Source organism: Crinia signifera, chromosome 4 (assembly GCF_055691185.1).
Source record: "Crinia signifera chromosome 4, ASM5569118v1, whole genome shotgun sequence".
In the NCBI taxonomy this organism is placed as follows: Eukaryota; Metazoa; Chordata; class Amphibia; order Anura; family Myobatrachidae; genus Crinia; species Crinia signifera.
The window spans coordinates 118,581,292-118,725,470 of record NC_139220.1 but is presented as its reverse complement, the minus strand read 5'-3'; the positions used below and the strand labels follow the sequence as shown (position 1 = coordinate 118,725,470).

At 42.6% G+C, this 144,179-nt stretch overlaps 1 protein-coding gene across 2 annotated transcripts; it reads left to right on the top strand.

The window, feature by feature from the left end:
• Nucleotides 1-29,534: 29,534 nt before the first annotated feature.
• On the top strand, nt 29,535-125,692 carry MON2 (MON2 regulator of endosome-to-Golgi trafficking). Of its 2 annotated transcripts, XM_083182309.1 has the most exons (35): nt 29,535-29,852; nt 44,748-44,811; nt 46,563-46,690; nt 47,741-47,872; nt 48,556-48,685; nt 50,368-50,465; nt 53,182-53,307; nt 55,101-55,295; nt 56,550-56,674; nt 57,195-57,334; nt 60,435-60,588; nt 61,362-61,588; nt 62,153-62,234; nt 63,797-63,978; nt 64,744-64,856; nt 64,953-65,057; nt 67,013-67,093; nt 67,174-67,247; nt 70,541-70,631; nt 73,238-73,339; nt 76,058-76,168; nt 76,250-76,425; nt 76,503-76,665; nt 77,850-78,143; nt 79,518-79,716; nt 80,327-80,955; nt 82,108-82,251; nt 82,920-82,937; nt 83,217-83,345; nt 85,274-85,464; nt 88,617-88,677; nt 93,745-93,868; nt 99,214-99,421; nt 101,715-101,797; nt 124,848-125,692. In XM_083182309.1, the coding sequence occupies exons 1-35, from the start codon at nt 29,739-29,741 to the stop codon at nt 125,009-125,011; spliced, it is 5,157 nt and encodes a 1,718-aa protein (XP_083038435.1). In that variant the 5' UTR covers nt 29,535-29,738; the 3' UTR covers nt 125,012-125,692. The 2 variants fall into 2 exon arrangements, with proteins under 2 accessions (XP_083038435.1, XP_083038436.1); XM_083182310.1 differs by lacking the exon at nt 82,920-82,937.
• Nucleotides 125,693-144,179: the final 18,487 nt, after the last annotated feature.

Sequence of the window (144,179 nt, the reverse complement as noted above, 5' to 3'; positions counted from 1 at the left end):
CCCCCATATAAAAACAATCACACTGGTCCCCACAGGCAACAAAAATAAAATATACTGGCCCTTTACATGAAAAGAAGAGACCAGTAAAAAACAGTTGAGCTGGTGGTGGCTGTAAACTGGTTTGGGCATCTCTAGATCTGGGGGCAGCCTGGATTCATCCTGCAGCAGGCCCTTCCATCGCTTGTCCCTGGAACCATGGGCCACCCTGCAGCTCCTCCCACAGATTGGTGAGTGCCCAGGCATCACTGTACCCATCAACCCCTCTGTGTGTGTGTGTGGCTGTGTGCCCCCCTTCTTTTGTATGTGTGACCTTCTGTACACTACTATCCCTGTGTTTGTTTGACCCCCTCTGCCTACCCTCATCCCTGGTGTTTGACCCCCTTGTACCCCCTTCACCTGTGTCACCTTGTCCCCTGCTACCCCCTTCCTCTGTGTCTGTGACCCCCTTCTACCCCAATTACCCTGGTGTCTGATCCCCTCTTACCCTTATGTGTGTGACACCTTGTACCCAAATAATAATATGTAATGGGCATTATGGTGTGTGTCATTATGTATAATAGGCATTACAGTGTTTGGTATAATCTGCAATGGGCATTACAGTGTGTGGTATTATGTGTAAGCAGCGTCACGGTGTAAATATTTGCTGGGGGGGGGGGGGAATTCATCCTGAAGCCCATATACATAATTAAATCACCACCTATTTAGTCTGCATTGATGCCCAGTAGGCAGTGATAGACACACCACTGCTATGGTGCACCCCCTAGTAAAATGGGTTGCGTAAACCTATGGGCATAATGTATAAGCCACGCTACTAATGTCGGCAACTGTGGGCTTAATGTTTATTTAATGTAATGGTGGTACTCTTTACTTAGAAGGGCGCCCATCATGGCCATCTCGGGCATTGAATGCACTAAAAAATCGGGTGCGATGCGACCGACGAGATGCCCGAGATTTCCCATAGGGAACAATGTTAAATGTCTCAATTGACCCGATTTTCCTGTTCAATGCCTCAATTGACCCAATTTTTCCATAGGAAACAATGTTAAATGGGCCACAGAGGCCAAATAGGCACCCTGAAGTGTATAATGGCCACCCGAATTGTTAACGCCACCCCACAATCAACGTCAACCCGAAGCGTGGCGAGCGCAGCGAGCCTGCGAGGGGCTGCGGTACGCGTCCTACGACCTTTTCATACCCCCACTATCCACGTCGGCGTGGAGTTGAGAATAGAAAGTGTGGCGAGCGCAGCGAGCCACCGAGCCCGAAGCGTGGCGAGCGCAGCGAGCCCCGCGAGGGGACGCGGATACCTTCACAGGTATCCGCGTCCCCTCGCGGGCTTCACAGCTGTCCGCGTCCCCTCGCGGGGCTCGCTGCGCTCGCCACACTTTCTATTTTCAACTCCACGCCGACGTGGATAGTGGGGGTATGAAAAGGTCGTAGGACGCGTACCGCCGCCGCTCGCCACGCTTCGGGTTGACGTTGATCGTGGGGTGGCGTTAACAATTCGGGTGCCCATTATACACTTCAGGGTGCCTATTTGGCCTCTGTGGCCCATTTAACATTGTTTCCTATGGAAAAATCGGGTCAATTGAGGCATTGAACAGGAAAATTGGGTCAATTGAGACATTTTTTTTTTTTTTAATCAATATATTTTATTCAAATGATCTTTTGCTTTACAATTTACAATATACAAGTAATTCATGGAAAATAAACATTAAAATTAGACAATGTTAATTAGAATTTTACGTAGGACACTGTGACTGTTTAAAATATAGATAATACAATGCGCCATAAAAACAACTCAAACTTATTTTTTAAGACAAGAAATAATAAAATGACACAAGTGTTGCTATAAACGATCCTTTAAATACATGTTCTTTAAATTGTAAACTGCATTACAAATAACTTCATTATTACTTAATAGTTTAAATTATAATGGGTTTGCCCGGGAGTATTTGAAAAGAAGAAAGAAGTTTCGGAAGAAATTTTCAGGAATTACCACAGGAGAGGTCTCAAATTAGAATTAGATTACGTAACTTTCAAGATGGTCAGTAAATTTACTGCCACACAGAGATTGGGTATAATCAAACCAAGGATTCCATATTTGAATAAATTTTATGAATTTGTTCTGTAGGAATGCTGTTATCTTTTCCATTGAAGCTACAAACCATATCTTATTTATTAATGTTTGAGGGGAAGGGGGGTCTAGGTTTTTCCAGTGTGAGGCAACTAGGCATCTTGCAGCGCTAAGTATCTGGGATGCTAATTTTTCTAGTGGTGGGTCTAGAAAATCTATTGGATGTCCCAAAAGAAAGGACCAAGGTTCCCTATCAATTTTAGTAAGTAACACTTTACTTAACAAATTTGCCACTTTTTCCCAATAATCTACAATTTTAGGGCAAGTCCACCATATGTGTAAAAAGCTGCCGCCCTCTCCACAACCTCTCCAGCATAGGGGTGAAGCAGAACTGTATATTCTGTTTAGTTTAACAGGTACCAAGTACCAGCGATAATAAATTTTATAGGCATTTTCCTTAACCAGTGTAGATATTGAATTTTTTGATAATCTCTCACGAATACGGGACCATGAATTTTCCTCTGGGGGATCTCCCAAATCTATCTCCCATTGATGCTCAAATTTGGGAGCCGGGGGATCTGATGAATGTAATATTAGATTATATAAAGAAGAGATCATTCCTTTCGTGAGAGGTTCTTCCAAACAGAAACGCTCCAATGGAGATTTTAGCTGAGATTGGGAGAAGTCCAGAGAATCTATAAAGTGCTTAATTTGAAGGTATATGAAGGCATTCAATTCTGGAAAAGAATATTTTGTTTGCAGATCACCTAGACTCATACATAATCCTCCTTGGAGGACATCTGCGGCAAATATTATTCCTTTTGCAATCCACTTAGTTGCATGAGAGGTGGGCCGCCCCAGAACTAAAGAAGGATTTTTCCATAGCGGGGTAAGGGGAGAAGGAGCAGAAAGTAATTTAAATTTTCTAAGCCCCTGCTTCCATATTGAACAGGTGAAATTGATTACTGGATGGGCGGAGGCCTCTGGAGGTCGGCTTTTCTGGGGGAGCATTAATACAAGAGGGAGAGACACACTTCCACATGAATAAACCTCAATATCTACCCATCCCGGACCAAAAGAAGACGCAAACCAGACCACTGCCTGACTGAGATGTGTTGCCATGTAATATAGCTTAATATCAGGAAACCCACGGCCACCACAGTTAGTGTCCTTACGTAAAGTTAAAAAGCTAATTCTAGGTATTTTTCCCTTCCAGACAAATTTTATAAACCATTTATGAAGCTGGGAGAGAACCTGATCTGGAACTTTAACAGGTAGCGTTTGAAATAGGTAGAGAAGGCGCGGAATAATGTTCATTTTAAGTGCAACTATTCTGCCAAACCAGGATATATAATAAGATTGCCACTTGTGTAAATCTAATTTTATAGAAGAGAGAATTCTGGGGAAATTGGCATTGTACAAAGAATTATATGTACTAGTGATGAATATTCCAAGGTATTTTATTTTATCTAGTTTCCATGCAAAGTTATATTTAGTTTTAAGAGGATGTAAATGTTCATGTTTCATGTAAAAAGGTAGTGCCTCTGTTTTTGTATGATTAATCCTATAACCAGATAAATTACCATATATTTTGAGTATATTAAATAGGTTAGGAAGTGATGTTTGGGGTGACGATAAGGTGAGTAATACGTCATCCGCAAACAGCGAGATTTTATAGTCCTTCGTGCCAACTAGAATCCCTTTTACCGCCCTGGACTGACGAATGTAAGCAGCCAGGGGTTCAATAGTCAAGGCAAAGATCAGCGGAGATAAAGGGCACCCCTGTCTTGTGCCATTACTTATTTTGAAGGAGTCTGAAACCACCCCATTAATCGCAATTTTGGCAGAGGGGACTGAATACAGAGCTAATACACCTTGTAAGAAGGGACCATCAAAACCAAAATTACGCAGAGTCTCTATCATAAAGGGCCAACTAATCCTGTCAAATGCCTTCTCGGCATCTAGGGAAAGCATTATTGTAGGGATTTTGCTGGAATTAATAATATGTATCAGATTAATAACTTTTCTAGTGTTATCACGGGCCTGACGACCAGGTATGAAACCTACCTGATCTTTATCTATTAAAGAAGATAAGATAGAGTTTAAGCGGGATGCCAATATTTTAGAGAATAATTTTAAGTCAGTGTTTAATAAAGATATTGGTCTGTAATGGGCACAATTTGTCGGATCTTTGCCCTCTTTATGAATCACTATTATACGTGCCTCTAAAGCTTGTGGTGAGAATGGAGCCCCATTCATAATACTATTAAATAGTGAAGTTAGGTGGGGGACTAGGACTCCTGAGAACGCTTTATAATAGGCCGCAGTAAACCCATCTGGTCCTGGTGCTTTACTGGATTTTGACAGTTTAATAGTCTGAAGTACTTCTTCTTCAGTTATCGGTGTCCCAAGGGACTTAGATGTTTCTAGAGACAGGCGTGGGAGTTTACATTTGGCTAAAAATTGTTGGGTTGAAGATGTGAGCGAAGGAGATTGTTTTTGTGAGGTATTATACAAGTTGGAGTAGTATGATAGAAATTCTTCTGTAATGTGTTTAGGATTATAAACCTGTTTACCTGAAGATGTTTTAATAGAGAGAATATTATTATGAGAGAGTTTAGCTCTCAGCTTAGTGGCTAAGAGACGGTCTGCCTTATCACCTTTCTCATAGTATGACTGGTTAAGCCATTTAAGCGAATTTTCGGCTTGGTGAGTGAGAAGGAGATTGAGTTCACCTCGTGTAGTCTGTAAGCGGGATAGGTCCTCTGCTAACCCCGTTGATTTATGTTTCTCGTCTAATATTTTTAGTTGGTCTGAAAGTATACAAATTTTTTGAGTCCTATTTTTTTTGGCATGTGCCGAAATACTTATCAAATGACCCCGAATCACCGCTTTATGGGCCTCCCATAGTAACATAGGACTTATGTCTTGAGAATTATTGAGAATGAAATAATCCTGCAGTTTATCACATAGAAGTGACTTATTTTGTGGATTGAGGAGAATTCGGTCGTTTAGTCGCCACTGCCTGGGGCCCACACCCTGCCCCAAGTCTTGAATATCCACACTAACCGGGCCGTGGTCAGACCAAGTCCGAGGCATAATGGATACATCAACAATGGACTGAGTTAATTCAGGGCTGAAAAATATCATGTCCAGTCTAGTGTAGACCCCGTGCAGCGGCGAAAAGAACGTATAGTCTCTTGCTGTAGTTTCCTTGATTCTCCAGGTATCAAATAATAACTGATGAGAAAGAAGGTTAATCAAACTCGACGAGGCTTCAGAAGATCCTCTCTGTACCGATTTGGGTATTGGTTTAGACCTGTCTAGGTGTTCATCTATAATAGTATTAAAATCTCCTGCCAGGACCACGTTTCCCTTACGATGCATTGATATATGTCCATCTAAACTATGGAAGAAACGGGATTGATTCTGGTTTGGTGCATAAGTGTTAATTAGAGTATACGGAGCATTATTGAGTAAACCTTCTAGTATTAAAAATCTCCCCTCAGGGTCCCTTATAATATTAGAATGTGCGAATTTAATATGAGCCGCAATTAGTATGGCAACCCCCTTTTTCTTGTATTGTGGATCACAAGCATGGAAAACATTCGGGTAGCGTCTACTTCTGAGTTCCGGATGATGAGTCCCTGAGAAGTGTGTCTCTTGTAAAAATACAATGTCCCCTCTAATTTGCTTTAATGTTAAAAATAGCAATGACCTCTTATGCGGACTATTCAGACCTCTCACATTTAAAGATACTATTTTAAATACCATGGCATCTTATTAGTTGGATATAGTAATAACAAAAATACCATTGACAAAGTTATAGCATATTTCTGTAAAAGTAAAACGATAACTCCCGGGCAAGGGATTTTGTTGCAAGTCTCAGAAAAGTACATACATAAACAAACATACAAAAACACAAAAAAAAAGGGGTGGGGAGGAGGGTAGGGGGAACAGAATTTAAGTCTGTTCCACATATCGGACCCAGGGGAATAAGAGGCTGAATAGCCGAAATTGTCCGATGCCGGTTCTAATGACCGGATGGGGGTTGGCCTTAAGAGTGCTCAAGTCAGCTATGGGAAATCGCGGGCATCTCGTCGGTCGCATCGCACCCGATTTTTTAGTGCATTCAATGCCCGAGATTTTTTACTAACGATGCCCACGATCAAAATCGTGGGCGCCGTTCTAAGTAAAGAGTACCGTAATGGTCATTCTGGTCCCTACTCACCGTTGCGAATTCTCCCTACTCACCGTGAGCGATGTTTGGCGGCTGTGCATGCGCATAATCATTTATGCGCATGTGCAGCCGCTTGGTGCCGGCCACTCGCACACAGCACTGCGGGTGGGAGGCATGGGGGGATGGACCATCGTTGTGCCCATGAGAACGGCCAGCATTTCATGTGCATTCACATGAAAATGCTGGGTGGTCTCATGGTAATTCACCGGTGACGCGGGTGCGGGGTTTGAGGCAGCTGATGTCAGCTGACTGCCTTCTTCCTGTACAGTGAGCCCACAGATCGAAGACACCAGAGAGTGTGGCACATTCGCGGTTCATGCAGGTGGCATTTGAAGGACGAACAGAGGATCGAGAAAGCAGCGCTAGTTTTACAGTGAAAAAGATTGACCAATTTGCAATGGAAAATTATTTTATATAGCAAATAAAAATAGATATAAACAGTACATACAATCACATATATGACATAATAAAAAAGGTAAAAAAGATATTAAAATTCTCACTCTTGGATTGGATCGGAATCTGAAGGGACCAATACCCAATTGGATGTCAGTCCGAATGGAAAGTGCACTTAACCATTATTCATTCTGCTGTATAGGGAAAACTGGAATCAGGGGTGTAGTTGAAAGGAAATCCACCAGTCCTCTCTATTGGTGCGGATGGATGTTAATGCCGCTGGAGGAGTCGATGGAGGGATATCCGTGCTGTAACCCTCAGAAGTTCCTCTATCAGTTTAATGGCATTTGAAGGACACACAAAGCTGTGAAGTTTGCAGCTTTGCGTGTCAACCAGAATGAGGGCCACAATAGGGCTTGTCACAATCCGGAGTATAAGAAACACCATCTTACACTCTATGTGCTTATCCAAGCTTGCTCTGAGGTATTCTCACAAAATACTCCATCACAGTGTACAGTCAGCGTCTGATCCAGAATGCGGCCAACAGGGGCAGTGGTCACCCAGCGGAGCCCGCCCTCTCATCTAGGCGCAAATTACTCCACTGCACTCAGCTTAGTCAGACAGCAATTTGCAATGCCCACTTGCTCAATCATGTACACAGGCACAACCACGCCATATGCTAGCTGGCTTTCCCTCCAGTATAAAAACATGGGCACAGCCATCTTGAACTCTATCACATGACCTACCACAGCCAGCTTGCAGGAAGCACTATAAGTATTCGGAATCTATACTAGCAATGTGCCAGTGCAATGGTGTCTCCAGCATATTAGCATACTTGGATCTGCTCCTGTGGTATCCTGAGTTACAGACCAGTGCTTTATTCCGCCTTAGCACAGCCTGGTGGCTCCCTGCTGCATATCTTCCATCGGCTCCAGCTGATCTCCAGATCCTTCGCAAAACCTTCTTATCTATTCCCAGCGATCATCACAGATTCACCATCGGTTCACAATCAACTCACCCTCGATCCAATATTTGCTCCAGTTTTCCAGTAGCTTCTCAGTAATTTCCAGCAGTAATCTCCAACCCACCATTGACTCATTACCGAATCACCATCGAGTTATTATCTGCTCCAGTCTCCTTGTAGCTTCTCAGCTAAGCTCAGCAGTCACCTCCATGCTGCTATCAGCTCACCATCTTATCACCATCGGACCATTGTTTTATTCGGCCTTCACTGCTATACCGCTCATCACCCAAATACCACCCTCTTATACCGGTCACCAGTCAGAAAGCATCAACAGCATCAGTGCCACAACATCGACACACTGTCATCATCGGTGTACTCCTGTTGTGCCTTTGTTAGTGGTATTTCCCCTGAGCTTTTATCTGTATACCTGCAGTTTCTTTTCATCATCTGATTATTCATTGATGGTCAAAATCAGAGACTTCTAACACTGCTGCTCATTATCATCAATTTCCAGCATTCCTTTGGTTCCAGACGAATCTAGTCCTCCATCGGTTCCAGCCGACTCCATCCGTTTACAGTTCTTTCACGCTCATGCTACCATAGACTTTAATACTGTTGCACCAAGCTCATACTTACCATTCCTGGTTTCCATTATACATAGTCACACCTTCGGGTCCTGGACTCATCCTCTTACTAGAAGCCTGCCCATTGATGTGGGCAAAGTTCCTTAGGAATCCCAATTTCCAATATAGTCCAGCCTTGATACCTGAACCACAGAATAACCAAGTTCAACACTTAGACTTGACAGGGCTTTCTGAGCGATATTGTTCACAATATCATCTAGTGTGTACACTCAATATCATTAACAACCCCTTCCCTAGTCCTGCATGTTTAGGCGAGGAAGGTTCTCATTAACGATGCTATCACTCTATTCCTCGCCGGCATCGGCAAGTTGTTTAGTGTGAATGGGGCTTAATAGTGAGTTACACTAACACTAATAACAGTGTAGCTTACTTGAAAAAGCAGGTCACTGGCATTAAGTCATTCAGCTAACTTTCTAGAATGGTAGGAGAAGTTGACATTTAAGAGCTATCATTCTACCTTATTATGGACTTTGATAATGCATTATTTTAGCATTCTTGGCTATTAAATTGCTTGATGAACCAAAAGTGTCTTAAGAAGAGGCGTAAGTTCATCTCAGTCACCAGGAGGCAAGTTGGATTTTGGTGCCCCCACTGCAAAATGTTGAGTGTCAATATTCACAGTCCAGCAGCATTGCTTATTGCAGTGCAGGCTGAGTGGTATTAGACAGAAGCCACCCTGTCACCTATTGCAGATGTGAGCAGGACTACTGGGTATAGAGCCAATTACCTACAGGTGTACCTCACATGTGCTGATTTACATGTAGGTGCCCCTGCAGGGCTTGGAGACCGGTGGCTGGATCCTCCATTGCCTCTGGGAGTTATGCCCTTGGTCTTAAGTCCCATACACACTAGACAAGATAGTTAAAGATATTCGCTCAGAAGGGCCATTCTGAGCAATATGCTTTACTATCTCATCTAGTGTGTACACTCACTATCGTTAACAATGCACATGCCCTCGCATCCTTAACAACCATCACCCTTGTCTGAACATGTACAGCTCCCTGCCCCACCATCAGGAAGTGTGTATGCACTTGCCGATGACAGCACCCCGATATTGGGGAACAGGTAGTGTGTATGGTATATTACCCTCTGCAGTTCGCCTACCGGGAAAACAGAAGTGGCGAGGATGCGGTCAACCTGTGACTGCACCACATCCTGCAACCTGGATCATCCAAGAACCTACGCGAGGGTCCTATTCATTGTGTTCAGCTCTGCAAGTTGGGGGATACCAGTCACTGCCGACGCGTTTCGAGCATCTTAGATGCTCGAAACGTGTCGGCAGTGACTGATATCCCACAACTTGACCCAGGACTCAGCCCCAGTGCATAGGTCCATATTCCCTTGACCCAGGACTCAGCCCCAGACCATATTCTGTTAGCCGCACGGCCGCTCGGCGCCGGGGGGCTGGTGCTGGAAGGCTGCACACAGCACTTCCGCCCGGCGTCTCCGAGCGACCGCACGTCACTTCCGCCCGGTGCAGGGAGGCTGGGGCTGGAAGGCTGCTCACAGCACTTCCGCCCGGCGTCTCCAAGCAACCGCGCGTCACTTCCGCCCGGCGCAGTGACGCAGCATCTGTCCATCAGACAGACGCTGAGGGAACTTCTCGGCGTCCCCGGGCAGCCGCTCAACGGTTGCCAGGCAACAGGGGACGCCGAGGTCACCTGATATCGATTAGAGCCGGGGGGGCTGGTCCGGAACGGCGCTGGGTCATTTGCTGCACCATCCCTTTTAAGGGATGGCTGCAAGCAAGATGGCGCCGGTTATAGCGATTACACTTGCTATCCTGGTCATTCCTCAGCTACCTGATCCTGTTCCTCAGTGCTCCTGGTCTGCTTCCCTGCTTCCCAGATCCTGCCTACCCAGCTCCCTCTTCTGGGGTCACGTGAGTGCTCCTCTGGAGCTTGGTTCTATCTTCTTGTTTCTTTATTATTGGCAAGCCGCCTATCATTTTGTTATTTCATTCTGGGCTGTCCAGCCATTCCTTGTTTAGGGTTTGTCCCTATAGTCCCTATCAGCCTGCTGGCCTCCGCCAGCCGTGGGGCTGATTCAGGACTGCCTCTGCGTGGTCTCTCCCACTGTTAGAGCCCTGTCAGGCAGGTTTATCTCCATTCTTTGCTTTAGCCATTTTGGGGATTTGTTATGTTTGTGTTTTGATCTGCATTTTGGTGATTCCCCTCATCACTCCCCCTGTGTTTGCGACTGGGTCGCATTCCGGTCCTTGGCCTGGTGCCGGTAGACAGGGTGTCGTCTCCAGTTAGGCCCAGTAGTCAGATTACCTCTTGAGCATACCTTTGACGATCGCTTGTCCTTTGTCCCATCCTAAGACCTGGCTGCATCAGGGTCGGAGCGGGCCTAACTCGCTCCTTCGGACGCGGCGGCCCCAGGTGAACACTAGCATTTGCAGGGGCTTAACATCTGCCAGAGGTACTCAAGAGAGTGAGGGTAGGGTTTCGCTCTGGCCGTCCTAGCCGGCGGTCACAGCTGCGGGCTCACGCCTGACTCCTCGTTCCCGGTCTATGGTCATAACATTATAACCGGCCATACAGATTATATAAAGAAGTATTTATATAATAACTACTATAGTGTTGTTGAAAATGAATCCCACTCCTCAGACATTCTCGGACCAGGTTCAGGGGTTGACTCAGATGGTGCGAGATTTATCTTTGAAAGTAGCCACTCAAGAACAGAGAACTCGGTCCCCAGATCCGGGGCTGTCAGAACCAAAAGTGAATTTGCCTGACCGTTTTTCAGGAGATCGGAGGGCTTTCTTTAATTTTCGTGAGAGTTGCAAGTTATATTTTCGGCTTAGGGCCCCGGTCGTCTGGTTCTGAGTCTCAGCGAGTAGGGCTGGTGATGTCTCTTCTACAAGGAGATCCTCAAACCTGGGCGTTTGGCCTCCCAGCTGACAGCCCAGTATTAACCTCCGTGGAGAACTTCTTTACTTCCTTGGGCCTTCTCTATGACGACCCCGACAGAGAAGCTTCTGCTGAGACTCACCTTCGGGCCCTTAAACAGGGGAAGGACCCAGCAGAGGCTTATTGTACGGAATTCCGCCGTTGGTCTAATGATTGCGGTTGGAATGATCCGGCACTGAGGAGCCAATACCGTTGTGGGCTCTCAGACGCCATCAAAGATAGCTTAATCCAATACCCAGTGCCCAACTCCCTGGATAAACTCATGGAATTGGCTATCCGAATCGACCGCCGTCTCCGCGAGCGAAAGTCGGAGCGGGGGATTCCGGTACGCCCTATTCCATATGTTTCTCCGATCCCTGAGGACAGCGAGGAGCCGATGCAAATAGGGGCAACTCGCATCTCCTCAGAAGAAAGAGCCCGCCGGTTTAGTGCTGGACTCTGCTTATATTGTGGAGGGAAAGGACATCTCCTCCGTAACTGTCCGGTGAGGCCAGTAAAAGCCCAGGCCAAGTGAACGAGGAGAGGGTTCACTTAGGCCATCTACTGTTTTCCTCTCATAATGCATTACTAGCTCCCTGTAGTATTTTCTTTCAGGAAAATCATTTTTCCGGCACCGCTTTTGTGGATAGTGGTGCAGCTGGAAATTTTTTAGATATCTCTTTAGCCCAGAGATTAGGCATTCCCTCTCTCAAACTAGAGGGATACATCACCCTTCGGGGTTTAGACGGGAATGTCTTATCTAATGGGGCTGTTTCGTTTCAAACCCCTCTGGTACACCTTACCATTGGGTTGTTTCATTCAGAAGAGATGACTTTTCTCTTAACTTCTTGTCCTGACGTTCCCATTGTTTTAGGCTACCCCTGGTTAGTGAAACACAATCCCAGTATTGACTGGAGTACGGGGGAGATCGCTCGTTGGAGCCCTTACTGTTCGGAACAGTGTGTTCACCTCCCGGTGTTTTTAGCTTCTTTGTCCCTCTCTGAGATTCCCGCTCCTTATGTCGAGTTCGCAGATGTATTCTCTAAGGGGAAAGCGGACACTCTTCCCCCACATCGTCCTTACGATTGCGCCATTAAGTTAGTTCCCCATGCTCCTTTGCCCAAAGGGAGATTGTACGCCTTATCAATTCCTGAGACGAAGGCGATGAATGAATACGTCCAAGAAAGTCTAGAAAAGGGGTTCATTCGACCATCTAAGTCCCCCCTTAGTGCCGGTTTCTTTTTTGTGGCAAAAAAAAGATGGGTCCCTTAGGCCTTGTATCGACTTCCGTGCCCTTAACAAAATCACGATCAAAAATACTTATCCCCTTCCCTTGATCTCGGTACTTTTTGACCAGTTGCGAGATGCCACCGTTTTTACCAAGATTGATCTCAGAGGAGCTTACAATCCCATCCACATCAAGGAGGGGGACGAATGGAAGACGGCTTTTAGTACTCAGACGGGTCACTACGAGTACTTAGTGATGCCGTTTGGCCTTTCCAACGCTCCGGCCGTGTTCCAAGATCTGATTAATGATGTCCTCCGAGATTTTTTGGGCAAATTTGTGGTTGTCTATTTAGACGACATTTTGATTTTTTCCCAAGACCTGAACGTGCATAGGAGCCAAGTCAGACAGGTTTTGCAAAAATTGAGAGAGAACTAGTTATTTGCAAAACTCGAGAAATGTGAATTTAAGGTGTCTCTGGTGTCATTTCTGGGGTACATTATCTCTTCTGAGGGATTCCAGATGGACCCCAAGAAGCTTCAGGCTATTGTTGACTGGTCGCGACCTACCAACTTGAAGGCGGTCCAACGGTTTCTTGGGTTCGTTAATTATTATAGGCGTTTTATTCATTCATTTTCTTCTATCGTAGCGCCCCTGGTTGCATTGACCAAGAAAGGAGCTGACCCATCTAAATGGTCACCGCAGGCGGATCAAGCCTTTGAAACCTTAAAACGAGCCTTCATTTCGGCTCCAGTTTTGAAACATCCCAATCCTGACCTTCCCTTCATAGTGGAGGTGGATGCCTCCGAGGTGGGGGCCGGAGCGGTATTGTCGCAAAGAGACCCATAGTCTTTGAAATTGCACCCCTGTGCATACATGTCGAGGAAGTTCTCTTCGGCCAAGGCCAACTATGACGTTGGGAACAGGGAGTTACTCGCTGTCAAGTGGGCCTTTGATAAGTGGCGTCACTGGTTAGAAGGAGCGGCTCATCAAATTCTGGTTCTTACTGACCACAAGAACCTACAGTACATTGAAACTGCGAAAAGGCTCAATGCGCGACAAGCTCGCTGGGCTCTGTTCTTCATGCGGTTTAACTTCCTGATTTCTTATAGACCTGGTTCAAGGAACATTAGAGCTGATGCTCTTTCTCGTTGTTTCCTTCCCCAACAGGAGAACAGAGCGAGCAAGATTCCTATTTTGCCAGCATCATGTATCCATGCAGGAATCAACCAGACCCTGGAGGGATTGATTCGTCAGGCCCAGAGTCAGGCTCCTGCTCAAACCCCAGCAGACCGACTCTTTGTTCCTGAGTCTCTGCGACGCAGGGTATTGTCTGAGTTACACGATTCCAGGATTGCGGGTCATCCAGGAATTGTAAAGACGATAGATCTCCTTTTGTCGGGTGGTCTGGTGGCCAGGGATGTCACGGGACACCAGGGAATTTGTATTATCATGCCCAGTTTGTGCGCAGCATAAAGTTCCTCGATCACGGCCTCTTGGGGTGCTCATGCCCCTGTACATACCTGCTAGGTCTTGGTCTCACTTGGCCATGGACTTCATAGTCAGTTTACCTGTTTCTGCCCAGTGTCAAGTCATATGGGTTGTCGTGGACAGGTTTTCTAAGATGGCACACTTTGTGGCCCTGAGACAGTTGCCGTCAGCGAAAGAGTTGGTGGGTTTGTTTCTGCAGCACATTTTTAGACTCCACGGATTACCCACCGATATAGTGTCTGATCGGGGCCCACAGTTCGTTGCACAGTTTTGGAGATTGTTTTGTTCTTCCCTTAAAGTTAGTTTAACTTCTGCCTTCCACCCGCAGTCCAACGGGCAGACCGAGCGACTGAATCAGTCACTCAAACAGTACCTACGGTGTTTTGTGTCCAAATTGCAAAACGATTGGGTAAGCTTCCTACCGTTGGCTGAATTTGCATATAATAATGCATATCATTCGGCCTCAAAGACTTCACCCTTCTTTTCTGTATATGGATTCCATCCCCGGACCAGTGACTTCGGACCTGAAGCCCCCAGGTCTTCCTCTTCTTCTGTCTCCCATCTGAGACTCATTTGGAAGAGAGTTCATGAAGCACTGAAGGAGGCAGCATTTAGGGAAAAAAGGTTCGCAGATAGGTCCAGACGTCCTTGTCGATTCAAGGTTGGTGACTGGGTGTGGCTATCCACCCGGAACATAAAGCTTCATCAACTTTCGGCAAGGTTAGGGCCCAGATATATAGGTCCCTTTCAAATCATCAAAAAAGTCAACCCAGTGGCTTTTCGCCTCTCTCTGCCTCGATCCTTGAGGATCAACAATACCTTTCACTCTTCCCTGCTCAAGCCGGTATTCCTCTCACGGAGGTTTCCTCGGAGAATTAACACTGGATCATCTCCGGTGGTAGTCCGGGGACAGCAAGAATTCCGTGTGGAGAAGATTTTGGACTCAAGGTTCGTCAGAGGCTCTCTGCAGTTTTTGGTCCATTGGAGTGGATTTGGTCCCGAGGAGAGATCCTGGGTGCCTGAGAAAGATGTACATGCTCCCAGCCTGAAGAGGGCATTTTTTGAGGAATTTCCATATAAACCCGGTGGTAGGGGTCGGTGGACCTCTCCTCAAGGGGGGGTACTGTTAGCCGCACGGCCGCTCGGCGCCGGGGGGCTGGTGCTGGAAGGCTGCACACATGACTTCCGCCCGGCGTCTCCGAGCGACCGCGCGTCACTTCCGCCCGGCGCAGGGAGGCTGGGGCTGGAAGGCTGCTCACAGCACTTCCGCCCGGCGTCTCCAAGCAACCGCGCGTCACTTCCGCCCGGCGCAGTGACACAGCGTCTGTCCATCAGACAGACGCTGAGGGAACTTCTCGGCGTCCCCGGGCAGCCGCTCAACGGTTGCCAGGCAACAGGGGACGCCGAGGTACGCACGCTCGGCCACCTGATATCGATTAGAGCCGGGGGGGCTGGTCCGGAACGGCGCTGGGTCATTTGCTGCACCATCCCTTTTAAGGGATGGCTGCAAGCAAGATGGCGCCGGTTATAGCGATTACACTTGCTATCCTGGTCATTCCTCAGCTCCCTGATCCTGTTCCTCAGTGTTCCTGGTCTGCTTCCCTGCTTCCCAGATCCTGCCTACCCAGCTCCCTCTTCTGGGGTCACGTGAGTGCTCCTCTGGAGCTTGGTTCTATCTTCTTGTTTCTTCATTATTGGCAAGCCGCCTATCATTTTGTTATTTCATTCTGGGCTGTCCAGCCATTCCTTGTTTAGGGTTTGTCCCTGTAGTCCCTATCAGCCTGCTGGCCTCCGCCAGCCGTGGGGCTGATTCAGGACTGCCTCTGCGTGGTCTCTCCCACCGTTAGAGCCCTGTCAGGCAGGTTTATCTCCATTCTTTGCTTCAGCCATTTTGGGGATTTGTTATGTTTGTGTTTTGATCTGCATTTTGGTGATTCCCCTCATCACTCCCCCTGTGTTTGCGACTGGGTCGCTTTCCGGTCCTTGGCCTGGTGCCGGTAGACAGGGTGTCGTCTCCAGTTAGGCCCAGTAGTCAGATTACCTCTTGAGCATACCTCTGACGATCGCTTGCCCTTTGTCCCATCCTAAGACCTGGCTGCATCGGGGTCGGAGCGGGCCTAACTCGCTCCTTCGGACGCGGTGGCCCCAGGTGAACACTAGCATTCGCAGGGGCTTGACATCTGCCAGAGGTACTCAACAGAGTGAGGGTAGGGTTTCGCTCTGGCCGTCCTAACCGGCGGTCACAGCTGCGGGCTCACCCCTGACTCCTCGTTCCCGGTCTACGGTCATAACATATTCTTTGTCACACCTACTCATTCCACAACTGTAAAACAGAACGAGCCCTATACAGTACATTCTCCTACCTATGGGTGTAAATTACGTGATGGTCCTTTACTACAAATGATGTTTCATTAGTTTTTTTTTTTTTTTTTCATTTTAATTGTTCCTGAGCTATGTCATATAGAACAGAGCCGGATTAAGGTTCCAGGGGCCTGGGGTACTTAAGAGAAGTGGGGGCCCCTAAGGACTAAATAAACACACAAACACAGTACCCAAAACACATGAACAAAGCTAATGTACATCAAATGCACACACTCATAGCATACTTACACACAACCAACACACGCGTACATACACATCATACATAAAAAAAACAAATAGCATACAGACACACAAATGCATGCATACATACGCACATAAACAAATGCACACAGCATACATACACAACACACACAGCATGATTACACACTCATACACACAGCATAAATACATACTTACATAAATAAATAATACGGTACTGTTAGCCGCCACCGTCCCGGACTTTCTCCTGCGGCTAGCAGGTCCGGGACGGGCGGCGAGCGCAGTGCGGAGAGGAGGGGTCAGGGACGTTGCCAAGCAACGTCCCGAACTTCCGCCCTCACACTTCCTGCTGCTGGGCGTCGGGGCGTTGCTCAGCAACGTCCCCAAACTTCCGCCCGGTGAGCGTCCCCCAGTGTGGCTGACGTCAGCAGCCGTCGGGGGTGGGAGATTTGAATAAATAGCCGGCGTCAGCTGGGCACAGATGCCGGTTATAACTACTTGGACCCTGCCTCGCATTTCCAGTGGTGTTCCTGGTTCCTGAACTCCCTTGCTGTTGTCCCAGAGATTCTGTTCCTGCTGCAGCTAAGTTCTTGTTATGAGTTCCATTCCTGCTATCCTCCTGTCTCCTGATTATCCAGTTACCATCTTGGGTATCTGCACTGTGGGGCTTGTCCCTAGCAGTGCAGGGAATTCAGTAGAGGTTGTTGTATATTTGGTACCATCGTCTGAGCATTGTTGCTACTATTTTACGGTTTATTCCATCTTCAGTGCATTGTTGCTATTGGTTATTTTCTCATACCACCCTTTGAGCATTGTTGCCTTTTGTATTTTTATATTCCACCACTGTGCATTGTTGCATATTGTTTTGCCTTAGGAGTCATAGGCCTGCACATTCCGGGGTTAGTTAGATATCCTTTTGCTACTGGTCTGTCTCCATGAATACGTTGTCCAATCCTAAGACCTGACTGTAACGGAGTCTGGGCGGACCTAATTCGCCCTTACAGCCGGGACGGTTAAAGGTGAAGCCTAGCTCTGCACGTATTTGTGGACTCCAGGTTGGGGCAACAGAGTCAGGGAGCAGGTCTGATGACCTCCTACAGAGTCCTAACATTATAACCGGCCATATAACTACATCACAGAAGTTGGTCGTAGTATTTATACCCTTTTTTGTTTTGTCATGGATTCCCCGACGGGGCTGCCAGCCCAGGTTTTTGCTGACCAATTACACCTTCTGACTCAGCAATTACAAGATCTCACTTTGAGGGTTGAATCACAAGAAGAGATTAAGAGAGTTGTACCCGCCATGTCAGCTCAGGTTAGGGAACCTAAGATGAACCTTCCTGACCAGTTCACAGGGGACAGGAATCAGTTTTTTTTACTTTAAAGAGAGTTGTAAACTGTATTTTCAAGTATGTCCCCTCTCTTCGGGATCTGAAACCCAGAGGGTAGGTTTAATAATTTCCCTCCTCCAGGGGGGTCCACAAACGTGGGCTTTTGGTCTGAAGGCAGACAGCCCGGCCCTTCATTCTGTGGATGTCTTCTTCAAAGCAATGGGCATTCTATATGACGATCCAGATAAGGCAGCCTCAGCTGAAGCCCACCTCCGGTCCCATAAGCAGGGCCGTCGTATGGCAGAGCTCTATTGTTCAGAGTTTCGGCGTTATGCCAATGACTCTGGCTGGAAAGACCCAGCATTGGGTTCCCAATTTCGGCTGGGGTTAGCCGACCAAATTAAGGACTGTCTGGTCCAGTACCTGGCTACCGGCTCCTTGGATGATCTCATGCAGCTGGTTATTCGCATTGATCGCCGGCTTCATGAGAGAGGCTCTGAACGAAGTCAGCTTCCGGCTCCATTCCTCAGTGCCTCTGAGGACCCACCGCTTGACCTTGGGGAGCCCATGCAGCTTGGGTCGACCCGCTTGTCTCCTCAGGAGAAGGCACGCCGGCAAGCCCAGGGACTCTGCCTCTATTGTGGGACCAGAGGGCATCTGGTGAATGCTTGCCCAGAGCATCAGGGAAATGCCAAGGCCTGAGGATGCGGGGAGACATCCTGTCAGGCCTATCAGCAATATCTCCCTATAACTCCCTATTACTTCCCGTTTGTATTTTTTGGGGGGTACATAAGTGGGAGGGTCAGGCATTTGTTGACAGCGGGGCTGCAGGGAATTTCATTGACTCTCAATTAGTTAGAGACCACGGGATCCCTCTCATTCCCATTACCCCAGAGATTTCTGTCCATGGTCTGGATGGTAACCGTCTGTCATCAGTGGCTATTACACATCGTACGGTTCCTCTGAATGTGCATGTTGGGGTAACTCATATTGAGAAATTGTCTTTCTTTGTCTTTCATTGTCCCATAGCTCCTGTAGTCTGTGGATTACCCTGTCTTTATTTACATAATCCGAGGTTTGATTGGAAAACGGGGGTAGTTACTCTGCTGGGGGAAACAGTGTGCCTCAAACTTGGATGTTGGATGTAATCTGACAGATATCTTTTTCTTTCCCCATCTGTATACCTAAAAAATTTATGCATAAAACGAAACATTGGAGTCAAGCGCCATCAGTGTCGTTCGTAGACCCCAGTGTGCCCAAACTGTTTAGTTCTCCCTGTTCGCATGACTACCCCATTAGCCCCAGGGTTACCCGAACCATATGCTGCCTTTTCCGATGTTTTTTCTAAAAAAAGAGGTCGATACCCTGCCTCCTCATCAGCCTTATGACTGTGCCATTAACCTTCTCGCCAATGCCAAATTGCCCAAGGGTTGATTGTATTCCCTATCTCTGTCTGAAGAAAAGGCCATGGAGGAATACATTGAGGAGAACCTCAAGAAAATGTTCATCAGGCCCTCTATATCTCCCGTTGGAGCCGGCTTCTTTTTTGTAGGAAAGAAAGACGGCTCCTTGCGCCCGTGTATAGATTATTGAATATAGACAATTGAATCTTGTCACCGTAAAAAAAAACTCTTATCCCCTGCCTCTCATATCAGTATTATTCGATCAATTACGCAAAACTTCTATTTTTTCTAAAATAGATCTCAGAGGTGCCTATAATCTGATTTGTATAAAGGCAGGAGATGAGCGGAAAATAGCATTTAACACTCATACAGGACATTATGAGTATCTTGTTATGCCCTTTGGGTTGGCTAATGCACCTGCTGTCTTCCAGGACCTGATTAATGATGTGTTAAGGGACTTTTTGGGATTTTTTGTTGTAGTATATCTTGACGATATTTAAATTTTTTCATCTTCTTTGAAACAGCACCGTCTTCACGTTTGTGCTGTCCTTCAAAAGTTGAGGGTGAATAATCTTTATGCTAAGTTAGAGAAATGTGAATATGAGGTAGAGAGGATTTCCTTTTTAGGGTATTCTAATGGACCCAGTGAAGGTCCAAGCCATAAAAGACCTTCCAACCTCAAATCCACACAGAGATTTTTTAGGCTTTGCCAACTATTATAGAAGGTTCATTCCTTCATTTTCAGACATCGTGGCACCTATTGTAGCCTTGACCAAGAAAGGGGCAGATCCTTCCTTCTGGCCTGATTCCACTGTTGAGGCATTTAAGAAGTTGAAATGTGCTTTTGTGTCTGTCAAGATCTTGAGGCATCCCAATCCGGATCTCCCTTTTGTTCTGGAGGTGGATGCCTCAGAGATTGGCATCGGAGCCATTCTCTCTCAGGTAGATGAGCTCAATGGTCTCCTGCATCCCTGTATTGTATTTTTATATTCCACCACTGTGCATTGTTGCATATTGTTTTGCCTTAGGGGTCATAGGCCTGCACATTCCGGGGTTAGTTAGATATCCTTTTGCTACTGGTCTGTCTCCACGAATACGTTGTCCCCTCCTAAGACCTGACTGTAACGAAGTCTGGGCGGACCTAATTCGCCCTTACAGCCGGGACGGTTAAAGGTGAAGTCTAGTTCTGCACGTATTCGTGGACTCCAGGTTGGGGCAACAGAGTCAGGGAGCATGTCAGCTGACCACCTACAGAGGCCTAACAGGTACTTGTGTAATAGCACGGCACCCGGCTACGCTACGTTTGCAGCGTAGGCTAAGCTACGCTGTCTGCGTAGCCCAACGGCTGCCTGGCATAGCTAGCGTAGTTACTCCGTGGCAGCCCAACGGCTGCCTAGCGTAGTTAGCGTACTTAGCGTAGTGACTCCTCGGCAGCCCGGCTCTGTCCCCGGCATCCATGGCAAGCCTAGTGAGTGCCTCTCACACATCGACGCTAACCGACAGATTCCCTGCACTGGCGGACGCCAGCGGAGAGGGGATCATGCAAGAGCCGGTGGAGAGGTGCTCCAGCTGTCTGAGATGCAGGTGCGTCTCAGACGCTCCTGCGTCTCAGTAATTATTGCAGCAGGGTACGGCAACCCTGCCCATATCCGCTTCAGGGAGACGGGGTTAGGGGATTTGGTAGCACGTGCGCCTTATGCACAAATGGGATATGCGGGCGCAGGTGCGTCTTATGCACAATAAAGGAGGCATTTGCCAGTGCTCCATGTTACATATTGGCAAATACCTCCTTTTCAAACCTCCACTATCCACGCCAGCCCGAAGCGTGGTGAGCGGACCCATTCTGCGTCCCCCCGACCTGTTCATACCCCACAATCCACGTCGGCGTGAGTTGATTTTATAAAGTGTGGCGAGCGCAGCGAGCCACCGAGCCCGAAGCGTGGCAAGCTCGCCATACTTTATAAAATCAACTCCACGCCGATGTGCATAGTGGGGGTATGACCAGGTCGGGGGGAAGCGTAACGCGTCCGCTCGCCACGCTTTGGGCTGGTGTGATTAGTGGGGGTGTTTCAGGAACACATTCACACCAGCCATATCATACATCTGAGACAGTAATGACGACATGTGTTAACAGGTAACTGGATTTTAGTGAATAATAGAGAATAATAGAGAAGAAAAAAAACACTTAACAAAGTAAAATAATATGAAATAACAAGACCAAAGAAAATAATAAAACAGTTATTCTTCAGCTTCTGCAGATGAAGTTGACGCAGTTGTGTCTGCATCTGTGTCGTCTGCTTTGTCAGCCATTGGGAGTAGAGTTAGGGCATGTAGAATCCGCTGGAAAGCATTTTCTGCACCGACAGTTTTGCACCAAATGAATTCCTGGAGATAGGAGTCCAGATTTTGGCAGGCAGTGCCCCTTTGCCTTTTGTTACGCGACTTGCAAGATCCCCAGAGGCGTTGGATGTTTTGGGTATGAACCCCAGTCTCCGGATCAACAAAATTATAGCGGTGGTTTACTCGTGCATGGTGGTACCCTGCCTGCTCCAGCTGTTGAGTGTTATATGCACGCCAGCAATCAGAGTATATAGTCGTCCCCGGTTTTATATATTTGTTGATGGCGGACATCACCGGTGTCTCTGGATATGCCTCCAAACAACCACTGTTGAGGCAGCACGCGCCCGACATGACTTTTTCTCTGTACAAACAGACTCTTGTCCACCTCAACTATTTTTCCCGGATGGTGCAGGCCTCCCGCATAAGGTTATTGTACAGCACGGTGGTTTTGTTCGACAACTTTAGTTGTCGCTCACAAAACGATATGCTTGTGAGCTCCACTGCCCATGAATAAATAAAATGGATGAGGGTAAGAAATGGGATACGACACCCCGGAAACCAATATGTTGCACGGAGACTTATCTTATTTCAGCAGGTTTTAATGTGTCAGCGCCACATGCACTCCTTCATACTCAGGTGCATTGGGTGTCCATTAACACAGGTTTGTGTCAGTGGCAGAAAATCGTGCTGCTGAAAAAAAAACACTGACTCCTCCTTTGTCTGCGGCAGGTTAAAAATCGCAGCCTGGTTCTGGTTCTGCAGCCATTCCGCAGTCACTTCACCTTCACCTCTGACTGACTACGGTAACTGCGTAACGCTGACTGACTACACTGGCCGCGGGAACACTATGCTACTTCTGACAGGGACGTTGACTTTACTGGCCGCGGGAACACTCCGCTACTTCTGACTGACTATGCTATCTACGCTGGCCGCGTGAACACTACGCTGATTCTGACAGACGCTACGCTAAATACGTCACAGGCGCTGTGCTATTACACATGTACCAATAATACATACACAGCATATATAGTTACACGGGGGGGGGAGCAAGTAATAGCATATACTGGGCAGGTTATAGCATACTATACACTGGGGAGGAGCAGGCTATAGCATACACGGGGGGTGGAAGTAATAGCATGCACTGGGTGGGCAGGTAATAGCAGATACTGGGAAGGTAATAGCATACACTGGGGAGGAGCAGATTATAGCATACACGGGGGGGGGGAGTAATAGCATGCACTGGGTGGGCAGGTTATAGCATATACTGGGCAGGTAATAGCATACACTGGGGAGGTGGTCAGGTAATATCATAGACTGGGGGCAGGTAATAATATACAATGAAGAGGAGCAGGTTATTGCATACACAGGGTGGGGGCAGGTAATAGCATACACATTGGGGAGGCAGATAATAGCGCACACTGAGGGGAGCAGGTAATAGAATATACACTGCATACACACATACAGTACACATACAGCCTACATACATATACATACATACACACACATGCAATACAGCACTATCCATGAGTTAAGTGGACATGAAGAACTCCAGAGTCTGCTTCTGCTGGGGCCTCAGTGCTCTTTAGCTCCCTCTGCTGCTGCCAGAGAGCTCTGCTGGTGCTGGCCCTGGAGCTCTGTAAAAGCAACAGCAACTGTGCTTCTGTTGTGCTGCACAGGAGGCCCTGGATGGACCCTGCAGAGACGGAGAAATCCGCATGTCTTCATCTGCAGGGACGGGGGCCCCTAAGAGACGGGGGCCTGGGGTTATGTACCCCCTAGAACCCTCCCTGAAATCCGGCTCTGATACAGAATGAGTGAAAACAGTGGCGTAAGTTCGTTCCAGTTGCCCGGAGGTGCCCCCCCAAACACACACACAACCCTATGTAACCTTATAAAAAATATATTTATTTTAATAAATATAGATAGAGAGTTAGAGAACACATATAGTCAGTAGTAGTACTCATTACACATGATGCTGTTCACATAATGTCCCTTACACATTATGCTGCACAGATAATGCCCCTTACACAGGATGCTGCACACATAATACCCCTTACACATGATGCTGCACACCTTAATGCCCCCTACACATTATTCCACACATTATGCGTGATGCCCCCACATACCGCCACTTGTAGTGTCCCTTAAGCAATGCCCCCAAAAGTGCCACTTACTGTAAATTTTTATATGAGCCTTCGTTGCTGCTGCAGGGAGAGATGGAGAGCGGTGCAGCTGCTTCTATGGGGAGAGGAGCAGAGCGCAGCGCAGAGCACGCTCCCACTCCCCTCCTGGTGTCCCCTCTAGCCGAGTGGACAGTTGAAATATTGTGCGCGCTGTTGTTGTGCGTGATGTTGGGAAAGCACGCCGGGCACCGGCACCACATGAAAAGGGGGGGGGGGCGAGCTGAGGTGAAAGCGGGGAGAAGAATTGGAGCGGAAGCTGCAAGGGTGACAGTCATTGACAGCTGGGCAGAGAGCAGGGGGCTGCCCGGCTGTATTCAGAGCACTGCAGGTCACGGCTGTTTGAAATATTACCCCTTTCACAACAGAAAATGCAGGGATTTACCCTGGAATATGGTCCCAGGATCATGCATTTTCTGGTGTGAGGGGGAGAGACAACCACTCCCCTCTCCCTACCTCCCTTTAACCAACCAGCTATATCTTTGGAACCAACTGACCCATTTACATGAGACCAGTATCATATTGAAGAACTTTTGAGTTGTCTTCGAATGATTTTGGTCCCGTGAAACTGGGCTGTTTGGTTTCAGTGAAATCTACCCTCAAGAACATAAACAGTCATGAAATTACATATAAGAAATAATAATAAAAAAAAAACGGTTTAACCTCAATATCCCTGGAACCAATTAACCCATATGGATCCAGCCTTGTATCAGATTGAAGGCCCAGCGATTTGGGTTCGACTGAGATCAACATCGAGCTTCAGTGATGCCGAAGGGGAAACTGGCAGCCGTTGAACTGGGTGGGGGTCGGAATTAATGGGTCCCATGTTATCCTATAGGGAAAATGTTCTTGCTTTGCCTGGCATTATCTCCGGTTCCCAGGGGGCTAGAGACATGGGGCTGGACGCGTTGGAAAGCCCCATCCCTCAGCTACAAAATGCGATAATGGGTGGTCCGGTGCACCCCCGGACCACCCCCTAGATTTGCCTATGATCATAAGGTGTATTTCATCCGAGCCAGGAGATTTGTTACTAATTAGGTTCTGTAATCTATTTTTGACTATTTCCTCACTAAAACATAGAGCCGAGCATTTAATCTGTGAGAGATCTTCTGAAGATTCTTCCCTTGTAAATCCCGAAGCAAAAAATTCATAGAATAATTCCACTTTCACTTTTCCTTCTAATACCAGGGTACCCTGCTTATTTTTTAGTGGGCCAATATTTTCCTTTCATTTCCCGTTTATATAACTGTAGAGATTTTTGGGATTAGATATGCTATCTGCCGCTATTTTACGTTCAGTCTCTACTTTAGCCATCTTGATTGTATTTTTACATTTCTTTTTACATTCTTTATATGCGGCAAATGATTTGGGTGTCCCATCTTGTTTAAACGCTTTGAGTGCCCTCCTTTTTTTAGCTATTTAAAATTTGACTTTGCTGTTAAGCCACATAGGTTTCCTTTTGACATTTGTTCTTTTATTTACCCTAGGAATAAATTTATCAGTGTCCTTCAGCAGTATTTTTTTTTCATTTGCCACCTTTTAGTAGTATCCATACCTCTAAATAATTCCTTCCAGTTTATATACTTTAAGGACTTACCAAAGTTTGCTTTTCTGAAATCTAAGGACCTAGTTGCTCCAATATAAGTATCTTTGTTAAAATGTAAATGAAATGTGATCATATTGTGATCACTGTTCCCCAATGTCTCCCTTATGGTTATGTTAGTAAGAATGTCCCCATTGTTGCTTATCAAGAGACCCAGGATATTGTTTTTTTCTGGTTGGACTTTCAATAGATTGATACAAATAGAGGTCATTGAGGGCATCCAATAAAAATTTCCCTTAGCGGTACTAGTTGACATATCTTTCCAATTTACTTCTGGTAGTTAAAGTCACCCATCATAATAATGTCCCCTAAGCTTGCCGCTTTTCCCACCTATAGCAAGAGGTCTTTTTCCTCCTCCGTATTTATGTTGGGTGGCTTATAACATGTTCCTACTACAACTTTTTTAGCCCCTTTAATATTACCTGTGATTTCTACCCATACCAATATTACTGACTCCAGTGTACTCCCGTATATGTCTTCACTTATGCATGGTTTTAAGGATGGTTTAACATATTAACATCCCCCCCCCTCCCCTTCTACCTAATCTATTTTTTCTAAACATGTTAGCCTCCCACTCCTGTGATTCATCCCACCAAGTTTTGGTAATGCCTATGACATCAAAATCTTCCTCCAAAACTAGGGTCTCTAGTTCCCCCATTTTACCTCAGAGCCACCTCTGAGGAAGCAGTACTTGTGAAACACGTGTCAGCCTTAAGCTGGCTACAAATGTTTCTAATCATATTGAAATGTTTAGTTAAATGAAACAATGTTGTTGTGAATTTTGTTTGCAAACTTTGAAGCGCTAGGAGGGGGAATGATTTACTGGAAGGTGTTGAAATAGACATAATCCCAAACAAGGGAGATAGCCTGAGATATCCCAAATCTGTCTGAACAAAAAAAACAGACATTTTGGGCATATATATTTAATATCAGCAAAATTCTAACGCTGATAAAATAATTTGTCTAAAAATTATATAGACAAATAAAAGTCTATTAACACTATGTCTAGCTGACCGACCGAATGCCTGCAAAAAATTTCTTACACTGACTATAGGGGCAAAGTGTCAGAAATCCAGTTATAAACCTCATTTGAAACCTGTATAAATTTATGCCACTAGTCTTGGTCATAAATATTCTGAAATTTATCAGTATCAGATCTCATGTAAATTGGGACTAAACCTGTCACTGTGCATAGTATTTACCCTGATCAATTACCAAGGGAGCCTTGAGATACGGCGGACATATCTAATGGCTGCACCCTGATATATAATAGATGGTATAAAACATCAGACACTATAACCACCCAGGCATAGAAAATAAAGGGATACTAGGAAACCAGTAATTTATTGGTATTCTCCATCCCTAGTATCGGATAATATTAATGCAAGGTGGTCCACATATGGGATAATAAATAAATGCAGAAGTCAATGGCAACAAGCCATCCAGATGAATAAGGAATATTGAGGAATTAAACCCAATATTTGGCACTCACCATTCCCTGCATTAAAAATATTCACATAAGGCAACCCATATATGAAAAACCTTCTATAACATCCTTCCAAAAGCACAGAATAACCCCATAGAAGAGAACAAAAAGTGCATAGACCCAACAATTTTGGAAAGAACCATCTACTAAATAATGACCAGGATACGGACATAAACAGGCTTTATGAAAGTGGGAATTAAAACCCCTATAAACGGATGAAAAAAACCATCCATAACACCTTTCCTAAAGCACTGAATAAGCCCCATAGAAGGGAATAAAAAGTGCACAGACCCATTAATTTTGGGGAAGAATATCATCTACTAAATACTGACCAGGATAAGGACATAAACAGGTTTTATAAAAATGGGAATTAAAACCCCTATAAACGGATGAAAAAAACATCCATAACACCTTTCCTAAAGCACTGAATACCCCCATAGAAGGGAATAAAAGCGCACAGACCCAATAATTTTGGGGAAGAAAACCATCCACCAATTATTGACTAGGATATGGATACAAACAGGTGTTATAAAAGTGGGAATTAAAACCCCTATCAATAAAGACACCCAAAACATCCCCCTCTCCAACTAAGGAATACAACCTATCCAATACAGCAAGACAAATTCACAGCAAAATTTGTAGCCAGCCCTAGGGAAACTCTTTTTATCCCTATAAAAATCACCTTTCTTCCTTTCGTGCCAAAGCACGTCACATATGTATGTTACATGTTTGTATGTTTAAAGTCTTTTTAATTCTCCAATAATTTCGCAAGTCTCAGAAGGGGACCACCCCATGCGATTATATATATATAAAAAATCTGCATGAGAAGTTGGTCTCTTTTCTTTTTAATAACCAATAATAAAAGTTATATTTTAAATACCATTTTTTTGTGGGGTACGATACCTTCCCCCCCCCCCCAAATAAAACCCTTCTCCTTGGTGTGCATCCACAGCGCAATTCTTCTCTTTCTCGTTCCTATATCTACCATATTGCCTGGATAGCACCCACTGTCACATATCTTGATAAAGGCAGCCTACTTACCCTCCCCAAAAAATTATTTTCGGGGCATCTGTCCTTATTGGACAAACCGTGTGCGGACCCTGAATATCCCTCTCTCCCCCATTTCCCCCTCAAAGAACCTGAAATAGGTTATCCCCAGAAGAAATTTAACAAAATTAAGCGCAGCGTAAAGTAGGGTCCCAATAAGACAGTCAGGTTCACGTATTTTTCATCCCATCCACAAGTGTAGCAGGTGAGGCAGCCATGTTGGGCACATTACACTGTGGGAGGTGAGCCATATATGCCCATGGCACCCAGTTTACAGTGACCTGCTAATGCAGGAATCTGCCAAAGTGAGCAGAAAATCTGTGCAACTGGTAGTCAGGGCCGGTGCAAGGCACCGGAGCGCCCCAGGCGAGTCGGGGTGGGGGCGCCCCGGTGCCGGGGGGGGGAAGGGGGCGGTGGTGATGGGGTACCTGTGTAAAAAACTTGCGGCGCCGGCGTCCCTGCAGTGCTGGAGCGGGCAGGGGTGTCCGTGCCGCAGGGGTACCTGCGGTGCTGTCCTTGTGTATAAAGCTGGCGGCGGCCGGCAGGGTCCCTGAAGTGAATAGAAAATAACTAGCGCTATGCGCGCGGCGGCCGGGAAGCACTAGTTATTTTCTATTCACTGCAGGGACCCCGCCGGCCGCCGCCAGCTTTGTACACAATGACAGCGCTGCAGGTACCCCCGCAGCACGGACACCCCTGCCCGCTCCAGCACTGCAGGGATGCCGGCGCCGCAAGTTTTTTACACAGTTCGCTAACCCTCCATGCTGGGGGTGAGGGGCGAACTGCCGCCCTCCAGGTGCCGGCGCCCTAGGCAAATGCCTAGAGCTGCCTAGTGGTGGCACCGGCCCTGCTGGTAGTGGAAGCCTTACTGGGCATATTCCTGTGGACGCAGCCTTTATCATTAATATTTTGACTTGCACCATCCGCATGCTAGGTCCGGAACAACCCAACAAAACGCTCCAATGACACCCCCAAATGGACGGTTGTCACCCTGTCACCATCTCCCATTACTTTGTCACCGTCCACCTATTGCTACCTTAACTTCGGAGGCAGCCAGATCACAGGCTAAGAGGTTACTACGAGCTGAGGGCCACATTCAGAGTTTGGTAGTGATTTCCAGAGAACTCTGAATCAGGTCCCAAGCTCGTTATCATTTTCCGTATCCATTTTATTAGTATTGTAATATAGTGGCGGCCATAATATAAATGAAGACAAATACTGGTTTGAAACATTTGTCATTACTTTTTCTAGCCATCAAAATTATTAATAGATTAAGAAAAATGCCTCCATATTTATGCAAGCATTGTTGACATACTATATAATTTAAGATTACTCATATGGTTATTACATGAGAAAGGAATTAAGCTATAATTAGATGTTACTTATGGACACTCACTTGTACATTCTGATTACATGTAATTATAGATTCCAATCATTTATTTTTACATGTCTGTCACATCTGCCTATCACACAGTGGGAGGGGCCTGGCTGTCAGTAGCACACACGCAGGCCAGGGCGATAATGTACTATGTACTATGCACTAGTACAGTGGGACTGGCACTGGACTGGGGAAGGGGGGTAACGCGCATGCGCACGCCGCCTCCTCTCCTGTGTTTACGGAAGCGGCTGTTACGTGTCAGTGCGGGGAGCGAGGCATTCTGGGAGTTCGGCTGATGATGGCCGATCGGTGGAGCTGACAGCTCTGCACACAGCCGGGGACATGTTCTAGTTGGTGACAGCCTCGGGTGGGCTTGGCGGACGGGTTGTCTGCGGCACTGCAGCCGGCGCTCAGCTCCTGTCACCGTTTCTCTGTGGCGGACGGGAGATCGCGAACTGGAAAATGTCCTCCTCCACCAGCAGCCCCGAGGCCATCAAGAAGCTGCTGGAGAACATGCAGTGTGACCTGCGGGGCCTCTCCATGGAGTGCAAGAAAAAGTTCCCACCCGTGAAAGAGGTATGGGCTATGTCGTATGAATAGCACTGTAACTATATATGCTTGGTAGCTCCTTCCTCTCCAGCCAATCACATCAGCCTCCACTAGGCATCCTGGTACCCGCTCTTCTCTCACTCTGTTTTGTGCCATGGTGTTTGGTTAATGTCAGTACTTGTCTGATATGTGATCTGGGAATCGTGGTCACCTTTGCCTGTCTGTGGTCCCTGGTCCTGTTATGTCCGAGATTATCTAGGGTCCATGAGGCTTGTCTGATGTCCATGAAATACTTGTGCCCTGCTGACAGCCAGAGATTATTGTGCTATCCACTGCTTATCTACAGGGACCCATTGTGCTCCTTTCACTGGCCATCCAGTCCCATCCAATCAGCTTGCAGTCAGACCTCTCATTCCTCCTCAGGAACTGGGAAACATTGGCTTTTGTTTTGTTGTCAGAACAAATAAGCTGTAATATTACTTTTAATATAAACTATTCCATATTCATAAATATTTTTTTTTTATTTTTTTTTTCAAAATTAGATTTTTATTAACATTTTATGAAGCACAAATGAGGGGGATACAGAATAAAAGAGGGGGAGAGGTGGGATACAGAGGGAGGCGGTACATTCGCAGAAATACAAAAGATTGTCGTGAGACACAGCCATAATGAAACCTATCAGGATAGCAGAGTGTAATTAAGGAACAGTGCTGCTGAAACCGTCGCTAACAAATACTGGTCATACAGGAAAAAAAAAAAATATATATATTTCAATGATAAGCGATAGGTACATGGAGACCCATCGGGTGGCTATCAAAGTGTTTACATCCCGGGAAACAACAGCAGCAAGGTAACCGTAGAGAGGACCTATTTCAGCGTGTGGAGGGATCTATATTTGCACCAGGAAGACCATCGGAGGGCATAACTAGATGGACCACCAGCGAATCCATATCTTTCATTTTAAAACTACTGCTGTAAATACGTTTACAAAAATTTTCCCGACTGAATTCATCGTAGGGCACCCAAAGGAGGGGGACCAAAGACAAAATACAAGAGACATAAGGATCGTAAATGCTGTACATTTTCCAATCCATTAAGCAGTGATCTTAGGGCATGATTCAGATGTGGATGGAAGTGTACATGGCTGCTGCTTCCATGCATTACCATAATGCTCAATTATGATAATGCATCAGGAGGCGTCTGTTATAAGTAGACACGTCCTGTATGGGTTTGTGATCTAGTACTGCATTGTAGCATCGGATCCCTTGCAACTCCATTGGCCAGGCTGCATCATCCACAAGCCAGACACTGCAGCTCCTAGAAAGTGACCAGTACGGGTCCTACACATGTGCAAAGTACCGAACACCAGTAAAGATAATGCACACCTCAAAAACTAATTATAAGATAGTATCAGGAGTACTATGATAGTTACAGCTGCAGATTTAAAAAGTCTCTAAAAACAGTTAAAAAAGGACTTGCAGTGTCTATGGCTGAGTAATAAATTCAGAGGCTTTTGAATGCCATATTTGTGTATAAAGCCGCTAATCCTCTGCTATCTTGTCATTTCCAATCCAGATCACTCTCACTCCTCCGAGCTTTGATTTCCATGCCAGCATATCATATACCATCCTCTTGTCAGTTTCTCTCAGTAACAATATTACAATCTACCACTTCTCTACTTGTGTATTGCTCCCTTGTCAGAGTCCTGACTAGGGTTGAACATCAGAATCCCACCTTTAAGTGATGGCTGGTTTCCGCCATCAATGGTAACTAACCATCATATTCAAAGTATTCAATTAAAAAGCAGAATTAAGCATGTTACACCATTAATTTCAGCTGTATTTTAACAACATATGGTCATCTCTTCCATGCCATTAGATGGCTGCTACCAACGGAATGCCGTCATCAATGGTGAAAACGCTACCATAAAAGATAACATTGATGGTGTTCAACCATCGAGAATGATGAGCACCTCTAGTCGCGGCCCCCAATGTGACTTTATTTCAACACTGGTCACACTTTCATCCTTGCTGCTGATCAAATGTGCTTAAAGATGTGAAAAGTAAAACATGAAGCCATTCCTTGCTCCATGGCCCCCAAAGTCATGCAGTCCGGGGCACTAGCCCATAATGACAATATGATAAGGTGGCCCAATTGTATAATTGCTTTACACTGTATGTACTTTAGGTGCCCATACATGGTGCATTTTGTGGGTGTGATGAGATGCACGATCCTGTGTATATACCTTCGCACAGTTTAAAAAGTATGTGCTGCTCATACATTTTGAACTAGGACCCAATCTCTTCGCACGCAAATAACATGCAATGATTGCGCTGTGAACGGGTACCTTTAGTGATATGTTGCTACTGTTTTGATCCCCAAGAGCCACCTTTTAACAAACTGAATAATTTGTGTATTTGATTTGGCTTTCGGTTAAGGTATATACAGATTCTGTCTTTGTCTATCAAGAGAGAGTGTGAAAATTATTATATATTTTCTAAATCTGACAGACTAGTTGTAAAGGGGTGCTAAAACTTCAAACAGTAGTACCAGGTTACCCTACTTTGCTGATAGTGTCAGCTGTATAGACCATTTTCTTTTCTACTATCACACTAGGAGATGTGAACTAGTTGTTACTGACTTCCTTTTGAGTAGCAGTAATGTAGGGGGCGTTGTCATGTTATACAGTATACAATGGACATCTTACCAGGCAATATCCATTGAAAATGGAAACTCTTACCATGCCATAAGGTGGGCTACTGTGCACTAGCCACTGAATTAGATGTTCTACAATGCCCTAGCCACCAAACTGGTTTATTTACTCTCCACTAGCCACTCTCCATATGAACTGGAATAAGAAAGGGAAACAACAAAGGTATTTAGGGTAAAGCAGGATGAGAGAGAGGGGTGGTAACCAGAGGTGTTTGATACTCAGCTGAAAAAAGTTCTGGACCTCTGGGTTGGGCCTTGATACCCTGCCAGATTCAGTAGTGACGTTATTGCTGGTTTATAGAAGCTGCTATGATGTGAAATTTGAGTTTAGATGGGGATTGATGAATATGTCTGGATCTGCCATTCGGGCTTTGGTTCCTTCGCAGCAGATTCATATGGAGTGGGATCTGAGCAAAATGGGTTCCATTGGAGTTGCACTGTGGTTGGGGTAGATATTCGTTCATATTATCGTTGATTGTGTCCCACGAGTTTCCCTGGATAGCATGATGAAACACTTCCCCATTGGCTTCATAACTGGGAACTGTCCAGAGTTATGGGTTTAGTTCTGTGGTGATCACAGGTTTATGCGTTAGGGGTCACAAGCTTTGCATGCATTGCACATTTGAATGTAGACGAAAGTGTGCCACAAAAATGTGTTATTGTGGTTCTTGCATTTTTGGATGTGTTTCACGTGGTTTTATTATTTAAGGTTATTTGAATTCTCTGGACACTATTTTAGTCATTGGAATCATTTAAAATACAACATCAAGTACGCTAAAATTAGAAATGCAAGCATCACTTTTTATATGTTAAATTATAATGTTGTTTCAAACTAATTTAAGTACTTATTAACAATAGTATAATTACTATGTGTCTGAAGTAGATGTTTTAAGAAATCGCGTAACGGCTATGCTACAGTTTTTGGCAGGCTTTTTTTGTATTTTATTTGGGTATACGCATTGTGGAGTGTATACCCAGCATTAAGCCCTGTACACACTGTGCGATTCTTTTTTTCTATTCAATTCCGATTCGATGGGGATCGAATCACATGGCACAGTGTGCCCATTTGACTTTGGCTACATAATACACATCTGTACTGTATAGTCTTGCCTGCACAGTCTATTTTTGTATTCAATATAGACTGAACGGGAGCACGCATCGGAATCAAATGCGGCTGAAAACCGTTTGATTTTGACCATTTACTGAAAATCGAATCAAAAGTGTCCATGAATTGCACCGTGTGTACAGGGCATTAGAGTGATTTAGAGCTTTGAATGAATTATCCTGATTTTCTGATTGGAAATCTGTTGCAATTTACAACACAAAATACAATACAAGCTTAACAAGGAACCTTTAGTAAGCCGTACTGACCTACATATCTTCCATTTGGGAATTAATTGAGCACCATCATTCAAATCTTTAACTGGCTTTGGCTATTAGAGTATATCACTTCTAATTGGTGTAGTAGTTAGTAGTAGTTTGTTTATTTATAAGGCGCCACAAAGTGTCCGCAGCGCCGTACATAGCAAATTACAAGGTAACGTACAGGGTGTGGTGATAAAATACAGCATAAATAGGGGTATAGCTGGTAGAACTAAAATCAGCATCAGTTCTGAAGTAGGTGTCGAAATTGTCGAGGAGACTGAAGATGAAGTAGAGGAAGGGAAGAACAGGGCAGGAGCGCTGGTGAGGTAAAGAGGTAGGGTGAGGAAGGAGGGCCCTACTCATAAGAGTTAACAGACTAAAAGGAGGTGGGTGGACAAACTAAAAACAATAGGATAAGTAGGAACGGATGGGAACAGATGGAGGGGTAGGGTAGGCAGGATAGGAGGAGCGAAAGAGGTTAGGAGGAGGAGAGATAGGCTAGTCGGAAGAAGTGGGTTTTGAGGGAGCGCTTGAAGGGGGTAAGGGAATCAGAAAGCCTGATGGGTGGCGGGAGGTTGTTCCAGTGCAGGGGGGCAGCGCGAGAGAAGACTTGGACACGGGAGTGGGAGGAGGTGATTAGGTGAGAGGTCAGGCGGCGGAGCAAAGAGGACGGCAGGGAGTGTGGATAGAGATCTAAATGTTTACTCTTCATCAGTTTCAAACTCTGTTGGTACTGATTATAGGGAGTGTTAAGCACCATACACAGTAGGCAATATTGTGAACAATATCGCCTAGTGTGTACACTCCATATCGTTAACGATGCGCACTCCAGTGCATCGTTCTCGACCCCCTCCCTCGTCTGGACGAGGGAGTCCTCGCTAAGGATGGTCATACTGCAGCATGACCGTCGCTCCCTGACATCCCCAGCATTGGCAAGTGTGTATGCACTTGCCAATGACTCGTTTACTGTGTATGAGGCTTCACTTAAATATGCTGAACAACATTGGACTTCGAAAGTTTGCTAACTTTTTCTTTTTTACTAAGCGCCTTGAGTCCTGTTGGCAAAAGTGCGCTATATAAATTAAACTACTTACTATTCATTAATGAATTATTATATTGCATGTTGTTTGTATTTTTGTGTTTTATATTATTTCACCTAAGAGAAACCATACAAAACAGTGCATGAAATACATTAGTGAATGCTCTGATATTACTACACATTAGAGCTGTATATTAACCTATACTCACTCCCTGTTTACGTCATGCGTTGTCAGTGCTGAGTAATAGACCCATGGCCTGTTTATTGCATTTATCTGGGTGTCTCTCCATATTGCTGTGTCAGGTACAAATTGTGTACTGTGTATATGTATATAATGTGACACAGCAGATTAGTGGCGGTTGTGTATTTGTCTTCTGGAGGTCCTACTCTGTATTTGTTGTCTTGTGTGATCAGAATTTTGCTCCCATCAACCACTGACTGGGATACATGTCACTAATTGACACACACTGCCGGCAACCCCTAGAGGGCGCCCAATGGAGCTATTCAAATGTAGCTAGCTAAACTAATTGTCACAACGCAAAAAGTCCAGTTTGCACGCTCAAATGTGTGACCTCGTGCATTATAGCTCGCCGTTGTGGCAGCTAAAATGCGTGAAAAGTCACCCGTTTCAGCACTCAAATGGGACTTTTTACATTGCGTCCATTAATTTGGTTGGGTTTTGCCACTATGCGCTCCTGAACCTGACCTTAATGTGCGTGATATGCACAATAAAAGTGGCCATTTTAAATATCGCCCCAATGAAACATTTTAATCCGACCCGCTGTGTCATTGTGGCATGGTACAAATTTGCTTATCAAAATAAAAGCTGGGGGCACTCCATTTGGCATGTGATTTGCAGTTTATATCTTGTCTTGTTACAGTGTGAGAAAACAGAAGTGCTGTTGTAGACTCATGCATGTTATTCTACCCCATGTTATCAATAATGCACATGCTTTGCTCTGTATTAATGTCTAATCCTGTCTTTACTTGCTCTTTAAATTATAATTTACTGAGCAAGTAATGACCTAATGACCTTAATATACAGATAATGGTGTGTACACACGGTAAGATATGCCTTCCGATGTTGACGATCTAGCATCGTATGCAGTTTGCAAGGGTTTTAACCCTTACGATCTGCTTGCGATCCCGATGCGCGTTCACGTATCGCAAGACAGATAGTCTTGGCTGCATTGACTATATAGTGCAGATCTGCACTATATAGTCAAAATTGTGGCACGCACTGCATGCCGTGCGATGCGAGTCCCGATACGATCTGATCATATCGGGACTCGCATAGCACGGCATATCTACCGTGTGTAAACAACATTGGTATTATTATTATTAAAAATCATTCTCTCCTGCTTTTGTTTTGACAATTTTAATCCTGAAAATTTAATTCTGGAAAAATAAAAATTTGAAGAGGTGGATGTTGTTTTTAAAGCATATTTTGGGCTTGCTTGCTGTAGAGATTGCCTACATTTTGATTTTGCTTCATGAGTAGTATACTAGGGTACATGCTATTTACAGTAATGTTGCTGGAGGCAGTAACTTTTGAAGCATCGAATGGAGGGGGCACAGGCTCCAGCTCAGACAGAGGTGCACGTATTGGGTTAGTGTAGCAGGCATATGATTGCAATAAATGTGTTATGGTCAGTGGGTATGGGGCATTGGGCTGACCACTGAAGGCCAACAGTGCTTAGGTCAACACATGAAAAAGGCTGACCGGGTCAAAAGGTCGACACAAGCATTAGTTCGACAATGGGAAGGTCTACAGTCTAAAGAGTTTTACATGTTATTTTTGTCCTGAATGTCGACATGGACATAACGTCCCCTGGCATGGCTCACTGTGCTCGCAATGCTTCAGACACACTATTCTATTCTCCATCCACGCCCCCAGTATAGTAAGCATAAAAACACATCTTAATCTTGTGACTGTCACCCTTCCCATTGTCCGCCTCATGCTTGTGTCGGCCTTTTGACCATGTCAAACTCAGCCAAGTTGACCTTTTTCATGTTTCGACCTAAGCCCCGTTGACTTTCAGTGATCGATCCAATACACGTAAGCCTTAATAGTGTCGACCAGACCTACAGACCTTCTACCCCTGAGTTCATTTGGACCCTCGTGTGGTCAGCAGATTATGATATCAGGTGAATATATATGGAGATGTAATATTGGTGACAACCAATGTAATGTGAGATTTCTGTGCATTCATGTTATTTTGGGTGTTGTCGCCAATCTCTGTGTGTTAGTATATACAGCCTGCCATAGTAGCAATAATAAGAGGTACAAGTACCTCGGTATGCTCCATCTCCCAGCTTCTACTTCAAGGACTATGGCCCTTATTCAGATCTGATCGTAGTACAAATAAATTTGTTCTCAAAATGGGCAAAACCATGTGCACTGCAGTTGGGGCAGATGTAACATGTATAGAGAGAGTTATATTTGTGTGAGTTATTTTGTTTATGTGCAGGGTAAACCCTGGCTGCGTTATTTTTACACTGCAATTTAGATTTCAGTTTCAACACACCCCACCCAAATCTAACACTTTATGCATGTTACATCTGCCCCACCTGCAGTGCACATGGTTTTGCCCATTTTGAGAATAAATTTGTACTGCGATCAGATCTGAATAAGGGCCTATGGGGCAGATTTATTAAGCTTGGAGAAGAGATAAACTAGAGATAAAGCAGAGAAAATGTAAAAGGAGATAAAGCACGAGCCAATCAGCTGTGTTTGAAAAAGACAGTTGGGAGTTGATTGGCTGGTGCTTTATCTCCTTTTACCTTTTCTCCGCTTTATCTCCAGTTTATCTCTTCTCCAAGTTTAATAAATCTGCCCCTATGTTATTAGGGGACACAAAACAGCATTGAGCTTTGATAGATGATTCACAGGCTTTTCTGTGAACTTGAATAATGAAAAAGTGTCTTCAACGTGACCCTGTGGAACGCCATTCATATTTTATAACCCATTGATATCAGGCAAATGATGCAAATGCAAAAGCTGATATATATGTAGCTTATTGAAATTGATGGACAGCTAATAATGAAAGCAGGATTTAAAACCTACGAATACCACCAATAAGAATAATACATAAGCTTGTTCTAGAATAAACATTAGAGAAATAATATATTAGATATTGTAAAAAGAAAATATCTTATTATGCAGCTATCTGATGCTTGTTAGCTAATTTAAATATCTGGACTAGTAATATGATAATTATATGAATTTAACAGCCCTATGGTGATTTGCTTTTGCATAATTCAGATTTTTTTTTTATTATGGGAAACCAGTAGTCTTGAGAAATCTAATTTAATAAAAATCACCGTGACTGAGTACAAAGCCAAATTAATCTGATGCACCATGGGCAGTGACAGGCTCGGAGTAAAGAAGGCGATAATACAATTAAGTAGTGCGCCTGCCATAATATGAAAGGATCAGCAAGCAGCTGGAATAAATGTTATGAATAGTCCTTAATGTGTACTGAAAAGGGTAGGTGCCATTTTGGATATATTTTTAGAATAAATCCATTTTGTGTCTGTGGTGGGGATGTGGTGACAATCTTGCCAGATGAGATGCCAACAGTCACAATACCGATGCCCACATCCTGACTAGCGTCCAGGCTTCTGGTCAGTCCCGCATCATCATTCTGATGTGTAGCCGGCCATAAAGTTTCAGGTTGGTTTTGCCTTTAAAAACATTTATATGTTGGGGCTAAATTGAGTAATGTTTTGAGACCACTCATGCTTCTAAAGCTAGTACAATAGGTAATGCAAGAGAGAGAAAGAGATGTAGTTTCATTTGCTGCCAACAGATGGCAGTGTCTATGTAACACACATACACTAGACTATATATATATATATATCGATGTAGACATAGCTATATAGATGTTATATGCCCCAGAAAATGAATCTTGTATTACACGTTGGGGCACAATATGTCATCCTATTATATGCTGAAAGCCCAGTGTTTTAAAGTAAATAACACTTATTTTTGAAGTTATGCTGGGTACACACCAGAACGATTTGGGCTCAATTCCCCCAATTACGCTGTGTCTAACGTCCGAGTGTATGTAAAAAGAGCAGAATTGTTCATGTTATCAGTGTGATTCCGATCTGATGCACGTCCCTGCCGGTTGTTTGGTCGCTTTGGAGATATTACCTGCTGCACTTAAGATTCGTCATCTACATTGGATTGGGTACCTATCGTCGCACAATCATGGTCTTTCTGGTGTGTGTATCTACATTAGTTACTGCTTTTAGTTCTATTTCATTACTTTTGTACTTTATTAACAAATATATAAAAATTATTAAAATGTGCTGAGTATTTATGAGCCATGTGCTGATTTGCAGACTGTTGCTGTATACTGTATATGAAAAAGCTGGTACAAATACTGCAATTAAATCCTTCTTCTGATTTTTGGCTTCATTCTGTATATTTGAATAAGAGAACAAGTGTCCCAATTCAGCTGCTTCTGCCACAAACAAGCAGCTTCCATGCTAACAGCATTTTAGGCCTGTTGCCATGGTGAGCTAGGTTTTGCTTGAATTTACTTTTTATCAACCCAGCTGAGAGACCATTGGGAGAAAATTCCTATAATTTCCTTATTCATATATCTTACGTTTTATCATTGGTATAAATGTATACTGAAATATATGTATTTATCACTTATTTATTTTCTTTTGTTTGCTGTTTGAATACCACAAGTTAAAATTTATTAACAGAGTTACAAATTGTGGGTTCTCCTAAATGGGATGATGCTGTTGCTGATAAAAGACATGGGGCCGGAGTTACCGAAGTCCTAGTTCGGTGGCTGTGCACGATGCCGGACGAATTCTGGCTTTTTTTTAAGCGGAAACCAAGGTATAGTTTTTCCTTGTAAATGATTGCCCATTTAAAATAAATAAATAAATCGGAAATCAGCCGCATGTCCATAGAACTCGGACTTTACTTAATTACATGAAGCTCATGGCATTAATATGCCTACAATATGTAGTTAAAATATTTTTAAAAATTGACTGAAGTTTTGATGGCTAAAGCAAACAGTTTGCTGGGATGAATCACCATTTTCCTGTGCGGTAACTGAAAGTCTTTCCACTCTCACACCCTGTAAAGTCCTTTATATTTCTGGTCCCACGTTCACCAGAAGTCTTTAGATTTCATTTATAAATGCAACCTTTATTCCTCTCTGCTTTAGAAGCTATTTCTTAAACCAATGCATTTATCAGGGATAAGCACAGAGGGGACTATACAGGAAAAAAAAGGATCTCAGAGTATCCAAATAATAACATTGGTGTATGAGTAAACAGTTATAGATGACAGACAAGTATAGGGTCCATTAAGTAAGGGCGGTGTACTAAGCCGTGGAGAGAAATTACCAACCAACCAGCTCCTGTCATTTTTCAAATACAGCCTGTTACATGGCAGTTAGTAGCTGATTGGCTTATACTTTAAGTCTCTCCGATTCCTAGCTTCCAGGATGAGGGATCATGTTCCCATTCCCCTCGGATCGGAGTCGTAGGTCGCCATGGCTGTCATGAATATTTATTGTATGCCACAGCCATGCGAGGGATTGCATACGATCCATGGTATCCAAAAGCTCCGTATATGATGTATCCTATGTGGTCCAGCCACCCAGGAGCTGCTGGGTGAGTTGGCGGGGTATCGCATTCAATACCTCGTGCTGGTGGATGGGGGCCTTTAGTACATAGACCCCTTAGGTTTGTAATTCTCTAAAGCAGTATTTACTGAACCTAGCAGCCACTTTTGAAGTCTTGATAGGGTTTCATATCAGCAAAGGGGAGAAGTCTATAAAGTTATCAAATTGAAGGCAACAATAAATATTTGTTTCATGTTCACCTCCACTTGCTTATTACTCCCAAACTCTCTTAATGAACATTGGGTGAAATTTAATAGCGTGAGAGATTCAGAAAGTGAGAGATTTGGTAAGAAATAAAAAAACTGATTTTGCATTGTAAATGATTGCCGCTTTAAAAAAAAACTGGAGATTTCTTACCAAATCTCTCACTTTCTGAATCTCTCATCCTATTTATATTCCCCCATTATATTTTTATTCTTTACACAAGTGGGACATTCTTCTATGAACAATTAATGGTCCTTCTAAATGTTTTGAATTGATTTTAGAAGCTTTTAGACTAATCTTGCAGCAGTCATTTTTTTTTATTTTATTTTTTTTATTAAGAATGTTTACTTCTTTACATGACTTACAATAGAGGGCCAGAAGCATGACTAGAGAAAGTGTGCGGCACACTAATTGGGGGTCCATCTGATCAGTTGTTGATTCCAAAAAAGGGCAAAACTTGTGTCGACCTTATTGTGTAAACCTCTTTCCAGTGTAGACCTATTGAGTGTCGAACCAATAAACCATACCCACAGTACATAGGACATGCAGGAAGGGTAGGGAAATGGGACTTGGATCGGATAATGTTTCCATTATGTAATTTTGCATAGGATAAATTAACATCCTCCCAATGTTTAACAGCTAATTTGATATCACGGGTAATTACTTTACAAGTCCAAAGCACTCTTGCGATAGAGGATGTTGATTTTCTATGTCTCCGGACCTTTGTGAGCATAACAGAGACATATGCCGCTATTAACAGCATCAGATAAATGATCTGTAGCTATGGACAGCAGGGAGACTAAGGCATTCACCATGTATGTAATGTCGGTATTCAATCCTCCGGAATGTTGAAAACTTTCTGAGTTTGGATTCGACAAGAAGTTTTTTAAATACATAAATAGTAAACGTTTAATTAAGGAAAACATAGGCCCACTAACTGATACTAGTGGAAAAAGTGTTACTGAGGACAAGGGAAAAGCAAAACTGTTAAATGAGTTCTTCTCATCAGTATTTACTAAGGGAGAGCAGACTGTGGAACGAACATTTACCACAAACGGGACAAATAAGCCAGATCTCATTGTGGATTTCACGCCGAAGGAAATAATACTGAGGCTAAGCAAACTCAAAACAAATAAGTCACCAGGGCCAGATGGGATTCATCCGAGGGTATTAATGGAATTAAGGGATGAACTAGCTACCCCCCTACATTATATTTTTAGCAAGTCACTATCGTCAGGTATAGTACCAAAAGATTGGAGAATAGCAGAGGTAGTGCCAATATTCAAAAAAGGAAAAAAGGAAGATCCCGCTAATTACAGACCCGTTAGTTTAACATCAATTGTGGGTAAACTATTTGAAGGATTTTTAAGGGATGGTATCCAGGAATATTTAGATAATCACCGTCTACTCAGTACTAACCAACATGGGTTCGTGAAAAATCGTTCATGCCAAACTAATCTACTAGGGTTCTATGAAGAGGTTAGCAAAAACCTCGATAATGGAAATGCTGTAGATGTGATTTTCCTAGATTTCGCTAAAGCATTTGATACTGTCCCACACAAGAGATTGATTAATAAAATGGAGAACCTAGGATTGGGTGAAAATATCTGCAGATGGGTAGGGAATTGGCTATGTAATAGAGAACAAAGAGTGGTTGTGAATGGTGCCGTATCAGATATGATACCGGTACTAAGTGGAGTGCCCCAGGGCTCGGTTTTGGGGCCCATTTTGTTTAACATTTTTATTAACGATATTGGGATAGGGTTACTCAGCAATGTATCCATCTTTGCGGACGATACAAAACTTAGCAAAGTCATCAAATCACCAGAAGATGTCACCATGCTTCAAAATGATCTTGCAATTCTAGATGAGTGGGCTAAAAAATGGAAGATGAGGTTCAATGTAGATAAATGTAAGGTTATGCACCTTGGGAGACACAACCAGTGTGCAAGTTACAACCTTAGCGGAGAGGAACTGGGTAATTCCATACTTGAAAAGGATCTAGAAGTCTAAATAGACAGCAATCTAGGATGTAGTGCCCATTGCAATGTAGCTACAAAAAAGGCCAACAAAATTCTGGCATGTATTAAGAGGGGAATGGAAACTAGGGACTCAAGGGTAATTATGCCACTATATAAAGCATTGGTGCGACCTCACCTAGAGTACGGAGTACAGTTCTGGGCCCCACACTATAAAAAGGACATCATAGAATTAGAAAAAGTCCAAAGGCGAGCAACAAAGCTTATTAGGGGAATGGAGAATTTAAGCTACGGGGAGAGATTAAGCAATTTGGGACTATTTACATTAGAAAAGAGACGTTTAAGGGGGGACATGCTCAACATGTACAAGTATATCAAGGGCCAATATAAGGAACTGTCACACACCCTATTTTCTACTAGAAAGGAATCTAGGACGCGAGGGCATGAGTATAGATTAGAAGAAAAAAGATTTCATTCAGCTAGTAGAAAGAATTTCTTTACGGTCAGAACAGTCAAACTCTGGAACTCTCTTCCCAGAGAGGTGGTAATGGCTGGCTCATTAAATGCGTTCAAGGCAAAGTTGGACAAACATTTACTGGAGAAAAACATCCATGGGTACAAATAAGAAATATAATTTGTCTGTAAAATAGCAGAACCTACCAAATCAGCAATGGATATCTATACCAGGTTGAACTAGATGGACGCAAGTCTTTTTTCAGCCTTACCTACTATGTAACTATGTAAATCCAGCCTCAGTTTTCAACAATGCAGATTCTACTTTAAAAACAATGTAATCCGCATGTCTTAAGTGCGGTCAGCAACATCCACATAGAATAGATGTGTGCCGATTATTTCCTACGGTCTGAAATATCAGCGCACACTATATACTCCTAATAATGTCAGAAGGTGCACCACATTTATAGCAGTTGCAGGTTGTTCTGCCTACCAAATGTGGCCTTCATTGAAGGTGTTAAATAGGGCCTAAGCAAAATAACTGCTTTTGCTGAAATCTCAGTGACATAGTAGCACCCCTAGAAGTATGGTTAGGTCTAGATTGTAGTGGGCTAAGGGACCTCCTGATGTCACAGGGGAGGAGAGGGGCCGGAGAGAGGAGGAGCAAGGTCGGAAGAAGGGTCCCAAACGGACCCTCGCGGGCTTGCTTCGCTTGCCACGCTTCGGGAGCTGATTGGCTGGCTGTTTCTCACTCTCCATTTTATCACTTTTGAAGCTTAGTGCATCTGGCCCTGAATCAGATTTCTGATGAAAACCACTGGAGGTGAAAACTGTATCCTCATAGCATGTCCTAACTGTATATATCTAATGAACATAGTACATCGGATCCCATATCTGTTTAGTAACTGATTGGAAAAACTTAAAAATGCCTTCACTGTAGAAGAGAATCTACACTGGTTGCCAGATTGGACTGCTAGAACCAAATCCTGCTTCACCTGCCAGTTTATGCAGAGCAGATTCTGTGCACCTGGATAGCCAGTAGAGGAGCAGGTATATCCTGGAATAATGATGTAAATCCCCCGTTTTCTTAAGTATCTCACTGGTACGTGGAACAGGGATATACTCTAGTATTATACATATTTGGAAAAAATTAACTGACGCTTTAAGGTAAACATATAAGCCCTAAGGATCTATTTGAAACCTCTCCAACACAAAAATGAGGTGTATATTAAGACTGTATACATGGAGAGGTATGACCAACCCAACCAAGAAGTCCAGATTGCACTGCTTTTAGAGCGCAGAATGTTTGTGAATATGAGGTTTACAAACAAATATTAGCAAATGCATTGTGTTCATAACATGAAGAGGATTCGGCAATATATAGGAAGACACAAAAATTTCATTCAGAAATAGAGTTCCATAAAGCGTTAAATTAATGATAAACTGTTTAACGTTACATGTCATGTATTCCCATTTTAGAATTTGTAGTCCAATGATTACTTTTGTTTAACAGGCTGCAGAATCCGGCATTGTGAAGGTGAAAAACATAGCTGCACGGAACACTGACATTCTGACAGGTAATTATGATAATGTTCCCTCTGCATCATACTGAGGCTGGAGACTGGTATAAATCAATATGGGAAAGTGCGCCTTATACAAATGATACTCAACCTGTGGATTGCCGTGTTAAATGAATAGCTTGAATTGGCACAAATATAAGCAGTATACTGAGGTTAAAAGAAATGTTTGTATTAGCAAAAATGTAAAAGCAATGTAAATTTGAGCATTATGCAAAACAAAATTAAGAGGCCTTTTTCATGAAACAAGTCAACAGCTTACAGCTGTTCTGCAGCAATGTAAATGTTGGTTTTTCATGATTTATCCCAATTTTTCTATGATTTTTTTTTTTTTTAGGCAAGACTATGAGGTGTATTTTTATGAGAAACAGCCTTTTGATTTTGCATGAAAACATTGCTGTCTGCAGGAGATTTGGTTGCACCTGCCGAAGGCAGGAGAAACATAATCCTTACTAAACCAGAGGCAGGAAAAACCTAATCCTTGAAAACAAAAGTCATGTCACACGTCGGCTTTTCAGGGATATTGGTGAATAAATTAACCCTGATCAATGATCATGGGTAATTGCATACCCCATTAAGCCCCCATTTAAAAGTTCAATGCTTTTAATAGCAAAATGACCCTGGGACACTAAGAGGTGAATCCAGTTGTAGGCGATGTTTCTGCAAGTGTCCCTGCAAGTTAGTGCGGTAACAGCCGCTCTTTACGATAGCTTGGACTTGCACAATTTCGTACAGCTGCATATAAAATCGTGCCAATTCACGGTGAGAGCAGGCAACAAGGGGTGCAAGAGAAGGGGTCATTGCCAGACCTCCAATACCTCTGCAATGGCAACTTTCACCCTTCACCATTGGATTGCCCCTAAGTGCCAAACATATAGGAGGAAGCATTATTGTCGTTATTGATTTCCATTGTAGCAAGAATGCCATGATTGTGTCAGAAAAAGGGGACTACTTTGAGTCAAAAAATGTTACATAAGTTGATCAGATGAATTCTGAGTACACTGAGACCTTAAACAGCATATATTTCAGTAAAAACTGAACTTTGACCCTGCTGACCTGGGCATGTTCATTATATGTGGTTAATCTCTGAAAATTGGGGCTTGGACTGTGTGCAAGGTGCTTGCATGACTGCAGTGTGGTTAGGGTAGGAAACAATGGAAGGCCTACAGTTAACTTCCTGTGTGGTGAATTAATTGGTACTTGTGTAGTTTCACAGCGCCACTGCCCACGGATCGCATCACATGCAATTTGCATGCAATTCGATTTTACCACACACCCCTATCACATTGTATGCAAATCGCATGCGATTTGATCCGATGCGATTATCACACCCCCACTATCCATGTCATCGCTACTCATCCTTCCGACCTGTTCATACCCCAACTATCCACGGTGGCATGGAGTTGAGTTTATAAAGTGTGGCGAGCCACCAAGCCCGAAGCGTCGCGAGTGGACGAGGAAAACGAGCCTCAAGCGTGGGGAGTGGATGTGGATTACTTGACGTGTATTCCACAGGGCTCGTTTTCCGTGTCCCCTCCCCTCGAGTGGGGGTGTGCTAAATCGCATCGCATTGGATTGCACGCGATGCGACGCTAAATTGCATGCGATGCGATTCGTGGGGCAGTGGCGCAATTAAGTACCAATTAATTTGAATGCATGTTAAAGCTGTTATATATTTGTGGATAAGATAGGGTATAATATAGATAGTACTGCAATAACAGTTATTTTATGTCTTCCTATCTTCCCTGTAGCTTTAAAGGAGAACAGCTCTGAAGTTGTTCAACCTTTCCTCATGGGCTGCGGAACAAAAGAGCCGAAGATTACCCAACTTTGTCTTGCTGCTATCCAGAGACTCATGTCACATGAAGTGGTATCTGAGGTATGGTGATCACAAGCTGTTAGGGTACTTCCCTCAACCTTAAGCAAAGTCTACTTTCCTGATCAAAACAAGGTGTCAGCGTCTGTAAGAAGCGAGCGGAAAAGAGCAAACTGCTTATTTTGAACATGGAGGATGGAGAGCTTGGTGGTGCTCAGTTATTTTTAAGATGGATGATCTCATTTAGATCAAAAACACTAGATGAAGACTTGACTGCTAATAGGGCATACACACGGTTCGATTTTTTGTCTTTTTTCTATTCGATTTTGCTTAAATAAACAAACTCTAACGGAAAACAAATGCATTTGATTCATTCCCGATGTGCAGCCCCAAGCAGCATTGAAATCAAATAGAAAAATAGACTGTGTAGGCAAGACTATATAGTACAGATCTGTACTAAATAGTCTAAATCGAATGTGTAGATGGCACCATTTGATCAGGATCCCGATTTGATCAGGATTGAATAGAAAGTACATTGCACCATTAAGACCCTGTTTGCGAGGAGACATTTTGTTGGCCAAACTGGAACTGGAAAGTGATCTTTTAAAATAAATGGTGTTGTTTTTTGGTGTAAAAAAAATCTGATTTTTTTTCTGTGAAGGGGCATGCTATTTTTAATCATGTGCTTGAAGCACATTAATATGTATTTAAAAAAAATTTTTTTTACTCATTTGCCAGCAGGGGGCCGAGAGAGGCTCATTAGATATTCATATATTCACTGCTCCCTCTCATTACATATGCCGAGCGGGGGCAGTGCAGTGGCTCCCTACCCCAGTCCCCTGCCAGCTCTCCCGGAAGGGCAGTTTCTGCTGCCTGTGTCCCCGGAAGCCCTGCTTGTGCCCCACAGTGTCTGGCGCAGGCAGGGAGGCTTACATCTCCCTGCCTGCCGCCGTTCCCCGGCTGCAGGGGTTAAAATTCGCCGTCAGGGGCAGCGAGCTCCTGCAGCATTGAATACAGCAACAGGGAAGAACCAAAATCCAATAATTTAGATAATGTTGTGGTCAGTCCTGGAATTAATATTCTTTTGTAATCTGCTCTTCTTACTTCTTATAGGCTGCTGCTGGTAATATTATCAACATGTTATGGCAGCTCATGGAAAACGGCCTTGAAGAATTGAAGCTTCTACAGACTGTTTTGGTACTTTTGACAACGAACACAGTGGTTCATGATGATTCCCTATCAAAGGTAACATGTTTTACATATGGACATCCATGAACAGACTATGGAGGAGATGTATTAAGCCGTGGAGAGAGTCACAATCATCCGGCTTCTAATTGCCATGGTACAAGTGGGGTTTGAAAAATACCCAGAGCTGATTGAGTGATATTTTATCTCTCTTCACTTTATCACTCTTTTCAGCTTGAGTACATCTGCCTCTTGTAATTTATCAAATATAGGTCTTGCTGTCTTTTTTTCATCTGTCAAATCCTCACCTTCAGTTTTAAGAATAAGGGGACAATTATGCTGGTGAAGGGAGGTCTTTGTTATAAACCTAAGCTGTCCAATAAGTTTTACCATTTCACCAGTATATTGGCAGCTGTTTTAAGTGTGACATAAGAATTGTTGAAGTGGACCATGTTGTAGGCAAATTCTGAATGTGGAGTAAGGTGTTTTGAACCTGTATGCTAATACAAGGTAACAACTTCTTTCAGATGTAAGTGTCTTTAGACTTGGAAACCAAATGGTACCCAAAGGCCTTAAGGGTCAGGGAGGATTTCTTGTTCCTTTGTGGGAAATCCACTTGGTAAAACCTGCAAGCGTTAGGAATGTGTGCACAGAGTAGTCACCACTTCATCTGTCCTTGCTTCTGTCTCAGGGTTGCTGCTGCTTCTTGTGACTTCTGCCACTATTCATGTGATTTCTTTCAGGCTATTGTCCTTTGCTTCAGACTTCACTTCACAAAAGATAACATAACGAATAATACGGCTGCGGCAACAGTGCGGCAGGTGGTCACTGTGGTGTTTGAGAGAATGGTGGCAGAAGATGAAAGACACAAAGGTAATAATGGCCACTTTATTGTAAGATGTTCTCTGACATTATGCTCTTCACTGAAAGGATGTAAGCTCTCAAAGTCTCTTAGCTTCCAATATTTCTAGCCAAAATGTGATGGCTAGATGATTGGTTCAAAGCATCTCCAAAGCAGCAGGTCTTGTGGGGGGTTCCAGGTTTGCAGTGGTCCAAGGAAGGATAACCAGTGAACTGGCAAAAGAGTTAAGGGTGCCCAATACTTAATATTTACAAAGGAAAACCTATCTCACAGAAAAGCTACTGTAGCGCAAAGCGCTGCAAAAATTTCATGCTGACTATGATACAAAGGTACAAAGTTTACTAAGAAATGGAAGGATGAGATCCGTATTGGTGCACATAAATACTTTCTGGGGGAAAAAAACTGTTAAAATATAACTTTTATTATCATTACCAATAAAATTATATGATTGCTCAAGTGAAATAAAAAACAAGCTTTAAAGTGAAAGGAGTATAAAGTAATTTAAAAAAGGAATCTATGGGTGAAATGAGATAGGATGAGAGATTCAGAAAGTGAGAGATTTGTTCAGAAATCGCCTTTTTTTTTTTAAAGCGGCAATCATTTACACTTCAAAATAAAACTGGTTTTGCAGTGTAAATGATTACCACTTAAAAAAAGATTTCTTACTTTCGCAACTCCCTGGTTAGCACTCTCTGGTCCCCGGGTTGCAATGACCGTACTACTTCCACATATTAATGACAAGACACAGTGGATTTAGGGACCTTTCTAACGTCCACAATGCTTCTCCTAGGCCCTTATTCAGATCGGATTGCAGTGCAAATTTGTTCTCAAAATGGGCACTGCAGGTGGGGCAGATGTAACATGTGCAGAGAGAGTTTCAGCACACCCCACCCAAATGTAACACTCTCTGCACATGTTACATCTGTCTCACCTGTAGTGCACATGGTTTTGCCCATTTTGAGAACAAATTTGTACTGCGATCAGATCTGAATAAGGGCCCTAGTCTTCTGAACGAACAGGCTACAATGTTCCCCTTTCCAAAGTCCGTTCACTTCTTCCGCCAAGTCACTTCCTTGAAATATCTAATCAGTGCACCTCTATCCATTTTATACCTTCATACCTGAGAGATAGCAAATAGAATATATCATACCTGGTTTATTAAAAACAGAGCACTCCTAATGACCAGGTGGATTTAGAAGAGCTTCGTGCATGTATGGATGTTTCAATTAACATAGCTGGGATGACGCATAAATTATTCACTGATCACAGAATCATCCAAGAAACATATGGGAGGTTGTTCTAGTATTCAGTAGACCATGTGCTTCATTAAATAGTATAGAGCAGGAGTGGCCAAACCGTTTCGTGAGGTCTACCAACTGTCCACATTTTCCAAATCACCTAGCTGGTGCACCGCTGTAGTCATTACCAGCTGTCACATTTTCAAACCTGCTGCATTCATTCCTACTATAGATCCACAGGTTGCCTGAAAAACATGAACTGCTGGTAGATTGGACCGATTTGGTCACCCCTAGAATAAAGTCATTCCATTGGTTGTATGAGTTAAAAAAAAACCTCAAATGTCAGATTTATATGGAATTAAATATATGGGTACAAAAATTAAATATCAATGAATTGCAAATACTGTCAGTCCTATGGAAGACTAAATAAAACCTGTCCCTTTTATTGTATGCAGATGTTGTGGAGCAGCCAGTGCCTGTTACTGGAAACAGTAATAGGAGATCTGTCAGCACTCTGAAGCCATGTGCTAAAGACGCTTACATGCTGTTTCAGGTAGGTAATCATGGGGACGAAAACTGGTTAGCCAGCTATGTGCTAGTTACCTTTCAGTAGAATTACGTAGTAAAAGTTCAAACAGGTTACCTGTATACATGAGTTTGGCCTCCTAGGTAAATAAAAGTTTTACCATCTGTGTGGGTAGCATCTTGACTGAAACCAAACAATGCTGTGTGCAGCAATAAGCTGTAGAAAAGTTGTTCTATAGCTCACCATATGGTTCTGCATAGCCCACGGAAGCTTGCATGGAAGAGAGCAGGGGTGGCGCCCTGGGCGTTCTCATGCTAATAAGTGGGTCAGCTGCCTGCCCACATCCTCCCGAGCATCTGTGCATATATGTGACTTCAGAGTCCCTTTTATATGCGTGCGCTTTCGCCATCATTCAATGGTCGTAACTATCAAATGTTGTGGGCGGATCCCACAAGGCTGTGAATGGATGTTACTTCGTATGGTGGGCCAGAAAGCCAGGGTTTGGTTCACTCGCAAGGCTGCGTATTTGAGAAAGAGAGAATTTGCTTTTGCAAGTGAACCAGAATCAGGCCCATAATGCGCTAGAGCTCAGCTGCCACCTTGTTTATAGTATACTGTGAGGCTGTTGGCTGAAGATAGAGGGAGCTGCAGTGCGCAGCTCTTCTCAATCATTGTCACTTCTCATGGGGACAGTGATGGGCTGGCCGGGCGAGGCAATGACTGGTGACTAACTCTGCAGGTGTGTGTAGGAGGTTGAGGGTGTTAATACGTTAACCTAGCTGGATAAGTAAAAATTCAGAGTTATAGGGTGCGAGATGCTTGAGGCGTGGGTGTTTGCCAAGAATGGACATATTTTTAATCCGACCACACCATCTTGGTGCATCCTAGTTGCTTTATATTGAAACCAAGATGCATTTTCAACAACAAAAGACGTGCAATGCTAGAAGATTCTCATGCAGGCTGACCTGACAAGAGGGGCTGTTTGGCGTGTTTGCCGTAAAGGTGTATGGGAGTATATCTGTAGTTGTGCATCGTACCATGCCTTGAATCACAATGTAAGCAGCAGCCAATAAGTCCACTCATGTGGCCTCTAGCTGTTATTTCTACATTTGAACCAAAGTATAACTCAGTGGTTCCCAAACTGTGTGCCGTGGCTCCCTGGGGTGCCTCGGGACACATGCAGGGGTGCCGCGGCTTGGTGGTCCAGGACCAACTCAAATTATTAATGGTTAATTATTTATGAGCAAGACCAGTGCTGGTAGCTGGCAATCATAGAATGTGTACCAACAGAAGCAAATCCTGCCCTTTACCACATAACTACCGCTAAGAATCGCATATAAACCCAATATAATTCATTTTTTTTGGACCTAGGGGTGCCGTGAAAAAAATTCTGATTCTCTAGGGTGCCCTGAATCAAAAAAGATTAGGAACCTCTGGTATAACTGTATCAGCTCAGCTCTTGGTGATGGCAATTCTCTGATTAATAACCTAGAAAATTATGTTTTAGTTAAAGTATGTAGATTATACCTAACATACAGTTCTTGTGAGTAGGTTCCAGTTTTGAGATATATCATGAATAGTCAATGGAATAGGGCATACTACAGATCTCTAGTTCCAAGAATAAATGTATCCTAGGTAGACGTTCCCTATGATTTTTGTTTTTGAAGGCAATATTCAAAAGCAAAAAAAAGGTTATTCATAGAACATCTGAACATGCCATGAAGTCAAATAAAAAACAGTGAAAATAGGTAAAAATGTAAGCAGGTAGTGAACAGTAACTTAGGAGGCACAGATTTGGCATTTTATTAGATGGCGTATGGGTCATAGGGTCAACAGCACAACGGTCGACATGCAAAAGGTTTACAATGGGTTTTTCACAGAGTTTTGTCCCAAATGTTGACATGGACACCGTAGCACTGCGTCTGCTCGCATGGCTCTCTGTGCTCTCCATGCTTCAGGTATGGTGCCTCGCTATGCTTAGCACACTATTTTATTCTCCCACCACGCCCTAGTGGATGGTAGGGCATGAAATACTGCCTGAAAAACCCAACGTCGACCTTTTTGACTGTCGACCTAGCTCATTTCAAACCTAATTTCCCTGTCTACCTAACCCCATGTCGACTTTCAGATATGTCTCACTTTATGCATGTCGACCTTTAGTGGTCGGCCCAATGTAGGTCAACCTTAGTGCTGTAGACCTAAAGACCGTATACCTCCAGTGGTTCCCAAACTGTGTGCCTTGGCACCCTGGGGTGCCTCAGGATACTTGCAGGGGCGCCTTGGGTTGGCGGACCAGGATCAATTCATATTATTTATGTGCAATGTACCAGGCAAAACCAGTGCTGGTGGCTGCCAATCATAATATATGTGGACAAACAGGAGCAAATCCTGTCCCTCACCAGGTAACTGTGACATAAACACAATGCACTTAATTTAATATTTCTTTCCCAGAATTTCTCGATAAGAAGCATTTGGCCTAGGGGTGCCTTGAAAATATTTTGATGCTCTAGGCCGGGTGCCGTGATTCAAAAACATTTGGGAACCACTGGTATACCTATTAGAATGATGATGTATTTGGTCCAGGTGTAATCTGAGAGGGAAACAAGCCTAAATGAGGCATTTGAGAATGTGTTAACATTTTAATTTAGGGAGGTTTAATTTTTATTGAATTCATGAGTATTATACAGCTAGAATTGTATCTTCTCATGTGATTGTGAGTAATGACTTTCTGTGGCTTCCTTAGGACTTGTGCCAGCTGGTTAATGCTGATGCTCCGTACTGGCTGGTCGGCATGACAGAAATGACACGGACATTTGGTCTGGAGCTTCTAGAATCAGTCCTTAATGACTTTCCACAGGTTTTCTTACAGGTAAGGCTGCACTGTAAAATATACTTTGAAGCAGTGATTTCTTTACTGAAATAATAGGTGACTTTTCCATATACATTATGTATACATCACTGTATGTAGCTACTTTGTAAGTTAAAAAGCAATGTAATGGCATCTCTATCCTCTTTACAAGTCCTGATGTCATTACATATATATATATATATATATATACAGTATATATATATATATATATATATATATATATATATATATATATATATATATATATATATATATATATATTATATCTTTTTAAATATTCTCATGGCATGAAGTAGTGTGCCATTTCAGTGCATGGTGAAATGTACCTGAAGAAATCTGCCAGTTTATTTCTGGACTAGTTTAAAAGCTTTTCAAAATGACGGCTTCTGCAATGTACTTTCACTTTTGAGCTGTTTTGGGTGTTTAGCCCCAAAACACCCCCAGTCCCTATCTCCTCCTACCTTCAATCTGTGTCTTCACAGCTCCCTCTCCATATCCAGCAAGTTTGAAACCTATCAGTGTCCCTGCAAAAATGCTTTCACTTTCTGTTATGCCATCTTTTATCACACAAAGGAGTCATTTGGTCAGTTGAGTGGACTTTACTGGTCACTGGACTAGATAGATAGATAGATTATCAACCTCAATAATTATTTTGTATGCACCACAAGCCCTGGAGTGACGCCCCTCTTCACTTTGCTGTATGTGTGGACCGGTGACTGTTAACCATGGGAAGGCACCCAGGCAAGTCAACATCATCCCACTTTGGGCAGTGAGTGACGGTCAAACCTCTCTGTATGTATGTGTGTGTGTATATGTATATATGTATATATATATATATATATATATATATATATATATATATATATATATATATATATATATATATATATATATATATATATATATATATATATGTCCAATGCACTCACAGTGATTTTCCAACTGAGGAGCTACTGCAGATGCCTACACAGGACATGTATATAGAATCCAGAGACAGGGCACTCCCTAGTCCTTAAAATGACTGCATGTTAACCAATGTTTCGGTCCACACAAGGACCTTAGTCATGGCACAGTCCATCATAAGAATCCCATGCTGATCCAGTGGGCCAAACAGTAATTCGCTACTTGGGATTCTTATGATGGACTGTGCCATGACTGTGTTGCTTTATTTCATGTATGACAGTGCAACTCTGTGGGTAAGCACCTCTGGCTTTTAAGAATAAGGGCAATGTAAAAGAAAGCGAACAGTAGTGCTGCCTCACTGATACTATAATTTGATACTTGGATCACAGTGTGCCACTTCTTCTGCTTAGACCAGGCAAAGCCAAACTATGGCCCTCCAGCTGTTGTAAAACTACATATCCCAGCATGCCTTGCCATAGTTTTAGAATCCCTTAATATCAAAACTGTGGCAAGGCATGATGGAACTTGTAGTTTCATAACAGTTGGAGGGCCATAGTGTGGCCATACCTGGCTTACACGTTAGACACTTTCTGTTTAATGAAAACTATTTTTAAGGCATTAGCTCCAATTTTGTTGTCCTTTTTTCTAATGCAAGTAAACATATTAAGGTGCTAAACTTGACAAAGTGTTACTGTGATATTTTGCAGTTTGTTCACATAAACGGATTGTATTTTATTATAGTTATTTTTATTTGTACTATGTATTGGATCATATACATATTAACCACCTAACGCTTATTTATATGATGTCAAGATTGTACATTTTCTGATGGATTATTTATTGCGTACAGTTCTCCTCAATCCTTTTTTGTCTTCTCTCTTATTTTATAGCACCAGGAATTCAGCTTCCTTTTGAAGGAAAGAGTGTGTCCTCTTGTGATCAAGCTTTTTTCACCAAATATTAAATTTCGACAAGGATCTACTAGTAGTTCTTCTCCTGCTCCTGTTGAGAAACCATATTTTCCTATTTGTATGAGACTGCTTCGGGTTGTGTCCGTACTAATTAAACAATTCTATAGTCTTCTGGTAAGTTATCAATTGATCCGTTTTGTGCATATGTTTTTTTGTGTTGCTGTCCCAATTGTTTTGTAGTTTGGCAGAATCTGTTACCCCTGCTTTGTAGAGTTCCCTATAAATCTAAGCATTCTTACATTATAGTAACGGGTGTGGTATGTGACTCCGACAGTCGTGATCCCGACAGTCATTATCCCGACGTCAGGATCCCGACTGCCCGGAGTCAGACAGCATGGCGAGCGCAAAAAAGCCCCTTGCGGGCACGGTGGCTCGCTACGCGAGCCACCTATTCTATTCTCCCTCCTATGGGGGTCGTGGACCCCCACGAGGGAAAATAGCGGGTGGCCGTCGGGCACCCGGCTGTCTGTGTTTTGACAGTCATTTACCCGACGTTGGGATCCCGACTGTGGGGAACCCGTCCGGCACCCATAGTAACATGCCAACCTGTACTGGTAGTTTGAGTAAAGCTTAAACTTTGGAATGCAACTTCTCTATACGAAGTTATAGTAGATAAATAGCCTTATGTTATAATTCACACCATGGGCCTTATTCTGGTTCACTCGCAAAGGCAAATTCCTTCTCAAATGGACAAAACCATGTCCACTGCAGGGGGGGCAGATGTAACATGTGCAGAGAGATTTAGATTTGGGTGAGTTATTTTGTTTCTGTGCAGGGTAAATACTGGCTGCTTTATTTTTACACTGCAATATAGATCTCACTTTGAAGTAATACCCCACCCAAATCTAATTCTCTCTGCACAAGTTACATCTACCCCACCTGCAGTGCACATGGTTTTGTCCATTTGAGATGGAATATGCATTTGCGAGTGAACCAGAATAAGGGCCCATGTATGCATCGCTTATTCTCATCAAGTGCCATAGTACTGTTGGGTATATTTTAGACCAGATATGTTTACAAAGCTAAAGGATCAGATACATACATATATGTCCAAGTACATCTAGCCTCCATTCTCGATAAATGGCCCTTCTAGTCATAGTGTTGGATGCCTTTTTGCGACTGCATCTGGGTACGAGATGCTACTTAACACTGTTTTCCTGGACAACACTGTAACATTGCATTTCTTATGCAGACACAGCCACAGTTGCATACTGACTAAGTTGCAAAAATGACACACGGTGCTACAGAGTCACACGGAGCTCACGTATTAAATTGCATGGGGGATGTATGTATGTGGGCATATCTGAACGTAGGTGCAGCTTAAGTCCTGCTTTTTTGGATTAATTTGGTAACCTCAATGTTTTGTAGGTGACTGAGTGCGAGATCTTTCTGTCACTCCTAGTAAAATTCCTGGATGCCGATAAACCACAGTGGCTACGAGCTGTGGCCGTAGAGTCCATACACAGACTCTGTGTGCAGCCTCAGCTGCTCAGGTAAATCATTTCACATATTTATATATGTACTTTACATTCTATTCAAATGATTCTGCCAATTATTGGTGTGATAATTATTATTTTTGTGTATTGTGTTTTTATTTGGTCAAGTTTTATTGTTTGTACAAAAATACACATCACATGCAGAATCCAAGTTGATTGGTCATATCAGGGGTCCTCACACTAGTAGCACCCCGCCTTGGCAGCCAAAAACATGGCGATGTATACCAGGGTTCCCATATCTTGTGAAATATACAGGTTTTTGGATATAAGGGAGGTTAGACACTCAAAGTATTACAGATACTTTTTCATATCTGTACCAGATATGAGATACCTCTGAATAGTCCCACAAAAGGTGACGGATGGACAATCCAGAACCAAACATTATAAGGTACCAGATGTACTCCGTACACCCATACAAAACTATCTGGCATGCATTCAACCCTGTGAAGACTATAAATGGGCCTGTTGGAATCTAGTGTGTTGTATTTTACTAATACATATTTCTTACCATATCAAGGTCATTTTGCCAGTCATATGACATGAAACCACACTCCACTAAGGTATTCCGTGACATTGTCAATGCTCTGGGATCCTTTATTCAGTCACTTTTTCTCATACCAAGTACTGGAAATGCATCTACCGCATCCAACCCAAATGGTAAGTTTCTGCAGCTCTCTGTAGATGTGTGTTTTAAGACAAACTAGTTTCTACTCAGCTGTAGAACTTTCATGTAAGTAACATCGTAAGGAACAGGAGAACAATTTTAGAAAATGTTGCAGTTTGTATTCTCGAATTATGATTACAAGCATATGTTTGGGTGATCACAATGCTTGTGCGTCAAGCAAGACTGGCAGTATAGGGGAGTGTTGTGTCCATTAAAATTACTCTTGTGCTAAAGTGTTCATTTGTAAATTACTACGGGATGTTAATAGACTATAGTCCTGTATAATAAAAGGCTATCACTACTCCTCACCTCTGGGTAAAATGCAGGTGTTTTGATTGCTGGCGGCCACTGGATAGCGCCCAACAGGGGAAGTCAAGTGTTGCTCTGCCAGTATTACTGTTATGTTGTTCGGTCATTTTGATGAGCTGGTAATTATTGACCTTGCACAGTGATGGCTAACCTTGACACTCCAGCTGTTGTTGAACTACACATCCCAGCATGCCCTGCTACAGTTTTACTATTTGGCCATGCTAAAACTGATGCCAGGCATGCTGGGATGTGTAGTTCAGTAACAGCTGGAGTGTCTAGGTTATCCATCACTGCTCATTCAAACAATATCACAATATAAAGAGGTTGCTTTATACAACTAATAAATCTAAAGTTAAATTGTACTACCATTATTTTACAACTTCAGGAGTGTGCTAATCATGTTATTTACTTGCAATAAAAAGGATGCAACCAATAATACATCATTTGTATAATGTTATTTTGAAAAGGATACAGTAAATGTATTCTTAATCCTAGGTATACTTATGATTTCAGATTGTACATGAGTGCTTCAGGGTCAGAGCAGTGGCTTGGTAACTGCTTCAGGGTCAGAGCAGTGGCTTGGTAACTTCTAATACTTTAAGGACCCCCATACACCCATACACTAGTCTGACTTGTCTTGGGTACAAGTCAGACCTGATTTCCCTTGAACTTACATGGCCGCTCACCGAGAATGCTTCCATCTGATTTGTCACTTGATGTGCTTTTTTTGCATGGGATAAATCGCAATTAAAAAGACTCCCATGGAGCTGCCGGAGGAGTTCAAGGGAATCTGATGCAATATATTGCAGGTGCTAAAAAGCACCCGCGATGTGCCACTGATAACTCCAATTATGATTTATTCTAATTCCAATTAGGACCTGTGCTGCAGGTCCGACTTCTGACTCAGACCCGATGCATATGGGAACACGCATTGGATCTGATCAGGCATCAAACACTTGCGATTTGGACGCTTTTTATCCAATTTCTTGGCCCGATGCATCTGAATCCGATGAAAAAATGCCAAATTGGAGGTCTAGTGTATGGACAAAAGAGTTTATTTACTAAGTTGGGAGTTCTATTGGAGAAGGGTTATTGCCCATAGCAACCAATCATAATCTTGAAGATACTAGATAGAATCTGATTGGTTGCCCATACCAACATCCCATCTTCAAAAGAACTCCCATTTTTGTAAATAAACCCCAGAGGCTCCAAAACTCACTTTCATTTGTCTGGCTCACTTTTCATTTGTCTGGGTAAAAACCAGAAGTTTCATAACTGGGTGGAAAACCATCCTCAACTGCTTAATGTAAGGTCTTTACTCAACTAGCAGTACGGACAGTGTAATGGTTAGCATTACTACCTCACAGAGCTGAGGTTATGGGTTCAATTTCCTCCATTGCCTTGACTGTGTGGAGTTTGTGTATTATCACCATGGTTCCGTGGGTTTCCTCCGGGTGCTCCAGTTTCCTCCCACAATCCAAAAATATACTGGTAGCTTAATTGGATTCCAACAAAATTAACCATAGAATGTCTGCGTGTGCTTGTACATGGTATCCGGACTATTGTTAGACAGCCATTACATCGACACCATTAGTTCGACAGCTCAATAGGTCGACATGGTTTTAGGTCGACAGCTCATTAGGTCGACATGTTTTTAGGTCGACACTGCCATTAGGTCGACAGTGTCTAAGGTCGACATGGTTTTTTTCACTGTTTTTTGAGCCGACATGTGCCGACAGGCGGTATTTCATGCCCGACTATCCACTAGGGCGTGGTGGGAGAATAAAATAGTGTGCCGAGCGCAGTGAGGCACCGTGCCCGAAGCATCACGAGCGGCTGCGGTTCACGTCAAACTGTGTCCATGTCGACTGTGTCGACATTTCGGCCAAAAAACAGTGAAAAAACCCATGTCGACCTTTTGACTGTCGACATAGACACTGTCGACCTAATGGCAGTGTCGACCTAAAAACATGTCGACCTAATGAGCTGTCGACCTAATGAGCTGTCGACCTAATGAGCTGTCGACCTAATGACATGTCGACCTAATGGTATGTCGACCTAAAACCATGTCGACCTATTGAGCTGTCGAACTAATGGTGTCGATGTAATGGCTGTCTATGTAAGTGCTGTCTAATATCCGTCCCACATCCCTTGTACATGTGGTAGGGGAATAAATTGTAAGCTCCACTGGGGCAGGGACTGATGTGAATGTTCAACTATTCTCTGTAAAGCGCTGCGGAATATGTAAACTGTTAATAAATTAAAATAAATAATCTCATGGGGCCATTTGAAAACTGAGGTCTACAAACATTGTCCAAGAAGCAATAATGAAGTCAAGGCTGCGATACAACAAGAATTTATGGTATTATGTTAAAAACCAATTGGAAAAAAAGTGTATTCCATGCACTTTTAGGCTATGCACTAATAATTTTGAATCACATTTACCATGCCCTTTTTGTTTACCTTTAATAGCTAGTCTGTTCGGGTACCTTGAAGACAGAGTTTGGGAACCACTGCTCTGGGGGGGATTTTTTGTAATACATTTCTTTGTCGTCTGAATATAGGCTTCAGGCACGTGCAATAGATGGTAGTTGAACATTTGTGGATGACCAATCTTTATTCCATTGTATTATTTGAATTGTATTAGCCTTGTACACAAATAACACTAGTGATACCTTTTCATTATGTAGTTTATCTAGACAGACTCTTTACACTTGCTGTCACATTGCTAATGCCCTGAGCATTCCTTTGTAAGATTGGGATGTATTTCTTTATCTTTGACAGCTGGCTCTGGTTCCAGTGCTCCTGCCTCTAATCAGACCCCTTCAGGGATGGTGGCAGCGGTGGGTAACACAACTGTACTTCCTGCTTTCGAATACAGAGGCACCTGGATTCCAATCATGACCATTTCTATCCAAGGCAGTGCGAAAGCCACCTAGTAAGTACAGACTTTTAGAAAATAGCTTCTTTTCTAAAATTGGCGTACATGAGAATACTGAACACCTTTTATTTGTGAAGAATATTTTTTTTTTCTATATTTCATTTTTTTGTATCAGTCATGCTATGGTCATATTTTGGTCCATTGTGGACCTATCTATGCCATCAGTAAAATTACTCCCATCCCATACTAGGCCATATGCCTAAATGTATTATTAAATGGTGAGAAATATATTAAACCTTAGGGGTTTATCCTATTAGCAGCAGTAATAAGCAGCCGTAGATCTGCAATGACACTTGGGGTATTGGCCATAAATGATGATTTTCCCAGAAAAAACTGTCATTAATTGGTTAGCTCGATAAAGACCATTGATTGTATTTTACACTATGGGCACGTTTTTTTTTTTCCACACGTAAACTCGCATCGGGCTATAGGATACCCTCTTTAGTAAGACAGCAGCAGAACTCTAGGAGAAGTTTAAGGAGTTAGGCAAAATAGAAGAAAAGTAATAGCAGCCCTCATCTAAATGTTGGGCATTGATGCAGAATAACTTACGTCACCTTAGGATTAGACTCCCAGTAAAGAGGATTTTAAAATAATAATTTGTTTGATATAAACCTGCATGTTTATGAAGAATGTATCCAGTAAAAATGACTTGATACAATGTCTGTTCAGTACTTAAATACACCACTTTGTATTATCCTGAATATATGCCTAATGATCTTCTTGGCTTGGATTGACATGCATCATTTGTTATATACTTATTTCCTTAGTCTTGAAATGCTTGATAAGGTGGAGCCTCCTACCATCCCAGAGGGCTATGCTATGTCTGTAGCCTTCCACTGCCTATTAGATCTCGTACGGGGTATAACTACTATGATTGAAGGAGAGATCGGACAGGCTGAAACAGATTCGCAGATCTCGGCAGAAGAACCTCCGTCACAAAGCAGTGAGCCAAAAGACCTTGGAACTGTGTCTGATCAGCCTGAGGAAGAACCAGGTCCTCTATATAATACTGTTTCATAAGGAGACACTGTTTTTTTTATTTGTAGTTCATACATTTCATTTTTTAAATCATTTAGATGAGTTCACAACCTGCTTTATAGCTTTATATTTTAAGATGGTTTAGCATAGTTTTTTTGCTTTTTAGTTTTCATCTTGTGCCATTCTCATGAAAGATCATATCTGGTTGGTTATTGCTAACCGTACATTTCAATTAAATGTTATGTACAGTATATGTAATATTAGTATGTAGTTTAGTGTTTAGAAATTAATATTTGAAGCTTTCAAAGTTAAAACAAAGTGAATCATTTTCAAAGCTCTTATCCAACGTTAGATCGCACATCATTTTATTTGCAGTATACCTAGATATTTGCCAAGAAGCATGTTCAAGGGAAAAATGGTTTTGGTTGTGGAAGTTTAGGTAGACCGAAAGGGAAGGAGTTTGGTAAAATAAAGGCAAAAATTCAGAAGCATTTCTGTTTTATACTTTTTATTATTATTGTAATACATGTTTATAGCAATAATGTGTGTTTATGATATACTTTCTATTTCTTCCTTTCAGTTGGTAGAACTGTTTGGGAAGAGATGATCAATGCCTGCTGGTGTGGCCTTCTTGCTGCCCTCTCCCTGCTTCTAGATGCAAGGTGAGGTATACGTCTGTACAATACTAGATTAGCACTTGCATATTTTCACCATCTATATCTGAGATGTAGTTTAATGTCAATCAAATATTTAATGGCTGCCTCAGGCCAACATCAGAAATCTTAGGGCTTTCTCCCACCTAACAAACAAGGCTTACCCCTCCTTCCCCTGAATACAGTAGAGTTCAGTCCGGTGAACAGTATACATAGCACAGTGTCCAATGCACACAGTATACCCCATGCAGTCACGCCACATATGGTTTAGTGTGTATGGCCAACCAAGGTGATGTTCAGTCAGTCGTGCTGTTGACCATAATCGTCTTGTGTGGATCTAGCTTAAGAATTTCAGCTAGCTTAGATATAGTTAGCATGACTGCTCTTGCTACTGTATATAGCAAATATTTAATGTGGTAAGTGTTTGTGGTACATGAGGTTGGTCTGGTGCTGAGTAACCTGCATGGAGTGCTGTGCATTGTAACTGATTATTACTATTAACAAAGTTGATTATTCCTTTTATTAGGCAGAAAATGTAATCTACGTACAGATGTAGCCTCGCTCAGCAATCCGGCCACTTGTGCTTTTTTTGGCGTGCCAAATTTGCACCCATGGCTCGGAATCACCACGCTGTGATATCGCTGCTCAATTTGTGCGAGAGCTGCGGGAGAGAACAAGACTCATGCGCATGGCGACAGAATTATGTAAATTGCAACAGGAGTCGCATGTGGTGATTGGTGCAGCAACGATGAGCGTGGCTTAATCTGTACTTCTATTTACATGTGGGTTTTTTTCTGTCACTACTGTTTTTTCCATGAGCTCCTGTAATTTTTTTTTTTTTTTTTTTTAAATGCTGTTTATTTGAATTTTCAATAAATCAAAGAAATACACAATGTGAACGACATATGACAATTGTACATTATACTGTTACAAATCAGAATCTAGTCGAGATATAACTCCTAACATGGTATATGTTATTAAATTCTCTATCTGATGTTATCTAAAGTGATTAAAGTTATAATACTGAGCCTACGTATTTTGGTGAGTTATTGTTTTACTGTCCTATTCTGGCTATTGTTATAACACCAATCCTGTCATTTTTGACTAATATCGTCATGAGCTCCTGTAATTATGTATTAACTGCTAGTTACTAATAGGCCTTTTTGCTATTACTCTGTGCTGCATTATTTTTCATTTTCCTGCACTTTTTCCTATGAAGAAATAGTTTTGTGCATTATTGTATTTCTCCTGTTTTTCAGATTCATAGGAGAACATTTACTAAGATGGGAGTTCTATTTCACATGGGCTGTTGCTATGGGCAACCACTTAGAATCTACTTAATTATTTAGCACCTTCTAGAATATAATAGATAGTATCTGAATGTCCATAGCAACATCCCATCTTAGTAAATTTCCCCCAATATGCCCATTACTGCTTTTGTGTTTCCTTAGTATTTTATAGAAGTATATTGTAACTGGTGAAATTCAGACTTTGTGATGAGCGAAGAAAACCAACTTAAATTATTATAGAATAATTAATCTATATCCATATATTTTCATTTAATGTTGTAGTACCGATGAGACCGCAACAGAAAACATCCTGAAAGCTGAAATGACTATGGCATCTCTGTGTGGAAAACTGGGCCTTGTAACACCAAGAGATGCCTTTATTACAGCCATTTGCAAAGGCTCATTACCACCACATTATACCCTCACTGTGCTGAACAGCTCATCTGCTACTCTATGCAACAAATGTAAGAACTTCTCATAGAGTCTATATTGATTCTGTCATCAAGTTACATTGTGAAAGTATTTTACTACCTATCATTTTATAAATGGTACCCTATATAGAAAATATGAATTGAGAACTTAAATAAAATATTTTTTTTTTAGCCAATACAGATAGACTGGCCATCTTTATAATGTAGGCATTGGATTACCCCACCACAGCGTTGACCATGGTGGATGCAGGGGTCTTTGTGCACTGCGTCCATTGTAAATATGCCAATGAATACATGGAATACAACATTATTGCTATCAAATGTCTGGATAAATAAAATAAAATCAGTTTGAATATTTTTATTTTATACTCAGTTCCTTGTTGTATAATTCTGTTGCTCCAAGCATTTCAGTTGGTCTCTGGATGCAGTCACTTTACAGGCAACCTTATTCCTTAGTGGTGCTTCACATGACAACAATAGGGATTTAGAGGTATATATTAGGAATATACCAGAGGTGAGCAATAAGTCATCCCCCAGCTGTTGATAAACTACACATCGCAGCATGCCTTGCTTCAGTTTCAGCATGGTCAGTTAACGAGACTAAAGCATGGCATTCTGGGATGTGTAGTTCATCAATGTGTAGTTCATGGGCCTTTATTGCCCACCACTGGATTACACCCTTCATGATTAGCCTACCCTATCCCATGCTAACATAGGAGGGAAAAGTAACCTTTCCAGTGTCTGTACCTAAGTATCCTCTTCTACTTTTGTATTAATAATGCTTTTTTTCCCCCATAGCGTATTCAATCCAGGGACAAAATGTACAGATGATCAGCTCCTCAAGTGATTCTCATCAGCAAGTAGTAGCTGTTGGACAGCCTTTAGCTTTGCAGCCACAAGGAACTGTTATGGTACAGTACATTTCTTCTTGCCGGCACTGCTTCTAAATGTGTCACTTTAAAAAACAATTTTTGCTAGATGTATGAGACCAACTTTTTGTTTCTCAGCTCACTGCTAAGAATATCCAGTGTATGCGAACATTGCTTAACTTGGCTCATTGTCACGGTGGGTACCTGGGGACATCCTGGCAACTTGTACTTGCAACTCTTCAGGTAATATGATGAAGCTTTATTTTCTGTATTGCTGTTTATTATGTGTAATTGTGGAAGTGTTTGGAATATAATACATACATTTGTTGTTATTAAAATCGGGTTATGTAAGTAGAAATATGCTGACGTTTTCAGTATGTGAAATGAAAATGAAATTGAATGTGAAACACAATGAAATTGTGAATATTTGTAAAAAATGTTCTGAAACAAATTGTGTGCTAATTTGTCATTTGTTTGTTTGTGTGTTTTTAAGCAATGCTTTATTAATGGGTTTATGCTCTTTTGGTTGGCTTCCCTTCCTTATTCCATTTCTGACCTTTGCCTTCCTGAAAATGAAATAACAACCATAGTATTCTGTGACCAACTAGCATTGGACGCCTCCATTCGTCCTTTTTACTATAATAGCCCTGACTTTAATTGCTTATTTTAGTGTTATTAAAGAGGCTTTGTTCATTTAGAGCAGGGGTTCTCCTACTCTGTACTCAGGACACCACACAGTTCACTTTTTCCAGGACACAGTTTAAAAGATCCACAGGTGGAGCAAATAATTGAATTTGTGATTACCGTATATACTCGAGTATAAATAGACCCGAGTATAAGCAGAGGCACCTAATTTAACCCAAAAAACTGGGAAAACTTATTTACTCGAGTATAAGCCTAGGAGCCAAAGGAGAGGATTAGGTGGAGCGGAGGAAAGTAAGATGCCAGAGCCAGTAGTAGTACACACCAACAGCAAAATAGATAGCAGCACAGATAATGGTCAGAGGCTGGCCGCGCTGGAGCAGGAGGACTAGCAGCACAGCAGGACCCACCCAATCTGATGTCTGCACACCAGCAACGCTCCCTGCGGCTGACCGTGACAGCTGACAGTCACTACAATGTGTGTGCTTCTAGGCCACTCAGTCTGCCCACCTCATCCTCCCCTGCTGGTGGAACACTGCTGACATCTGTGGTTCCCCTTCTCCCCCCACTCTGTGGGACCTGCGCTGCTGCGAAGTACCTGAAGTTTTCTGGGGCCTGTGGTGCTGAAGTGCCATGCGAGACGCCATCCCTTCCGCAACCGCCCTGGTCTGCTCTCCTTCTCCTCTCCCGGCGGCTGCAGGTGGTCAGGGCCACGGCTTCCTCCTTGTGCTGTTGTGTGACCCGAAGGGAGACTGTGCGCTCCTGGACGCAGCTGCTGGGCTGCGCCGGAGGACTTTTCAGTGTGAGTGACAGCCTGCGCACATGTCGGGTCCCACCTCCATCCTCCCGTATCCACCGCACTGTGACCCTCACTCGAATATAAGCCGAGGGGGGCTTTTTCAGCACAAAAAAATGTGCTGAAAAACTCGGCTTATATTCGAGTATATACGGTATGTGAGGAGACCTGCAAAACATGCACTGTTGGGGGTCCCTGAGGACCGAGTTTGAGAACCTGTGAGTAAGAGCATTACGAGATGCAGCACCAGTTATCTCCTGGATTCTGGCAGAAGATGTGGTATGGGGAAAGGAATCCAATATGGGTGATGGCGGATGGAAAGATGGAATGTTTTATGTTCATATTTTACTATTTCCTTAAGCTAATTAAGTCAGGCAGCATATGCAGTGTGAGTATCTCCTGCATAGCTTGACAGTATCCCCTTCCTCCCCTCCCTTTTTCTTTCTATATTTTAGCTTTTCTACCACCGGTAAGCATTATCTGCCTACAAAGCTTAAAGGCATTTTTCTTTTTATACCACAAACTTAGATGTAAATCACAATGCTCTCCTTAATCCCCCCTTTAGTTATTGTGTATCATGGTTATGTTTATTTATGCCTAACCTATGCATATATTTCATTTGTGTTGATACATTTGTAGTACAAAGTAAAGCTGTAAAATAAGAAAACTAACCATGTAAAGGATTATTGAATTTTATATGCGTTATGGTGTATAGTATTTCTGATGCATGTTGTTTACATTTGTTTTAATTTTTTTTTAGCACTTGGTGTGGATCCTTGGCTTGAAACCCAGCAGTGGTGGTGCATTAAAACCCGGTAGAGCAGTTGAGGGCCCTAGCACAGTAAGTGGACACTGTACATTCTATATGCTTCCATACTGACAGAAATGCAGTAGTCATTTCCTGTATATTATCTTTTTCAGGTGTTGACCACTGCTGTTATGACAGACCTGCCTGTTATCTCCACAATCCTTTCACGACTGTTTGAAAGCTCACAGTAAGAAATTCATGCATTTTTTGACATTCAAACATGCTATACTTCTTTCAAGTATAAAATAATGATCTTAGCCATTTCTTTACATTATTTTTCATCTTGAATAGAAATTCTGGACAGGAGTCTTGGATGGCTGGAATTGCAGCCAGGGAACAGTGGGGATCTTTATACAAAGCCCTGGATTTATACCCCTTTCACATTGCACCTCGGACCTGGGTAATTGTTGGGTTGGTGACATGTCGACCCGGATCGAGGTGCAGTGTGAAAGTACCAAAGCTTATAACCCGGGTTGACCAACCCTGCAATTAAACCCGGGTTATAATAAGGGTTAAACCTGGGTAATCCTCTGTATAACTGGTAATCCGGGTTTAATGTGAAAGTGTCAGGTCCAATCCAGCATTGCAATATGAAAGGGGTATAAGAAGTTAAAATATAGAATATTTCTGATGCTATGAAGGTTAATAATGAATGGATTTTGTCACACACAACTTAATTGGGGATGTGTCTATGACACATTTAATGAACAGGACAGGTACTTTAATTCATGATAAGCAGGTAAGCTATATAGAAAAAGGCTTGTTTTCCATATTTATACATACAAATGATACCTAACAAAGTGTATCAGACCTTGTAAAAGGGAATGTCCATTGATGAATGGGTGTAATAAACTGATTTTATGTAAGAAAATAATATATATTACAGACAAACAAATTATCATAGAATTAGTAGGTAGATTGCGGGGAGTTAGGTCAGTCGCACAGATAATAAAGTTTATGTAGTAGAGATGGACCCTACTTTTATTATATTCTTAAATTAGTATTGAAGAGACGAGGGTGTGCTACCCAAGACACTAGGCAAATATACTTTTTAGGGACAGGAAAATGTGTCTTTTGCTAGTGCACCAAGAAAGAAATTGGACTAAAAAACATGACTTTTAATGATCTTGTTTAAAAATGGTTGCGAAGTAAAATCAAACAAACAAAACATAGGACAGCATGTAGTGATTTGAAAATCCTCACCTAGTGGGACCCCACTGCGCACTATCCCTGTATAAAATTTATTAATTGCTGTAGCGTGGCACGGTGGCTTTCAATAAGAAATTATGGGAAAATGGATACTTCCACACAACTGATAATAGTGGTCACAGTGTAACAGAAATTAACCAAACTTCTTTTTAATGCACACTAATGGATACTTTCACTCCTGTGAATGGAGTCCTGGGGCTCTCTGTGCAGCAGTGGCATGCGCTGAACACAGGGTAGTGATCCCGCTTCAGTGCCGGAGTTGACTGCTGGAGCCACTTGTTCCCCAGGCTGCGTGCTGCCCGTGGAGCTGTGTAAGAGGTGTGCCGATACGCACTGCCTCGCTCATTCGGGTCAGTAGAGGACGCTTGACTCTGGCGCCAGAGACCGCGTCACTCAGTTACGGGAATCCGTGTCCAACGGATACCCGGGATCACGCCACCGGCCTAACACAGATCAAAATTACAATGGTATGTGGGGAAGGGGTAGTGGGATTCACACACTAGGTGTGTGGTCAAGCGTACGCTTTCGCAAAAAGAAGGTCCTGAAGAAGCTTTTTGCGAAAGCATACGCTTGACCACACACCTAGTGTGTGAACCCCACTACCCCTTCCCCACATACCATTGTCAGCCACCTGCTCCCAGAAGCCAGGTGCCTGCCTGTCGTCGCATGGGGACGCCCAGTGTTTTTGTGGAAACGCATGTGCAGTGCTAAAACATCGGACCCCCGTGCAAACACGCCAGGGACTGAGCAGACCAAAATGAGGGCCATAGTGCGCAGGTGAGTGAAATGGATGTGAGGTAAATAAGGAAGATCAGCAGTGGCATAATAATGTTGAGTGGCCATGTGAGCTGCTACGGACCGACTTAGCGAGTTTAATATTGCTGTGCAGTGTTCAGTGCTGGCATCTCCTGGACACTGCACACCATTATAAATACACCTATACAGATCAGATAGGTGTTTCTTTGTCAGATGAAGGCTGTGGTCATATTCGCTCTCTGCAGGTGTCAAGTGTCAAATACATGGACAGCTACATAATGGGGAGTGAGGGGTTATGAAGGATAATGAAGTAAATGAAATGGATTAAAATGCAAGCAATAAAGTGAGCTGTAAAGCAGATAGACAAAAAAATGTTTGATAGCCCACAGAAAACTTGGTGCAAATACCTATACATATATATATACATATATACCTATACATATATGTATATTTAAAAAAAAATGCATTATGATAAAACATATTTATGAATGGTGTCAAATCCAAGATCATAAATGTTGGTTAGGTTGACCACTTTTGGTTGACAGGCGATAGCTGGACGTGCACAATGTCGACATTGACAAAAGTTGACATGGCAATGGTCTAACGAAGTGAGTTTTTCATAATTTTTATTCATCCTAATGACTTGTTCATACGTTATGATCCACGTGGACTAAAATTGTGAAAGGTTAATTGTGCTGAGCGAGGCACCATGCCTGAAGCTTAGTAAACGCAGCGTTAGATTAATTGGGGGTCCATGTTGACAGATGACACACAATAAAATGTAAAAAATGCAATTCAACTTTTTCCTGTGACCATTTCCATATAAACATCTTGCTTGTGTTCACCTTTTGTCTGTGTTGACTTAGTGCACGTGGACCTTTTCCACTGTCGATCTAATAATCCGCACCCCATAAAAGTGGCCTGCGAATGAGGGAATGCAAATAATGACACATTATTATAAATACAGTAGAGGGACTGATCATGTTTTACATTTAAAATTTGTTATATCCTAATTGACACCAACAGATCTTCCCAAGAGCGGGGATCTATATCGGCGTGGATTCACAACACTCGCTCTTAAGCAATTTACACATAAGAATAATTCCTGAACGAGAGAGATCTTTCCTTGCCCCTAAAGAGCCCATCACCCACTGTTCAGTTACTTTCCCCGTTACATCGGGGAATTCTCAGGATTGTTCTACACGGTGCCTTATTTTATTTTTCTCATATGCCTAATACACTTTCTGTAGAACATCAACCACGGAACCATTCATTGTAATACACATAAGGAAGGTTTTCCTCCTTTTTCACCTACTCTCTACAGAAAAGCGCCACACTGTTAAGTCCACCATTTAGAGTAGGTGTTTGTTACCTACTGTTTTTTATTCAGTGACTTGGCTTTAAAAACTAAACCAAATCCTAGCTCAGTACGAATCCACTTACATGTTAGCATGACTGTGTCCGAACATAAAGTATGAACGCTGATGTTCCTGTAAATTGTATGTCATATTTCAGATATCTGGATGACGTGTCTCTGCACCATCTGATTAATGCACTCTGCTCATTATCTCTGGAGGCTATGGACATGGCATATGGGAACAGCAAGGCAAGTGCCAGCATCAATTCAAGCTTGTCTGTGTAGATGTTCCATGCTCTATGTGCAGGATGCCACACAAGGATCTTTTTACATATTTATTTATGTTCTTGACTTAACTCTTACTACACATCCATGATAATAGGTTCTATTCACAGGTAAATGCCCATGCTTTACCTGTTGTCTGCAATCTTTAAACACTCCTAAAAGTGTCCTTTTTTTTGCACTTTGAGGAACCCCAGCATTGGCACATGTAAATGCACAGGGAGTACTCACAAATATTCCAGTCTGTAAATTATGTCAGAAGTTGCATTAGATCAGCCACTAATGCAGTCAATTGATGCATCGGGACCAAGCCATTTACATTGCATGCTTTACACACAGGTTACAGATGTATTCTAGTAGCACATATTGACCGGGGCAATGCAGGAATTGGTAGTGGTTGAAATTATTAACATGTTGGATACTGGAGTTGGGGAGTCAAAGATCCACCCTCTGGCGGTCCCTTACAGAGCCCACGGCACATCAGCCTTGTGATATGTTTGCACTTGTGCCCAGCAAGCAGATTAAGTGGTGGTTCTTTTTGGGAGTATAGGCTTCAGATCTGCTAAAAGTGCAGGTTGGCTGGTTAGGCCACTGCTCACCTTAAATATCTGTCCTGACATTAAAAAAGGAGTGCACCAAACCCAAACCAGTTTCCGTGACATCGACAAATTGAATGCACCAGAAAGTGGAGAATAAGAATAAAATATTATCTTTATAAGTGCTTCTTCAGTCACATGACCAAACAACAGAATCAACATATAAAGGCTAAAAAGAAATAAAATGTAGGGTATATCCTATTAACAGTGGCCAATGCTATCCTATTAGCCTTGATGCTGGCATCCTTTACCACGATAACCGATATTATTGGGGATTATGCTTTGCGTGCCTTAAACTCCAACAAGCAGCTAAAGGGACCTTTATTATCACATGAGAGTGGGGACTTCTCTTCAATACCCTGTGTGTTTTCGCCTCATCACGAGGCTGTTTTAGGCCAATAAAAACAGACGCTAATAATGGTTATGGGTCATTAATTGCGTTAAGCAGTTTTTATTGGCCAAAGCTGTTTCTGGTATAGTAGGCTATCGCCCCATGTGAACTGGTAGATAAAATGATTCTGGATTTTAAAAAAAACTTTAAAAACTCTTAACCATAATTAGGGATAACTTCATCTCCCCATAAGGTAAAACTGCCACAGGTTAAAAATGTTCTCTCTTTCTCTTTCTCTCTTTCTCTTTTTCTCTTTCTCTTTCTCTTTCTCTTTCTCTTTCTCTCTCTCTCTCTCTCTCTCTCTCTCTCTCTGAGTATTACTGTTCACTTGTATAAATGAGTATCATAAACTGTGTATTGTTTAGGTACACACGGCAAAAATTAAGCTTGAGCTCTGTCCATTCTTTGTAACTTCTCCTATAAGCTAGAGGAACTTGGCAAAAATCCCTCTTGCTGTCAGTAAAGATATTTTATGCCCATAAGTCACTTTGTTTGAAAGAATTAGATAAAAGTAATAATGGCACTCTGTTCTGAAATCACTGAGCTGTCACTTTATTCATTCCATTAGAACTTTACTCTTCTTTATTAATTTACTTCTTGGAGAATATTGGCATCAGATAGAGAAGTGAAATGGCTGACTTAATATAATTATTACTCGTGTTCAAAGCCCTGCATTGTGTTGTCATATTCTGTCATATTAACAGATTGGTATCAAAGCTCTTAACAAAGTTTCTGTTCTCAGCACATACAAGCTTTTAACATTTTATCATGTGGTGAGTGATCAGAAGCTTTCATGAGGTTTATGATCTTGTCCAGCAGTTCACGTACTAATTCTGAGTAATGGTAACCTACTGTATATTTTATGGATATTCTGAACACTGTTTATGGTGGTGCTTTTTATTAATAGTACTTTATATATTGACATTACATGTGTATTCTATTGGGAATTTTTGTTTTTTGTAACCTGATATTAGGCGATGTGCATATGGGTCATTAGGTAAACGGTGTCTAGGTCGACCACTATTGCCATTGACATGGTCAGAAGATTAACATGGAAAAGGGTCGACATGAGTTTTTCATAGTTTTTTTTTTTGGGGGGGGGGGGGGGAGGTCGATATGGACACCATATAAGTGTACTGCTGCGTCATGGTTGTATTGTCCCACTATGCCCACTGAGATGGTAATGAATGAAATGTTGGTTTAAACAAAAAAAATCATGAAAAACTCATGTTGACCTTCTGCCCATGTCGGACATTTTTCATTTGTCGACCTTTTGACTGTCAACCAATAGTGGTTGACCTTTTGACCGTTCACCTAATGACTGCATACCAGGCCGAGGGTAGGTTAGTTAAGTTCAGCTTCTCTATCTGGATTTTAGGCAGTCGGGATGCCAGGGTCTGAATTCTGACTGCCGGCATCTTGACTGCCGGTAGAATGACTTAATGTTTGAAGTTTATGCTTGCAATAATGTCCTTTCATCATTCTGTGGACAAGCGGCTTTATGATTAACACATACCAACATCCTGTCCACATTGGTTTTTTATAACCCAATTTTTACTGTTGCTCTCGCATTTTGTATCATTCAGGAACCATCTCTTTTTGCTGTTGCTAAGTTGTTGGAGACTGGATTGGTAAACATGCACAGAATTGAAATTTTATGGAGACCATTAACTGGACATTTAATAGAGGTAAAGTCAACTGCAGAGCTGTAAATATACTGTTTGTTTATTAAATATAATGACGTGCTACTTATACCAGCGGTTATGTCATTTATTAGTTACTTTTAGCAGATTGATGTGATCTGTAGAAGCTCTAGGAACCTAAAGATTAGTTTGAAATCCGTTATTGACTTTGTATTGTCTCTAATCTATGCAAATTGCTTTTTATTATTCATGGTCTTCTGTTCTAAAATTTAAAGGAATTTAACAAATACAATTTTTATTATAAAATTAAAAACAAATTTGCAGAGTTTATACAATAATTGTATTTGGAATGATTTGAAAATTGAATTTGGAAATTTGACTATTTTTTCAAATATTCAAATACTATATTCTATTCAATATTCAAATTTTGGTTTATTTAGTTTAATTGAGAGTATATACAGTAAAATGATATCCTAATTGTCAGCTGTCCAAAAATCCCTGTATGCAATGTATGTTAATCATGTTTATCATGCAACTTCTTTGCTGTTATTAAGAATTATTTGCGGGTGCATGTTTTGTCCAAATTGGATATATGCTGCTTAAAGTTATCTTCAGTACTTGCATAATGAAACAGTGGTGTTCGGTGTACAGTATTTGTGTGATCTTGATAGTTACTTTAACGGAGTATATGACCATGGTCATATTCTCCAGGTTCGTTCACATGGCCAATGGCTTTCATGTTATTCCCAGTCCTTTAGGAAGTTATTAACATCAGCAGGAAACCAATCTTTTTTTAATTTTATATGTTTGTGCAGCGTTATGGCCTAATTGAATTATTGCTAGTGTGATAGAACATTATTCAGGAGTTCCCTACTGCTTAGCATTATGCACAGTTCATTCATGTTGTTTCTTGTTATTTGTTTCATGGGCTGTTCTGTATTTCTCTTCTGCTTGCTCTTGTCCTGATCAGAAGGTACGTTTGCATGGCATGCATCTTATGTGCACTATCTTTGACACTTCTTTCTTTGTTTCCAAGGCTGACCAACTAATATTTGAAATAGACATGTTGTAGCCAATGAGCATGCTCTTGAGGCATTTATGGGTCAAGGGGTCAAATGTAATAGCCTCCGAGTCCGTCATCGGTACAGGAAGAAATTGGATGTTTTTCTTAAAGGGGAATTCATTTTACAAGGCAGAGCCACAGTTTGTAAATGATCGCCCCTTTTAAAGAGAATGTGCCAGTTCGGCCGGCATCACGCTTGGCCGCTGAACTTGGGAGGCTTTTATATTTGGCTGAAAGTGTTTTTTTTCTAGGATGCATGTATTTAATATTAATACATATATATATATATAATTATAATGTAAGTATCGGGCATTTCAGAGTTCTTTCTTATCTACATCAGCCTCAAGTACTATTAAGACATCAAATTACTGACATACAAATCTGTTCTATCATTCTGGCTACAAATCATCTGTATTTCCTGCCCTGTCCAATCAATTCCAGATTGACCATAGAGTCTGGGTTAGTTTGTAAGCTCTTCCTATGGCAGCATGGGTTTACCATGCCACCCTGTTGGGGGAAGGAGTTTTACAGATTTGACTTTGGGTTTCTCTTAACTGCCATTATTGTCCCTCCCACTGAGGCTGCCTGCCCACCAGACTGTATTCACTGTGCACCAATAGTAACTGCAAAACTGAAACAGAGCACAGGTAACAATTAGCAGCACAACTCCCAGTACACAATCTCAGGTATGGGGAGTTCCCTGCATTCTGTGGTGTGTGCAGCTGCTGCTGTACCTCTTGGCTGGTGTCTGTACCTGGGTGCACATGGCATTTATGTTGGAACAGGGCTACCGTGAAATGTTGAATTGGGGCTCTTGGTTCACACAGTACTGCTGAGGGGGATGAATTAATTGTAATGTTAACTATTATATAGATTTCAGTTTCAGCAAGCAGGTTTTTGCCAGGGCAAGAAGTAATTTCCCATGTCGTGTCTCAGTGTGAATGGGTGTAAGTGAAATTCCCAGGTGTAATGCCCCTGTAATTGCACACAGGTTTTTTGCAGGGCTATTCCTGGGAATTTCACGGGTGTCAAGTCCCATAGCAGGATTTTATTAATACTAGCCCCTATTAACTCTTGATCTATAGCAGGCATGTCCAACGTTGGGCCTCCAGATGTTGTGGAACTACACATCTCAGCATGCTTTGCAATAGTTTTAGCATTCTCTAATAGCAAAACTGTGGCAAAGCATGCTGGGATTTGTAGTTTCACAACATCTGGATTGCCAACGTTGGACATGCCTGATCTATAGCATATTGGGATATGGTGGTCACAATAAGTGAACATAGTCCTTAACCAGGATGTTGGGTTTATTGGTAGACAGCAAATACAGGGTAATGTAATGGTAATTCACAGATTAACAGCAGTTCTATCAATCATTGAGTAATATCAGGTATCTGGGTTCCATCTTTGTGTCGGTGGCAATGTTGCACTGGGTACACATTGGCATGTGTAAGCAGCAGTTATACAGTCAAGATGGCTGCAGCCTGCACATCAGGTTGGAGTTCGCTCCTCCCTGCTGACTCTGGGTCCTAGTGACCGGCATGTTTTAACACAAGGACCGAGGCAGCGCAGAGTAACTGTCCTTCAGCATATATAACTGTGGTACCTATTGTAATTTATATGAGTAATTTTGCTTTAGAGCATTTGACATCCAGTTGATAATTTTTTTTTTAGATGTACTGTTTTATTATTTGGCACAGGTTTGCCAGCATCCAAACCTGAGAATGAGAGAATGGGGAGCAGAAGCATTAACATCCTTAATAAAATCAGGACTGGCTTTTAAACATGAGCCTGAGCTTTCTCAAAACCAGGTATCTAACCACATTCTGTGACTATGTATACATTTAGCAGGGCATATTATTCAGTACTGATTTATTATGGTCTCTCCCCAGAGGCTGCAGTTACTTCTGTTAAACCCCTTGAAGGAGCTATCAACTATAAATCACCATGATATTCGGCTTAAGCAGCTGGAGTGCGTGCTACAGATCTTGCAGAACCAAGGAGACAGTCTAGGACCCGGCTGGCCACTGGTTCTAGGAGTTATAGGAGCAATAAGAAATGATCAGGGGTGATTATAAAGAATAATGACTACATACCTGAAACATTTTGGATCACACTTATACAGTATGTAACATTATCTTTCAGAGAGTCCCTGATACGGACCGCATTCCAGTGCCTTCAGTTGGTCGTGACAGACTTTCTTCCCACAATGCCTTGCACTTGCCTGCAGATTGTAGTAGATGTGGCTGGGAGTTTTGGACTTCAGAATCAAGAGCTGAATATTAGTTTAACATCAATTGGTTTGCTGGTGAGTTTGTTCTGTCTCCAATGCTCACCTTAAAATCGCATATCTAATTTACAGAGTTAATAGTTTTTGACCATACTGACAGACAACTGCACGTAAGGTCGGATACAGAGGCAGTAGCGTTCCTTTTCCGTGTTCCATGTTTTATGTGCACGCTGAGACATGCCATGGAAAACGGTCATGACATGCCTTCATATTTGCAGACACCCCATTACCTCCCTCAAACAGTCACTTCCTGTAAATTACTCTACGACTGTTCCTTTCTAAAAGTTGCAAAGGCAACTTGGCTCATGCACACTGCAGCCATTGTGCATGCACAGACTACAGATAATTGCTCATTTGTGACACATCAAACAAGCAACCTGTCTGAACCAGGCCCATCATGAGGTCGATTCTGAGTTGGAGTAAAGTAAAATAATCAAGTCACTTTGCACCTTGGCAAAACCATGTTGCACTGCAGGTGGGGCAGATTTAAAATGTGTAGAGAAATTTAGATGTACAAGCTCAGTCTAAATTCCTGTGTGCAAATAAAGCTGTCCATCATTTGTAGGCTACTTGCAAAAGCAGCCACTATTTTTACCCTTCATGCATGCCAAATAAATAAATAAATATTTGCACCCCTTGCATTGCAACATGGTTTGTCCCATGTTTATGCAATATCACTTAGTACCCGGGATAAGTATTTGGACCTAATGTGATATTGCAGCTCTGAGAACTGCTTATTTGGGAATATATTTGTGTGACTGAGGCATGTAAAGTATAATCCCAAATTAGTACCATAGTTGGGACAAGCCCACCTCCTTTATAGAAGGGCAGCCTCTAATTATTATTACCTATTTTTAGTTATTTTCATTTAGTTCAATTTGAACAGTTGTTGTAATATTAAAGGGAAAACCACAAACCTGTAGAATGTCTGAAAATCTGTTTTATTTAACTTTGTGTCTGATAATATTATTTTTTTAAATTATTATTATTATTTGTTATTATTAGTAGTAGTAGTATTATAATACCAAATGCCATTTATTTATTTATAACATTCATAATATTTGTTAAAAAAATATATATATATTTGAAGCTCTACACAACATATACATGTACAGATGGAGAGGTGGTTTTTGGTATATAAATATTTTAAGTGTATGTATAGGAGATTTATTCTGCTTTTTTAACCTTTCCATGTTCTGTAGTGGAATATTTCGGACTACTTCTTCCAAAGAGGAGAAAATATAGAAAAAGAACTGAACAGGGAGGAAAATCTGCTTCAGAAGCAGGCAAAAGAGAAAGGCGTCACCTTAAACCGGCCTTTCCACCCGGCACCTCCATTTGATTGCCTGTGGCTCTGCCTCTATGCCAAATTGGGAGAGCTGTGTGTTGACACACGCCCAGCTGTCAGGAAAAGCGCTGGCCAGACCTTGTTCTCTACAATAGGTGCGCATGGAACATTACTGCAAAATCCAACGTGGCACACGGTCATTTGGAAGGTATGTAGAACAGAGTATAGGCTTGGGAGTGTTTATGTATGCATACCTCAATCAGAACTGCAATACAAAGAGTAGATTCTGGGGAATGCATTTTTTTCTTTTATTTAAACAAACTAATTGTGATACTGGGGCTGTCAAATTACTGACACATGTGCATAGCAGAAATCATGGCCTAAAGCTGTCCATACACCTAAATATTTATTGTCCAATCTGGTAATTGGAACAAAAATCTGGTAATGAATGGGAGCAAATGACAATTGACCATTTGCTCCGAAATGCCAGAAAACTGACAAAAATGGTCCTTCGGACAAATTGATGAAATCGATCGGATTTAACCAATTTGTCTGATTGACCATTATTGTCTGTCTTCAGTGTTTTGGAGAAAATTGTCGCTAGCCATTTGCACCAGATTTTTGTTCGAACCAACCAGATTGAACAATAAATCTTTAGGTGTATGGCCATCTTAAGTTGCAGTGCATATATTTTCTGGAACTTTACATCCCAGCAATACCCTTCCACAGTTTTAGCAGGCTCTACTAGCAAAACTATGCCAGGGCATGCTGTGACTTGTAGTTCAATATCAGCTGGAGGGTCACATGTTGATGTTCCTAGTGTAGATAATACTTTTTGCATCATGTTACTTTATAGAGTCGGCATACAGTAAATAAGTGTCACTGAGCAGTGTAACTCACCAGTATAATGTCTGTTACAAAGTATTGAGTGGTCCAGCATTTTATATTGCTAATATGTTGATGATGATGAATTACCCTTTTTTTTTTTTGTCTGAATGACCCGTGGGTTAGCACCTCCATTGGTAATCATATCATTCATAAGTAAACTAAATACAGTGGCATTGTAGGGTACATGCGGTCCTTACTCTATGAAACTAGCACGTTCACATGTACTGTATAGTCCAAATAGTCATTGTTGTGCAGCCTTCCCTGCAACGCTGCATTTCTTTGCCCTAATAAGTGGATTGATACAAAATAAGGTATGGTTCATCAAAATGTATTCCATACACTGTTCAGCTGTGTTGGTCTTACTCATACAAAACAATTGATTTTTATTTTGATAATATTACCTCTAAGTATAATCTTTGATTTTGCTATTTAAAGTGGTCTGTAATAAGTTATCATCTGCTTATTATGTCTTCTAAAAACTTGTCTCCAAAAAAGGAAGCAATAATCCTTTTGATTATTCTATTGATGGTCTAAAATCGAATTACTATCTATTTTCCTATATGAAATAGAGGATTTCATGAATGGTTCTTCATAATATTTAGTCCATTCTTAGTGCGCAACTGATATTCACTAAAATGAGAAAAGGCCAAGAAAACACTCCAGAATGATTTTTGTTTCCCCTCAACTGTTCTAGGTCCTGTTCCACCTTTTAGACCAAGTACGAGAGTCTTCTACAACAGCTGACAAGGAGAAGATTGAATCAGGAGGTGGTAACATCCTCATTCATCACTCCAGGGACACTGCAGAGAAACAATGGGCTGAGACCTGGGTATTAACTCTAGCTGGAGTGGCCCGAATATTTAACACAAGGCGGTACCTGTTGCAGCCATTGGGTAAATTTGTTTTAGAACTAGATATTTATTTTAGATGTGTGAAAATATACTCAAACTGCTATCATTTTTGGTTAGCTTAAATTGAGAAGCTCTAGTGCAGTCCACCGCCCCTAGGGCTATGGTCCTATGATTCAGATACAGGTCGGTATTCAATCCCCACCCCTATTTTCAACAGGAGAAATAGCGGCGGGCGCCTATTCAATGCTTTTCCCGACAGCTTTGAAGAGGCAGATCGACAGAACGTGCCCGACTTTAATAGCTGTCAGCCATGTTTTGCCGATTAATGGACGTGATTGCGTCAATGTCGCAATCACAGACGAATCTCGACAATCCACATCTGTTTACCGTCTACCGATCGGCAGGTGGGCGAGCAAAACAAAAACAGGCCAGGGTCACGGCTGTCGGGACCCCGGATTGAATACCCCCCACAATGTCCATGTCACTCCTCATGGAGAGCATATAAAGCTCAGATCAAACTCTGCATAGAAAGCCCCTGCATTCATTTGGATTTAAGGTTTTATTTACTATTGTGTGATCTTTAAATTATTAAATTCCTTATTAAACCCATGTTTAATTCTACATTTATAATTGATCTTTTTTCTTGATTCAGGTGACTTTTCAAAGGCCTGGGATGTTCTACTTGATCACATCCAATCAGCAGCTCTCAGTAAAAATAATGAAGTCTCCTTAGCTGCCCTCAAAAGCTTCCAGGAAATTTTGCAAATCGTTAGCCCAACTAGAGAAATTGACAAGCCAGAGTCGCTGCCTGGTATTTCAGTAACTGGCCCTGCTCTAATTGGGTCAGTCATGGCTACTGGGCCAGGGAGACCTCTGGCAAGAGCGGATTCCATAGGAGAAAGACTTGGTAGATATAATAGCTCTGAGCAGCCCATAGCTATGGATGAGATAGAAGACTCAGCACTTTGGTGGGCAGCCTGGAACACCTGGTATAGGATTGGTTCAGAAAGTACTAAGCCACCAGCTACAAGTGACAAACTGACATTTATACCAAGTCAGCCCTTCCTTACAGCTTTAGTTCAGATTTTCCCAGCTCTTTATCAGCACATCAAAACGGCTTTTAACATGGATGATCTGGAAAAACTAGGGGTTATATTACACGGGGCTGTGTCAGTGCCTATAAGCTCAGATGCCTCGCCTTTCATCCTTCCCTCTTACACTGAAGCAGTGTTGACAAGCCTACAGGAGTCTGTGCTTACAGCCTTGGATGTCCTTCAAAAGGTGACTGTTGGGCTTATCTGCATGTCATTGTTTGGCGTTTCCATTAATAAATAACATTGCACTATATACACGTTAAATGGTTCAGTGCTAAATAACGAAGCTAATTGTCATGTGCTTGCTTGTTTTATTAATAATAAAAGCAGAAACATTTAAATATTTTATTATAATGCCATAATTGATTATATGTTGTAATGTATTTTGAGAGTGTAAGGGCCCATACACACTAGGTGATTTTGTGCTCAATGTAGCTCACTTTTTCTGTTTTGAGCTACTTTGACCTCAAAATCATCTAATGCGTATGGGCGGGCGATAAGCGCCGATACGCACTTCTGCATCATTGCCTGCTGTCAACCTGTATTACAGGCCAAATGAACCGCTTTCTATAGTCTTCTACTATGGAAAGTGGTTCACACCCTGTGAAAATCGCTCAATGTGCATGATTTATCAGTCCGTGATTGTCATCCCATCCTTCATGGGCAAAAACGCCCAGTGTGTTCGCACCTAAACACTTTGAGTGCCAACATCTCTGTGAGATGTGCAAAATGCCAGAAAATGCCAGTGCTACTCACATTTGTTTTATAAATTCTAATTAAAAAATGTGTAAACAAGAAAATGAAAAAAAAAAGATTATATTTCCTATAAGGTAAACATTACACGTCATTATGATGATAAATAAAAAATAAAATAGTTTGCTTGCCAATTTTTTTAGACCTATTTTGACAAACTCTCTTGGCACTCAAAGGGTTAAGTCTGTATTATCCATTGAGCCATGAAGTTGTCTCATGGTGCCCATACAATCCTTTGATTTTGACCGCATCTGTGGTGCACATCGAATGTGTCGCCTTAAGCGATGCGCGCGCCCGCTGGTCGAATGTAGCATCGATAGATATTATGTGCTGCACATAATATTTATTGAATTGCTTGAGTGATCGCATGTGGTTTTTAACCTAATGCGATCGGCATCAGGAGCGCTGGCGGTGGGCGTCTGTAGCGGAACAGGCGGCAGGAGGGCTGGCGTGTGGCGGTAGTCAGCGGCGGCCGGCATAATTTAATAAAACGTTTCAAAAGGGGGGCCTTTTGATTGGCTGAGAGAGCGCTCTTTCAACATCATGATGTTAGTTTAGTTTTATATGTGTCTCCTTTCCATTCTAGGCCATCTGTGTAGGACCAGAAAATATGCAGATAATGTACCCTGCAATCTTTGACCAGCTGTCTGCTTTTGTACAATTCTCTTGTAAGCCTCCCCAATATGGAAAACTAGAAACCAAGCACATTGCTAATGCCAAATACAATCAGGTATGTATTGGTACACTGCCTATGTTTTTTTCTCCATTTGATAACCACTTTCCCTGTTGGAAAATGCTGTGTTAATCATAGGTGACAGTGGTTTCCTCTTTTCCTAAGTATTTCTAAAGGTATTTCTGGTATTATGTCAAGGGTGTTGAGCTGGGTGTGATCTTTGCTTACTATTATTTATGTTACCATGTTCACTTTTGTGCCTCTCTAAAGAATTTTCTTTAGTATTCTATACTTTCACGTTTTCCTAACACTTGAATTCTCCATGATGGCCACTTTTTGGTAATTTCTGATTTCTAAACCAATTTTTTTTTTAATTTTGTGGTGGTAAATTTGCAGTGAAAATTGGTACCTTTTTAAGTGTTGGTGGTGTCAGCTGCATAATACAAATTATCTCCTACAAATACAAATAACCACATTTTGCATAGGAAGCCTCACCTATGCACATGATCAGTCAACGCACCTGGATTATGGAAATCCACATAATTCATGTTAATTTCACTTGAATCAATGAATCAAATTTATTTTCTAAATCAATAAAACTGGATCAATAAAAAAATGCCTTTTTAGATCATGCTCGAAGCTAAAATGAACGTGTATTTTTGTGAATGTATCTTAATTAACTTCTCTCATTCTGTTTGTTCTGCAACAAAATGGAATCACAATAGATCCAACTTTTTGCACCGGTGAGTTATGTTTCCTTAAAAATTGCCCTGTACTGAAAATAATAATAAAACAACAACACTTCTTCTGTACACTGGAAAACTGACAATAGTGTTTCCTTGTATAGACATTTTTTCTTTCTTCAAGCATGCAAAGTGCTTCATTCTGCTGTCTTTGTATGCGGGCCTCTTGTACAGCAACTCCGTGCATGAAACTGTATGTACAGTAATTTGCACAACTGCAAATGCCATTCTGTGAATGCTGACTTCAATCCCCGTGTTCCTTTGTTTTATGTGTTTCAGGCAGAGTGGGTCGCCTTAAATTATGTACCTTTTGCAGAGAAATCCTTGGAAGTCGTCGTGGACATGTACCAGAAAACAGCTTGCCATAAAGCTGTTGTGAATGAGAAAGTTCTCCAAAATATTATCAAGGTATTTATTCTTGGCACCTACCAAAAAGGTGAATGTGGATATATATATATTGTAGTTTTTCATAGTTAAAATGGACACATACAATGTAGCTAAATAGCAGCTCGAGCTTTCATGTTACGTCAAATAACTGCTTAAATATAGATCATTTTGTTGCAATTTTGACAAAATAATGTAAACAGTATTGCATCTATCCAATTAGTAGCTGTATTGTACTTGATAGATTTTTTTAATTCTATTTGTCTATTAAACCAGAATAATAAATAAAATTGGATTACCCTAACCCCAGTGATACCTCATCATTCCTTTAAGCCAAGGGTTCTCAACCACTAACTACAAGTACCAATAGTAACATGTCATGTTTTGGCGATTTCGGTCTGTGGAAACAGGAGAGGGTTAATTACTGATCTACAAAGTAGATTCATTCAGCTGTGCCTGATTTAAGAAATCCACGACCAAACAATGGGCTTGGCTGCACAAAATCCTACACAGTCACACTTTACATACACCATGCATGTTAAAACATTAAACAAGCAGATCTTACCGGCCATCATGACCCTCACCCAGCATTCCTCCAGTATGTAAACCCTCCCAACACTTCATACTCCTTTAGAGAAGGGGTGAGGGCATGTTATTTATCATAGTGTACACACTTAGGGGGGTATTCAATGTGTTGCCGCTATTTCCGACGTGGGAAATATCGGCGGCTCCCTATTCAATGCTGTCTTTAGCGACAGCATTGAAGCGGGATCACGGCAGAACAGGCCCGACTTCAGAAGCTGGCGGGCCCGTTCTACCGATAACGGCCGTGGATTGTCGCGATCCCGGCCGCAGATCGACAATCCACGGCTGTTTTCGCGGCCACGCCCCCTTTGCGCCGATCGGAAGGCGGGACATTGAATCCCACCTGTCGTTCAGCTGTCGGGCTGACCGCAAACGGGCCAGGATCACGGCTGTCGGCAGGGATCTACAGCCGTGATCCTAGATTGAATACCCCCCTTAGAGTCACTCTCCTTGGTGGACTTGATATGCATTAAAAAAAAAAATACTTTAGTGGAAAATAAATAACACCTGTGTTATTTCCAGTAATATGTTGACTTTTTGGCTCATATTCAATTTCTGTTTTTTTTTTTTTGGATCCATTTATACCATAAGTTTGAGAGTACAGCAGCATTGAGATTGTCCTGCGTATCACTGTGTGGTAGAAAGAACACTGTACATTGTTGTAGACTAGGAGACCATTGAAATTATTTCAAACATTAAGTCAAATCCTATCCGTGGATGTGAAAACTGTGCTCCTTGCTTGATCCTAGCTAATTGTATGCGCTAAATCTTGCATTGATGGATTTTTAAGTAAAAAACACTTTTTTTTAACATCGATTGTGCTGTTGCATTACTTTTCAAATGTAATCTTTATTCTATCTATATCCATTTATTGTATGTGTAGTTTCTAATTGCCACTGTATATACTGTAGTACAGTGTGTGTGTAGCAACTTGTATGATCATGCCCATCCTACCATAGAGAGTCTTGTCTCTACTGCCTGGCTCTTCACACTGTTGAATTATAGGCACTGAAGTCAATATATCTTTATAGAAAAAATGCTTTCAATATTACATAGCACTTCTTAAAACTGTTGCCATTTTTTGCCACTAGATGTCAGTAAAGACAACTTACAAGATCTTGTTGCTTTAAAATGCTGCCCTTGTACAGTAGATACAGTATAATGAAATTATTCCCACACAGGGGTTTATAGTCGGATTTGCTCTGAAACAGGTGTATACATACAGAGCACATACACACATTAGGACCATATTATAGAAATCCCAGTAGCATCATAGTTCAGTGTCAGAATCACAGCCATTGCCCCAACACTACCACCTGTATAAAAGCGAGTGTGTTATATTGTGTATCCTTTCCTTCTTTCCCTAGACCTTAAGGGTGCCATTGAGTCTGAAGTATGCTTGTCCTTCAGAAAGCACATGGAAGCTGGCAGTATCCTCCATACTAAAAGTGCTCTCAGTTGGCTTACCCGTTGCACGCCAACATGCTTCTTCTGGGAAATTTGATAGCATGTGGCCAGAACTTGCCAATACATTTGAAGACTTTTTATTTACAAAAAGGTATGTACTGTATTAATAAAAGCATCATACTGTACAATGCTTTGTAAAGAGTTAATGGAGCCCCGATTAAGTTTTGTGTATAAGTGTGTATAAATGCAGGAGTATTCAACATGCAGCCCTCCAGCTACTGTGGAACTACACATCCCAGCATGCCCTTCCGCAATTTTTAACATGCCCTAATAACAAATATATTGCAAGGCATGCTGGGATTTGTACTTCCACAGCAAGAGGGTCTCATGTTTAATAGCCCTGCACTAGAGAGCCACATATTGCACATTGGGGATAAGTGCACAGCAGCTTATATTGCCCAATCGCAGAGACCGTTGTAGAAATTAGTGTAGTTTGCAAACATTGCCGGTCTTATGTTTAGCTACCTGAATAATATCAGGATTTTAGGTTATTCCAATATTACACACTCTGTTGTTTTAAATGGATATATTTGAAAGTTTCTGCTTATAGTACCCTAGGGGCTGAATCGGTAAGGCTGGAGTGACTGCAAATTTTTGCTATTTAAATAGAAATCCATGTTAAGTAACATGAGTCTCAAATGGATTAAGGGGCTCCTTCTTTAATGGACAAAACCATGTGCACTGCAGGTGGGGCTGATGTAAGAGAGAGTTACATTTAGTTGGGGTGTGTTCACACTCAAATTTTAATTGCAGTGCAAAAATAAAGCAGCCAGTATTTACTCTGCACAGAAACAAAATAACTCACCCACATCTAAAGGTCCATACACACTGGGCAACTATGCCCAGCGTGTATAAACAGCGATGATCGTTATCATCGCTGGGGGTGCATACACACTGAACGGCTTTCCCCCTGCCCGGTGCCAATGGATTAAGGGGGGGCTTTGCATAGCGCAATGCTATGCAAAGCCTTCCTCAAAGCCGCTCATCTGCTGGTATAACCAGCAGATGAGTAGCTTTCCTGGCGATGATGCGGGAGCGTGCAGCAGCACTCACCGCTCATCGCCGGGTCATGCACACTGGGCGGCTTTGAGTTGGAAGCCACTCAAACATGCTGTTTTGAGCGACTTTCAGCTCAAAGTCGCCCAGTGTGTATGGGCCTTAACTCTCACGTTACATCAGACCTACCAGCAGTGCAACATGGCTTTGTCCATTAAGAAGGAGTTTTTGCAAACCAACCAGAATCTCCCCCATCAATCTGGATTTTATTTTTACAGCTCTAGACTAGGTGAAAAGTAGGTAAAAAACAACAACCCACACCTTATTTTAGGACAAAAGTGGAATATGGCGTAATACCCCAGGGGCGCCACTGCAAATTAAAATTGTATTTGGAGGTTAGACACCACGCTGCACAGTCATGCACCTGCCCGGCCATTTAAGGACTGCGTGACAGCAGTCCCCAGTGCAGCCTGGTGTGTAGAGGCCAATCACGGGAATAACAGGATGTAAAACATTGGTCGTTCGAGGTTTCAGTAATTTTTTAGTTCTGGTGCGTTTCACAGGTATCCTGTTATTTCTGTTGTGCAATCCTGAAATCCCTTTGTGCTATCCTTTTAAAACTTGCACTGTGTAAACCCAAGTCATGCTGGGCAATCCTGCTAATCTGCACTATGCAATTCTGAAACCCTGCTGGGTTATCCTACTAAAAATTGCATTTTGCAATCCAGAAACCTTGCACTGTGCTATACTGTGATCCTGCTTTGTTAACATTCACTGTACTATAGAACCCTGCTGGACAATCCTTCTAGCCTGCACTTTGCAATCCTGATAGTTTACTGTGCTGTCCAGTTACACATCAGGGTTGCCTACCTGACCCTCTCCTTCAGGGAGAAAATGCTCTGTTCCTAGACTTCTCTGGACTACCTGTGGTGAAACACACAGTTTGGGAACCACTGGGTTAAGCGTTCCTGGACTACCTGTGGTGAAACACCTTTCTTATCAATTACCTAGCTCATCACAAGTAATGGCAATCAGTCATTACCATGGAAGTCCACGAATAGAGCATCTTCTCCCTGAAGGAGAGGGTCAGGTAGACAACCCTGTTACACATGCATTGTGGTAGTCTGATATCTTGTTCTGTACTACATGGATAACTTCTAACCTCTCTGAAGCAAATCTGTACCTGGTTCTGCTTCCTGCACCTAGTACACACTCTCTTCACCTGCAACATTGTGCTGCTAATGCTGTTTATTGTCAGTTGTGGTACTTGGCTTCTGATTCTAATCTATATGAGTAGTAGTATAATATATATGAGTAGTAGTATAATATGAGCATTTAGTAAATTGACTAATGTTCCAGTCACCCCAGCTAGTCCAAAGGGTGACTCAATTTTTTTTTCACATTCTTTTATGAATGGGGAAAATTTTTTAAATATTACTATTGTCTATCCACCAACAGGCTACAAATGTTTTAATCCAGGAAGAGAAATATCTTTTATTGGTTAATTTACTGATAGATCACTTAACTTACCTAGCACATAAATTCTATAATTTGTCATATTGGATGTTGTACATTTGGCTGTTCCTCAGCATATCAGTATTTTGCGTGGGTTTCAAAGAAGTAGCCCTTAGGCCTCCTCAACCGTGCCCTGCAAATATTTTTTCTTAAAGCAGAAAAGATTCCTGTTAGTGGCAGTTGGTTGCGGTCCTTTGTTCCCCAAGGTGGAGTGTTCTCAGCCATTCTTCAGAAGTTTGTAAATAGCTTTTGGTCTCCATTTGTTTTCATATTTCTTCATAATAAACTATCCATCATTACTAGTTTCATTCTGAGTCATATTTGTAAAATAGAACAAAAAAAACTTAGAACCATTTCTAGCAAGAGTTATATAACCCTGGGGGTTTAAGGAGGGCCTATAGTGACATTGCAAAATTACATTCTGATGTCTTAAGTGTTATGACTGGAATCCGTTAGCAGAACGTTGCCAATAGAATTCCTTTTCTGGTGATTTGTGAAGTGTTTTTTTATGGAGAAAAACATCCTGTGTATGTACTAGTAAAGTGTATTTAGTAAACTTGGCCATGGCGAATTGTTCATGAAAAATTCCTAATGGAATCCAATGATTTTTTATTTTTTTTTAACATGTAACTTTGAAATGTTATTTCACACACACTGTATCCCTTTACTTCCAGGAACCACCACCAGAGTAATACTGTTTTTCATCTGTCTCCCTCTTTTTTTTTTTTCTAGCTCGCCTCCAGATAATCTTTCAATTGAAGAGTTTCAGAGAAACGAGATTATTGATGTAGAGGTGAGTGGAGCAAGAGGAGAGAGCTCTCTTTGTAATGCCATCTGTGTGAGAAGGGGAATGGAGAACGGCAATATTCTTTTGCCAGTAACTTGAGCACACTCAAAATTTCAAGTGCAAATATAGATCTTTTTTGAATGAAGTGGTTTAATAAAACAATTTGAGTTCATATTATAACCAAATGCAATATCAGCCTTAATACAAAGCATAGATTTGGCAGGACAGGTTCCTTGAAATCACTGTAAGGCAACATTTTTTTTTTTTAGTTTTCACTGTATCTTTGTCCTAACCGTAACCGTTCTCTTCTTACGCCAAATGAAGTGTTCTGCAGAATATGCGCAATGTTTGTTAATAATAATCACTGCCATTGAGATGTTTTTATGAGACTGGATCTTTCACACTTAAATACATTTTTTGCCATTTTAGATTTGTTTTATCTTAAGCTGAGACATCCCTAATACCCCCTTTTACATCTCAAATGCCGAGTCGCACCTGTGATTTGGAAACGGGTCTGTCCCAGGAGCAACCTGGCATTTGTGACGTAATCCGGCTCCCTGATGTCATTGGGGGGCGGAGCGGCAGCACGTCGTTTGGTGAGGAGGCATCGCTTGGAGCCCGGGTCAGGTTACCGGGTTGCTGGACTGGTTACTACCAACATTGATTAATAAACACTAATGTTTTCAAGGGGCTGTTGTTTGTGGAGTAAGCAGCTAATTATTCAATAAGGGGGTATATTAAATCTGTGCCAATTTTTCCAACCGGTGGAAATATCAGCACTCGCCTATTCAAAGTTGTCGTAGCCGACAGCATTGAAGGCTGCTAGTTATAACTTATTTTAAAGTTTATATCTGTTTCGTTGGACATAGTCGAGTCTGCGGCCATTTTTGGCGATCCGCTGACTTTCTGACTCTCGACAATCGGAACATTAAGTTGAGTTTGTGTCGGAAGCCGGCGAAAACGGCTGGGATTCTGACTGTTCGGATTTTCCGACAGTCGGAATCCAGTATTGAATACCCACTATAGCATAGGGTGTTACACAATCTTTCAATGCATCTGAAAAGCAAAACATTGGAGCCATGTAAAATCCTGTTGTAGAGATGTTATAATGTTCCACACTAGACTTCCTACTGAGAGCTTTATACACTGCCAGTTCACTTTAATTATATGAATAGTCAATATGGCCCCTATATGTATGTGCGTGCATGCGTGTGTATAGCTTATTCACAGATTTTGTGAATCTGGTTTAATTGGATGTGATACTTCTTCCTTCCCCGCTACCTGATTCCTATATGCTCTGTTCTCAACCCCACAAAAATACAGAAACATTTTCCTGAACTCTTATTTTTCTTGTGTGATCAGAAATTGTGATTACCTTTTTTTTTTTTCCAATGTCCAGCTAATATCATGCATCCTTGTTATATACCCAACTATCAAAGTCCATTAACTCCATAAATTTGCATGGAACCATTTAACATTTTAAGTTGAATAAAACGTGGGGTTGCTGACGGCATACAGCCTGGGTTCTTCAGGGGTAGGGCACATATCTGGGTGTTTGGCTATAAGCAGTTAAAATATATTGGAAAAATATCTCAAATTAGCCTTTTACATTTTGAAAAGGATGTTAATACTATCAGCTGGTAGTATGTAATAGGTATGAAAATACCGTTGGGTTGGTTATTCCGCCATAGGATTTACAGTGATGGCAGGGTTACAAATCCTACTGCTGTTGCATTGTTTAGTCTTTCTTATGCTGTGTACACACGGTCCGATTTCCTTTCCGATGTTGACGATATAGTTTTAACCCTTGCGATCCCGATCCGATCCCGATGCGCGTTCACGTATCGGAAGCCAGAAAGTCTTGGCTGCCTTGTCTATATAGTGCAGATCTGCACTATATAGTCAAGATAGGATGCAAATCGGATGTGCCTTAAGATCCTATCCACGATCCTATCTGATCAGATCTTGGATAGGATCTTAAGGCACATCTAACGTGTGTACACACCATTAGGCTAAGCAGGCTAAGAAATCTGTAATCCTCATTATTATTATTATTATTATTATTATTACTAATATTATATGGACACCACATGCGTCACCATGGAAACATTATATTGGTGTTGAAATAACTGTTGTGTCCTTCTATCAGTTTACATTATAAGTGTTAACAAGCATTTTTTGTGTCTTGTTATTTTGAGGAGCTTATGGAGAGATTGTATTTTTTTTTTTAAGCAGCAATCATTTAAAAGGCAATATAAATCTAGTTTTGGCTTTTAAATGATTTCAGTTTATAGAATACGGCCAGACTCACCGGAGTCTTCATCTTGCATGTTATCTTACGCATTCATTATTGCAATAGCCTCCTTACCGGTCTCCCTAAGAAAAGACTCTCACCACTACAATCCACTTTGAATACAGCTGTGAGGCTGATCTTACCAGCTAGATGTTCAGGGTAAAAAATTTTCTGACAGTAGACATTGAGGAGGATATTTACTAAGATGTATATCCTACTTCACATGTAATGTTGCTATGGGCAACCAACCAGAATACTCATTTATTTAGCGCCCTCTCGAGGATAGTAGACAGGATTGGTTGCCCATAGCAACATCACATGTGAAGTAGAATACACATCTTCGTAAATATCCCCCTCAATGTCTAGTCAGTCCCTCCATTGGTTGCCTGTATTTTACTGTATTCAATATAAAATAACTAAAAGAAAAAACGTAATGTGACTGCGCTACACTGTGGGGTGCAGCTGGGTGCCTGTAGTTACACCTCTTACAAAACCATGAATAATCAAAAAAAGATGGAACACCCTCTCCTTATTACCGTATATGCAATCTCCAATATGTGTGGATTCAGAACTGTTCAATAAGGATCCTATTTGATGTATTCGCTGATCCTCGAAATTGTGAACCTCAAAAAAACAAAAACGTTCATGGTTCAGATTTCAGAGTTATATTTAATAATAATTAATAATAATAATTAAAAACAGGGGGGTATTGTAGCCCTCCGTACCCTTTTTTGGCCTCGCTTAGGCCAAGTTCAATCGCATGAATTCAATTATCTGTTTTCCTCCACCATGCCCCCTAGTATTCATTGTATATACACAGTGCTAGGAACATGCCAAGAGACAGTTACCAGCCTGCCCTTCCTATTGCTTGTATTTCTAGTAGGGACAACAATATAAATATTTCTGTTCATTGTATTCATTTGTCTTGTCGTGCACTGATCATTTGTAGATGAAGCAGGTGTTCCTTGCTCTTTATAGTGACACGGTAGTGATGTTGAACAGAACACTGGAGAGTGAGGAATACCTGGAACTTGTCGATGGTGTTCAAAGGCATAGCTGTGCAGTAACTGTGCTTCAAAGTGTTTGTGTATGCTAGTTTCTGTTTTATGTACCCAAGTCTTTATGCTGCTTCTTTTCTAAATTCTGTATTCTCCTGAATAACTTTTACCTGCCCAACTCTATAGCTATAAATTCATTTCTACTTGGGCTCATGGTTCAAAGATTTTTCACTATAATTCCATACCTTAAATCCACCATTCAACTTCTAAATGTAATTTTTTAGATATAAAACATGATGGTAAAACACATTGTTACATTGACATTGTTACCGCTCATTCCATTCCAGAAGCTCCTTCTGCATGACCTATTTCATACAGGTGATTATTCCAGTGTATAAACCAACCACTCTTTTCAGTACCTTAATGCCCATCATGGCTGCAAAGCTCTCACTCAAACGCAACCTCCTCACTTAGGGCCAGATGTACTAAGCCTTGAAAAGTTATACAATGGAGAGTGATAAAGCACCAACCAATCAGCTCCTACCTGTTATTTTAAAAACATAGTCTATAACATGGAAGTTAGGAGCTGTTTGGCTGGTGGTTTATCACTCTCCATTTTATCACTTTTTAAGCTTCGTGCATCTGGCCCTTAGGGAAGCACCTCCACACTTACATATGACATCCTGCTGCAGAGGAGCTGCTGCATGGTGGTTATATTTAGTTATGTATATACACTCCATTTATTTAACATATGTTTTTGAGCTTGGTAATACGACCGTTTTAGAATATTATTATAAAAAAGTGGATCTAGCTATACTTGGTATCCAGATAGCAGACAGACATTGTCTAGGTAGGCAGCCAATACTGTAGGCTGACACAATATGGTCAAAATTTTGATACAAGCAATATACTGACATGGCAATGGTCGGTGCATAATAAAGTTGACAAAAGTTTGAACAATTATTTATATTTTTGGGGGGGGGGGACAGGGGGGGACTTTTTCATACTTTTCCATCCAATTGGGAAAGGTAACCTTGGCCCAAAACATGAGTGTATGCGGCACACTGATTGGGGGTCCATGTGATCAGGTGTTGACCGGCAGTTGCAGAGGTGCACTCATTACTCACTAACACATGTTAAAATATCCTAATTGGCGCTAATTATGTCACTTGTGATGCTGTGTGGAGACTTAAAAGTGTGACCTGTTAGGCTTAATTGAGGACCTAGGTTGGGAACCACTGCTTTACATGCTGAAACTGTTTCCTGCATAACTATGGATATCCATCTTTTAGAATGTAAGCTCTTGTGAGTAGTGCCCTGTTTCATCCTTCCTCTTAGGGGGGTATTCAATGTGTGTTGTTCTCCCGCAGCCATCTCCCGACGGGGGGAGATGGCTGCGGGGACCTATTCAATGCTGTCTTCCCCGACAGCATTGAACAGGGGTTCTCAGCAGAACGAGCCCGACATCACAAGCTGTCGGGCTCGTTCTGCCGAGAAAAGCCGGAAATAGGCGAGCTCCCGGCCAGAGCTCGTCTATTTCCGCCCTCAACTCGCGGCCACGCCCCTTTCTCGTCACTCGGCGGCCGGGACATTGAATCCCGACCGCCGAGCTCAAGTCGGGCAAAGCAAGAACGGGACATTGAATACCCCCCTAAGGCTCCCTTACTATATGCTTGAAACTATTTTTACTTTGTGAACCACTTTTTGTATCTTTGCTTTGTACGGAGCTGCAGAACTTATAAATAAATGCTGATAATAATAATAATCCTCTTTTAATTGTAGGTTGTCCAACTCATCAGCACAGAGATACTTCCATATGCTAATTTTATTCCCAAGGACTTTGTTGGCAAAATTATGACCATGCTTAACAAAGGTTCCATACACTCCCGATCATCATCGTTTACTGGTAAGTCTAGCCCACAGCGATTTGAATATTGAAATGGCATTCCGACAGCATGCGTGAACTAGACGTGCATTTTCTATGTAAACAAGATGTGGTACCACAGTACTTTGAGTTTCCAGTATGAGAGAAAACCTTTTTCGATGCGGCTTTTAGTCTCTGTTGCTCTGACAAGAATGTACTGCGCAGGCGTTATTGAATCATGTCTGAGCTCACGGACTTTCAGAGAAGGCAAATTGTTGGTGCCTGCCTAGCGGGTACATCTGTGTCGGCAGTAGCCAATTTATCTGAGATAAAGCAAGCAAATACACCTGTGTAGCACAAATTCAGTATGTAGTACACCATTTTAGCTAAACAGTCCTTTAAGGAAGGTGATACAGCATCGAAACGTTAACCGACTATGTTAATTGATGGGCTAATGTACTATACCCCAGATGATTCAGGATGGGGGATTATATTTCTTCCTGCCAGAACCCATGGTCACTGTGCAGACAATACCAATACCACTAGCACCCATGACCACATGCACTTTCCCAGCAGTATCTGCGATTACTGTGATGTATCTTGGATATGTATTATAGAATACATTACAAATGTATGTATAGATTTTATTTACCTGCAGAAGTAGGCAAAACCTGTACGTCTATTTCTTGGATAGTGGGGGTGTGCAAGGATGGAATAGCATGCAAAACGGCAGGAAATCGCGGAAAAACGGCCTCTAAATTGCATCGCGGATCAAATCCGCCGCTAAATCGTATACAATATCATATGCGATTTAGATGAAATCGGGTGCCGTGATAATACACAATTACCAAGTATTTCAATCATGTGCTTTTATCATTTTTTTCTGTTTTGCACATGGCATCTCTTAAGAGAAAATGTTATGTAACCTAGTTGCTTTGAATGAAATAGGAGCCCTACATTCTATTCCAGCAGCTGAAAGTTAAAGTACACAAGGCGTATAATAAATAAAATATACACAAGTTTTGTGAAGAGGTTTCTAGCTTTGGTTTCTTAGGAATTTGAAACCGTGTTCATGCAGATTCTCTTACCTAAACAAGACTGTGAAAAGGATGTTTGTGTTATATGCTTCTTATGAGTTATGTCTCTATCTGCATGATGGTATAAACTGTGTGTCTGCATTGTGAGAATTCACATACGTTTCCAAACAAATAGTCAGCCTTCCTTTCCTGAATTCCTTACTAGAGATAACATATGCAGTATCCAATTTTCATGCCTACTGCTGACTGATTAACATTTTATAAATTGACCAGTTAGTAAATGGATTGTGCACTATTCTTATTTTAATTTATTTTATTGGCTAAGTGATATATTCTTATCTTATGTGATAGCATTATTTTTAACCTTTTTATCTATTGCTAGTTTTATTTGTGTGGTAAGAAATATTTAAGATAATCAGAGACAAACAAAAAAAGAATCCAAGGAAAATACAAAGGACAACACTTGTGATAATTCCTACTCTGTACAGTGTTGAAGTACATATGTTTGTGATACTCATTTCGTGATCGTCACCATTTAAACCCAGAGACCTTATTTTGAAATCCAGCGATACAGAAAACACACACCCACACACACAATGACATGACAAGGTTCTGTAAATGTGAAATCAGATGACTTATGACAGAAGAATTTCAACATTTTCAATGAATGAGGTTAATGCGAATAAAATAAGAATATGATATCACCTATTAACATCTACCAGAAGAGCATGGTACGTTGTCCGCCATAGATTGGGCACCATTTCATAGTTTCTATACTTTTAAACTTCTTGAATAACCCTGGTTACCAAGAAGGGAAAGCTGAGAATCCGTTTAATTGTTGGAAAGATATGGGTGTGTCAAGAGTTGGTCAATTAATAGATGCCGAGAGCAGAAATCCCATGACTTATAGTCAGGTAGCGGAGAATATACCACTAGATCTCACTTTTATGCAAGCCCAACACTATGCACAAAAAATTACCCAAACTCTCAATGAAAATGACTGGGATAATGATTTGGATAAGCTTCTGCTTAAACCACACTTTGGGAGAAAAGCCCTTTCCTTTTATTATAATTTTCTTAGAACTATGATCGAAGGCAAGGTGGCGAAAACAGGTATAAGTAGATGTTTGGAGGTGTTCTCGGATTTGACGGAGAATGATCTATATACCCATTTGAGTTCCATATGTAAGATGCTACCTATGCCAACATATATAGAGTTATTTTTAAAGCTCTATCGCAGAGCCTATCTATCTCAAATTAGGAGGAACAAGATTGGGTTATCTAATGACAGCAATTGCCTGAAGTGTGGTTTAAGTGAAGCAAATTTGGTCCATTGCATTTGGAGTGACTTCCAAATAACGGCACAATGGGCCATTTTAAGCATAAAATCCTGTGATAGGGCAACCAGGAACAGAAGGGCCAATGAGAAAGTGATGACGGCCTTATCTGCTGCTGCAAAGAAAACTTTTCTGCAGATGTGGATCCAGCCGCAGCCCCCATCTATGAAATTATTTTTGGAAAAAATGTATAATATATTTTTGATGGACTGGGTGGAGGCTTTGTCACAAAAAAACAAAAACCAGGATAAATTTCTTGATAACTGGGGAGATTTCATGCAAACTCTCTCTCCGCAAATACAGGAAAAAAATAAGATCTGTTTTTCCCCTGTGGAATGGAAACAAAGTAGAGGGGATAAGGGGAAAGATATCTCGCCATGTCCTGTCTCTACGTAGATCATTATATTTTTAGTTTTAATATGGAATTTGTTTTCTTCAGATATCAAGGCCCCCCCGTATAGAATACTCTTAAGGGGCTAGGTTGACATAATATGAGTGTGTATTAATAATCATTGTTATAATGGTGCCTTGATGGTCTTTTTATGACCAATTTAAATGTGAATATGTATGTCTACTTTTAAATGTATTGTTTTTTCTTATAGCGTGTTTATGCATAGTAAAAAAAAAAAGAATATGATATCAGTGAAAACTCAATAATTGATACCATCTGAATTAACTGTTAATATGGAGTCTAGGTTAGGTAAGCAACGTAGGATTGAGGCTAGTGGGTGCCAAAGGGGAACAGACTTGAGGGGCCTCTACCAATTAAATACGGTAGTTAAATCTAAATGTTGAGTTTTTATTTAAAAGTATATATGTAAGCACTCCCAGTGCCAACATGTTATGGAACACAGTGTATAGCCCCAATTTATTTTGCCACCCAGTACCCCCAGTTAAAATTTTATCACAGTGCCCCAAGTCCACATTTTACTATACCCTAATGTTCCCAGCTCAAACTACGCCAAAAATTAGTTTAATGGATTCATATTATGCATAAAGTTAGGTCTGTATAGAAGCTTCTGTAAAAACATCCAGAACTTTCTTGTTCTTCATCTTTGCCCCTCCCACTCCTTACCACCAGTTCCCACTGGCAGGTTTGCAGTGTCCTTTGTTGCAGCCTGCATCTTTCCACTCCCACTCTGCCAGCCAGTATGTGGTTAGTAGTGATGCATAACAACTTCTTATGGCTTTATTGAAATGATTATGCTGCTGGGATTTAAACTTTTGCAGTCTAATTTTTATTTTTATTTTTTGCGATTTCAGTTTGATTTAAATGTTTAGATTAATTGTAATTGGTTTTCTTTATTCAAAAATGGTTTACATTGAATGTTGAATGATGTTAATTTTCTTATTTTAAAGTGGCTCACCATTGGATCCACTACTAGCGCTAAGGCTGTTGAGCTTGACTAGATGTTGGACTTGAAAGGGTTAAGCCATAACATTACTAAAAAGCTTAATGCATTCCCAATTTGTGAGACTTTAGATTACAAAGGTCTTATTTCACAAACCTGGGAAAACATAGATTATTATTATAATTTTATTTATAAGGCGCCACAAGTGTTTCGCAGCGCTGTACAAAGGCACAGTATGGGGAGTTCAGGTACAAAGAGTGACACAATTCAAAACACATTACAGCTTAAATGTAAGTAGTGAGGATTTGATCAACATACTACTGGATGGAGGTGGAGGTATGTGGAAGAAGATGGTCACTGAGTGTTTGAGTATGGGAAAGCTGTGAGTGAAATGTGAAGAGAAGAGGACTTTGAAAACAGGAGGGAAGAGGGCCCTGCTCTGAGGAGCTTACAATCTAGTAGTAATAGATGATAATTGCAGCCGGGCTAAAATTGGGTGGAGGCAGGCTGAGGGGACCTAGCATATATTGTATGGATTTCACTAGTAAGTAATAACAGAAAAGGCAACTTCTTTTATTTTCCTTGTTGTTTTAACAAGGGCATTATTTGCAAATATTATACTAAACATTATGCAGCAGTGTTTCCCAAATTCACTCCGCAAGGCAAAATAAGGGTTTTAGTTACTAAGATGGGAGTTCTATTGAAGAAATAGATTCTGATTGGTTGCTATGGGCAACATCCCATCTTCAGTATAACTCATCTTAAGCCCCTAACATTCCAGGTTTTAGGGTTTTCCATGCTTGAGCACAGGTGGTTAAATCAAAATAACTGATGATGTAATAAGTCACCTGTGCTCAAGTAGGGCTAAGCTGTCACCTGGACTGTCAGTGTGCCTTGATGACAGAGGTTCAGAATCACTGCTATACAGGCACAATAGGCCTTATTCAGATCCCAAGTAATGTACTGATGTTTGGTACTTTGTGCATGTGCAGCAAGGGTCTGTGAGGACCGACACAAAGTGACATCAGACTGTTAGGGGGGTAATCAATATGCTGCCGCTATTTCCGACGGGGGAAATAGCGGCGTCTCCCTATTCAATGCTGTCTTTAGCGACAGCATTGAAATGGGATCACGGCAGAACGGGCCCGACTTTAGAAGCTGTCGCGGTGTTAACGGCCGTGGATTGTTGTAATTACGGCTGCAGATGAACAATTCACGGCCACACCCCCTTTGTGCCGATTGGCAGGCGGGACATTGAATCCCGCCTGTTGTTCAGCTATCGGGCTGACCACAAACAGGCCAGGATCACTGCTGTCGGCAGGGATCAACAGCCATGATCCTAGATTGAATAAAACTGGTAGACTTTTAGCCTTCATATTACCAAACATTATGATCCTGTTACAGGAACGACACTTACTTCCGAATTGGACATTTCAAAGCAAAGGAACAGCGGCACTCAAGGGTGTAATTCAAAGTAGTAAATGTATGTGAATCGACATACACAAATAAAGTTGACGTTTCAGGGCACGCCCACCCTTTTTTCAAGACTGTACATGCTACAACATACAGATATAGAGTACAGTCTGTCTATATACATATATATGGAATTGTAGTTAATAAGTTAGCTTTATCTTGATTTCCACCATCATTCTGTTTTGCAGAAGCAGAAATAGACATTAGGATGCGGGAAGAGTTTTCAAAAGTGTGCTTTGAGACCCTGCTTCAATTCTCATTCAGCAATAAAGTATCAACACCCCAAGAAGGATATATTTCTAGAATGGCACTTTCTGTGCTATTGAAGAGATCCCAAGATGTCCTACACCGCTACATAGACGATGAAAGGCTGAGCGGGAAATGTCCTCTGCCAAGGTATCTATGGGTTTTCATATGCATTCCTAATGTTTATTTAAGATCTTTCCCAAATATAATTATGCAGACGGTCAACATATAGCTCAATGTTTCCCTTGTATGCACCCAGGAGGATGAGAATAATATTACGCAGGAATATGAATTGCAGGATTTCACATATTGAAAAATAATACTGACATAAGTAATGTTATTTTTGTCTGTGTGATATATCTTACACTTATGTTTACTTCATTTGATTTGCTTTTTTTTATATGCAGCCCAGTAAAGTTGTAATGTCCTCAGGCAAACCATTAACTATTTACAATGTTTTGCTTTTAAAGTTATAAGTTAAAAAAACATTTTGCTGGTAGAGCTTTAATATTAATGACAGAGCTTTAATATTAATTATAGTGGAAATTATGTGGTTCTGTTCGTGGTTATTGCCTTAGCATTCCTGCAACAGATAAATGTAAGTATTGTAGCTTGTAGAAAGTACTGTGGGTCTAATTCAGATTTGTGCATAAACCCAACCAGTAGAAAACCAATGGTTGTGGGTCTGTTCCGGTACAAGACCTGTTCTGTGCAGTAGGGTTCTTGCAATATCACTTGTAGCCCTGAGTCAGCTGCAGCATGATTGACATGTTGCTGCATTTGAGGGGTGGTATCTGGCACCATTCTGCAAAACAAAGAGTGCTGCCCCTTCGTTTTGTAAGTGTGATGGGTCCAGGGTCTTCTTCCTCGGTGTCTAAATCAGACAGACCGCCTAAGCTCTAGCTTACACAGGCTGACTGGTGCCTAAAGTGGTTGGGATAGTGATCCGAAGCTGTGTCCTCAGATGCACCACTCTGATCTCGCAAATTGCATGCAGTAGGTGTCTATCTCTTACACCAGACATGTCCAAACTGTGGCCCTCCAGCTATTGTGAAACTACACATCCTAGCATGCATTGCCATAGTTTTAGCATTCCTTTATATCAAAACTGTGACCAGGCATAATGGGACTTGTAGTTTCACAACAGCTGGAGGGCCACAGTTTGGCCAAGCCTGTCTTACAGGCACCTCCTGCTTCATTTTAAAATTTTAATTACACAGAATTGCACATCTGCTTTCTTTTTGCTTTGCAATTCTTTACAAACCCAACAGGGGCTGGGTAAGTACACTAAGCCTTACCCCCTAACCCTCCCTACTTGCAGCCTAACACCCCCCTTCCCACACCCCCTACTGCAACCTAACCCACCCCGCTAGTCCATAACCCTAACCTGATCTCTTTTTAATCTTTGGGATGTGGTAGAATAGGAGATTTGCAGCAGTTATGTAGAGCAGTCCAATCTGCAGCAACTGTGTGACTGGAATTTTAGCATACCATAAAGAGTTCTTGCTGGTCTGTTAGGTTGAAAAATTATGTCTGTCCGTTTTTATTTCATTGCTGTTCCAAGTGCCAATGCACCTCCCTTGTTTGAAAAAAATAAATAAAAAACAATTATCACATATATTGTTTGTTTTTCTTTTTTTTCTTTAACCAAAATAATTTTTTTAGGCGAGTAGTCAATGCAGGATCAAGGCTGTCGATCCCTCCTGACTGCCATGATCCTAGCCCATTTGTGGTCTGATCGACAGCTGAACGACAGGCGGGATTCAGTGTCCCGCCTGCCAATCGACGCAAAGGGGGCGTGGCCACAAAACAGCCGTGGGTTGTTGATCTGCGTCCGGGATCGCGACAATCCATGGCCGTTGTCGGCAGAACGGGCCCGACAGCTTCTAAAGTTGGGCCAGTTCTGCTGTGATCCCGCATCAATGCTCTCGCTAAAGACAGCATTGAATAGGGAGCCGCCTCTATTTCCCCCATCAGGAATAGCAGCAGCACATTGCATACCCCACTTCATTTTGAAGTGATAACACAGTATACATTGGAGCCTATCTATCTAGGTGTGAGCTGGCTTGTGTGAAACCTTTTCATGGTAAATTTGTACAGTGAAAGCAAGATGCAGTCTAATTGCAAACTAACATTCTCCATGCAAAATTGTCAGGACTTGCTGCAGAACCACTAGAACTGTCCCCCTAATTAGGCAATAGGAACTTTTCAGTTGGGCTAATAATTTTCATTAATAGGGATATTAAAAAACAACAACTTTTTTAAGTGGTTTCAAATTGCCCCAAATCACATTTTTTTATTTTATTTATTTATATTTAGACCGTTTGCTATTTAGTGATTTTATTTACTTTAAAGATTATCCCATTTGCCACCATTCAACCACTTATAATGGCTAATATTTTTTTATTTAAACTAACAGAGGTTTATATTTTGCATTTTTCAGGCAACGTGTAACGGAGATCATATTTGTTTTAAAGGCTGTAAGCACTCTAATAGATTCACTTAAGAAAACTCACCCAGAAAATGGTAAGTACATTCCCAATTGCGAAAGAAAAATAACTAGAAAGTTGCAGTGCTAGTGTAATAACCAAAATACACTGGATACAATTTTTCCTCTGTGTGTCATAAAATGATCATGTGTGTAAATTGTGGAACATTTATTAGCTGAAAAAAACAAGCAATATAACAATTGGTGAAAAAAAAAAAAACAAGAGAGAGATTTCATGATTAAAGGCCCCATACACTATGCGTTTTGGGGCCCGATTTCACCCGATTCCCACTGATTGGACCAAGAAATAGAATGAAATTGACCAAATAATATGTCTGACGTCCTATGTGCATGGGATCGGACCCAGAGATCATACATGCTGCACATAAGATCTCACCATCGGTACCCCCCTCCTCCTCCGGGGATGTATCGCATGCTATCCTGCTGCCTGGGAGGGTTGAAAGGGAATTAGATGCAGCGTCTCCTGTAGAAGTTGCACAGTGTATGGGGGCCTTAACTTTTTATAATATCACAGTTTAAAACAATATTGATTCACAACACTGTATTTGTTTGTTTTCAAGGGATTGCAACACTGATTATAAACAATCGTTTAGAAATAGTAGTGAAGTAGATATATGGCATATAATATCTGGTGGATCCTTCTATTAAGCAGCGCAAGTCCTCCAATGCGGTTGCAGCCTTTTTCAGACGTAGGCTGTCTCTCCAGGATTCCCAAGACTATGCGAGCCACAGAGCTTTGGTTGTCCGTTAATAGGTGGAATTGGATGTTGGCAATTCAAATGCTGTGTAATCTAAAAGTGATGTAGCGGAGTTCCTTTGATCAGTACATTTCAGTGTTTGCCAGTGAATGCAAGTTGAGTAACCCTAGCATGGGTGTAAATATAATTTGTCTGGCCACATACCAAAAAACTATTAGCAGAATGTTCGATATTTCATTTCTTTTCACTGCGCCAAGGGCCCCTGTGTTGCTGTTCTGAGCATGCATGCTGGAGCCCTGTTTGATCTCATCTGATCTTTCATCATAGGACTGAAAGCCGATACAGGCTACCATAGCATGCTCAGAGGGATAGGGGATGTGCAGTGCATATTAGTTGCTGGTTGTCCTCCTCAGACGAAATTAATGGTTCTTTCATATAAAAATTGTTACCTGTTACTTGGTATGTTCTGTTGGGGTCTGAAATACAGAGACATTGGAGCTTGGTTCACAATTATTAAACATTCTATGTATTTGTTTATGTATCATAGCTTCTACTGTTTTAAATGACTGTATTTCAACTAAATACATTGTGTGCATTTTTCGGCTCCCTATAATGCATTTCACTCAGCCATATCTTTACATTATTATGCACTTTATTATTATTATTGTGCACTTAAATACAGCTCAAAGCTGGAATTGGCTCCAAATGCAGTGTGGATATCAGTGTAGTCTCTAGAGATGGGTAATATACTTGTCTCGCAATACTATCAGAGTAATACAATGTGCCATTCTGTCTAACTTTTTTCTACCAAAGAATTTGTCCCCCCCCCACCCTTCATCATTGGAAATGTAAAATAAAGACTTAATATATCTTCAGACGGTCACAGGTAATAGATTATCGAAATCCGAAGGTGCTTCCTGATCTCCCAGATTACATTTCAGTAGGGAAAAGATTACAGTTAAATTTTTTTGTTAAATGTGGTTTTGTGTAGCACAGTGAGGTCTTCAGGCAAAGGGGGGTATTCAATCTGTGCCGATATTTCACAACTGGGGAAATATTGGCACTCACCTATTCAATGCTGCTGTTAACAACAGCATTGAAGGGTGTCAGATCCAACTTGTTGGATCTGTTTTGTCGGAAACGGCTGCGGATTGTCGAATTCACAGACGTTTTCTGACAGTCCGCGGATGTTCCCGATAATTTACGGACTTTCCAACCCTCGACAGTCGGAACATTGAATTTTGACTGTTTAGTTAGTCTCAGATCACACGAAAATGGCCCGAAATTATGTTCCGATAGTCACAATCCCATATTGAATACCCCCTCTCCAAGAAAATGATTATAATGAAGTAGCTTATGCATGTAAACATAGTTACATTAGTGGGGGTCCTAGAGTTTCAAGGGCAACTTTCATGTGGTGTGGGAAAAAGGGTCAACAGTCAGTCAATACGTCAACACCAAAAGGTCGACACATGTAAAGGTTGATGTGAGTTTTCAAGTCTTTTTGGTGTCAATGTAGACACATGAGCACATGGACCCTCAATTAGTGTAGCACCTTTTTGCACTTGCTTTATCGTTCCCAATCAGAGTCCGCGTGGATTGTAAAAGCATGCAAAACTAAAAAATAAAAATAAAAAGACCACGCTAACTTTTTCATATGTTGATTGCTGCCATGTTGACCTTTTTCTTGTGTTGACCTGGTGCATATCAACCTTTTGTCAATGTTGACCTATTGACCTTCCACCTAGACACCGTTGACCTATTATCCAGATACCACTACCATGATGTAACCTGTCTCACAAAGACAACCAATACCTAAGTACCAGAGGTCATTAGTATCCGGTGTGATTGTGACCTGTGTGTGATGATTCATTATGCAGTATCATGTGACCATTAGTATATTAATCAGAGTGTTTCAAATCTGCTTTATATTTGTGTGATCTTTGAATAGTGAAAAGTGTGATAAATTTCCTAGTATTGCCATTGCGTCTGGATTTGAAACACTACCTGATGCAAAGACATGATTGAAAAACACAGAGAGGTAAAGCAATTTATTTAGTTAACGTTGCGGTTGTTATGCTGAAAGCTGGCCTCGGCTTTCTATGTGAGAGACATACTGACCTCCTGCCACACATAGGAAATGCCTTGTAGTTCAGTGTAATGGATCGGTTTTGAAGATGCATGGTTTCTAAATTCCCCGCAGGACAGTCTTTGCTTAACTGACAACTGCATAGCTGGAGAGATGTGCTATTCCCTGCTCCCACTCACCATGTTTCCCCCCTCTGGTTATAGGCTGGAAGAAGGGCTGACGCTTCACACAGTGATGCATCACACGCGGCTGATCTGCTGATCATGAGTGCATTGTTATTATAAAAAAAAAACAATTCGATGAGAAGTCTTTTTTTGTTTTTTAAAAATCTAAGTGTTGTGTAATTAAAGATATGACCCAGAGCTAGTGAGCAGTGTATATGCTATCCCTGATAATTGTATTTATAAACTGACCTTTAATGTTTACCTTATATAGGAAATATAATCTTTTTTTTTACACAATATTTTTTATTTTAATTTACATAACAAATGTGAGCAACGCTGGCATCTCTCACAGAGATGTTGGCACCCAATTGAGTATATTCAATGGTCCCAGCGAGGGGGGTTTGTACAGCGAGGATGGTTTTTTTTGACAAGGGAAAGCCACCCTTCCGCGGCCACTTGTCGTATGCAATGTTCCGGGGAAATCCTCACCATCGGAGGATGGCGAGGATTCCCGCAAATGCAGGGAGCAAGCTGCATATAGCTGCGAGCCTCGCCGTCTTGACAGCCGCACTCACCTGTCCACCTTGCTTAGTGTTCCTTCTAGGAACTAGGGTGGGCAGGGCGGGGGGGTCGGACCGGGCACGCCAACGTCACTATTTTGGGCATGCCCGGGCCGCCAACGTCACAAAAGGGGCGTGCCCGTGCCGTGATGAAAAGGGGCGTGCCCGGCCGGCGGAATCACGCAGAGGAGTGGGCGCGGCCGGCGGCGTCATGCACAGGGGCGGGCGCGGCCGGCGGCGTCATGCACAGGGGGCGGACCCGGCCACCCGGAAGGCTGTAAACTGCCGGGGAAGTGCCGGGCATCGCTATGTACAGCGGCGCCGAGCTTCCCCGGTCAAAACAGCGGGGACAAAGGCAGGCTGGTTTAGCGGGCAGCTGCCAGAGGGGCAGGGCGCATTTTTCACTTTAAAAATCGGGCAGGGCGCAGCGCCCCGCTAAAACAGCCTAGCGGGAACACTATTGCTGAATAGAAACAGTGAGGTGGAAACGGTGAGTGAGGGGGTTTGGGTTGAATTCTGAGGGTGGGCTATGACGGCATTGAATGTACCCCAAAGGGTTAAACTATCTTCTAATCTATACTCCCATTGACGCCATCAAATCCCTTGGTTTTCTGCCACCCTTTTACTTCTTTCAGCGTTGTTTGCTAATGCAGCTATGTTTATAAATCCTGAACTATATTTTCACTGTGTTCTTGTTTTGCATTTTCATTTATGTACTCTTTAATTGGGCACTGCGGACCCTTTGTGGCACCATGTATATAAAGGATAATAATAATAATAGTAGAATAAAAGCTGGCTAAAAGAAGTACTTGTTACTTATTTTGCGGGGGAACCAAAACACTTTTTTTTTATTATAATTTTTGGGTTAATTTCTTTTTTTCATGACACTGCTGTAGTGTAGACAGTGTCCGCCGACTTTGCTGACGCACTACAAAGCATCAACCAACTAGTAAGCAGAAGTGAAATGTATGTGTAATTCCTGACTCTAGTTCGGCTGACCATTTTGGGCCTTTCCAGAGCATGTGGTAGCAATCATCCGATTTATTGTTTGCTCCCTGTATTGTTCCATCAGCTAACTAGTTAGTTGGTTGGAGTCATAGTCATTTTGGGTATTGCCAGCTTTAATAAGAAATAATCACCTTTTTGTTCCTTCTGGATACACAGTAAATAGCAGCCACTTCTGTGCATACTGTGTCACATGAACCACTAACACAGTGGTTCCCAAACTTTTTGAATCACGGCACCCTACAGTATCAGAATATTTTTAACGGCACCCCTAGGCCAAAAGTTTGTTTCTGAGAATTTCAGAAAAAAATATTACATAAAATAAGTTGTCATTAAATCTCATCCTTAGGTCCAGTTATGTGGTGATGTGTTTACCCACATATTGTATAATTGTATATAGGGGATTATTGTATAATCCCCTTCCTACTAGATTGTAAAATCCTCCAAGCAGGGCCCTCTTCCCTCCTGTTGGCAAAGCCCTCTTCTCTTCACATTTCACTCACATCTCTCCTATACTCAAACACTCAGTGACCATCTTCGTCTGCATACTCATCTCCATCATTGGCCTCAAGCCTCTAGTTATTTGTTTGCGTCCTCACTACTTATATTTAATCTGTAATGTGTATTGAACTGTGGCGCTCTTTATTTGTACTATATTTTTGTTATTTATTGGTTATGCCAAGTTTTGTCTCCCTGTACTGTTCCTTTGTACGGCGCTGCGAAACACTTGTGGCGCCTTATAAATAAAATTATAATAATAATTGGAAGCCACAAGCACTGATTTTGCCTATTTCATAGGCCATAAATAATTTTAATTGATTCTGGATCACCAACCTGAGGCACCCTTGCAAGTGCTCCGAGTCACCCCAGGGAGCCTAGGGGCACAGTTTGGGAACCACTGCACTAACATTATATTGTGGCCTAGACCATTCCAACATGGCAGGGAGCAGAGACACAAGTCTGACTTATGTGTTAAAATGTTTTAAATGATCTTTCTTGCTAATGATTTCTATTCTATTTTGGACAAATTAGATCAGCAAGTTATGATGGTTATACAGTAGCCACCAGCAGACGTAATGTAAACAACCTAATATGCCTGTTATTAAATATGGTTATCTCCTTGTGGATCATAAAATCCATGACAACTAAAGGAGATGGGAAAGGAATGCAGATGGTGGAATTAATTGAAAGAACTCACAGAAACAATATTGAGCTAGTGTGACCTTCAAGGTTGGTGAATCATAAATCCTCAGGCAACACATTCATCAAAACTTTCCTTATGAAATGGATGACAGGGTCACCATAGTTCTGCTTACCCCCATCACTTAATGAATTGCACAACCCCGGTCTATGAGTATTGGCACTTCCAATTGTAAAGCGCAACCGAATATGCTGCGCTATATAAGAAAGTGTAAATAAATATGCCATTCGGGTCTTTCTCACAGAGACTGTTATTGTGCTGCACAGAATCCAGTGAGTTTTTACTCCCTGCCTACCACTATTCTTCTCCAGGAATATATAAGCATTTGCTTCTTATAACCTATTCTACCCTGCTATTTCTTACTTGTACCATGCTGTTGTACTTATTTTTACCTATGCGTTGTACTTTTACCATGCTGTTCTACTTATTATTAATAGTTTTTATATAGGTCACAAATATTATGCATCAGTTTTACAGAGAATATTTCGGTGAGTCACACCAGTTCTTGTCCCAGTAGAGTTTATAATCTGTGGCAGATGTATTAAGCCTGGTGAATAGCTAAACTGGAAGGTGATAACTCACCAATCAGCTATGTTTTAAAAATGTCAGTTAGGAGTTGATCGGCTGGTGCATTATCACCTTCCACTTTATCTCTTCACCAGGCTTAATACATTTGCTCCTATCTTCTTTTTCATGTGGACACACATAGCCACACAGAGGAAGTCAAATAACCTATCAGTACGTTTTTTGGAGTGTGGGTTGAAACCTGTGCAACCAACAGGAAACTCATGCGAACTCCACACAAATAATTCCTCGGGTGGGAATTTAAATTGGCCCCTTGGGATTACGAAGGTGTAATGCTAAGGACTATGGCCACCGTGCTGCCATACCATGCATTTGTACTTGTGTAATTACTTATACCATCCCTTTGTATTACTTTATATGAAGCAGTTACTTACTCCATACTTACCTACTCTCTCAGAAGGTGTGCCAATTTTTAAGAATCCGGTACTTGTTTCCTAGAACGACGGGCATCGCATGCCATTATACCGATGCGATGTCCGCGATTTTACATAGAAATGCATGGTAAAATGTAAATCGCGTCGGGGGCGTGGCCACGGCAAGGCGGGAGTGAGCAAGTGTGGGGAGAGCTCCCTGAAGGAAACATCCGTATAGCATTGGATGCCGGTGAAAGTCGTGACCTGAGTCCCTCTTTTGAGCTCCAGGAGTGTGTACCTGGGTGGCGCTCTATTTCTTCTGTTTCCCTGGTCAGCTCAGCGGTCGGCCCGGGATAGTAAGCTGTGTGGGGACACGGTGCGGAGGAGCGTGGTCTCGCGGGAGTCTGGAGGGCGCGCGTCATCAAGAGGCGCAAAGCGACGCTGGAGTGATCAGCGGTGTCTAGGTGGCGTTGCACGTGTGAGCCGTCCGGACGGGTGAGAGTGGTAGGAGAGCGGGGAAGAAGGTCCTATGATCGCCTCTCCTGCGAGACTGAGGTAAAGGTGATTGTGGAGCAGAGGCACCCGGAGAGACTGCTACGGAGTGGTGAGAGACACAGCATATGTTTAAAACTTGGGCTGAGCATGATATCGCACGTCATTTGATGCTGTGTGGCTCCGGCGTGTGCCTTATGTGACTGTGCTGACAGCAGTGAGGCTATTGTTGGACCAAGCAGGCAGGGGTGCAGTTAGGTCTGGACATTCATACTGCTTTGTGTTTGGATGAATTATCCCTGCTTAACAATTGCTGATGAACTAAGACCTTCTCTCCTCTTTTCTCTCCTCCTCACCCTGTTGGTAGAATAGCTGCAAAGCTATATACCACATAGTGCAACGTGCCCTGAGCTTAAGAAGAAACTATATTCCTCAATCTGCCCGGTCTGAATATTTTTTGGGGGTCATCAGTCAGAGACAGTAAATACTAGTCAACATGGGCAAAAGTGGCAACACCGCAGCTGCAGCTCGCCTAGAGAAGTACGCGCGCTCCCAGACTAATGCCAGTGGGCAGACTCCCCAATCAACTCCCCAAAGCTCCCCCGCAAAGGGTCCTACCCAGCAACCCCCTGAAATCACACTCCAACAACTTTTGGACGCCATCCATGGCTGTGAGCAAAGGCTGTCGGAAAAAAATTGTTAGTATCCAGCAAGATATTGGCGGGCTCAAAAATGATATACAAGAAGTTAAAGGCCAAATTAAGGAGGCTGAGCAGCGCATTTCAAATGTGGAGGACTGTAATAGGACATTACTGGGAAAAGTCAATGCAGTATCAGCCCAAATGCAGTTCCTAAAAGATAAAATATCTGATATGGAAGGGAGACTCCGCAGGAACAATGTCCGTCTGGTCGGGCTTCCGGAGAGGGAAGAGGGGGTTGAGGTAGCCTCATTTGTGGAGAAATGGTTAAAGGACAAACTGGGCCTAGAATCCTTTTCAAGATTTTTTACCATTGAGAGAGCTCACAGAGTACCAGCGAAGCCTCCCCCCCCCCCGGACGGTGATTATTAAATTTCTGCATTTTCAGGATCGTGATGCGATGCTTCGCTTAGCAAGAACAAAGGGCCCGTTGGAGCATAATGGGAATAAAATCTCGTTCCCGGATTTCGCTCTGGAAGTTCAGAAAGAGGGTGCTAAATTCTTAGAAATTAAAAAGAGACTCCGGGAGAAAGGGGTTAAATACTCCATGGTGTTCCCAGCAAAACTGAGAATTGTTTCAGACACTGGTACAGTTTTTTTTCAGTCAACCAATGAAGCCGCGGACTGGCTTGATAAATGGGCGCCAGGTCCTAAACAAATGGGTCAAAATAATGTTTAAAATGTTTGTGAGTTTTAGATTTTGATCGCAGTTCAGGGAGCTCAAAATTCGAAGCTCCTCGGGGTTACTAGAGGATAAGGGTATGGGACAGAAGTATGCCAGGGCAATAGAGAGGTATACAGGGTGGGGGGAGGGGAAGTGGGTGGGTTCGGGGTTATATTTCTTGTACTGTGTTGTTTTGTCTTTTTTATTGTCAAATGCTTGGTATGTCGATTAACAGCTTATCCCCTTACTCCAGTTCAGTTCTGTGGTAACTATTTACCAACTTTAGCGGGTTCAATGTGGCCGCTTACGGTAATATTTGACGGTTTTTGCAGTAATATAAAATTGGCTCCCAGAATGTTCTTTCCTTTTAATAAGCCTATATATTTGTATCTGTATTGGTTGGACCACAAGCTTCTTCCAGGAGTTGCATTCAATTCGGAGAGAAATTACAATTAATTGATTAAGTATGGTGGTAATCATGTCATGGAACGTGAGGGGGATGAATAATAAAACAAAAAGGTCCTTAGTAATGCGACAAGTAAAACAGTACAATGCGGACATTACCTGCTTAATTGAAACACACCTTGCCGGTCCCTCTTTACTGAGCCTTAAAAAACCGTGGGCCGGATGGGTATACCATGCCCCCTTCACAAACAGCTCGAGAGGTGTTTCAATTTTGATTAGGAGATCTCTCCCATTTGAATGCAACCGAAAGAAGATTGATCCTCAGGGGCGTTATATTTTTTTAGATTGCAGGATTCATTCCTATCATGTATTGTTAATGGCCATATATATCCCTCCGCCTTTTTCGTATGAGATTTTGAAAACAGCAATTGAATTCTCTGCCGATTCCCCAGATATTCCTGTGATCTGCATTGGCGATTATAATAATATTATTGATGTGCAAGCTGACAGGTGGAGTAGGTCAGCTACAGGAGGTAATCGAAACAATAAAGGTTTTGGGGAATTTATCAAAAATCTGGGATGGGTGGATCCTTGGAGGGCCAGAAACCCCACTAAAACGCAATTTTCTTGTTTCTCGGCCTCTTTTCAAAGCTTTTCTAGAATTGATATGGTGTTAATCTCGGATACTCTTCTTCCCAAGGTGGTAAATGTAACCTATAAAAACAGGGGAATTTCCGATCATTCTCCAGTACTCTTAGAGTTAACCGATCAGAGAATGGGGGGTAACTCTTTCTGGAAATTTGATACAAGATGGTTGGATAAATTGGAGGGACTAGCTAATCTTGAGGATCAGTGGAAGGAGTATTGGGAAATGAATAGAGGAACGGCCCCAATTGGGGTGGTGTGGGATTGTTTTAAAGCCTGTATGAGGGGTAGTCTTAAGAAAGGTGTGGCTGAAGTTAGAAGAACTAGCAGAGAGAAAGTTGCGGCCCTTGAACAGGAATGTGAGAAACTTGAGAGGTGCTATCTTGACAGAGGTAGTGAGGATTTAAAAAAAAAATGGCTAGAGGCACAAGAAAATTGGATTAACTGTGTGAGGGAAGAGAATGCAAGGATGTCCTTACATAGTTCCCAGATCAGGTATGCTACGGCTGATAGAGCGGGAAAATTATTAGCTAAAATAGCCCAATCTGATAACCCCCCTAATGTGATAGCAAGTATAACTGATAAAAGTGGGATTATAGCAAGCGATAATAAAGAGATGTTAGAGATATTTAGAGAATATTTTGCTGAACTATATGAGTCTAGGGCTAGGTATAATCAAAGTAACATCCGGGATTTCTTGCAAAAGATCGAAATGCCAAAACTAACCCTAGAGGATATGCTTGAGCTGGAGGCTCCTTTGAACTTGATGGAAATTAAAGCAGCAATTGCCTCGTTACCCAATGGGAAAGCTCCTGGGATCGATGGCATTCCCGCTGAGATCTTTAAAAAGCACATCGAATTCTTGGCCCCACTACTTCTGGAAACATTTAAAAATAGTTTTAATGAGGATAAACTTCCTTTATCTATGATGGAAGCAAAAATAGTGGTTCTCCTGAAGGCACAAAAAGATCCAGTGCAATTAGACTCCTACCGCCCCATTTCTCTTATAGCTACAGAAGCTAAAACTCTTGCGAAAATTTTTGCAACAAGACTGTATAAATATATTGGGAAATTAATTCACCCCGATCAAACTGGCTTCATGCCGGGCAAATCAACTTCATCAAATATCCGGAAGATGCTGTTGCAAGTACAGACCTCGCACTTGGCTCATCCCCTCCCGGTGGTGTTGTCCCTCGACGCGGTCAAGGCGTTTGACGCGGTCGAGTGGCAATACCTCTGGGAGGTGTTGGCCGCAATGGGCATGGGGCCAAGATTCATTAAGTGGATAAAACTGCTGTATAATAACCCTACGGCGAGAGTAGCCATAAATGGGAGCGTCTCTCAATCCTTCCCCCTACATAGAGGGACGAGACAGGGGTGTCCTCTATCCCCGGCCCTGTTTGCGCTTTCAATAGAGCCGTTGGCTTGTTTATTGCGTCAACACTCGGAGATATTGGGGTTCAGTAGGGGTTCAGTTTCTGATGTAGTCACCCTGTACGCGGATGATCTCCTGATTTTTTTGGCAGATGGGCAAAAGGCTGCCCCACTGGCTATGAAAGAGATCACAAAATTTGGGGATTATTCCGGGTTCAGGGTGAACTGGAGTAAGTCAATTATATTTGCAATTAGACCTCAGGATACAGGTTCTATGCTGGTGGATACCCCGCTGAAATGGGCTCACACCTTTAAGTATTTGGGAGTGTGGATATCCCATAATCCGGGAGATTTGAAAAAACTGAATATAGACCCCCTATTAATTTATCTGACAGATAAATTTTAAGTATGGAGGAGGTTACCCCTATCAGTTTCCGGGAGAGTGAACCTTATAAAAATGATTGTATTACCAAAATTCTTATACCAACTTCAGCACGCCCCAAAATATATCCCTGACTCATTTTTTAGGAAGATTAACAGCATGATCGCCTCTTTTATCTGGCACAATTTGCGAACTAAAATCCAACTCCAAGTTCTATTTAAAAAGAAAGAAGAAGGTAACCTTGCATTACCGAACTTGCAGTTATATTATCTGGCAAGCCAATTGGCCTCTCTAGCTGATTGGGTGAGACCATCAGCAGAGAGTAGTAGGATACAAAACACTATTTTAGAACGAGAATATGGAATTACGCCTCTGCAGAAGTTAGTGAGGGGACAGTCCAGTAGGGGTGACCCCGATATAATAAAACAGGCTGTTAAAATCTGGGTGAAATCAAATAAAAGGATTGGCTTTCAAACTTTGGATGAGGAGCACCCCTTGAACGATCCTAAAATTTTAAAAGGGATTAAATACACACAATCCGTCAAGTTCTGGGAGCCATATGGCATAAATACTCTAAGTCAGCTTTACGAGAGAGGCAGATTAAAATCCTTTGAGCAGCTGCAACTTGAGTATGCTATTCCGGCAAAGTATATTTTTAGATATATCCAGCTTCGTAATGCCCTAAACTCCTTTTTTAAGGGAAGCATACCCCTATTCGGAGAGTCCCCAATTAAAAAAATATTGAAATCTGACAAAAATAATAAAATGATATCAAGACTTTATAACTATTTGTCCGCAGCAGCGGGGGACAGCCTTGTGGCTCTACGGGAAAAATGGGAGGAGAATTTAGGGCCAATACAGCCTGATGAATGGGTGAGAGCCATCTCATCGGTCTCTAAAGCTACTAATTCAATTAGGACCCAGCAGATCCAGTTATTTCTCCTCCATAGATCATATCTATCTATGACAAGGCTAAGGAAGTTTGGGGCGAGAACTACGGATACTTGCCCTAAATGTAGGATGGCAGTTGGTTCATTTTTTCACTTATTATGGGACTGTCCAAAAGTAAAAGAATTCTGGGAAAAGGTTATAGAATTTCTGGTGAAGCTGGGAATTAATAGGAACTGCCTTTCAAATAAGGGATGTCTATTAAATGTAATAGGTACGGGGGATTTGAATAAGGAAGATAAGATCTTTATTAATAATGTATGTGCCTCAGCCAAGGTATTGATCGCCAGATCCTGGTTGGCTGATAAAGGTCCGGAATATATGGAATGGTTAGCACTGGTGGACTACACAGTTGAGCACGAAAAATGTATTCACATTTTTCGGAACACACAAGATAAATTTGGAAAAATATGGAATTGCTGGTTGAGACAGCGTCAGAGTAACACTTGAATCACGGTTGATGTGGAAATTTTTTTTTTTCCCCCTTCGGTGGAAAGTAGGTCTTAGGTTGATAACACTTGTTAAAATTAAATGGTCACTAATCGTAATAGGAAAGGAGAAGAAAAGAGGATTAAAATTACTTGGACGTATATATATATAACTAATCACAGATATAATACTTGGTTGTGACCGTGTTTGCGTAGAACCATTGTCGTAGCACTCACCCCTTTTTTTTTTCACTTAATTGATTAAATCGATAGTAAGGTATTATATGGTGGATGAGACTCATCTTTCTTCGATAATCCTCCAGAGCTAGTATTAAGCTCGGGCGTGACTCTCATAAGTGGAGTATGGTGACGCGCCGCTTCTCTTTGGATGGGAGATATAGGTTATAAATAAACTATAGGGTTATTGTGATAAATATTAATCAGAATGGGGGCGGGGGAAAGCTGCTTGAATGAATATGTATGGTACCATCGGTGCATAAAAAGGCTATCATTTGTTAAGAAGTATGTTACTGCACGATGGATTGGAAATCTAGGAATATTAATAAGTGTGATTTGCTAGCTTATATACCAAGATGTCTATATGTATTGTAATGTTGAATGTCTATATGTTTTTTATTTTTTTTTATTTTATTAATGTAATTTTGTAATCGCAAATGGAAAATAAAAGGTAAAAAAAAAAAATGTAAATCGCGTCGGTCGCATCGCATGCGGCCAAAAAAATCGCATGCGATGCGACGACGCGATTACCGATTTTACATAGGGAACAATGTTAAATGGCCCAATTGACCCGATTTTACATAGGGAATAATGTTAAATGGCCCACAGACCCCAAATAGCCACCCTGAAGTGTGAAATGGCCACCCCACGATCAACGTCAACCCGAAGCGTGGCGAGCGGCGGCGGTACGCGTCCTTCAACCTTTTCATACCCCCACTATCCACGTCGGCGTGGAGTTGAGAATAGAAAGTGTGGCGAGCGGACGCGGAATACGAGCCCGAAGCGTGGCGAGTGGACGCGGAATACATGTTAAGTAATCCGTGTCCCCTCGCGAGGCGCGCTGCACTCGCCACGCTTCGGGAGCGTGTTCCGCGTCCCCTCGCGGGGCTCGCTGCGCTCGCCACACTTTCTATTCTCAACTCCACACCGACGTGGATAGTGAGGGTATGAAAAGGTCGGAGGTCGCGTACCGCCGCCCCTCGTGGACTCACTGCGCTCGACACGCTTCGGGTTAACGTTGATCGTGGGGTGACGTTAACAATTGGGGGGGGCCATTTCACACTTCAGGGTGGGTATTTGGGGTCTGTGGGCCATTTAACATTGTTCCCTATGTGAAATCGGGTCAATTGGGCCATTTAACATTGTTCCCTATGTAAAATCGCAGTAATCGCGTCGGTCACATCGCATGCGTTTTTTTGGCCGCATGCGATGCGACCGACGCGATTTTTTTCCTTGCGATGCCTAAGATCAAAATCGTGGGCGCCATTCTAGGAAACAAGTACCAAGAATCCTCTCCACCTTCAGAAGAGTGGGCGGATGTCCTGCATCCAAGTCCCTTTATTGTGAAGTGGGAAGGGTGGTGAGTTTATATTGGTAATTGTGGCTCTGTATTGATGGGGTAGAATAACACCAATTGCATCCTAATAGCCCACCCCTTGCCTATGGACCAGCAATATATGACATATTAATGTCTTCTCCCAGAGAGGAGAATTTAAAAGAAGGCCAGTAATATACAAATCAGTTACTCACTTAGAACTTATACCATGCATGCAGTTCGTTACATACATATAGTATATAGTTGTACTTACATCATATGGTTATACTTCCTTATTCTACTGGGGTATCTATAATGGGTGCAAGTTGTGCGATGCACATGGGCCCCAGAGGTGTCTGAACTGATTGATTGAAAACGTAGCCCTCCAGAGTCTCACATCTCAGGCAGCAACTCGTCAAAATCACTGGGAATATTACGGATTTCGCACATATGGAGTAGGAAATGGCTGCCACACCAGTTTAACGGAAACCTGTGTATGCACACTGTACACTGGTACAGCACTAGGGTCTTCTAGTGACTCTAGTGCTTAGTCTCACAGTGCTGCTGGCTAGAGAGGAGTGGGTTCAGATAGATGTTAGAGCAACCCGTCCGGAGCCGGCACACGGTCATCCTCCTCTCTTAAGTCTCCCCTGTGCCTATATCATGTAGTTACTGAAAAAGGGGAAAAACATAAACCAAAACATCCCAGTATATCGGGACGGGTTGACTACTGCAGGGGAAAAGGGAACTTGCAGTAGTACACTAGAGGGGGAAAACATGTGGCCTAGCGCCACCACCCATGAAAATAACATAGACAAACAAGTCAAAAACGTATTAGCTTACCTATAAATGCAGTATATAGAAAAGCAAAGGGAAAACAATATGGCAAAAACATTTGAAGAAATACTCAAGTTGCAAACCAGTGAGCAAATAAGCTCATATACAAAACAAGAACATAAAGAAATATCAACTTACGGATCACAGCAAGTCAACCTATCAAGGTTGTAAATAAGTGTAAACTGGGTCGACATCAGACCTTGTAGTTTGGGCAATCTGCTCCAGCCGAGAGTCACAGTTCAAATAACAGCCCATTCTGATTGAAGAGGTGATCGCTTCTTCGATCCGGAGGGAAGGTCAACAGAAACGTCCCAGTCCAGAAGAAGCTTAACGCCTGCATCCAATGAGGTCACTATGTGAGAAGAGCCATCGTGGGAGATTATAACCTTCATGTGGAAACCCCATTTATATGGGATGTCCTGAGAGCGCAAAGCTAAAGTGGCGAGGTCAAGGCTCTTTGTTTTGCTAGGGTGAGAGCGGAGAATTCTGGGAAAAGTTGTAGGCCGCCAAGGATATCCAAGCCAGCCGCCTCTTGCCACCTTCATGATATGCTCTTACGTTTGAAGTGCACTCTTAAGAGGGTGTTTTTTGGAGCGATGAGGCTGTGGAGCAAGGCTGTCAATCATCAGCTCTTTCCAATCCAAGTGAGACAGAAGCTTGTGGAATAGTGAGGGGGTGTACCCTTCCAGTTCAGAATTTGCTACTGAGTCTGGAATACCACAAATTTTAATATTTTTCCACCTGGAATGGTCCTCCAGATCTGCGATCTTGTCTTTGAAGGTTTCAAGGTCGCTCTGTTGTTGGTCATGAGCTGTAATAAGGTCATTGTGGGAGGAAACTAATTCCTCCAGCTTCCTTTCCAATTGATCAGTGCACTCTCTAATGGCCCTGACATCTGACTTAATTTCGCGTAACGCGGCTGAAAAGTCTTGTGATAGTTCAGTTTTAGGTGTGGTAAGAGCCTGATAGTGTCTTCACAGTGAGTGGGGCGTTAGATTCAGGATCACTCACCAGTGCTGGAGGAGAAGATTGTGAGGTGTTCACCATAGATGTTTGAATCAGAGCTTTCCCAATGGAGACAGAGGCAGGTTTCTGAGACGGGAAGGTCACCTTAGGAGGGAGAATGCCTTTAGATCTCTTTGACGGCATAGTGATATATCATAGCATTCGGGGCAAGAAGGGCTGGGGCTGGAGGGTAACTTGAGGAGTGGCGTAGAAATATTACGTAAGCATCAGAGTCATGGGTGGTGGGAATGGAGCTTGTAGGTTACATCACAACTGTTACTGCAGCAGCACTTATGTAGATGGAGAAAGGCGGCAGGCCGTGCAGATAGGGACAGCGCTTAACAAAAGGGCAAAAGGTGGACTCACCACTGGATCGTCGGGCCGGGATGGATTACGGGGTGGACAAGGTCAGCCCCGACATCCCGCAGACACCACGGTTCAGATCCGGGGCCCTCCGGCATCACGGAGACCGGCGCACGGGGAGGCTCCAAACTTCAGGTCCCGGCTACGGAAATGGAAAGCTTTGCGGGGAGCCCTAGTGGTCTCCAGGGAAGGTGGCTGAACCAGGGGCCGAGGGAGTCATATACCAGGGGACAGCACAGAGCACAGCTATATAGGAGGCCCTATTGTGCCGGGCACCAGAGTTACCTGGCTCTGAATGATAATTTAAAGATGGCCACTGCAGCTTAAGGCAGAGAGCAGCGTCTCTTACCTCTCTGCCTGCAGAAGAATGCTTTAGGAGGTATGGGCAGCCAGCAGTAGGAGGGTCAGCGGGGGTGGACCAGGCAGGGGAGATCCGGGTTGGTGCTGTCTGCGGTCCCCTCTACATAGCCCACACCTGGGGAGTACAGGCTGCTTCCGGGTGTCTGCATCCAGACTGATTTCAAGATGGCCACCGCTGAAGGGAGATGTGCGGCACTGCACAGAGTTCACTACCCAGTCCTCGGGTTCCCAGTGGCAGAGGGGAGGATGGGGGGGGGAGACACCTGAGCGGGGGTCCCGGTGTCTGGCAGCTCCAGAAGACCGAGATTGCTTGCGATTTGGGCCCCGCTCAGCCGCTGGGTAAGATGTTAAATGTAGGCAGTAGCTTTGTGCTGTATGTAGTCCGCAACCTGGAGGAAGGGATTTCTCCCAACCCTGGCTCTGAAGCGGACACCAGCCTGTAGCGGAGGGTCCCCACAGGGTAGGGGAGTGCACACAAGGAATCAAGCAGTGCTCAGAGCTCTAATAAATAGAGGGAGCAGTAAGCGCTCTATACAAGTGCATACTGCTACATTCGCCGCTAGGCCACGTTCCTATCATGTAGTTACTTAATTATAACTTATGCCATGCAATTACTGTGGATTGCAGACACTACTTTAAACATGAAAAAAAGTAGATTTTCATTTTGTTAAAATGGAAATAATTATTGTAGAACACCAACATTTCTGTTTTTGGGGGGCTTTTTTATGATTCTTGTTACTTTTGTATGTACTTTACTGGTTTTAAAATACCATTACTGATATTAATAAATCTGGCCCATAGTGTCAAGACAGCACTCATTAATGAGGGAAGACACAAATTTACACTATTATTTTTAATAAAATATTGTGAAAAGGGTGCTTTCACACCCTTTATCCATTATTTTAGTTTGACATAAATGTATTAAATGGCTTTTGGAACAGTTTTTGTGAAAAAACAAATCCAACCCCTCTCATTTGCATTTTTTGTAGTAACCAAATCACTTTTCTTATATTTATAAAGGGAAATGCGATCTGGCCAAATTTACTAAAAAATGTATATATATATATATATATACGTGTGTGTGTGAAAAACCCCACAGTGAGCCCTGTGATCATTACGCTATCCTGAGATAACATAATCACAGAGCTCACCTGCTGACCGAGAAAGCTGCTGAGCTCGGCCACTGTGATCAGCTATGTGTGTCCGCTGATCACTGTAAAAAAAATAAAATAATTCCTACTTAAGGGACTGTTGTTCTGTGCTCCAGAGAGGGCTGCTGCATGACCCCCAGTCCAGTCAGGGCAGGCGACAGGGGGGGTCAAAGGGGACACTCGTACCGGGCCCCGACCAGTTGAGGGGCCCCAAAGCTTTGAGGGACTGTATGCATGGCTGCCTAATCACCTGTCTGGCTACCCGTTCTAATGAGTTTAGTCACATCACGGAACACACCAAACCACACAACACACAATGCTGTGCCCTCCCATCTGCCCTTCCCTATTATATTGCATTGTAAATATTAGTTATCTATTCATTTCTAATAAAAAAACAAAAAACATTCAATATGTAATGTAAAAACAATCCGCATTCTGTGTTGGGGGGCCCCAGAGATATCAGTGTTCCGGGCCCCAAGATTTATGTTGCCGGCCCTGGGTGCAGTAAAGTGATACTGCAAAGCGGCAGCTCACTTTACAACACCAAGGGAGGGAGGGCCACAGTAGCAGCACAGAACCTGGTGACCATCAGCCCTCCCTGGGTCTGGTAATAATTGATCACTGGTGAGGGAAGGTGGCAAGGAGGTGGCAGTCACAACAGGTGGAAAGACCAGCAATGGCGCCGATGTGGGCAGCGAATGCAAAGCATTTAGCATTTTTCGCAAAAAATACACCAATAATATTGTGGACGGCATTCACAAAGACTGAGCTTTCTTGCAAACGCTGTCCCTGTATGTGACAATTGATACATCCATGCGATCAACAATCACAGAGTGGATTGAGGAAATCACATCGGTATCATCAGATGCATATTGTAATAAATTTGCCCCTATAACATTTTAAATAAAAAAGTTAATCAATACATGTCCTGTTTATCAGGCTAGCCTGTCAATTTTGCACTCTTTGTTAATTGTGTAGTCACAACAAACGCCTAAAAACTGTATTAAAGTAGGATACAGTAAGTATATTAGTTTATAAGAAGCATGTTCGAACAGTACAGTACAACGCATAAAAAGTACATTGAAATGTTCTAAAAACTGATACGCATCAGGCTGGACATTTCCAGGTAGCCAGTGCATATTACAAAATTACCGCATGTGCTATTTGCTTGTAAGTTTAGAATGTTTTTTTTTTTGTTTTAAATTAAACATTATATGGGAAACCATTACCTAATAATTTACTTGCTGAACACTGCATGTGAGGCACACTTGCCTAATTTCTAAAACTAGTTTCAGGGAGATTATTGTTTGTAGTAAAATTTTTGCACAGCGCCTCATTGAGTGGGCGTGTCTAATTCCATATATGTAGATGCGTGGCTGTGTACGGCTGTATCTAAGAGGAAGCTTTTATAATTACTTATATCCAAATGTAGATGAGCCCCAAAGCAGTTAGTAAGAGCTCCTACACTTGCTAAAGAAAACCCACTGATACATGTCAGGGATTGTTCATCTATTGGGCAGTATTCAATGCCGATTTTCGGCATGTGCAGCGAATCCTGTTTAGGATTCGCTGCACATTCGCCGCATTCCGAAGGACTGGAGCATTCGCTGCCAGCCCTCCCTGTAGCCCTATTCAACACTGCAGGGGCTCGCTGCCCCTGACGGCGAATTTTAACCGCCGCAGCTGGAGGACGGCTGCAGGCAGGGAAAAGGAAGTCTCCCTACCTGTGCCAGAATGTGTGTGGGGGGAGGAGGGCTCCCGGGGACACGGGCAGCAGCAGCTTCCCTCCCGGAGAGCTGGCAGGGGACTTGGGTAGGGAGCCGCTGCACTGCTCCCGCTCGCGCATATGTAATGAGCGGGAGCAGTGTGAAGTGAATATATGAATATGTAATGAACGGCTCCCGGCCCCCTGCTGGCTGTTATTTGTAAAAAAAAAAATTTAAAATATATATTCATGTGCAGCACGCACATGAATAAAAATAGCATGCCCCTTCACAGGAAAAAAATTACAGATTATTTTTTTTTTTTACACCAAATAAAAAAAAACACCTATATTTTAAAAGATAACAATCCAGTTCACCTTAAAAAGATGGCAATTGCTACATGGTGAAGCACACCGAAAATCACACTGAAAGCAATTCGCCATCCTAGCATTGAATACACTCACGGCGAATCACAGTGAAAAGCCCTTTGGAAAACAGCAGCGAATTGGCCGTCATTCACTGTTCGCCGTCGGTGAATTTTGAGCGTTTAATAGGGCAAATCACTTTTTCAGTCAAAAGATATGCCGTGGAGCAAGAAAATAGCACACATTCACCGTAAAAAGCGGCGAATACTGCCCATTGTGTTTTACATGTGGTTGCATATCAATTGACACAAGAAATGCATGTAGCCATAGGAATCCCAATGCTGGGAAATGTGCTGATGATAAAATGGAAATGTATCTATCTCTCATTCCTTTTTTCCCCAAAAATGTAACCGCTACATTATGTGGGTTAGGTGAAATGAGGAAAATTGGACTAATCAGGGAGGGAGGGAGATTGCTGCTATTTCAGGGTAGGCAAGTATGGTGTGAGGTTGGTATTAGACAGACACTTTGGGAGAATCCTATAAGTGCGGCTAACTAGCACAGGGTAGTTCAATCAGTGGGGTTTACCCCATGGGTTAAACCTACAGAGGTTTGCGACAAAAAGCACCCTCTGGGGTTTTATTTACAGGGGAAGCTTTGGTTCTAGTCCTTGTGTTGCAAACCCCACACATAATTGAATGTCCCCCAGTTTTGCTAACCATTTTATAATTTGTAAAAGACAAATTATTTAGTTTACCACTGTGGGAGCAATTGATTGCTTATGAAGTGAAGGATGGCCTCTCTTACCCTGATACACAAGATTACACTTTGATAACATTGCTTCCTGACTATTCAATATGAGGCCCTCCAGCTGCTTTGTAACTGCACATCCCAGCCAGCCCTGCTGCAGTTTTCTGTTAGAGCAGGGAAGGGGAACCTTCAGCCCCCCAGCTGTTGTTGAACTTCATATCCCATCATGCCCTGCAACCGTTTTAGCATGGCCAAATAGCAAAACTGTAGCAGTGCATCCTGGGATGTGTAGTTGAACAACAGGTGGAAAGCCTGAAATGTGTAGTTCCACAGCCGTATTGTCATTAGTTTGCATCTGTAATGTTTTTAAATGTACTTTACATAAAACTATTGTGAAGAAATGAGCTTTGTACAACCTGTACCATAGAAGATAGTTGTGTGCATGGGACATTGTAGAAATGCAGGTATGTTATCTGTTCCATTAACCATTCATACACCCACACAGTACCAGGAAGCTTAGTAGCCTGCAAGTGGTGACTAACTACACATGCATGCTTTTATGTACTCCTGGAATGCTGTTGATGTAATTAAGTGCCGCAATGCTGTGTGAAATGATGTACATGATTCGTCACAATAGTTGGACTTTGAATTTTCACTGCATGTTTTATTTAAAAGCTATATGAAACTGCAGTTATTGTGGATATAATGTAGTAGATGTATGTGGATGTACATTTTTTATAGCCTTTTATAATAATATTTAATTTCTAACTTTTTTATTTGCCTCTGCAATCTCTTATGTGTCTATTGTATATTGGGAAATCTGTAATTGAGACACAGGGGGGTAATCAGTGTTTTCTTCGTTAGGTCTGTTTTGGCGGAAACCGCATATTTTCTGTCAACTCATTTCGTTTGCGTCGCCTGTCTAAAGTTGAATATTTAGACTTTTTTTTGTCTTATTGTCTAAACTCTGTAATGTTAATCTGATTTAGCCTATTCAGGGTCAAACTGTTTAAATGGATTATACAATTTTAAGTCCAGTTCTAATCAATGTGAGCTAGACATCTTTTCGCTGAAGCCTTCCCCAGCACTCCGCCACCGGCACCCAACAAACAGCGCTGAGCAGGGGGATGCAGAGAAGGTAACAGCCAGACCAGCAGATGGCTTGGCGCCATGGGAGGGGAGAGTAACATCTAGCCAGCCCATTGGCGGAGGTTGACAGCCAGCCCACCAGAGGAGGGGGGCAGGCACAGCACTGAGGAAGGGGGGGTTACATCTAGTCACCCAACCAGCTGTGGGAAGTTGACAACCTGCCCACCAGACAGCCCACCCTCTGGGGCAGGGGAGCAGGCAAAGCGAAGTGGGAGTAACATCCAGTCAGCCAGCCAGCTCTCCAGGGGAGGAGGGGGGACAGGCTCCGTGCCAGGGAGGGGGGACACGTGCTCTAAGCGCCAGAGAGGGTGCTAACAGTAGCATACAGCAGTAGAGAGAGTACATATTTTATCACTTACAGGCAAAAGTTTGTGTGGGAAAAAGGGGGCGAGGAGCACATTACTGAAATTATGTAACATACAGGGGATGACTGCCAGGCAATGTGTATGTGACACCGTTACCGTTATGATTGGTGGTTTCTGGTTTTCTACCTCTCAGTTGGGGACACTGCAGTGAGAGTGTGCCCACACCAGTATGGTAGTTTCTAAAACCAAGTGATCTAAAGGACCTTTCACTGTATTGCATTTCCATGATACAGTGTTGTCAGAACTGGACTGGGTAGTTTGGATAGGTGATTTAGGTTGCTCAACTTTTAAATGTTCTATTGAACACCTACAGATCAACGTAATACCAAATTATTGGTCTAGGTTAAATCATTCTTAAGGTGCCCACAGACGCATCAATTATCGAATGCGTTTTGTACTTTTTAAGCACAAATTGCATCTTATGTACAATTATTGGATGGTGTTTATGGGCTTGTGCGATGCGATAAGCCCGATATTGTATGTCTAAAAAAGTACATGCTGCACGTACTTTTTAGACTACATCTGAAATTTAACATTACAAACATGGGTTCATCACATGCATCCAAGTGCACATCTCATAGCAAGCTGGAAGAAAAATTGTATAGTACCATTGTACAGTCAAAAACGCATAGCACAGTACAATTGTAGCGTCTGTGGGCACCTTTACTACTTTGCACAAATCTTTTTTATTTTTTACTACAAAACTGTATGTTTATTAAATATGTGAAATGTAGATTTGTATTAATGAAATATATTTTGCTTTTTTTTTTTTACAGTTGACGGTAACACCTGGGCACAGGTGATTTCTCTCTACCCCACGTTAGTGGAATGCATTACATGTTCATCCTCTGAAGTGTGTACAGCTCTCAAAGAAGCTCTAGTTCCATTTAAGGACTTCATGCATCCACCAGCAACCAAGGTGCAGAATGGAGAGTCATGACCACTTTGAATGATTGACACAGAATCTACTCCTGATGAATGTTTCCTCCTAAGTGAAATTATTTTTCCAAAAGGACACATTTCACCTTTTAACTATACTAATGAGATCAGCCATTCATGAAAACAAACTTACACCTCAATAAATGTCCCTGTGCGAGTAGCAGTGTGAGCCTCTCTGAATATACAATGATTAGGTGCAGTAAATGATCATGAAGGGTGAGGACTTCTCTGACTCTGGTAAATTAACACAGATACTGCAATTCAGTCAAACTTAAACTTGTGACTTGATTGCTTCAGAAGTACAGTATGTACCTACTTTTATGCAAAACAATACTATTAACATTCCATATTTTTGTTAGCCTTTGTAAACCAAGAGAACTGTCATATGTGTGTGTAAAATAAATGGTACAGTTCTGTAATAATACATTGTCCCATTATTTAAAGCAAGATTGGTACTGGCAGTGTTCAACACATAATAATAATAATAATAATTTGTAGTAATTTTGCGATCTTTATATTAGCAATTTTCGTAAAAAAAAACAACAAAAACAGAAAATCTGCCTTTAATTCGTGCATATTGTTATCCTTATATGTGACAAACTTATAAACAAATTCTTTTGAATGTATATTGTTTAAATGCGGTGATTTGTGATCTGAATATTAAAAGCACAATGATCCTCTATATTTTTGAAACTACACTTAAAGAACAAAAATTGAATGCTGGCACTCAGCACTGTGTATACTGTGTTGCTCTTCATATCTTCATTATTGTATGAATATTTTTTTTTATTTTTGGCTTTTTTGTGTCTGGGGGGGGGGGGGGGGGAGGGGCGGTGTTGTGGTGGTTGATAAAATAATATTTTACATTTTAAAAAATAGTTCACCATGAAAGTGTAGTTGTTGCCTCTTTAGTCATTTCAGTCATTTGTTTCTAACTAACTCTAAAATTTATTTATTACTATGATTAGATCAGAGAAGGTTTATGAACCCTATTGAATTATATTTTTATTGCATTCAATTGATCTCCGGGATTAATCCAGTCCTTTTTATTTATCAAATGGAGCTCAAGTTGAGAAGATTATCCATGAGGCTCTTTATCATTGCAATCCATATGTTAGCATGCATTGGTAGAGGCAACTCTGCAATGTTGTTAAAAGGTCTGCTCTGTTGGTTGCCCATATTCTTTCGAACAAGTTATATACACCCCATTGGCCACTGTATTAGGCATACCTGTACATTAATGCAAATCTCTAATCTGCCAGTCCCGTGGCAGCAACTCAATGCATTAAAGCATGCATACATGGTATACAGGTTCAAAAGAAACTGTAGGATGCGAAAGAATGTTATCTCTAAGTGACTTTGATGAGTGATTGTTGGTACAAGACGACTTTGAGTATCTCAGAAGCTGCTGATCTGTGGGAGTCTCCAACGTTTATAGAGCATGATGTAAAAAGCAGAATTATGTCAATAGGTAAAAGTTCTGTGGGGGGAAAAAAAATCCTTGTAATGAAAAACTTCAGAGGAGAATGGTTCAAGCCTACAGGAAGCTGACCACATCTCAGATAATCATGCATTACAACAGTGGGTATGCAGAAGAGCAAATCTATGCACTACATTGTTTAACCAAGACGTGGATGAGCTACAGCAACAGAAGATCACACTGTGTTCCACTCTTGTCAGCTATGCCAGGATACTTCGGCTACAGTGGGTGCAGATTTACCATACATGGACTATTTAAGACTGGAAGAACATTACCTGGTCTTGATTATTCTCTTTTTTTTGTGTTGATTCATGCAGATGATGGGGTCAGAATCTGACTTAAACAAAATAAAACAATCAAAAAAGTTTAAATTCCATAGGTTTACTTAATACTATCATTACCGATGTGCATCATTGTATTGTTGCAGTAGACCAATCTTGTAAAAGCTATAGTAACTACTTCGGGCAAGTTAGCACACTGTCAGAAACCATGGGTGAAATTTAATAGGATGAGAGATTCAGGAAGCGAGAGATATATCCAGTTTTTTGAAAGCGGAAATCATTTACCCCAGTAGCCTCGGTCCTTAAGACCCCCCCAACAGTTCACATTTTCCAGGTCTCCACACAGAATCACAGGTGAAGTAATTAGCTCCACCTGTGGATCTTTTAAAATGTCAGTGAATAATGAGTGCACCTTTGCACCTGCAGGGTGACCTGGAAAATGTGAACTGTTGGGGGGGGGGGGGGGGGGTCCTGAGGACTGAGGTTGAGAACCACTGATTTACACTTCAAAATCAAACTGGTTTTGAAGTGTAAATGATTATGGCTTTAAAAAAACCCTGGAGATTTCTTACCAAATCTATCACTTCCTGAATCTCTCCTACTACATTTCACCCAATATATCATTTGAACACCTTTCTCAATTCATGGCACAAGCAAATGAGTCTGTTCCAGGAGCAAGGGGTGGATCTAGCCAGTGCTAGAAAGGTATAAAATGGCCACTGAGATATACAGCACTGGCCCTCAGATTTACAGAACTGGTGATACTATAAAAATAAACACAGGGAAGAATGAGGCCTTGTAAATTGTTCTTCACACCAGCATTATATCTTGGGTGGTGTCCCAGCAAATAATAATGGTGTTGAGCTTTCTCAAGATACATATTCATCAAAGTAACAAAGCAAAAGCATTTTAAGCAATATTATAAGAAAAAGTTGCTTTGTTTGTGTTGCTCAGAATAAAATGTATTTCTAGCAACTGTCTATGTAGCAGTTACATTGATTTTATTGATGACTTTTCTATGATTATAAGGTTGCTGTATGCCCATGTATTAATGAAATCCTTTCTAGCCTAATGGTGCATAGAGGCAGCTCTTTTGCTCAGAAATCCCTTTCGATTAGGGCATGATTGATCTTTATATAACTATGTGTCATGAATAGCAGACTGATGTGGTAACTGGGTTGTGTTTTTTCAGCAATGAAAAACGGAGTCTTCAATAGGGACTTGCATTTACCCCCTTAGTCAAAAGATTTGCATATTTTTCTAATTAAATAGCGTATGTACTCTTATGTATCTCAGATTGGTGTTCCCTAATTTAATGTTGTAGTGTTTAGTCTCATTTTATTTACACTCCTACAGTATCATTTAGATATAAACCAAATAAAATGTCAAGTAGATTAGTTAGCATTATGGTAAATAAAGGCATTATCAGAATATGAATATTTTATATCCTGCTTTAACAGTTAAACAGTTACATTGCTCATGCTCCTTACATCTCCTTCTAGTATGTGGACACAATAATTACTTCCCAGCCCTGTTCACACTGATCTATCTGCAGCAAGATCTAGCAATGAGCTTCAATAATGGCTCATTCAGCCCTTACAGCATGGGTCCTCAAACTGTGGCCCTCCAGATGTTGTGAAACTACAAATCCCAGCATGCCTTGCCACAGTTTTAACACTCCCTTATAGCAAAACTGTGGCAAGGCATGCTGGGATTTGTAGTTTCATAACATCTGGAGGACCGCAGTTTGAGGACCCATGCCTTACAGCATAACTATTTGTTCTTCCAACAATAATCTGTATCCGGATGGTATGTTGTGTCAAAATATCTTCACATGAAAAGGTTGACATTTTTTGGGGAGAGGTGGGGTTTTTCATTTATTATTATTATAATTTTTACTTTATCATACTTTACCATACACCCATACGCTTGGACTAGCGAGCAATGGAAGGGGGTGCTGTACATTAATTGAGGGTTACATATGCTCAGGTGTCTTCATTCTTCGGACTTGAAAACCATGTTGTTGCAGAATAATTCTTGTTAATCGCAATAGCCAGGACTTTGCTTTTGCACCCTGGGGCTGATTTGGAAGTAAAGCAGAAAAGGCAAGTATCTTTGTATCTGGAACAAATCATGTTGCATTGCAAAGAGATCAAGTACTTTATTATTTTCTTTTATTTGTGTGGAGTGTAAATACTGGCTGCTTTTGTGTGTAGCCTACAAATGTTAGACCATTTTATTTTTAAACTGCAGTTTAAATTTCAGTTTGGAAATACCACAGCCAAATCTAAAGGCCCTCATCCCCTAGTGCAGGGTTCGCCAACCCGTCGCTCGCGAGCGACGGGTAGCTCGCCGGGACCTTTCCAGTAGCTCGGGGCTGTTTAAGTGACCTCCTGCCGCGTAGCGGTACCTTGCTTGACGGCAGGAGGTCAGAAAGTGTTTTAATGCTGCGTCCTCCTGACGTCCCCAGCGCACTTTCTTCATCCTCACTTGGCGGCAAGAGGTCTCTGAATGTGACTTCATGCCGCGTCCTCCTGACGTCCCCAGCGCACGTTCTCATCGACGCCACGGCCACAGCCTCTGCTCAGCGTGATTGATGTTGCAGCCTCTGTCTGCTCTGCTCCGGTCCTGCGCCACAGCCTCTGCTCAGACTTACATGAGGTAAAAAAAAAATGAAAACTGTGTGCGCACAGTGTGTGGGGCATATGTATAATGGAGCATCACAGTGGGGCACATGTATAATGGAGCATCACAGTGGGGCATATGTATACTGGAGCATCACAGTGGGGCACATGTATAATGGAGCATCACAGTGGGGCACATGTATAATGGAGCATCACAGTGGGGCATATGTATACTGGAGCATCACAGTGGGGCACATGTATAATGGAGCATCACAGTGGGGCACATGTATAATGGAGCATCACAGTGGGGCACATGTATAATGGAGCATCACAGTGGGGCACATGTATAATGGAGCATCACAGTGGGGCACATGTATACTGGAGCATCACAGTGGGGCACATGTATAATGGAGCATCACAGTGGGGCACATGTATAATGGAGCATCACAGTGGGGCATATGTATACTGGAGCATCACAGTGGGGCACATGTATAATGGAGCATCACAGTGGGGCACATGTATAATGGAGCATCACAGTGGGGCATATGTATAATGGAGCATCACAGTGGGGCATATGTATTATGGAGCATCACAGTGGGGCATATGTATTATGGAGCATCACAGTGGGGCACATGTATAATGGAGCATCACAGTGGGGCATATGTATTATGGAGCATCACAGTGGGGCATATGTATTATGGAGCATCACAGTGGGGCATATGTATTATGGAGCATCACAGTGGGGCACATGTATTATGGAGCATCACAGTGGGGCACATGTATAATGGAGCATCACAGTGGGGCACATGTATTATGGAGCATCACAGTGGGGCATATGTATTATGGAGCATCACAGTGGGGCATATGTATTATGGAGCATCACAGTGGGGCACATGTATAATGGAGCATCACAGTGGGGCATATGTATTATGGAGCATCACAGTGGGGCACATGTATAATGGAGCATCACAGTGGGGCATATGTATTATGGAGCATCACAGTGGGGCATATGTATTATGGAGCATCACAGTGGGGCATATGTATAACGGAGCATCACAGTGGGAAATATGTATAATGGAGCATCACAGTGGGGAATATGTATAATGGAGCATCACAGTGGAGCATTACAGTGGGGCATATGTATTATGGAGCATCACAGTGGGGCATATGTATAATGGAGCATCACGATGTGGGGCATATGTATAATGGGCATCACGGTGTGCGGCATATGTATAATGGGCATCACGATGTGGGGCATATGTATAATGGACATCATGTGTGTGGCATATGTTAAATTCAGCGTCACGCTGTGGGATGTTTGCATAATGGAGCGTCACGTTGTGGGGCATATGTACTGTATAATGGGCATATGTATAATGGGCATCATGTGTGTGGCATATGTATAATGGAGCATCACAGTGCGGGGCATATGTATAATGGGCATCACAGTATGCGGCATAGGTATAATGGGCATCAAAGACTGCACTATTGGGGTCATGTGTATCTGGCACTGTACTATTGGGGACATATGTGTATCACATCTCCATTTTCCATGGCCGCACCACATGTGGCTACAGCTCTTAGAGAGCTGACCATGCCCTCAAAAAATGGGGGATGTAGCCTCGCAGGAGTTCCACGGTAGTAGGTGAACCCTCTAATTTTGGGCGCGTGCCTTCGGCACGCGCAGATGTCTCCTCTGCCTCGTGTTGGGAGGTATGTTTGTGACATATTGGACATTGCAGTGTGTGGCATAAGGTGTCAGGGGCATTACGGTGTGTGGCATAATGTGTAAAGGGCATTTTTTGGGATATTATGCAGGTTTTAAATTTTTTTTAAATTTAGTAGCTCTTCGGGCGGTTTATTTTGTCGCGAGTAGCTCCCACCCCGAAAAAGGTTGGAGACCACTGCCCTAGTGCAATATAGCCTGTTCTCTTGTGATTCAGATGCATTGCTGTGATGGATTACATGAACACTGGCACATTGCATGTCCTTTTCCTACGATTCCGATGACAGGCGTGCTCTCGTGTGCCTCGCATCTCAATTGCAGATCAGACGGCTTCCATGAATATTTCTTGCAATTGCACATGAATTGAATTGCACATCTATTCTAGATCTTGGTTACATATATTTGCCATATTATAACCCAGGTTGAATTGCCAGTTTGGTCGACGCAGGTTATATGCTGTGCTGCTTTCACCTCAATAAGTGTCAATAAGTCAACAACCCGGCAATAACCTAGGTAGGAGATGTAGGGGCCCATTTATCAAGCAATATTTGCGGCTAAATCCCTGAAAACATCAGTTTTCGGGGTTAACCGCAAATATTAAGTATCACCTAAATGTATTAAAGGGGACCGCAGCAGGAATCTCTGATCCCTGCTGCGATCCCCCCTGCAACGCCGCCGGCCGCATCCCCCATAGGTTTCTATGGGGGATGCGAAGCTGCCCGATGTATCAACATCGGGCAGCCCTGGGCTATCGCCATTCTGATATGGCGATAGCCTATGGCTACATATCGCACTGCCCGAGCGGCAGTGCAGTCAGTGGCCTTATTCACCTCTACATCTCTCTCTCTCCCCCCCCCCCCCACACACACACAAAAATATATATAATATACATGTATCACATTTTCTTCAACAAATGGGCTTGTTGGTTTTTAAATTTACCTAAGGCCAGGCTGGCTGAGAGACTGGCTGGGCTTGGCAGGGAAGTTGGCAGCTGTATCAGGAGGACTGGACCAGACAGAGGGGGTGCGTGAGACAGAAGGCAGCCAGATGCAGGCTACACGAGTCACAGCGACACCAGCAGCGGTGGGTGGGTGGGCGGGCGTCCTGCAGACAGGCTTGCGAGTGGGTCTGTCTAGACAGGAACAGCGACCGGGAGCTCTGCGGCGGTGTGCGGGCACTAGGGAGAGAGAGACTGTGTGGGGGACTGGACCGGAGGCTTTTTCAGACACCCGAATTCCGGGAGAATCCCCGAAATCCGGGAAACTGGAAAAGTCTCCTTGAGGATTGCCACCAAAAACGGGAGAATCACAGAAATCCGAGAGAGGTGGCAACCCTAGTTGCAGCCAATCTCCAGAAATGTACTCACAGTTTTCTTCATCCTAATACCCTGTTGCTTTAAGGTGCCCACACGCGGTGCAATGTGCTCAGCGTGTTTTGTACTTGACTGCATTGTATCTAGTACAAAACTCATGCGATACGCTAAAACAATGCGTTTTAAACTAGATGCGATGTGATCTAGTACAAAAAGTACGGGCTGCACATACTTTCTGTACTTTGCTATGTGATGTGTGCGTAACCACGCATAGAAAGGCAAAAAACGCACTGTGTATGACTGTATGGGCACCTGTATATTGAGGTTGTATGGGAAGACTAATCAACTATAATGTTTGAGAGGTGAAGATACAGCAAACAAGCAGATTCTACGTGGTGACACTTCATAACGCTGCACATTCTACACACCATAAAGCTTACCCTCATCTTATTAATGCAAATCGATATTAATACGAGTTCAGAATAACAGAGTGGTGCTATATGGATAGTGCGTTGTGCGGCAGCAGTGCAGAAAACGGCTGTAATAATACTGGGACGGGGGTGGTGTGAGTCGAGAGAACTACATTTCCCGGCAGCCCCCCGGTGCAGGGTTTGCCCCCCCTCCCCTCCTCTCTGGCTGCCGGTTCCCGCCCAGACTGACGCTTCCCGCGAATTTCATGCAGCTTGCAGGAGCGGCGCGAGCATCAGACACGGGGAGAGCGGCGGAGAGGAGGGCGCGCTGCGGGGGGAGGACAAGGAGGCTGCCGTGGTATATGACACTACCTAATAGAGGCGCCGTTATGAATAGGAAGTAGACTTCACCATCCTGGAGGTGCCCGATATTAACACAGGGAAGGGATGCCGCTTGGCGGATCAGCGCGGTCACCGGACATAACACTCTTGGAGAGAGAGACGCTGAAGTGGGGCATGGTGTCTGCACGTGGTCCGAGCACGCAGCGGGCAATGGCGGGTCATGGGCAGAGCACGCCCGGCGGCTAGCTGCACCGTGTCTGCGGGAGCACTGTGCTGCAGACTTGTGGCGGCTGTCGGTGATGTGCATGAGGGCGCCCTGTCCGTTTCCGCTCACAGGAGAAAGAGATGTGTGCGGCCAGCGCGGTGCTGGGGTGCCATGCCGGAGAGTGACGGCGCCCGGTCCCGGCTGAGGTAGTAGTTTGTGCTGTTGCTCGGGCTGTGACACTGCCCGCTGTGGAGATAACTGCGCAAGCTACTGCCTTGCCGGTGCCTGGGGAGAGCTGCGGAGAGAAGCGGGTGCTGGGTGTGCACAGCCCGGATCCCGCTACGAAGTAGCCAGATGCGGCCACTGAGGTTTCACAGTAGTGAGCGGGCTGCGGTGCTCTGATTGCGGGAGTGTGCGGGCCGCTGCGCGTGTCATGGCGATGTGCGGTTCAGGAGACAGGACGCGGGCGTGACCGCTGGGCGCCCTATATGCCGGTCCACTGCAGCTATGCCTGGCACTGCGGGCTCTACATGGGTCTGTGGCCAAAACAGCCCCCAGCTCAGTGTGTTGTAGTAAGTAGCGTGTGTCCGTGTGATGTTGGGATCGTCAGTATGTTACATGGTTTTGGAGGAGGGGTGATGATGGCGCACAGAGGTATTGGATGTCCTAGTCCAGAATAAAAGGATCTTCACAAGGTGAAGTTGTCCTTTTATAGCAGATTCCTCTTCTACACCTAGCAGATGTACTGTACCTATATTCTAGTTTGAAGTGCTAGAACTTTTAAGTTATTACAAACTATTAGTTGTAAAGTAGCCATTCACAGTTCATTAATTGCAAAGAAAATGTACAGCCTTACTGTGTGACTTGTTTGCTTACAGCATTATTTTTTTTGAGGATGCATAAACTAATTTTATAGACCCTAAACTATTTTGGGAAATAGAAGGACTTTGAGGGATATTTCTCAAAGCTTTGCGAGAAAGTTGTCTGGTACACTCATAATTAGCTGCTTCCTTCCATTATAGTCACTGTAGCAGGTTGGTTGGGACTTTCTTACCTAACTTTGAAAAATTCCCCCTGAAGCATCCCCCATGTGAAGCCTCTCATGTTTTTAATTTTGATATATTGTTGGGGTGTAATAAACAGCATTCCTCATTGTGATAAATTGTTCTTGAACTGTGCTGATATTCTACTACACTTTGGGCAGGATGTATTATTGCGAAATACATTCCACCCAGCATTGCCACAAAACTAATTGCATATGCATTAACAGTATCGCAAAGGACAACTCTTATGTAAAGAGCTACCCTTTGTAAAGGCACCAGGTGAGAAGGTCAGTGGCTTTCCTCACCACCTATTCCCGAGAGCCTCCTGCTGCAGTGGCTCCTGGGCTGCTCCTCCCTGTGCCCAGAAGGCAATGTGTTGCTAGGGGGGAGGAGGATGTCACTGGGTTTAGGGAGCACACCAGGAGGTGAGAGGCTGGGGTCAGCGGGATGTAGAAAGAAGCCCATAGGCTTCTATATGGTAATGCTCTCCGCATCGACTGATGATTGATACCATTATCTAATAAATCTCCGGTAATATACATGGAATGCATTTAATGGCAAGTTGCAAACCTATGAAGCATATTTACTAAATACAGTCACTCAGACCATAGTAACCAAGTGGGTGGAACAATAAGTAGCTACTGTTAATGATGGCAATATTATGACCTGCTTGCAAACCACTTGTACGTTTTTTTTTTTACGCACCAGGGGGATTAATCAAGTCAAATACTGTCACGGCACAGCAGCCCATGTGTAATAAAAGGCATAAGTAGAGAGCCTAAACATAATCTAGTAAAGCAGCAATGTGATTTTTTTTTTTTTTTTTCATTTAGAAATGTTCTGTATTTACTAAAGAAGACCACTTAATCCAAAATATATATAGGAGTTGAGATAAGCTCATACCATGTATTTGGCAAATGGATTGTTAATACAGTACACCTTCATCCTCCAGCTATAAATAATGCAAAATGATTACAAATAGTTGTTGCCACAGCAGTGCAAAATGAAAGGTAGACTGCTCCTAAAAGGAAATATATTATTGCAGTGGCAGCTACAGATGCAATCAAAACATTTATTTTTATCAGTTTTATAAAATGTAAAGATTTAGAAAAATATAGCGGGATACTGTAGACAAGTAATTGGACACTGGCAGCAAACAAGATCAAGATTATATTGACAGCAGTACTTTATAGGTCTACCATGTGCAGTGGTTATGGCAGACACCCTAGTTTGCAAACTGTCCACAAGTTCCTGAATAACAGCAGGTGCTATGTTTTGTCTTAAGTACAGATACCAACTGTGACACTGAAGAAGGTTGAGTTGGCCTAGAACACACCTGTTGCTCCTTTTTGTCTCAAACTCCGGCGGCTAAAGTTCTGAGCTGGCCACTCCATCCAAGTTACTGAATTCTGTGAAACCGCATACCGCTGCTACCAAATCCATGCTTTACTGCATCGATTTTCAACGACACACTGAACAAGATTTTTAAATTGCCAAGGCGCGTAATCAGTTCCCCCACAGACAATGGCTCTAGCATGAAAAAAATAAATCATTCCCCTTCCCCCATATTATACAAAAATAAAATGGTCCCCAGCTGAAAACCGTGTAGTACTGAGTCTGTGCCAAGCTTATCTGCTTGCAGAACACAGGAGAGACTTTGTGCCCACGTCAACTGTTTTTAATGTGTAGTGCCCCCGGATGTAGATTTAAAAAATGAATCTCTGGCTGTGGCAGAACTGCTCATGGCATTAGTGTGCCAGGGCACAGTGGTTGAAAAACCCTGCTTTACTGTACACTGGCATCAGACGTTCTGGTAATTGCCAAACACATCCATCTGATCTGAAAGTTTTATATGGTCCCAAACGTGTCTGCTGCAGGAGCATGTCATTTTTCTTGTTGGGGTGTCCAATCACTTCTGTCTACATAGTGTAATACCCACTGTTTTAACATGTGTTTGTATGTGCCTAATGCTGGCCATACACTAGACCAGGGGTCCTCAAACTATTTTGCTCTGGGACCCCATCAGACAATAAAAATTACGGAACCCCAGCAAGTTACTGCAGAAGGTCATCACATCACATGTGTAGTCAGCAGACAGCACATACATGGCAGCATTGTGGAGGCACAAAACGATGTAAAATAACAGACAATTCAACAGATTTTTCAGACTCCTTGAATCACTGCCTATGATTAGAAAAGTCATCAGCCTGATGGTCACAACATGAAGTCGAGACCCCATGCTGAGAAGGTCAGGACCCACCGTTTGAGAACCGCTGCACTAGACCAATTTTCCTTCAATTAAGTGGTTGGATGGAATGAAAATATAATTTGTGATTTTAGTAATTTGCTCCCAACATCTGGAAACTGGCAAAAACTGTTCAGAAAAGGTACTGTAATTGAATTGGTTTGATTTTTTTTTTTTTTTTTTATTAATGAAGTATTTTTATTGAGCAAAAATGTAAGTACAGAAAAAAACATCACATTGGAATGTTCGCATATATAAATGTCAACAACATTTCCAAATTTACCTTTCATGCATTGTACATTATAATTACAAATAAAATGTTTATCATACATAATCATGCAAATAAAATATCATTAATGAGAAAAGGCGGTGTCTCTGTTCTGTTCAAGCTTCACAATAATATCATAAACTTGATTTATAGTAAGTAAATAATAGAGATAGAAAAAATAGAACAATTATAATGCAATGAGTGATTTGGGGAGGATCATATTCACCAGAGGACAGCATATTACAGGCATTCCCAACCACGGTCCTCAAGGCACACCAACAGTGCAGGTTTTAGTGATATCCAGGTTTCAGCACAGATGGTTTAATCAGAATCCCTCAGATACTAATTGATTCACCTGTGCTCAAGCCTGGATATTTACAAAACCTGCACTGTTGGTGTGCCTCGAGGACCGTGGTTGGGAAAGCCTGGCATATTATCAGAGTGTATATATTTCACTTTCAGTTAGGATGGGGTACTGAGGTCTTATAACCTTGGGGATTAGAGGGTATCCGACAGGAGACAGGCACATAACATTTTCTTCAACCAGGGTGTGCTGGCTCCTCCCCTCTACATCCCCCTACTAGCCAGTTTTAGAAAATGTGCCCTCAGGAAAGGATGCACACTCCTGGAGCTCCAGAGAGTTTTTCTTCAATTTATTTTAGTTTGTTATTTTCGGGTTTCTGTTTGGGCTTAACAGCTTCCCTGCGACGAGGGAAGCCGGGGGAAGGGACTGCTGCAGGCCTTTCAAGGAACCGAGCTGATCCCTGCTGCAGGTCCACCGACCTGAGAGGGTGCTGTTACCGTGGGCATTGCGCTGCAGCGAGCACACCCCCAGCTGCCGCACACCCCTGGCTCAACCTGAAAACGTCGGTGGTGAGTGATAACCGGGTCCCCTCAGTGGGGACGCCGGTTTTATGTGCGGCTTGATGGCGATGGCCCTGCACAGGGATCGCGCGCAGCTGTTTTAACACTGCAGCCACGCCGACAGACTGGATGCCAGGCATTGCCACTGGACGACCAGGGCATATACCGCTATGTGGGTCAACCCTTATTAAAGGGTTACCAGGCGCCAGTATAAATATTAGTATAGCCCGGACGCCATTACAAGGGGCGGGGCTTAGCTCAGAGCGGGACCTGAGCGCGCCTGTACACTGCTTCCTGCTTCTAATGCTGTGGACGCTTCGGTGTCCCGCCTCTCAAAAAAGGTGGTGCTCCCAGTCCCAGGTACCTCTACCTTAAGGGACGCGGTTGATAGGAAACTAGATGGCACAGTAAAGGCTATGTATACAGCCAGTGGGGCATCCCAACGCCCAGTGCTTGCTAGTTGCTGGATGGCGAAAGCCATCTTCACATGGGCAGGCCAGATACAAGAAGGCCTGTTGGGTGACATGGATGTGCCTACGGTAGCTGAAAAGCTACGCCACATCCAGGACACAGCAAAGATGATGTGCGAAGCACAAAAGGATTTAGGTGCAATTAATGCCCGCAACTCGGCCATGGCTGTGTCGGCGTCAGTGGGTCGCTGACACGGACTCCAAACGTAGCGTAGAGAGTCTTCCCTTCACAGGGGATAGACTCTTTGGGAGTGAACTGGATGATCTGATATCAAAAGCTACGGCTGGTAAGTCCACATTCCTCACGTCAGCCTCCACCCCGGTAAGACGCCCTTTAACAGGGAGTTCACAGCAGTCCTTTCGGACCTCTAGATTCAGGTCCAAGGCCAGAGTAGGCTCCACCGCCAATAGAGGCGCCAGAGGTAAGCCTAGGAAGGCATCGGCTGCTGCTACAAGAGACCGTAGCACAAGTGCAGCTACCCCTAAGCCCGCCGCATGACGAGCCACTCCCACCTCGGGATATTCCCGCGGTGGGAGCAAGACTGAGGTTCTTCAGTCACGTGTGGGATGCATCCGCCCTTGGGTCAGGGCCATTATTTCACACGGTTACAGGCTGGAGTTCGAAAGACCACCCCCCCAGAGATATTTCAGGTCGGGACTCCCTGCATCAGCAGAGGATCACAGAATCCTCAGACAAGCTGTACAAAAGCTGATCCTAGCACAGGTCATCATACCAGTGCCAGCTGCAGAAAGGAACAAGGGTTACTTTTCAAACCTATTTGTGGTTCCAAAACCAGATGGGTCGGTTCGACCCATCTTAAACCTAAAGTCCCTGAACCCCTACTTGAGGGTGTTCAAATTCCAAATGGAATCCCTGAGGGCAGTGATTGCAGGTCTGGAGGAGGGAGAATATCTAGCGTCCATCGATGTGAAGGACGCGTACCTCCACATACCGGTGTGGGCTCCACACCAGGCCTTCCTGAGATTTGCAATCCTGGAGGATCAATTCCAGTTCCAAGCCCTACCGTTTGGACTTTCAACGGCCCCACGAGTCTTCACCAAAGTGATGGCGGAGATGATGTCCTTACTAAGGGCTCAAGGGATAAACATCATCCCATACTTGGACGACTTGTTGCTGAAAGCAGAGTCAGTGTCAAAGCTGCTGGGGGCCATAGAGACAACAAGACATCTCCTGTCTCAGCACGGATGGATCCTGAATATACCAAAATCTTCACTGATTCCGTCCCAACGTCTCCAGTTCTTGGGGATGATTTTGGACACAGTAAGAGAGAAGGGTGTTTCTCCCAGGGGAGAAGATTGCAGCAATACAGCAGCTGTTGAGGGAGGTGCTAGCCCAAGAAAGAGTCTCGGTATACCTCTGCATCAGACTGATGGGAACTATGGTGGCCTCATTCGAGGCACTGCAGTTCGGGAGACTCCACTCAAGAATTTTACAGTGGGACCTATTGAGCAAGTGGTCGGGCTCACACATCCACATGCACAGGTTGATTCGTTTGTCTGTGAAGGCAAGACAGTCCCTGCAGTGGTGGCTACATACGCCAAATCTCCTGGCAGGGAGACGATTCGGGATCCAGAACTGGATCTTGCTGACCACAGATGCCAGCCTTCACGGCTATGGGGGCAGTTGCACAAGGGATGCGATTCCAGGGCCGGTGGTCATACATGGAAACTCAGCTCCACATAAACATCTTGGAACTGAGGGCTGTACACTATGCACTTCTGGAGGCTCACTTCCTCCTGGAGCATCAGGCGATACAAGTCCAGTCGGACAATGCAACGACTGTTGCTTACATAAACCGCCAAGGCGGCACGAAGAGCAGAGCGTGCATGAGAGAAGTCTTCAAGATTCTGACCTGGGCAGAGACACATGCTGTGGCGATATCTGCCATCTTCATACCCGGGGTGGACAACTGGGAGGCGGACTTCCTGAGTCGTCACGACCTCCACCCCGGGGAATGGAGTCTGCATCCTCAGGTGTTCGAAAGCATTGTAGATCTGTGGGGGCTTCCACAGATAGACTTAATGGCCTCAAGGACCAACCACAAGGTGGAAAGGTATTGCTCAAGGACAAGAGATCCTCAAGCAGAGGCAACAGATGCTCTGACCGCGGATTGGTCATACGACCTAGTATACCTATTCCCGCCCCTCCCACTCTTGGGGAGAGTGTTACAAAGGATCAGACATCAGAGGGTGCAGGCAATCCTAATAGCGCCGGATTGGCCCAGGAGAGCATGGTACGCAAGTCTGCAAAACATGCTTATAGAAGAACCGTGGCGGCTGCCTCTAAGAAGAGATCTTCTAGTACAAGGCCCCTTTGTCTACCAGGACTTAGGGCGTCTTCGTTTAACGGCCTGGAGGTTGAGCGGAACATCCTAGCTCTGAAGGGATTTCATTCCTCGGTCATAAACACCATGACCCGGGCCAGGAAGGCAGTGACGGCCTCGCACTACCATAAGATCTGGCGTAGATATGTGTCTTGGTGCGAGCACATGAGTTTTCCGCCAGAAGATTTTAAATTAGACCGTTTCCTGCATTTCTTGTAGGTGGGCCTTGATAAGGGACTCCGGCTGGGGTCTCTAAAAGTTCAAATATCCGCCCTTTCTGTCTTTTTTTCAGAAAAAGTTAGCGGTCTATACTGAAGTCCAGACCTTTCTGCAAGGAGTCTTGAGAATACAGCCTCCATTTGTGGCGCCAACGGCGCCTTGGGACCTAGATGTGGTCCTGGAGTTTCTTCAGTCAGCCTGGTTTGAACCAGTGGACTCCATTGACCTCCATACCTCACCTGGAAGACGGTGACGCTACTGGCTCTGGCCTCGGCCAGAAGAGTCTCTGAGCTTGGTGCTCTCTCTTGTAAGAGCCCATACTTGATTTTCCATCAAGACAGGGCGGAACTTCGGACAAGACAACAGTTCCTGCCTAAGGTGGTCTCAGCGTTCCATATGAACCAGCTGATTGTGGTTCCTTCTTGTTCAGGGCATAAGGATATTCCTGAGTCACTTGATATGGTTAGAATCCTGCAGATCTACGTTAAGAGAACATCAAGGATCCGTAAGACGGAGTGTCTTTTTGTGTTGTATGACGCACAAAAGAAAGGATGCCCAGCATCGAAACAATCGATTTGCTAGATGGATTTGTTCCACTATACAGCAGGCCTATGTGGCAGCCCATCTAACTATTCCGGCCTCAGTGAGCGCCCACTCCACTAGAGCCGTAGGAGCATCTTGGACGGCTGCTCGGGGTGTGTCAGCATTGCAGCTATGTAGAGCTGCCACCTGGTCTGGTCAACACACTTTCGTCAAATTTTATAAATTTGACACTGTGGCCAGTGAAGATACCCAGTTTGGGCAGGCGGTGTTGCAACAGGCTCCGCACGTTCCCGCCCTTTCTGGAAGCTTTGGGACCTCCCCAAAGTTATAAGACCTCAGTACCCCATCCTGAATGAAAGTGAAAATAGGATTTTAATACCTACCGGTAAATCCTTTTCACTGAATTCAGATGGGGTACTGAGCGCCCGCCTCAGTGCGGTGCTCTGTTGCACAGGTCGTAATCCTGTTATTGCCTACTTGCTGATTGCAATTTCTGGCATTCTGTAAAGTTATAGGTCCGTTGACCTGTTTAGGAGCAGCTGAGTTTTGGTGACTAATTGCTCCACAAATATCATATATGTCTAAGTAACACAATGACGGGGTTAACTATGTTTAGTTGAGAGAGTTGTTGTGTTTGTTGTGGTGTGCTGGTGCTAATCTCACCACGTTATCTTAATGCTAATTCCTACCTCAAATACGTTATCCTTCCTTCGGGCACAGTTTCTTAACTGGCTAGTAGGGGGATGTAGAGGGGAGGAGCCAGCACACCCTGGTTGAAGAAAATGTTATGTGCCTGTCTCCTGTCAGATACCCTCTAATCCCCAAGGTTATAAGACCTCAGTACCCCATCTGAATTCAGCGAAAAGGATTTACCGGTAGGTATTAAAATGCTATTACTAAAGTATCTGCCGACCAATACAATATGACAGCCAGGTCCCAGAGTGGCCACCAACGCCCCAATTCCCCTGCATTGAAGAAGTGGAGAGTGCAGAGAATCCAGCCACCTAGTCCAGATCTTTTCCTATTTAAGCAGTGTGCCACGGGACATACAAACATTTTTTTGTGTTGTACAGCAGTGTTTACCAGAGCCTTCCACTCCATCAGCGTAGGCCCTGAGCTAGCCATCCAGAACCTAGCTATTATGACTTTAGCTAGGGAGCATACATTGATTACATATTGGCTTTCTGAATTGTTAAGAGGAATGCTTTCCCTGCACCCCAGCACACACAACTTAGGCGTCAGGGCCTGTTCAGGTATCCCAGTGGATGCTATAGTTGATTTAACATCCACCCAAAAAAAATAATAAACCAGGGGGCAATCCCAGAGGACATGCCAAAAGCTCCCCTGTGGGAGATGGTACTTAGGACAGTGTGGTGTAGCACAAGTATGTCTTATGTAAAATGAATAGTTGGATTTGTTGAAATCTTGCGGAGACCGTAGCATGCTGTGGGAGTGCCACGGCCTCCTCCCATTCCTCCTCATCAACATGACCCACATCAGCCTCCCACCTGGTCTTTAAAGTGGATAATGAATCCTTATGTATGTAAGATAACAGAAATTAATATGCTTAATAAATTGCTTTAGTTTGCCCTATGCTGCTTAGAAATTAGGGGACTTATTATATTAAATTGAGTATTGAGGGCATGTCGCAACTGCAAGTATCGGAAGAAGTACAATTGAGACAGCCCGTATTCCTCCTTTAGCTGTTGGAATGATTTCAACACACTGGCCTCATAACTGACCAATCGTTATCACCCCCCGAGACGACCAAAGCCCACTGCCGGATAAGCAAGTAAGCTCAGAGATTGAGTGGAATGCCAGAGGGGAGCCTTGGGATCAACTGCGGTGTATCCAATCAAGGATTGAGCCTCCTGCCAGATCCTAATAGCCTGAAAGACCAGTGGAGGGGCACCCTTAGGAAACTTACTACCCAGCAACAGCTGTAGAGGAGAGACTGGGACATATTTGGTGTAGAAATGTGACTGGGAGCGATAGCTGATCAGTATCCTGTAACCAGAGTCTGAGATGCGAGAGTTGACAGGCATAATATTACGTCCTAAACTGCGGCAAGGCCAGACCACCGTTGGCTCTTGGTATGGTGCGCGTAATGATGCTAATCCGCTAAGGCATTTGTTTGCCCATATCAGGGAGGACAATAGGCTATTTAAATGTGTAAAAAAGGAAGCCGGTACATACACCAGTGATTGCTGAAGCACGTATAAAACCTTGGGCTGTAAAATCATTTTAATTAAATTGACCCTGCCAATGACATTTAAGGGCAGTTTATTCCAGACTAAAGATTTATCTTTGATAAGGGATAGTGTTGGAGTAAGGTTCTTAGAGATAAAAATCCTGGCTGTCATAAGTGATCGTTCTCCCCAAATATGTAAATTGAGAGACCCAGCTAAATGGGAGAGGGAAGTCTGAATCAAGGGGCGGGGAACCACGTAACGGCATAATAGAGGATTTAGACCAATTTGCGGTGAGGCTGGAGAATCTACCAAACTTCATTACTTGTAGGGTGATTGGCATAGAGAGCTTATAGTCTTTTAGAAAAAGCAATATATCACCAGTGTAAAGAGCCACGGTATCAGTCCTCTGCCCCAGCTTGAGTCCAACTACATCAGGGTGATCCCTAAGAACACACGCAAGCAGTTTTATTGCTATAGCGAATAGACTAGGAGAGAGTGGACACCCCTGTCTAGTGCCCCTCTCCAGTGCAAAAGGGCATGATATGTGGCTGCTGACAGAAATCCTGGCCATCGGACGAAGGTACAGCAACTGCACCTATT

Coding starts and splice junctions, on each gene's coding strand:
- MON2 (XM_083182309.1), top strand. CDS start 29,739: ATGTCCTCCTCCACCAGCAGCCCCGAGGCCATCAAGAAGCTGCTGGAG. Junction 48,686..50,367: donor AGAAGATGAAAGACACAAAG/GTAATAATGGCC, acceptor TATTGTATGCAG/ATGTTGTGGAGCAGCCAGTG. Junction 67,094..67,173: donor CAGTTGAGGGCCCTAGCACA/GTAAGTGGACAC, acceptor TATCTTTTTCAG/GTGTTGACCACTGCTGTTAT.